General features: G+C 38.1%; 4 protein-coding genes and 7 long non-coding RNA genes across 18 annotated transcripts; 4 read left to right on the top strand and 7 right to left on the bottom strand.

Moving 5' to 3' along the window:
- Nucleotides 1-4,124: 4,124 nt before the first annotated feature.
- Nucleotides 4,125-11,887, bottom strand: LOC149117309 (uncharacterized). The gene is made up of 3 exons (XR_016205625.1): nucleotides 11,368-11,887; nucleotides 6,383-6,460; nucleotides 4,125-4,340 (listed from the first exon to the last, which is right to left on the bottom strand). It is a non-coding gene; the product is annotated as an uncharacterized LOC149117309 (long non-coding RNA).
- A 7,325-nt stretch (nucleotides 11,888-19,212) lies between these two features.
- On the top strand, nucleotides 19,213-28,893 carry LOC110046696 (forkhead box protein L2-like). 5 transcript variants are annotated; one of them, XM_020752385.2, is made up of 2 exons: nucleotides 19,213-19,278; nucleotides 27,177-28,893. In XM_020752385.2, exon 2 carries the CDS (start codon nucleotides 27,223-27,225, stop codon nucleotides 28,105-28,107), a length of 885 nt encoding a protein of 294 aa, XP_020608044.1. In that variant the 5' UTR covers nucleotides 19,213-19,278; nucleotides 27,177-27,222; the 3' UTR covers nucleotides 28,108-28,893. The 5 variants fall into 5 exon arrangements, with proteins under 5 accessions (XP_020608044.1, XP_089139081.1, XP_089139080.1 ...); XM_089282955.1 differs by having other exon boundaries at nucleotides 19,227-19,278; nucleotides 27,182-28,893; XM_089282954.1 differs by lacking the exon at nucleotides 19,213-19,278 and adding an exon at nucleotides 22,799-23,072.
- LOC110046694 (uncharacterized) lies at nucleotides 21,736-58,397 on the bottom strand. The gene is made up of 4 exons (XR_002296409.2): nucleotides 57,929-58,397; nucleotides 53,204-53,268; nucleotides 26,103-26,202; nucleotides 21,736-22,179 (listed from the first exon to the last, which is right to left on the bottom strand). It is a non-coding gene; the product is annotated as an uncharacterized LOC110046694 (long non-coding RNA).
- Nucleotides 41,261-44,776, top strand: LOC110046697 (uncharacterized). 2 transcript variants are annotated; one of them, XR_002296411.2, is made up of 3 exons: nucleotides 41,261-41,336; nucleotides 41,929-42,035; nucleotides 44,356-44,776. It is a non-coding gene; the product is annotated as an uncharacterized LOC110046697 (long non-coding RNA). The 2 variants fall into 2 exon arrangements; XR_016205617.1 differs by lacking the exon at nucleotides 41,261-41,336 and adding an exon at nucleotides 41,349-41,530.
- A 4,823-nt stretch (nucleotides 58,398-63,220) lies between the features above and the next one.
- LOC110046695 (coatomer subunit beta'-like) lies at nucleotides 63,221-88,528 on the top strand. The gene is made up of 29 exons (XM_089282950.1): nucleotides 63,221-63,321; nucleotides 63,572-63,592; nucleotides 69,539-69,692; nucleotides 70,074-70,123; nucleotides 70,466-70,510; nucleotides 70,908-70,989; nucleotides 71,524-71,672; nucleotides 72,466-72,519; nucleotides 72,744-72,836; nucleotides 72,962-73,061; nucleotides 73,873-74,015; nucleotides 74,127-74,226; nucleotides 74,493-74,592; nucleotides 75,140-75,250; nucleotides 75,606-75,691; nucleotides 76,117-76,223; nucleotides 77,009-77,152; nucleotides 78,603-78,733; nucleotides 79,376-79,523; nucleotides 80,223-80,329; nucleotides 80,818-80,881; nucleotides 80,995-81,209; nucleotides 81,798-81,890; nucleotides 82,625-82,748; nucleotides 83,336-83,392; nucleotides 83,897-83,968; nucleotides 86,275-86,475; nucleotides 87,349-87,405; nucleotides 88,012-88,528. The coding sequence occupies exons 1-29, from the start codon at nucleotides 63,319-63,321 to the stop codon at nucleotides 88,078-88,080; spliced, it is 2,880 nt and encodes a 959-aa protein (XP_089139076.1). The 5' UTR covers nucleotides 63,221-63,318; the 3' UTR covers nucleotides 88,081-88,528.
- A 333-nt stretch (nucleotides 88,529-88,861) lies between these two features.
- LOC149117310 (uncharacterized) lies at nucleotides 88,862-91,201 on the bottom strand. Of its 2 annotated transcripts, XR_016205615.1 has the most exons (3): nucleotides 91,127-91,201; nucleotides 89,667-89,903; nucleotides 88,862-89,078 (listed from the first exon to the last, which is right to left on the bottom strand). It is a non-coding gene; the product is annotated as an uncharacterized LOC149117310 (long non-coding RNA). The 2 variants fall into 2 exon arrangements; XR_016205614.1 differs by lacking the exon at nucleotides 91,127-91,201 and having other exon boundaries at nucleotides 89,667-89,990.
- Nucleotides 91,202-95,273: 4,072 nt separating this feature from the next.
- Nucleotides 95,274-100,169, bottom strand: LOC110046692 (uncharacterized). The gene is made up of 3 exons (XR_002296408.2): nucleotides 100,012-100,169; nucleotides 97,575-97,821; nucleotides 95,274-95,575 (listed from the first exon to the last, which is right to left on the bottom strand). It is a non-coding gene; the product is annotated as an uncharacterized LOC110046692 (long non-coding RNA).
- A 5,763-nt stretch (nucleotides 100,170-105,932) lies between these two features.
- On the bottom strand, nucleotides 105,933-111,306 carry LOC110046691 (uncharacterized). 2 transcript variants are annotated; one of them, XM_089282964.1, is made up of 3 exons: nucleotides 111,002-111,306; nucleotides 107,439-107,697; nucleotides 105,933-106,460 (listed from the first exon to the last, which is right to left on the bottom strand). In XM_089282964.1, the coding sequence occupies exons 2-3, from the start codon at nucleotides 107,649-107,651 to the stop codon at nucleotides 106,368-106,370; spliced, it is 306 nt and encodes a 101-aa protein (XP_089139090.1). In that variant the 5' UTR covers nucleotides 107,652-107,697; nucleotides 111,002-111,306; the 3' UTR covers nucleotides 105,933-106,367. The 2 variants fall into 2 exon arrangements, with proteins under 2 accessions (XP_089139090.1, XP_089139089.1); XM_089282963.1 differs by having other exon boundaries at nucleotides 107,439-107,706; nucleotides 111,002-111,303.
- Nucleotides 111,307-113,947: 2,641 nt separating this feature from the next.
- LOC149117311 (uncharacterized) lies at nucleotides 113,948-117,793 on the bottom strand. Its single transcript, XR_016205621.1, has 2 exons — nucleotides 115,286-117,793; nucleotides 113,948-114,248 (listed from the first exon to the last, which is right to left on the bottom strand). It is a non-coding gene; the product is annotated as an uncharacterized LOC149117311 (long non-coding RNA).
- A 17,990-nt stretch (nucleotides 117,794-135,783) lies between these two features.
- LOC110046703 (uncharacterized) lies at nucleotides 135,784-138,314 on the top strand. Its single transcript, XM_020752390.2, has 3 exons — nucleotides 135,784-136,381; nucleotides 136,871-137,038; nucleotides 137,545-138,314. Exons 1-3 carry the CDS (start codon nucleotides 136,202-136,204, stop codon nucleotides 137,572-137,574), a joined length of 378 nt encoding a protein of 125 aa, XP_020608049.1. The 5' UTR covers nucleotides 135,784-136,201; the 3' UTR covers nucleotides 137,575-138,314.
- Nucleotides 138,315-141,157: 2,843 nt separating this feature from the next.
- Nucleotides 141,158-143,813, bottom strand: LOC149117312 (uncharacterized). The gene is made up of 3 exons (XR_016205616.1): nucleotides 143,589-143,813; nucleotides 142,914-143,048; nucleotides 141,158-141,522 (listed from the first exon to the last, which is right to left on the bottom strand). It is a non-coding gene; the product is annotated as an uncharacterized LOC149117312 (long non-coding RNA).
- Nucleotides 143,814-144,179: the final 366 nt, after the last annotated feature.

The raw sequence follows: 144,179 nt of genomic DNA on the forward strand, positions 1-144,179 counted from the left end.
TTCGAGATTCAGAGGGGGTCTTAGGTCTTCGTTTTTGAAATTCAGAGAGGGTCTTTGGTCTTTGGTCTCGTTTCTGAGACACCCTTCTAACTGCGCAGATCTTCTAGCAGTTTGTCGCAATTTGTTTTGTTTGTAGACTCGTATCTTTGTTTCGAAATTTCCGGAATTTCTGGTCTAGTGGAAAACAAGTAAAAAAACAAAACAAACAAAAACAATAACTTTATTTGAGTGTCTAGTCTTCTAGCTAGCCTTAAGCTTACTAATCGGGGACACTGCTAAAATTAAAATATAATATAAGTGTAAAAACGATTCTGGTCTATTTAAATTAAATTATACTACATTTTCGCACACTCTTTGTAAGTCTCACTCAAGCCAAGTGGCTCGTCAGGTCGACGCTTATCTCCACAGTTTTGTGGCGTGAAGCCTGTAGGAGTATTTCTCCTCCTCCCCTTCCTCCCTGCGTGGATGGGATGCTGGTCCATCGCAGGATTACCCCCAGCATTATACTAGTCGGTACTTATTTATACATCTGGGTGGAAGGAAGCATTATGAGAGTCGAGCGCACTAACCACGAGGCCACCAAGCCGGAATGGAAAGTTGCCTCGACGTCAAAATACAGGGATACAGCTTACTTAGTTGGAGTACAGTGGTACCTCGTCCTCTGTGCACCCTTTTAACAGGGACACTTGCTTATATTACGTGTTTTTTAAAGCTTAAGTTACGTTAGCCCGCTTACTACAGACACCAGTTAACAAGGACCACGTGAAAAAGACTTCTTTGATTGGAGCGACGTTCTCATACAAAGTTAATCTCGTCAGTTTTACGTACACTGGTTAGCCTGTGTCGAGGTGAATTCGCCGTTCGCGGATTCCAAAAAATCACTCGCTCACGAATCCCGCCAACTACGCGGGCTAGGCACTGGCTATCTCCGCACTGTAGTTTCCCATTTGCTGAGTTATGTGCCTTTGGAACCCTGTTAGAAAATTAAAGCTTTTGCAGTTTATGCGAGTTAATAAAGACGAAGCTTCCTATGCAATTGACAGCTAGACCATCCAAATGGGCAGATGACTCAGCGTTGTTCGTTTACAACTGACAAAAGAACATCAACTTTGAGTACGAGAGACAAAGTTTTGAATGGACTCAAAGTTAAACTCAATTACAGTCAAGATTGTGATGACTGTGGCGCGGTGGTTTTGCGCTTGTCTCTGAAGATACCCATGGCGAGACCAAACGAGCCTGGTATGCAGTCGAAGTGTACCAAAACGGTACTATTAGATATTTACCACACCCAAATTCGGCCGAGGGGCATGATATCGTGGCCATATCAGGTCAGTGACTTGATATCGCAGGATATCAGGACAGGGTAAATCTGTAAAACCACAAGAGGTCACTAGACAATCGCGGCGAGCCACCAAGGGCGTGGTTACCAAAACAGGAAAGAAAACTGATTTGTATTAGGGGTGGCGAATGGTTTTTGAAAAACATGGGTCTCGCAAAATTCTCGTCAAATTTCATGGGTCTCGTATGTAGTGCCTTTTTTAAAGGAGTTATGTGGGTCTCGTAGTCCCGCTTTTTCACAAAGCTGCAGCCTCGTAGTCGGTCTCGATTTTTTAGAGGCATAGAACTCGAAGCACCAATTTGTTTGTCCGGTTTATATTTTACAATGGACATTAAACGAGCTCGCACTTACAACACTTTTTAATTCTTTTTTTAAATAAGTATTAGCGAGCAGCACACAGCGACAGATCTTGTCAACTTGCTTTATTTTCTCTGACCGGTCTCGTTTGATAGTACAGACTTCGCCAGGGAGTTTGAACGAGATGGCTAATCTTTTGAGTACAAATCACATTCGTACAAAGGTGTGAACAGCAAAAAAATACCTACCTACCTAAAATACCCACAGAACATTTCGTGCAGGATATAAGAAAAATGCAATATTTAATTTTGGGGCTCACGGATTTAACGTTAACCAGTCGGAGAAAATAAGGCAAGTTGACAAGATCTGTTCCTGATGCTGCTCACAAGTACTTATTAAAAAAAAGCTGTTTTAAAAAAATTAACAACAACAAAAAACTCGCTAGTCTCGCCTCCACTCCTTCTATGTGACCTTGCTGTACAGCGTATTAGAATAAGAGAGTGTTGTGTCGATGCACATTTTTTGGATAACAATCTTAAAAAAAACTCCTAATACTCTTAAATGATTACAACTCTTTTATTGCTCTTTGTACCAACTGTTCTAACTGCAAGCAATGCAAGAGGTTTTGCGCTGAAGAAAGGTGATCGACGGCAAAGTTGAACTGGAAGACGTTCTTTAGAAGGTGTGGTTAACGGAAGGAGTTCCTTGCCTATCCACGCTCTTTGCTTAGGATTGTTCATCAAAGTACGCGGTATATACGCTCAGAGCTACAGCCTCAGACTTATTTGGCGCCTGGGTACAAGACAGAAAGACGTGATTTACAATGCTGATAACAGCTGAGTCCAGTCTTTTGGCTACGTTACACTACTGAACTAGACAAAGCATATCTTGGTGGTGGTCTCGATACTTGAGTTAAACAAAGGACGTTGTCTCAAAATCTCAATTGGTCATGGCGATGCCCACCTGTATCGGTCCTATGGCAAGCACGGTCAAGGTGACTAAATTCGCAGCGTGATATAAACTTGCAGTTCAGAAAAACAATTGTTCAACCTGACTAGAATCACCAAACACCTAAATTAAGAAACGCCACTACATAATAATACTTAAAAACAATATTAACAGATGTCTACAAAGAAAATTGTCAGGAACCGGCGACTATGTTGTAATGGTATTTACTTCGAGGGCTGCACTGCGAGACAATCGCCTGAGGTCGTTCTGGAACAGAGACAACCGAGGGCGACATCTCAAGCTAGTGACAGCTGATAAGTTTATTATATTGCCCTTGCTAATATTAGTACCAGCCGCTGCCGGGCATTAACCTCCATCATGGAAATGACGGAAAAATGCAGCCCGGAGTAGCGCATCACAGCGCGCGTTAAATCATCGGAAGGTTTAATAATCTCAAGAATGATTGTCACTGACCAAGCATAGACCTACTGACCAAAGTCGTTATTGTTTGTTCTTGTACACCTTGCTAAAGAAAAAAAAATCAACAAGGTCAATAATTCTACTTATTACACGGTCACGAGTAAGTTAGTTTACAGGGTCAATAACTAAAATAAAAACCAATCAGATTGCCCTGTTACCGTTGTTAGACTGGTCACAGTCCCGGCTTACATTGTTTTCTTTTACTTCCACCTTTCTGTTTTAAGAAAAGAAGGCTAATGAAGTAATTCTGATAAGTAAAGGTACTGGTTACTTTCGAACCCAGTGGCTAATTTGACTAACGCTTATCTCTGGCTTCCGCAGCAAAGAGCGACTAGGAATAGACCTTTTCCTCCCTGCTAATCAACCGGAAGGAGGCCTCCAGCATTACATTCGCTGGAACCCATTTAGACATCAGGGTACGGTAGAGAGAGGCACCGTCAGAATAAAGAACACAATATAATAATCCTGGTCAGGGCTCGAGCCTGGACCTGTTGATAAGGAGCGCTTTTCATTGAGCCAAAAAATTCTGGAACTTTTGGAACGGGGGAAAGTTTCCGGAAAACCCGAAATTAGTTGAACTTTCGAAATGCTAACTATTAGAACGAAAATTCCGGGTTGAAAAAGTCAAATAGAACGGAAATTCCCGGTAGGAAATTGTTTCAAATTTGGGCAAACCTCGCGAGGTTGTCCTCTTTGACGGAAATTCCGCAAAATGTTTCGCCCTTGTAGTGGCAATTTCGGGAGATTCAAAGCGGAATGTTTGGTCCAGTGGAAAGCGAGGACGAAATCCAGCGCAGTGACCATTAGGCCTCCACTTACCCGACAACAAGTTATCGTAAAGTAAGGTAATACTCTCATTACTCTTTCTCACAAATTATCCGCTGAATGCCATGTTTTAGTTCTCGCAACGTATCGCCATAATGGCATAAGACCCTAAAGCCATTCTTTAGATATCCTACGTTTGTCGCGATACCAAGGCAAACTTACGCTTGGCTATCTTATCGATAACACTAACAAGTTCTCAACATTTATATGCTCTAACTAATGCATTTAAAATTACCAGCGTAACTCCAAATTTTACTATTTGTTCAGTGTCTTCGGCATATGTGAAAAATAATTATAGTAGTTAATAAAATTAGTACCATGTTGTGGGCATGCTCTCGCTACAGACATGGCATTTTATCAAAGGAAACATAACATTATTACGAATTCCAGCAGGCCGGCGCCTATTCATGGTTGTGGAGCTGAGTTCTGTAATACCAAGAACGAATCCAGCCTATGACAAGAGAGAAAAAGACAAAAAAAAAAAAAAAAAATTCTAAAAATGAAGAAAAACTTTCTAATCACCTCTTGTGTATTGTTGAGTGAAAGGGGCACTTCTCAAGGAAAGTCTTGAGAAAAGTCGAAGAGACGAAGGAGGATAAACCTGGCTGACCCGCACGCCTAAATAATTTCAGCTTGCGTATTTTTAAAAGTCAACAATGAAGTCAGGCGCGTTGAATTTCCTTGTTTGAAAATCTGCAAGGAATTGCGCGCCCTGCAATTGATCATTTGGAGTTCATTATAACGTAAAAAAGTAAACGCACCTGAGTGCATTGACACGTTATTTAAGTGCGTGGACATTTTGAAGGACACCAGAGAAGTCTACACTTCTCAGGTGCTTATACAGGAAATCGCTCGCACTCACAATCGCGACAGGGCGCTTATATGTCCCGGCCTTTTTCCGCCCTGATCGCGACATTAATCCGCGTGCCTTGCTACTTGGCGAGCCACGCGCGTGGCGTGACCGCCATATTTATTGAAATGAGGCTCCAAAATGCGCGAGGCCTCAACAATTTACTTCCGTGCTTTAACTATATTCAACTAAATTTTAGAGACATTACTCGCGCCGCGACTGGCAGAGGCATCAATTGCGATACGATTGGTGGAGTTGATGATCCTTAATCAATAATGATCGATCGTTGATTAACGTTGATTATATCGCGCCATATAGCACGACATCCCCTAGGTCATACACGAGAGTAGTCGGTCGTTCACGTCTCCAGTTGGAGCGCGCGTGACGTCTGGAACACTTTTAGAAATCTTTCTCTTTCTGCATTGTTGCGACATGTAAGGACTACTGCACTTTTAAGAACGCTCGAGTTATGAATCGAAGTTGCTTCTCGTGCAGTGAAAAGTTATTTGAGCACTTAACTGGTGGATTTTTAAAAACAATCGAAAGTACAAGCACACGGCTGTGCAAAGTTATTCTCTTAGCACCTCCTTCGTGTTCTTAGAAACTCCAGCGCGTTTATATAACTAAGCAATGTGATTGGGCGCGTAAGCTAGTTCGTTAACATTCACGCACTTCAAGACAAGATTTTGAGCGTGCGCAATAATTTAAAATTCTATAAAGCAGCTTAGCGAACTACCTCCGCCTTCGTAATTATAAGCGTATTTATCATGAACGTATTTGTTTACTGAGCTGGAGGGCCGAACGAGAATATTTGGCTCGGGGCCAGGGTGTATGAATCAAGCCATCTTTATACAGAGCTTGATTTGGTTAGAAGTTATCAAAAGCGGGGCCGGGAGGCTTTTTCGCATACCGCCTTGCGTCATCTCTAACGTGACATAAACACGACAGTTCGCATTATGTTTTTATATCGGATTGCATGAGCGGGGCAGTACCGGGGCTGTGTCTAGGAATTACGCGCGCTGCAATAGAGAACTCCGAGTTCGTAATATATCTCAACAAAGTACTCGGCTTCCGCGCGCGCACGTGTTTCATCGGGTTATAACGCGCGCCGCTTACGCAGCGAGTTTGAGTGCGGGCATTACACTCGTATTTTATAAAATGAATCGTCAACATCTTCCTCGAGCATTGTTTAAGCACTTAATTTAATTTACTTAATTTACTGTTTATTCACTGTTTAAGCACTACATCTCGTGCTTCCCTATGCGCTGTTCTCGTTTTAGAAAGTGAAAATGTTTTTGTGTTTATATATCTGAAAAATGACTTCGGCCTCTTTTACTGTTTCCTAAAGGCCCTGGCCAAACCAGAATCACAGTAGACGAGAGTTCACTGAGATTGGTCGCTAAAATACTGTTAAGCTCTCATTTTGAAACCAAGTTTCAATGAGAGTTCAAGACACCTTTGGCTCCCCCGATGACTAATTTTTGCTGTCTGTCGTGTATTCTAACCCTCGTTTGGCCGCGTTCCAATGATAGTCGTTGAAAGTTTAGTTCTCTTTAACGCTCGGGAGCTCTGGTTGACGCACGCTTTGGGAAAGCTAGAACCAACGGAAAGGAAAAGCAATAAACTAATTAGCGAACTCTCACGATCACTTAGTCAGTCTCCGTCAAGTTGCTCCAGAGGACGATTCCTTTCCCTCCAGAATCCCTCGCCCATCTCTGATCCTACAAACGGAATCAAGGAAATGAAACGAGGTGAACCACCGTTCATGTGTAGTAACGGTATTAGTCCGTGCCAAGACATACTTTTGTTATTTGTTATACTCGTAACTTTGCCGATAGTGGATTTTCCCCATCAACTCTCGTTATTTTTATTTTAATTAATTAACGTGCATGGCACCGACACCTTCAACTTTAGTCGTAAGAACTAACAGATAAATACTTTTTCCAAAACGCCTGAATTGTCGCAATAGGGTAAAAAAAAAGAACTTTGCTTGTTACAAGTCTTGCAAGTTTCCTTGTTGTAATAAATGCGCGCGTTTTGAATATTTTTGCAACTTATGCCTCTCTGTATATACCCAAAGTTATTTAAATAGCGTAGAAGCATTGAACGGAAAAACTAACACACGTTTTTACAGCAAACTTTCTTTCTATTGGAAAGCTTTTTTTATAAAAAGGGAATGCTGCAGCCGATGTTTTAGAGTGATTTTTCATCTTCATTATCACTGCTGTGTAAATTTACCACTTTGTCATGGGGACTAACTTAGTTGACGGTAATTAGTCCCAGGGAAAATGGGCTTATTGGTGTTTGTATTTTGCGTGAAAACATGCGGCGAACGTCTTTAGAGACGGTCCAAAATGTTTGTTTGTTCATAACAAGATGTGTGGAGTTTGGGAGTTGTAGCACTGTACACCGGCTAACAACTGCAAAACAGGTGAGCTGGATTGAAGTAAAGGACTTAATCCTTTGACAAAAGGCTACGATTTCTCCCACAGGTTGTCAAGGTTGAAGTCACTTATAACAATAACGCTTGTTATGTTAGACTAGACAGGTGTCTTGATGCTTTCTAACAAATGAAAGTACGTGACAGTTCAAATGAACAGTCTGAAACGCGAATTTTGGACAAAAATTGGTGTATGTGTGTATCTGATTGTATTTTATTAGTGACTTTCTCTTACAATACGAAAAAATAATATCTTATAACTAAAATAAACAGAATAAAAACCTTATTATCCTATAATCCATTTTAGCCTCTTACGACTTAGTGTCCCGGTGGTTGCTAGTGAAATCCACGCTACATGAGAATGCATACATTGGCTCAAGACATTCATTCGCAAATTTTGCTTTGTGCACCTAAAACACTGCCCTTTTTCAAAAAGCTACATCTTAACACCTTTGCCACGTTTTAATTACCCCTTGACTCTTGTAAATGCATGGCTTTTGTTTTTCAAGAGGTGTTAATGAAAACCCTCATAACGTGTTAAATCCCCAATAAAAAACCGTAATTGCAAGCCATTGTCCTGGGAACTGGTGGGAATACGTTTGTTGACATCTAATTACGGTCACCCTCTTAACGCCATTAAAACAAAAATATGCTACCTGGTCATTTGAATGAAAAGACAAGAGGATTTGGATTAGCAAATAACAAGTAATTAAGTCAAGTAAGAGACAGAGTACGATATTGGACCTAAAATTAATAGTTAAGAAATGCTTCCCGGTATTAAGGCCAAAACAACTACCGCGTAAACGAAATGTGTGACTTGGAGAGCGAGAAAAATACCCAAGAGTCAATACGTTTTGGCTTAATAACCCAGCCAATAGAAGGAAAAAGATCCCATTAAGTCCGGAAGACTAAATAAATCTAGGATTTCACTTTAAATCTATAGCACCAGTTTATATAGCACTCCAATCCACTCGCTCAGAAACGAATAGCTATTCTTTTTGGAAACAACACCTTTTCTGTCTTGTCTGCATAGATACGTGGAATGCAGCATTACCTATCATTCTAAAACGGATCGGTGAAAGTTCTGTCGTACCTGCTCTCATCTTTAAGGGGTTTTCGTGCTTGTAGGTGCTTGGTGAGACACTTATTTTCGAGAAGACTTGTAAACATTCTTATGTCAATTAAGAAGTTCTCTAAAATCTTAAGCGTTACATCAGGGTCTCAAACACTATGTGATACCTACCGACATATGACTGACTGTTTTACTAATCAAAAGAAGTGAAAAAGCCAAAGTTTGTTTTCAAGTTTCTGAGAACAGTTTTTTTTCAAAAATGACCGCAGAATTGTCTTTTTTCAAACACACAGAGTACTTTGAAACCAATGGCAATCGCTCTAAATAATGCCACCGGTTCTCTAAGAAAAATGTCAAACGAAGCAGAGCTTTGATAAAGATGGCCCATTTATTTCTGTACTAGCTACAGATCCTTTAACGAGTGAAATACATTAGTTGGTAGACACTGATTAATTACGCTATATATACGAACTTAAAATTGCTTGCGGCTAAAACAAAGCTTCTTCCCTGTTTTATTGCTTGTGATTCAAGAGAGCCTGTTATCCTTCCCAAACACAAAATGGCGTTTCACATGTTACATAACTGATCTCTTTTCCAAACATTCAACGTTTACTCTTCTTTATCGACAGTTGATTTGCTATCAAATGTTGCAGATGCCGACCCTTCATGACGAGTTGTAATATTCAAATGCACGAGCTTAATACCCGAAATAAACTGCTCTTAGCTATTGTAGGCTTTCTAACGCAGTCCCACCGTAACGAGTTCGGATTAAACTCTTGTGGCACCAGCCACTACCAAAGTCATAACTGGAATTTTTCAGAGACATTACAACCCGAGTAGGGATGATAATCACCTGATGACGATTAAGTACTTTGGCGCTTACAATCGCTTAAATTATTGTACTTTTACCCAGTTATAACAAAGGTTAAAATTTAGAGCAAACGTGCTTCAATACTAGCCTCCTCTTTTGGGACGATTGACATACAAATATTTTTCATAGTCATATCGTGAACTTAACATTTGAGCATAGTTAACTAATTACTATGATTTGAGTTACCTAGCTTTCATAGAAACAACAACAACAACAATAACAACAACAACAAACAGAGTGCATGCCAGTTCCTTGTTCAAACGATCATTTTCTAAACAAATTGTTACAACTTAGAAACGGCTGTCACCACATCAATAGGACAACTATGGTCGTGTCTTGGGACAATTGTAATATATTCATTTTCTTATGCTAGTGCTATGATGGCGATATCCGAGTTACGTATGAGAAGAACATCGTATATGACGAACACATTCAGTTGTGCCTTAATTGACCACTTTCCATACAAACCCTTTACCAGTTATTTACTTAACTGGAGTTGCTGCGATAAACTAACCGCCAGAGCAAATCAAGCGATTTGACTTTTTTTTTGACAGTCCTTCGGAGGACATAAGTATTTTGACACCGAGTTCTTCAATCGTATTCCACCACGACTAGAAAAGCTACGAAAAGGTGGAACTGAATGGTATTTGTCGCTAATGATGGTGACTAAGTTAATAGAGACAGTCATGCAATAAAGTGAAGATTAACTTCTGTTCACCCGACAAACGGTTGGAGCAGGTCCTGTTTAAATTTAATGTAACGGCAGTCTTTCTAAAGCAGATAGTACTTAGCAGTCCATCACACATAAACGCCAGGTATCTTGCACTGAGATTCTCGATCATTTTAACGCACAATTGCACAGAACTAGCCTACATGACTTGAGTAAATGCTGCAAAAGTAGTGACATTTTTTCATCTATTTCATTCCGCTCCTTTTAAAATAATAAATGTCCAACCGTATACACGCCTCTGTGGACACAAAGGTGGAGAAAAAAAGGAAGAAAATGGTAAATTAAAGTAAAGGTAAAGTTCTATGTCATTTAATTTTCTGCCTCTTTAGGCAGTTGTTCAAAGCATGAATGAATATTATCTTTTCGTCTCCCATGAATATGAGTAAAATGCACATTACCGGAAAAAGGACTGTTTCTGTTTTGGGGGGGGGGGGGGGGGGGAGAAATCCAGTGTATTGCAGCCTGGAGAGGACATAGGCAATTTGGCTCTTGAGGAGGACAGCAACGATTACATTATGCAACACTTGACAAAGTTAGCTCGTAGAAAGTAAAAACTATGAGTAAGAGCACTTTAACTTCAGTTTCCTCTTGTCAAGACGCTTATTTCCTGGTTACATTTATTCATAACACAAATTTAAGCCGCACTTAAATATAACAATATCAGTCCCATAATATGATTAATATCTTCTGTTGGTTACCACCGAGAACCATTATTTATCATCCATATCATCAAAGCAATTCCCATATAATCCACACCAGACATCCCACGTAGTGAATAAATGGATACGTAAATTACTTGCAGGAAGAATAACCGGAAACCTTCTAAGTAAACGAAATGAAATCCGCAGAAAACATTCATAATGTCATCTTATGGTTCTGAATTCCGTTCGGGCCTATTAACAAGCTGCTTTGTATAGTACCATTTTAGCTATTCTTAGCCGGCTTTCCCCCCAAGTATAATGGTAAAGTTTGCCATGCAAAGGAAATTGATCACAACAGAATAAAAGGCTGTAATTTACATGTTTTTAATCAGCTTTCCATTCTAGTTTCAAAACGGAACTGAAGAGAAAGTCAAAGAGCACCTTTTGTTATTTCTCCTTCGAGGCAGCAAAATCAACTTTAGATCTAACAGACCGAGAGGATAGAAAATCTGAGTTATTTATGTTTAAATATATTTATGTATAGTTCCGAGGTCGCTGTTATCGCTTCAAGTCATAAGAAATTAAAAAAAAAAAAAAAAATCACTTGATTTTAAACGAGGAAGAAAAAATCGTTCAATAAAAGGAAAACACTTTTAAGAAAAAAAGCATCTTATCTACTCAACGAAAAAAGTTGGCGCAGTGACGTTGTTTAGAGATGCACAATCTAAATATATTTCATGAAATTAAAATCCATGTTTCCAAATTTCCGACTCTTTAAGAACACTAAACAAACATGTTCAATACGGACTTAAAGGTTACACATTTAGTCAAAAAACACGAAACCAGTCAAATGACTAAATTGTATAAAGCTTGCCTCAAAGAAAATCCCTAGATTCGTCGACAAGACGAGACCAGATGGAAGCCATCCAAAGAAGCCCAGCCACAGAATTTCCATCCATTGATTTTGGCTCATTAAATCGAAGAAACTACGCCAGTCAATTCTGGGCGCACTTTGCAATAGAGGTTCCTCAGAGACCCGCTACACGTTCAAGCAAAAAATTAAACATAGCCCAACACAACGCTAGATCCGAGTTCACCTTCGCATCTCTTGTTTTATTGGCAAATAATTCATTGCGTGGATAGTTTATATACGATGGATAGTTTATTATGAAACTAGAAATATTGTATCAATCAATGAACAGTGCTGTTATCGTGCTAACAACTGAGTAAACATAGTTTGTGTAAGAAAAACATCAAAACTTTGCCAACAGAAGGGAAACCGAACACAATAGGAAATAGATAAACACCACTAGAGATCATGTGCTTGTATTTCTGTAATTATCAAAAGCATGGATGCTAAAATATATTGGCAGCAAAAAATTCTCGCCTGACTTTTCTGTAAAATAAAATAACGCCGCTTTTGGTTACAATCGAACTAATTCACTTTTGAGGTTTTATTTGATCCTCTTAAAACGCGAGGTCGCTAACAACGAATTGTCATTTCGGAACCCATCTGATAAGATGTATTTAGATTATTACAATTGCAGCTGATTATTGCCGTAGCTCTCGGGTAAACGAATTAAGATGTTTCTGTAATAGCATTGACGGACAACGGTACACAATCGAGAAAATGGTTGGCTGTATATAGAATTTTAAAAACATGCAGTGAAGGCTTCATGAGATCTTTCTTCATCCACTTACGATAACATCATTTCCAGCAAAGCTTTTAGCGAATAGGTCTTCAAGTTTAATCAGAATCCATTGAGAGTACGGAAATGGTCGCAGATCCAATCTTGACCGGAAATCTTAATTATACTCTAGAAAAAGACGCCGTAAAGAGGTTTAGCGATGGAAGCTTAAGAAAGCAATATTAGTTACTTGTTCTTAACGATAAACGCACTCCAGGCGTTTATTGTAGCCATAACGTGAGAGGCGACTCACAAATAACAATGGACTACTTGCTTGGCACATTCTGGCACATGTTGCTCTTAAAGCTTAGAATTGTAACTGGTACTGATTTCTGACGATGCTTTAAGTGACAAATGGACTTGACAAAGTTAGAAATAAAAAACCTGAATAATTAACAAGAGCCTCGTAGGACGGAATTTTCAGCTTGCTTTCTAAATAGGGAAATTCCGTGTACACTTGAACCTGATTTGTGGCTCCAGGCAGAATTTAAAAGGTTATACCTTGGACAGTATTTGCAATTTCTAACAAGGAAATAAAATCCATATTTTGAAATGAAATTTGCGTCAAATGTTCGTGTTTGGCATAAGTAGTAACTCTAATTGGCCAATTGAACAAAGACTAATGTTGTATATAGCTAGTGTTGTGGGTGGTTCATTGTTATTTAGTGTTTGGCAAATGCAAAATCAATATCAAAAATCAGCCAGTGACAGAATCAAGTAAAAAAAGGTATTGAACATCTCTTGAGTGCACAAACCGCGAAATGATCGTCATTTCGGGTCCGTTCTTTATAAGCTATTAGCATCAACATTTTCTAAAGGAAACGATAGAATGTATGTAGTAAAAAATAAAACTGAAACGAATTGCTGATTGTACATTGCCTGCGGTAATCTCAGATTGGAGAATTGCATCAGTAACAATCAACAGGGAGAATTTAAGTTTGGATTGAAATCAGTCTCATTATGATCTCAAGTATGATCACTGCAGGGTTATTCCGACCATCTTAGACCATGGTAATGCAAAAGACAAGCCTCAGAGAGAATCATCTAAACACTTCCATTTTCTCTACTGAGACAAACAATGAAAATGACTCAGTCACATGCAACAATTGTAATCTGCACATGTGTTAAACCCACCAACAAGGTTTGGCTTTTTCTACTCCACATGTATCTCCCCTAATGAAGCTTTAAGCCAGAGGAAGCTAATGGCTTCAAAATGTGCATAAAAGGATTCAATATTTTGACTACAATGCATTTTTTTCATGAGTAATCAAAAGCAGCTTTTCCGCGTAATAAAACAATTTACAGGTATCTCGCGCATTTCCAGATCTCGACGATATTAGCTTAACTATAACTAGCATAACCAAAAATGAAGAGGTTAGCAATAAGTAACTTGCAAAGAACCGCACTGACACAAAAATGAAGGAAAGAGAGGGGCCAGGAGACGGAAAACATCAGTAAGGAAGTAAGGCTACGAAGAATAGCTTAAGATGGAGAGCCGAAGCTGCGAGTACATCACCAATATCAGAATAAAGCCGAAGAAATCATCTAAACGTAAAGAAGTCTAAATATTAAGTCAATCCCATGTATTACACTGAAGGCAATTTTGTTTTGACGTTGATTCCGTAATTGATCATTCCTACTGGGCATTCGCTCTAGAAAGAAAAGCAAGGTCTGTATAGGCAAACGATCGGCAGAATAGAGTTTTCGTTAATCCACCTACAGCTTGGTTTAGCGGCCAACAGCCGTAAAATACATGTAGCTGCATCTTCGGACATGAAAGTATGGAGTTTAGAAGACTTAGCATTCTACATTACACTCGACATTATAGACGTCTATTGTTATCAATGCACGGAACAAAATTGCAAGATAACGAGTAGAATGTTCATTTAGTATTTCACCCCTTTGTTTTAAATCGTTCCTGAAATTTTATCATTTTAATCGTTGAAAATAACATGAATAATGTGAAAATGACCCTTAATGAACAAAGGAGGGTAGAACATAAGAAATAACTCCAGCTCGGTTCCCTAAACGATGGGGCACTTAATGAAAACAAAAAAATTAAAACTTAATAGAATGAAAACATTTATCGTAACGCGTGTAAAATTCAAATCATTTATCTCCTTCAGCTTGTTGTCGAACTTTAGATAATCAGTCGTGAGTCTCGATAACATTTTATTGCAGTAGTGGACTAATAACATTTACACGCAAACTAAGCAATACTTTGCTTAATGCATGTATGATGATATATTTTTTGTTTTGTAACTTAGCAGCAATAATATTTGTTGAACTTGAACAGATCTGCTTTTGCGTTTGGCCCATTTGAACGAAATAAAGAGTGGTTATGTATTTTTCGGAAGGTGGAGCCTGATTTGTGCTTAATTTTTGAACAACAAAACCATTGCCGGAGAAATCAAGTGATGGGGAAAAGCAGAATTTGGTGTAAATGCCAACTTCATTCGACGTCTTGATGAAAAACAATCAATTTGGCAACATCTCCATTGATTACATACATGAAATGCGCCGAGGATAAACTTGAGGTTCTCTGTGGTTTGGCGCAGATGAACAACAAAAGGAAATTCAATTTACGGCAATACAACCACAATACTTGCGTTTGACTAAATTTTGTTTTGATTACCACTCTCTTCAAGAAATACTATCTTATTTATATTTCGTGCTATATAAGTCCTGATAAATTCTTTCCATCACGGCGATGTTTCAGGTGATATCATGACTTGCTTTCTAGTCAAACTTGAATATCATAACGGAGTCCGAAAGGAAGAGTTATTAAAATGCTTATTTTCATGAGTTTTTGTTTTGATTTGAATATATCGAGAAAACCTCTCAGAAGTCCTAGCCATCTTTAAAGCTTAGAGCGGCTGAATTAAAGTGTTCCACTGGATATAGATGCTGAACGGAATAGCCAATAACTTTGGCACAACAATGACGGAAAAAATTATGTCTCCCTCAATATATTTCTCTCATACTTTATGTCTTTAGTGGGAAACAAGAGCAGTATCGTTGGAATAATCATATAATTATATCCAGATTGTGACTACAGGGATGTTAGCAACGATTATCTCCAAGAGAAGTAAAAGAGCTTGCTAACTCAGTGACGCGTTCAGTATTGGAAAATACATGAACTTATGAAGTTTATAATAAACTGATGCTTCATTTTCCATACTGGAGTCCGAAACGCCCCGTGCAGTATATTAAAAAATACTGAATGCACGAATGTATTAACTTCAAGTGCATCAAATTACTGTTGACTGTCTCATGCCACTTCAGTTTTATACTTCATAAGAGCTTTATTACTTCGGCTAGAATGTTTGTATAAATCAATTCGCGAAAACTGAAAAAACCCACAATCTCCTCTCGTACAAAAGAACAAATTACAAATCATTTACCCGTAGAAGATGTCTCGAATATATCGTGAAAGATCTTGAAACTAAATGCGCATCGCAGTAGTAAAATAGCCTATTCATTCATGGACAGGATAGCATGGGAAAAGACAAATTTTAGTAAACGTCGTGACCAATAAGCGGAACCACAGACTGACAAGCTGACAAATAGAACAAAAACATTGTGGGAACTAAAACTAAACCACGATAAGAACGAAAAGGGAAATGTAAACAATCTCAAGGTATTATACCTCTTCCTTCGTAAATTTTGCTTTTTCTCAGCGGGAATAACAAAAAAAAATCAATGTTTCTCTATTCTAGACAGCCAGTCAGAATTCCAGCACTGTTCCAAAATGGTAAAAACATAGTCGCTCAGTGATAAAATTGGTCGCCAATTTGGCGAGCACTTCGATCAACAATACAAATTAATGAGCTCCACATGGCAAAACAAACCTTGAAAAATGCGGGTACCCATCTAGGAAGATTTCTTCACACAACTTCATTTGCAAAAATGCCCTGGCTGAATTCAAAGCGATTCCACGTTTACCAAAAAACTAGAAAATGCACAGTTTCTGCTCAGCGGATCGACCAACTCAAGTAATATGTACAGTGGGTACGTAATCAAAGTGTCTCGCAAAATACGAGCAATAATCAGAAGAGACCACGCTAGCCAGTCCTAAATGGAATGCGGGAAGAGAGACCTCACCTAAATTTTATCCGGGAAAATACGACAAAAAACAACGCAATAATTCATTGCCCTAAAAGGTGTTAGTGAGCTGACAAGAATATTGGTCACTCGCCTGACAAATTAAGAACATTCTAGGTTTCCCTTTATGCGCTAAGCGAAAAATGCTTATCTATCGGAAAAAGTAGTCGAAATATTTTGAAACTAAACAGTTTCAAATCGCTGTAACAGTTGATGTTAAGATCCTAATCGCGACAAACGCCCAGTGATTTTGAATGAAGAATGCCAAGGCCCTCTGACAGAATAAGGTCTGACCCCACCTACATCTAAAAGCTCATTTTCAGTTCAAACTTGGCTGAGTTAAAAAAGACGCTATTCCAGTATCAGCAAAACGGACATACCTTTAGCCCACAACAAAGATGTAACCACTTGACGTAAAATATTTGCTAGTTTTCATTTAGTGTTTGGATTAATTTGGGGTTGTCAAATTGAACATCGAAGAACTAAGTAAACATCAATAGCGAGTCTTATTTCAGCTAACATGATTTCAAAAATTGGAAGTTTGGCAGGCGGTCAATATTGAAAATGTGATCAAAGAAATGTAATTTATGGCAAAAGAACAGAACAAGAACCCAGACCACTGGATAAACCTTGCATATGTTGTGTCTTGAGAAAAGAAATTTATAAAACACAAAAGTGAACACATTCTAAATGTTTGTGTTAAAAAAAGCAATCGGTAGCCAAGATAAGAAACTTGTTTGGATTCGCAGAAATTTGCGATTGCCAAGAGATAAAATTGGCCAATGTTCAGTTCTTTCCTTTCGAGAGCACGTTAGCTATAAAAGTTGCATGCCTTTCCTGTTCAGTTATTCTTACAGCGAAAACAAAACATTGTGGAAATGGTAATACAATGGACAGGTTACGACGATAGTTTTCAAAACATTCTCTTTTCTTCAAATCAAAACAATACAACGGAATAAAGTTTGATAAAATGAGTGGGTTAGACCCAGGACAGGATTTAAACTCACGCACCTGTATGGAGAAAAGGGCTTTCTGTGATAGTATTGAAAATGTACGCAGTAACAATATAAATCTGGTTGAATGTACAATGTCTGTAAATCATTTCTGACAAGACTGTAGTATTGAAAAACTCAACTCCTCTTAGAACAAGATAAAGCTACAAGCCATATCTCTTATTTCTTAAGGACTACCCGCGTAATCCTACTCAAAACATTCGAAGAACATCCATCAGTCGGGACATATCGCGCAATGGCATTTTATTGTAATCATGAGAGGTTTCATTTGTGAAATAACAACGGATAGAGCGCGTAAGCAGCATTCGGTACTCAGTTACCGCTTAACATAACGATAGAAAGGCCGACGAAGAAGGAAAACGGAATCGTCAGGTGATCATTCTTAAGATTGTATCCACTTACCTTTGAAAAGTTGGAACCACACTGCCGCTTAATTTTTGTACTGAGCCATCGAACATAAACTGATTACTGAAGACATCGAGTTATGTTGAGAACTGCTGAGTTTAGTCTAAACGCGATCTCCAGTAGTTTAATTGCATTTAAATTTAGCAGCAGAAGTTTTGAAAACAATCAATTTGGCAATATCTCCTTTGATTACACAAATGTTATAAGTTAGGAGTAAACTTGAGGTTCTCGATGAAAACTAAACTGCGATTGTTTTCACAGAATTCGTCCAAATTTTGAGATCGATGAAAAACAACAGGTCAGTTATGGCTCTTGACATAACTGTATAAAGGCTGGAAGTTCGACTGCGCCATTATAGAAGATCGTAAATGGATGGTCTTCAAAACCTCACGGCAAAGGAAATACATTACTAAGCACGACAAACCGCTTCGCCTTCAGCAGTGATGTTTGATAGGTAGTAAGTTTAGAAAAAACAAGTTATAAAAATATATAAATCCTAAACCATAATTATACCTCCTGAGGAAAGCCAGAAACATAAACCATTTGTCACGAGCAATGGATTTATTTAGATTCTATAATTTTTGGATTAAACAACCATAAAATTTGAAAATTATGCATTTGTATTACGAAAACTGATAACAGCTGAACGTTGATAGATGCAGTGATGATTCAAGCGAGAAAATTCAAGGCGAGAAAATAGCTGAAGTCACAAAGTTTAACAGAAAATAAAGGTCTAATCGTGACGATAAAAGGGCTTCTGAGAAACAGACACCAGTAGACAGAAAGCAAATTAATATTGTATACACTGTGAAAAAACCACGAGATGGACCAAATAGGAAATATAAACAACTGACCAACTTTCGAGTTGCACTTTGCTTTTCTCAGCGGGAAATACGCGAAAAGTAATAGTTGTCTCTGTTGTTTGCGGTTAAAAAGTACAAACGTCTTCAGAAGACAACACAAAGTCGGGCTAAAAGTTCTACACCGATTCGGAAGGTATACGAGTCTTGCCCAACAGCCAGGTAAGATTATTAACAAAGGCAGCTAATAGCCCTCCACATGGAAAAAACACAGCTTGAAACAAACAGGTACTTTTCCATAGGTGCACGAAAAGCCGGCCGACTTAATCAAAGTTAGAGTTTTCGATTTCGCAACAATCCAACCCAATGCTTGACAATATGAAATTTGATGTGGAGTTACAACGAAAACCACCCTGGAAGAGCGCATTCGAACGGAATGAATTCTTCCTTACTCTCATGACAAACAAGTGTATGAAATGAAACAAATTTAACGTCGACCATTATCCTCAGAAAAAAGGAGAAAATCAATTTGAAAAGAATCCCCGCATTCGAGGTTAATTTTGTATTATGTTTACGTAAGCCATGGGAAGATGCGGTGAAAGCATGTGAATATTACATGAATGTTTGTACAAATAAAATACCTTTAAAACGATATCAAATATTTCAAAAGTATAAATATTTAATCAACTTTGATTTAAGGAGGGAGAGTGCCTATTCATCTGTCACTTCTGCTTGCCTTCTCGCTAGTGAAGTACAAGCAAAGGAGACGTCTTAGGTAAGTTTTCGTAGTTAGGGGAAGGTATTTATAAAATTGCCCATGTTTGCTTGCAAGTTTAAGTTATTATTTGCCTGCAATTTAGATTGTTTATTTTTTAAAAGTAAATAGAGTGAAGATATTTTCCCGTTGCGGATTCTATTTACTCCCATATATTGTAAAACAGTTTAATCTACCCTAGGCCCTAACAAGAAATATTTGAGAAAAACTCTCGTTGTTATCAAACATTCTAATCCGTCTAATGCTGCAACTTTAACTCATAAGAAACATCCGCTGAGTTAATCTTGGACAAGCGAAACCATTATATCACCCGATTATCCATTTACCCTGATAAATGCGAACAAATAGAAGCATTATGCCTTGAAGTTTAAACCGGTCGGTGACAAAAAAGATAATGAACACGGGGACTTTGGGTATTGTGATCGCATTATCAAAATGAAGGTGAACAATTTGTAGTTGTAAATCAACAAGGAAATACGTTTCGCCGGCCGGTCCAGAGCGCCTCTGATAGTAGACCGCGGGCAAAAAATTATTTACTGAATGACGTATCTTGAAATCATAACAAACGTGATAATTCGCAAATCCATTGGCTTCGGGCATGTGTCTACCAGTCGCTTGGTTTCATGGATTTGCTGTTCATGAACTAATTAATGATTTAGAAGGCACTTCACCTAGTAATAAGATATTGTTGTCAATTAAGGATGAAAAACGTGGCTGACAAACGCTGAAGTTTACGAGTAACAGTATTAATAGCTGCAAAGTAATAATGGTGCTTCGTCACACACAAAGGCCAACACAAGTTTCCGTGCTAAGATGTTAAAAATAACGAAACCTTAATGAATGAATGGCAGAGTAATAGTGATAAAACCACAAGATTTAGCGACGAAACAAGGGCGTAAAATCAGTTGAAAACGTAACGAAATGTTTTCGAAAGGACTAAAATTTCATTTTGCGAGGGGGCTGCTAAGAAGTTTTAAGGAAAAAAAAACTCATAACGTTGATGATTCATTGCTAGCTTTGTTTGAATCAAGTGGTAAAACAGCAACCACGCGACAAAACAAGGTTACCATAATTGATACATAAACATTGGTGATTTCACTGCCCTTGCTAGCGCAACTGCTGGAGTGACAGCTGACTTCTAGACCATAAAAAGGAACCGAAAAACAAATAAATGAGCCAACAGCTGGGAGTTGCGTGCTCAGAAATGCTCTATGAACAATGACTCGTCTATAGTAAAATTGCGCAGTCAAATAAGGCTATTGCCCACCTAACGCACCTGTTAGGTAGCAAATCAGCTGCTTTCCTTATTAGCATGTGTGCTTTTGTAGCATTTCCGATTCTAAGTTGGAATCAATGGATTATAACGGATAAAAACAAGCTGAGGTTTCAAATTGAAACAGCGGATTATAATGGATAAAACAAGCTGTTTCAAATTGAAGGGATTTAGAGAGCCCCTTTTTTTCATATTGTTTGAGTAAAGCAGCCTTTTGTTTCTTCAATAGCCGCAACGTAAACCGAAGACGTGATCTACAGTTAAGACGCGTTCTTTTATTGGCCTCCCAATTTTTTGTTTGAAGTGAACGAGTTTACCTCGAAGGCTTGGCTCGCGCAATTTAATTAACTCCTTTTATGAAGCACTGAATAGCTTATGGTAGAAAATGAAGTTAATTTAATTTAGCCTTTCAATTGTGCTCCATGTACCAGCTATTGAAATTTTACCGTGGGAAAAATTTGCACGACTCTTCTATTTCAGGACCACAATCGTGGAACGCCTCTATCGACACAAAAGACAATAACATGGGCAAAATGCCTAGTCATGTGACATTGTATAAGTCAAAAGCTAACAACAGGTTTCTTTGTTTGAAGAGCACTTTGCGCTAATGAGTGACAGTGATTTTAATCTCTTATGCGATCGATGTAACAATTTTCATATCTCTGCTGAGAACGTGATAGAATTCCCAAAGAGGCTGGAATGTTGTCAGAAGTTGTCAAAGGTGCACCTACATAACTTACATATCTTGACCGGAACTTCCAAGGGGCCCAGGCAATTCAGTTGATGGCAAAGTTGGTGCACGTATTAGTTAGCGTTCACAAAGCACTTAAAGCAAGAATCTTTGAGTTTTGAACAGTAGGCATAAGTGATTCTCAGTGTTTTTTCAGTTTTACCAATTTGTTTTACCAGGCAAACAGAATACCTCGTGAGCACTTTGAATGCTGCAAAAACATTGTCCTCAACAGAGAACAGGAGGTCCATGAACTATACCTGATTTTAGTTTGCAAGACATTTGAGGAGTGTGCAACCGAAACCTGCACCTCATTGTTATCGGAACGCTATTCTTATCTAGCCGAAGGAAGAAACTCGGATAGCTAATTCTAATTGTGCTGGTCCCAGAGCTAGACATCGCGTCAACTTGTAAGCTTGTGAATAAAAGCTCAATGAATGACTATTAATGTGGATGCTACCTCGCAGTATTAAATATGGCACAATTCGTTTTTCATTATTGGGTGAAACGATACACCGAATGCTATATTTGACCAGTTGAACTTGGGCGCTCTTGGGAGTAAAAAGATGAGTTGATCACACCACTGATCGATAAGATAGGTTTAATCTGGAACTAACAACAAAGACACAAATAGGAGCCAAAATAAACGACTACAAGATGTCTACAATTGTTTGAAATGGCAGGCAGCCACTTCTAGATTACAGTTATCAAACGTTTGAAAGGCGTGTGTCAACGCCACATCCAAAAATTCCTGAATTGTGGTTATTGTTACAGGAAATAGGTCGTTAAGGTACTGACCTTGTAGGACGAATGTTCCCATTTTCACTTGAAATTCCTGTTGACAAATAAGCTCTCGCTGTATAAACAAACTGCAACTGCTGATAGCAGAGATCCACCTCTTATCAACAGAGATAACGTAAAGGAAATGAAACATTAGTCAAACCCTCATCACCTCGTTCTCACCTTGTTGGAGATAAGTTAACAAACCCTCTACACGGGGGAATGATAAAGCTATCACTCAAAGCAATTTTCAAGGTTAACAAAACAAGACGACATAACAAAAAAACAGAGAACAGATAATGTGCGTTAAACTTCGAAAAGTTTGTTATTACACAATGGATCACCCACATTGTTGAAGAGGGTTGGAATGCTAAACAAAGTCAATAGCAATCGAGTGGAAGCATGCTTGGTTCCAAGTCGAGTCATTTTTTTCTGCCAAAGGTTCAGTTTCGAGTTGTGTTTACCTAAGAGTTTAGCAACGGTGAAAGAAGAACTCGAGGTAGCTCACCATGATGAGGGAAAGTTGCTTTATTGAATTGCGTGGTAGTGTCACTGGCCATTGAGACTTACAACATGCTGGTAAAACAGCGTGACATCGTAAAAAAGCCCCTCGACCTAGACGTAGACTACTAAAGATAACATAAGCTGTAATTGGTTGGGAGGGACTTGGGAGGGACTTTAAACACTGCCTGCTCCTGGTGGGGCCTCGATACAAACCGTGAGGTCATTGTCTTTTTTGTGACTGGCACACACACTGGCAGGTCGGAAGTTCGCGCCTACAACAATGTGTAATCACATCTCCGATGGCACAGGCATTATTCATTGGCGGGTATTTAATAACTAACTGTTAGGCGGAGAGACCTTGAACTTTGTTGGAGAAGAAGCCGTTTCTTCAGTCAAGTAGCTGTGAATAATTGATTGCTATCTTATGTTGGATTTATTGAATGAAACTATTGAGAAGCCAGTAATCTTTTCCCACGAGGCTCAAGTCTTGGATTTGGCATTCCAAAGGTGAGTGCGTTCCGCTTTCGTCGATATCTGACGAGGTGAGGTACTCGGTAAATTATATAACGGAGCCAATTTTTCCCCAAAGAGCATAGGTTCAATTTCCGGAAACTATCAACACGCTGAGTTTATCACTGAATTATCAGTTTCATATCTACTGTTTTACAAGTTTCGTTAGGACAGCAAAGTCGCGAGTGAATCGGCACTATTCATAGGTCTCATTGCACCAACTCAAATGGAAACGGAAAGATTTGATAGAATTTACATTAGACCCACAAGGAACTTTTTGGTATTTGGAGAGTTCTCTGGATGAACAGTACATAGCTCTGGGCTGTCCAGAACTCAAAGCAGTTGAAGATTAAGGAAAACAAAAATCACTAAACAGCCTTTGGTAGCGCAAAAAATGCATCTGTTTCATACGAATATGAAATAGGAAATTTGGCGCAAACTATAACGATGTACTATATGCCTCTCTTTCGAGGAAGTTAATGGAGGTATTTAAATACAGGAAATTCTGTTTGTAAACAAACTCTTTGTTTAGGCTTCAATTTACACGGGTTATTGACGACAGAATTAGAGTTATCAAAACAATTTAGAAGCACTGTAGTCTTATTTGCTGAGGTGCCCATTGGCTTTCGTTAGACAGCGACCACCATTAATATTCAATTTGCAATTCATCCACCGGTCGATGGAGTATTATTCGTGTTTTCAGTCGAAACAATGGATCGCCACGGTCTACCTGATCTGTGTTTACTATGACCGTGGTTTAATATTCAAAGACATGGAGATTTCGAAACGGCGTGACCCCCGAATAATTGACATCAATTTCTGAGAAAAAAACAAGAGAGAGCCTATAGCGTAGTTTGTCTTTGTAGTATATTGGACAGAGTTCGCGAAGATTGAAGGACAATGCTGTAAATGTAAATATGCCAGAACAAACACGTGGGTCTGACAATTGACAAATCTCTTTGAACTCCAACGTTAAGAAAACATAGCCAAAAAGGGTTGCTAGGATTTATCGATGCTGTCGTCACGAGATTTTGGATCAATGCACTATGGTAAAGAGGCTCAATTTCAGCAGATTCTAGGCAGGGGTCGTTTGTGATTGATGGGGTCGAAACAAGAGAAACTTTTCATTACACAGCCTCGGGGAATGCCAGAACGTTTTAAAAGCTCTAAGAAACGGATGGAGTTTAACGGCGGCTGATAAGCGAAGGTAAAGACAAAGTAACATGTTGACTGACACTATGATGATTTGCTTGTCTAAACAAACAAGCTTAACAGGCATTATTTTCAATAGTTTTGTCTACGAGATCCCTGCGTGTGAGCGAGTCCGTACTCAACAGACAAGATTAACTGACATTTAATTTGAACTTTCGAGAAACATAGATAACAGTGTCAACCGCAGTCCATCGGTTATTGGCGTCGATATAAATGCTATTATTCAGCGGCTATTTCGAGGTTTGCGCTCATTAATCGTTTAGCAAACACCTGATCTTTACCTTGGTGTTATTGAAATAATGAGGTCTTGCAAAGTCCATGGAATAATGTTTCTGAATCAAGCCCCTAAGTAACCATAACATTGGCAATTGAGGAACCAAAACAAAGGAAATACATAAACATTTCACAAGCTTCCTGTGATCAAACGAATCCGCCTAAAAGCCGAAAATAGCACTCAAGGTCTTTTTCACCTCATAGAGAGCGATTTCTGCCAGTAGATAATGGTTCGGGAATTTTAAAAGCGAGCTAAGATTTCACGAAACCGTATTCAAGTCCCACGCTTGTCACTTAATTATCACGTTCCCGCCAAGGGCAAATCTGTCAACTCGGAGGGCTTGACAAACCATAAATGCAATAAACGTTGCGAATATATAATCACTGTCCTGTAGTGAAATTTAGATTAGTTCAGTAAACACAAACAGCAGGTTAACAGATAAACTTCCGCGGAGTTCTGTCAATTCTTTTCAAGACCGGATTGTGGGAAAAAAACCGGAGAAAATAAGTTCACAAGATGTGCTTTCGTAAGCGTATGCAGAGCGGCGATGTGTTGACTTATCCGACTTAGCACGCATTAATACACTAACTTCTACTTCAAGCACATTTCAATTAAGTCCCACGCGAGACAAGACAACTGTTGTTTCAGATGTAAATAATAGGGCAATAAATTGAAGCACGGCCAATCAGAGTGTTCGTGCTTGGAAACAATTATGTCTAGCGAGGACAGTAGGAGCACAACCCGTGGAGAAAATATCAGAGCGACCCCAGTTACTTCTTCAAAAGCTTCCCGGTTCTTCTCAAGGTTAACTGACGGGAATAAATTGGTTTGAATCGCCTTAGCTTCGGAAAATTTTGCCGCATCGAGATAGGGCAAGATATTCTCCTAAGCTGAAAGCTGAAAGACAAGAAAAAGGTAATTGAATCTTTAGCATGTTTTTACGAAAAAAACTTATCGAGTTAACAGTGATCCAGTGTCCATCGAATTTCACTCAGTGCCCAGATATAACATCCTTTGCTTGACTTAATGAGTTGTCGCATGATTTCTTCGAGGAAGTTCGCGTGCTTTTTGATAATGTCATTCAAGAAAAAAAAAAGGCACAGCTGTTTTTTATGTCATTTTTTTATTTCCTTCAGAAGAAAACAAAGCCGGCTTTTGCCTCACACTTTAGGTCAGATTTTAAATTTGTGAGACAGGATCGTATTTTCCTCGTACAATTACAAAGACAAACAATTTGCGTCGATCTGATAAGGCTCAGAGGAGATGAATCTGGTGTTGCAACACGAAAATGACCTTTGAATTCCATCTTTCTGTGATTAAACCAGAAATAGGAGAACCGCAGCTGCAGATTTCCGGTGAACAAGAGCGTGGTATGTCTCCGAAACATTTACACAGCTTTGTGTATCCTTACACTAGATTTAGACGTCTTCTCGTTGTCAACTTCAATGAAAATGCCCCTTACAAACTGGAAATTGTTTGTTTACACTGAATTATAAATCTTTAACAACTCTTTTGAATAAACATTTGGAATGTACACAAACCTTAATAGTACCAGCAAATACTGTAATCAGCCTCAGAGACGTTTCAGCGGCGAAATATTTACTTTTGAGGGGGGTTTCACGACGTTGCAGTCACTCTAAACTGTAATTAAAACCAAGGAAATAATAATATTAAGCTCATTCTTGACTGCGGGAAAATGAGTATTTGGGCTTATCAACAAGCGCCGCTATCGCTTTAAACGAAACCCGTTGACTCAATTCAGAACATTTCTAATCAAGACAGTTCTTTTGAGTGATAAGGAAGTCCGCTTGTCTCGCTTAATTTGGAAATGTTTCGCGCGTTCTTGTCAAACACGGCTCGATTGTCTGGCTCTTGGGCCGCGCACAGGTGGAGCGAAATAAGCGCTCCTGTCTTGTGTTTTTGTCCTGTTGTTTTCGCAGAAAGAGGAAAGCGCATTTGCATGGTACAGGACCCCAGCGTGGGGCAGCATTATCGCGTAAAAAGAGTCACAGCGGGAAGTTTGTAATAATAAAAAATAAAATCTACATCGTATAATTAAAGCTAAATAGCCTGCACTTGGGCCAGACAACATGTGAATTGCTTTGTGCCTTTCAATACCCTTCATCTGCCGATTGCTTCTTTCTGATTGGTATAGTCGCGAACCAGGTGTTAACTATGGGTGTGGGGAAGAGCGTTTCACTTTTCGCTCCTCCTTGATGATAACGGGAGAATATTTTCGCGCCTTGGGTGTAAATATACAACAGGAGTCAAGGCAGTTAAAAATTGTACACTCATGAGTGTTTGATAGAAAGGTAAACGAAATTTGGCATAGTTGGTGTAAATAATAAAAGTGAATGGATAGAAACAATTAAGGGCCTAAACGGACAACTAGCAGCTGCCAGAGTAGGTGGTCGCATTGCTACCAGACAAATAAATGAATCAATTGACGCTTTGTAAAGAGCATAATGATTGGTTCGATGGACAAAAGATAGCGTGATGTCAGGATATTTATAGAAAGTGATAGATAATGAATAGAAGAGCCAATCAAATGTCATATCGACAAGACAAACACCAAACAGTCTTTAGAATTTCTAATTTATATATTATTGCCACAGAACAGCCTCCAACACTTCAGAATTAACTCTGTCAAATACAAGAAAAATGGCCTCGGCAAACCACGAGCAGCAACTCAGCAGCTACGAGCCGGAGCTGAAGAAGGAAGACGGTGGATCAAGTCCAATCGACAGCGAAAAAGCCGAAAGTAAGGAAGTCTCGTCGAAAGATCCCAATGTAAAGCCGCCGTACTCGTACGTCGCGCTGATCGCGATGGCGATTCGAGAGTCTTCCGAAAAGCGGTTAACCCTCAATGGAATTTACCAGTACATTATCAGCAAGTTTCCGTTTTACGAGAAGAACAAGAAGGGGTGGCAAAATTCCATACGGCACAATTTATCACTCAACGAGTGCTTCATTAAAGTGCCTCGAGAAGGCGGCGGTGAGAGAAAAGGTAACTACTGGACCTTAGATCCAGCCTGCGAGGACATGTTTGAGAAAGGAAACTACAGGCGCCGGCGCCGTATGAAGAGGCCCTACCGTCAGCCCACATTGCAGCACACAAACGGAATGTTGACAGATCCGCGCGCTGCAGCGTACGGAAACTTCATCGCTCCAAAGTGGTCGGCATATAACCCGGTTCAGAGTGTACCTGCAGCAGGGGGAAACTGGCGAACTGCTCAACCTGCTGGCCCTCTTTCGTACCCGTGCAACCCGCAATCGTCTAGAGTTCCACCAGGATATGCGGTTGCACCCTACATGAACATGGGATCAACCGTTGGAGTCCCCGTCAGCTCATACACAGGTACGCAGTATTCTACACAAATCCAGAACCCCGTGAATAACCAGTGTGGGTACGGAGCCGTGGCAATGCCCAGTGTAGGCTGTCGCAGACAAACTGATCATACAGCCGCAGTCCACGGCCACCACTTTACTAATCCATACTGGAATCCACCAGACAAGCATACCTTTGATGCTCAACCACGTTCGTAGAAGAACGTGTGCGAGAGATTAATGACTGCAAAACGTTTCTACGACCTAGAGATTTTATTTATATGAAGCCGCGTAAGAATTACTCTTGGATCCTAGTGGAGAAAGAAAAACTAAATACAAAAAAAGAAAAGGGATTAACAAAGTTTAGATGTACACTCCAAATAGAGATTTCATGTAATATTTGAGTATTATATTTACTTTAATCATTAAATCAGAAGCCCCCTTGATATGGTATCTGGGCATTCCAGCCAGGGCAACAGTTGACCTACAGACAAATCGAATTGTACCAAATCATATATTATCTACAATACAGAAGAGAGAGAAAAAAGAAGACATGATTTTTTTCTTCGATTTATTCTTATTTCGCACGTTTTCGTATGATGAAAGTCCATACAGTAAGGTAACGAGCTAGTAAATGCATTAGTTACACTTTAGTGAGTTGTTATTAACGTAGGCTTTCTATTTCAGTGTCAGGCGTCAAACGCCATCTCTTTACCGCGGAGAGAATTTCATTTCATATCTGCGATTTGCAGAACACTTTCAACTAAAAGGATTTTGTCGATCTATTCCTTCCATTTTAGAATTATGAGAGTACCTCTAGCATTTGTTGACTTTAATTTTGAATAATTCTACGAACGGGCGATAACTTGTCAGTTGTACAGGAGCCGTTTCAAACGTTCAAAGAAATACGGAAGAAAATGAATTTTGTGACAATAATTTATTTGCTAAGGCGGCGGTGTCACTGTCTTTTCTACGCCTTCAATGCAAATAAACTCTTAACCAGGATATCTGGCTGTTTTGATTTCCTTGAGTAAATATGGGGATAACACCATCGAGCGTCTCTAGACGCTCAAAATTGTGAAGTTCTCGGCCCAAGTAGTAAATAAAATCATTGAAGAAATTTGGGTCACTAGGTCAGAAACCTATACGCTTCTCAATCAAGATGGCTTCGCATCCTTGAGGATCGTACGATTTATTCGAGATTCGGATTTACGGTGATATCAAGGACATTGCTACATGGCACTTTCGTCACCTACTGCTTCCCTTGAACTCGGCAGGCGATTTCACTACTGGACTGTGGTTTGAGCTGTCGAACTGCACTGATTACATGGCCGTAACCTGAAAATTATTTGTCCGATCTTGTAGTATTTATCATTGGTTCCATTATCCTCCCACTATTTACTTTATCGTTGTCTCTGCTGTCTGCCACTCTGGTCTCGCAGCGCAGTTTATTAATCCAAATCAGCACCGCCAATGGGCAGGCAAATATGAGAGAAACTAAGGAACTGTTTGTTATTATGGGCCGTGTTTTTATTCGGAATATAAACCATCGCTGAACTTTATGGTGTTTTGACATCGAATTAAGCTTTTTCCATCGCTTATTGTTAACCAAACTTTCTGTTAAATAGTCAGCGATTAAATTCGAGAACGCTGACAAGGTGAGGGTCTTTCGCACCCAGAAGTGACACGAAATTTGACACTGTTAACTTAATTTTAAATGTTGTTATTGCGAGACCTTCGCTTGCTTTTTTTCGCGTGATTTTTAAGTCAAAAATTGTAAATTACCCGATGAAATTTACATTCCGGTACACGGATCTGTACCGATAAACACAACACAGTTTTTATTCTACCGAAATAACAATGAACAAAAAAAAAACTTTCGACGTGCCCAAATTTCTCACACGCGTGGAAATCTAAGCAATGCATGAAAGTAGCCGGCGAAGACTTCTTGTATTCAAATTAACCACATATCCCGAGGCATTTCGGCGAGATAAGAGAATCATCATTTATGGTCGCGCGGCCTTCTAAATCTCACAAAGGATCTCAAAGCACGACACGTGTGGAAAACACTTTACTTGTCGTGACTGAATTCATTTCTTAAAAAAAGTTATGGTATAAAAATGATTTGGTCCTCATGAACTATCCGAAAAAGAACTTTTTAAAAACGATAATTTTTTTTTTCTTAACAGGTGGATCATTATTTTGACTTGCTGTTTCCGCAAATTTCTTTCTTATATTAGATGCGTGACGGAAAGTTAAAAAATATCTAGGGTGGGAAATTTTACCGATCCAAGCCTTTCCGAAACAGCTGTGATAAACTGCAACTCCGCTTGCAAGGAAATGGAGAGGAAATGTTTCTGATTAAAGAGATATATTACATTTCCATGGATGCGAGAGGGTGCGCTGCTATAAAACAATCCCTGCGGGGTGCCCTCCTCTGCGTGAGGAGCGGCTTGAAACCGTCGTACGCTAAAATCTCTAAGAATTAAACACATTAGCAGGAAAATTGAAGAAGAAATGACACTGACAAAAGGGAAATTCGATGTTTTTAACCGCTAAACGAGCCCCATGCGAAACTAACGCTCGGTCAGCTGCAAACCTGTTTATAGTCCAGACCAAGTTTGAGCAAGGGGTTGGTTGTTTTCTGTTTCATCGGCAGCGTTGTCAAAGCTTTGTTTAAATTTATCAATATTCGAACAAAACTGGGCAAACTGCAAGGATCGGTAAGGAGGAAAGGGCAGCATAAAGTTTATTTACCTTTTTCAGGGTTAACTGGCTTTAATGCTCTTTGCATTGCCTATGTTAGAGGACATATTTAAGTGTTATATAACACGACCGCGCAGGTTTTCTTTTCGAGTCATTCCCTTATCTGCCCAGGACATAAACAAACCAAGGATGCTCCTCCATGGCGAACTTCATTAACTTTGAACACCAAGCATTCGGTTTGGAATTGTGCTAGGAAAGCTGGCCATGGATATACGTCGATGGCAAGGTCCCAACCCCACAGTATTGCACAGTTATAGATTATCGATTCACGCGCGGTCTGTTTAAAGAAGGTATCAGCGATAACTTTAAAAGCACCTGTGAACTTGCAGGGAAGCTATTTTTTCTGATTAAGGACAGCGCGCCGCATTTAAACTTAAAGATCAAGCGTAGCTTTGTTCTCTATTCTTGTCACGATTCTATGATTTTCTTGTATGGTTTGATACTGCAAGGAAGAGTAAGCATTTTTTTTTCGGATCTTGTAGGTGCCGGCCCTTTTTAATCCTCGCCGAAACTATTGTCGTGTTGTTTATGCTATAGCGGCTTTACAGAGGCTAGGTGGTCTCTGAATTCAACACCCCTTTTCTTCTAAAGAGGCTGATATTTTGAATCGTCGAGTTAGCCATCGCCTCAAATGAAACACTTGAGAAAATAACACAATTACAGTTTTTCATTAATTCTTTAAAGAACAGATGATAAACCCTCTTCAATCCTTTATAAAAAAAAAAAAAAAAAACAGAGAATATTAGCGCAAACAAGAGCAGTTTTCACGGTTTATTTTTTAGCTCTTTTAACAACACTGAGTGCACTTCTAAAAACATGGGAAAGATTCAAGTGTTTTTGTGTACACCCTTTGAATTGCCTGTTATGACGACCACCAGAAGTATACAATCCAGGCTTACCAATATATTAATTTGCGAGCTTTTTGCCTCTTTCCCCAATCTAAATATACCATAAAAATTCACCAAGAAAAATTGGCGGTAAAGGCAATATATTTTTATTTTAAATTAAAACAAAGGGGTTAGTATTTCTACGAAAGCTTTTTGGTGACAAATTAAGTAATGCGTTTGGAAAATAGTTGGAATCAAATATTTAAAACAAAGCGTGTAAACCAATACGGAAGAAAACACATCTGTTTCAACTAGAGCAATATTCCTTTGAGCGATAAATTACATCTGTGTAAAGCTGGAAAGGAAAAAAACTACCTCAGTTTAAATGATATCACTGTGCCAAATTAGCTAAGATCGATATCGCGTCGAACGCAATCTTCCAAAGCGCGAGTCAACAGTAATTACACTGATCTGGTTACATTTGACCAGCAAGAAGGTCTCCTAAGCCACTACACGCTCAACATCTTTTGAAATAATTTGCGAAGAATTTAAGCTATAAAGAGGGTACCTCTCAGAAAAGCCATTCAATGAAGTAATACGCTTTGGCACGCGAAGAACCGACTATCAATGAACACCGAGTACAATAAATATTTCATTAAATTTAGAACATTCTTAACTGGTTTTCTCTCTCTTATCCTTTAGCACCGTCGGCTTATTAGGTGGAAATAAAAATATTCCGACAAAATGAGGATTATCTCTGTTTAATAATGAAAATTGGGCACCTTATGGTGTCTCACAGTTACTGAGTCATCGGTCATTTCTTTCACAACTTTGATGGCAAGTTGTGTTCATCTTTGCAAACGATGTAAATAATAGATTCCTTCCTTCGCTTTGATCTCAAACAAGCTTAATAAAAGAATAAAGCCAAAACACTGCCGTCAATGATAGCTGAACGAGTCAGCCTTTTCAAACGTAGAATGTTCACAAAGGCGCAAATTGAAAATTGTACTTGGGAATGGCAAAGAACAGAGTTAAATTCTAACAACCGGGGTGTCACAGCGCCGCGCGAGATTGATCTCTCGGTCGGGTCTCTATTTTGCTTAACTTGCACACTTATCAAAGAAAACAATGAAGATATTTCGTAAAATAATGACGACTGAAACCCTCCCGTGTAAATTCTTGTAAAAACTTATGCCGCGCAAGTTAAATAAGATCGACCATTTTATTTTAACGCGACATTCGGCCGTTGGAGCCATGAGGACATATTTTACGTATCTAGTTTATAGCCTAGTTACAAGGCAAAGCCACACGTTAAGGCTTTTCGTAGATAATACGAAAACATTTACAGGAAGATAACGGGCAATAAGCAAACTTCCCAGCGGGAATATTACACGAGTGCTTAAATATAAAAACTACTGCTTTAAAATAACTTCCTTGACATTAAAATAGCCTTCTTCTCATACTTCTTCTTCGTCTTGTTTCTAGCATCTGTTCCCATTTCCTCCTTAGCCGCGTCGTCGTGTCGATGAACATTTTATTAGGAAGTTCTTTGGGATTTTTAGTAAATATCTGCCCGGATAGACCTGCGTTAACAGATATTTTTGCTTGGTGCTGCACTGATGCGAAACGAGACGGTCAACTAAGGGCTTGCTTAAAACCACAAACGAACACATGGCGACCCCTTGCTAGTCATACACGATGGTGTCAACAAATTAGAATTACAAAACCGATAAGAAATTTGAATTTTACAATGACGGCGGTGCGGCTCGTGACAATCAGGCAAGGCGAATAGCTCGTTTAATCTTTCCTTTCACACAGAATACTGCGAAGTTTACTAGCTTGTTTGAAGCGAGGAAAGGCAATCCTTTGCTTGCAACAGCGAAACTTTTCCTTAGACATTCCCCAATACATATAGTTTACAAGTTTAGCAGGCCAAAGGTAAATAGAACAAATATTCAGGCCGGCATTTTTTTATTAAATTAACACAAGAGTTCCTTCTCTCTGTTCCGAAATCGTTGTCGAAATCTCTTGAACTTTTCACCCGAGCATGTCGTAGGCAAATATTGCTCTCGGCCGCGGTCAAACAAATTATTGGTTTTGTATGCAGTGATGTTTACGTTTATCTGTCATCACACAAAATTAATTTTACCAAGCAGGTTCTCGTAATTCAGAATTTACAGATTGTTATTGCCTTGAAGGACTTACAATGAATTCATTAGGTTTTGAGCTGCGGCTGAAGATTGCACTTAATTAGCAATCTCTACACGTTTTCATCTTGAACATGGCAATAGATAAACCATCGAGGACTCGAAGCGTGAACTATCTAAACACATTGAACTCGAACCCATTCAAGCCCGTAATTAAGATGTTCAAATGAAATTGAAGAGCGAAAATAAAGCTTAAGAACTTACAACAGAAACTTCAGAATTAGTGTTTTTGGCTGATCGAGAACATCAAGATACAGTTTCACTCACCGTGGTTAACGCCGAAGCAAGGCGTTCTAATGCCAGCTATTTCAAATAAAGGAAAAAAACAGGAAAGAAAACACAAATAAAGGCGAATACAGGTTAATACAATTAAACCCGCAAGCAACGAGGCCAAAAAAATAGCCCAAGCTTTAACACTGGTCTTCGTGACTAGCAATATCGTAAAGTGCTATGAAATTGAAATTGATTACTCAAGCACCCGGCTTTTCAAGATACATTATCGGTCGGTAACCAAATAGCAAATAACATTTGACAGTGAATATGTTACTAGTTAGTCTGCAATGCCTACAAGATGAAGACAAATATTTACCCGTGACAGCTTTCTTAAGATCAAAATAAATATAAATACCGTATTTACTACAAGGGTCTGCTTTCTTCTGAGCAACAAATAAGGGGACTTAAATAGGAGATTCCTAAGATCAAGGACTTTGGTTCAGAAACCGCGGAATCAATGTTGTTTACTACTGTTCTCGACATTCCGCACAGTAAAGTTAGGTAAACTGGTGGGGCGCAAAATATTGATAACGTAGCAAGTGAGACAATACAAGAGAAAACAACACCACTTTGAACACAGGGCAGACAAGTTTACTACCGATGGCGGGCGTCTGAATATCTCAGTGTTTAGCTTCGAAAGTAGCGCCTCGCATGAGTGATAAGACCTTAATTTCCGAAAGAAATTGCATGATTAACCAGGGTATCGCCGCTTTGTTAGAAACTGTTAAAATCAAAGGAATCACAAATGATGAAGCTTTACTTTGAGGCTATTCTTGTTATCAAGTTGATGTAATTGCGAGATAGCCACAATCGCTTGCAAATATCTTCCAGACTGGGAAATTTTATTTTGACTGCAACCTGATCGTCTTTAGTAAATTATTTTAATTCGAAATTACTATGGAATCTTTCAAAGTCTAATTGGATTTTATTACTACTCTTGAAAGAAAGTCCGCAACAGTTCGAACAAAATTGCAATCGAATAACGCCGCAAAACTCGATGAATTTGTCTCTTAGAAATTGTTCTCATTATATTCAAGCGTCAATTTATTCTGATGAGCGAAGGAGTCAGATAATTTGGAAGAATCATGTTTCATTTATGCATAATTCCAAAAATCGGCACGTTGGCCTAGCAATCATTTAGCAGATAAGAATTGACGAAAGCTCATACGCCTAAAACTACGCATCGAAACTATAAAATATGTTTATCCAGATCATCGCTGTCTTCAGAACTCAAATGTCTTTCAAATAATTAATATTTTTGGCGCACAGCGGGGGTTTTATGAACCCGTATTTTAATTCACATGCAGCGATATGAATTTTTACCCCTGGTTCAAATGAACTGCCAAACAATAAAAAAAGATATCGATGATTTTTTTCCTAAAAATTTAACGTTTTTCTGAAAATTACCTCCAAGATAATAATCGATATTTTGATCTGGTCTGAAAAATCATATCAGTATTTGAAAATCAGGCTGTTTATATTGTTTCTTAAGAAAATAAAGCCATGTTAAACATAGTTTGTCGATAGGTAAGCAAACAAACTTCAAACTTGAAAGCAACCGACATTGAAGAAGGGTCGTTACATCAGGAGCAAATATTTGGCCAGAGGAAGGACAACCTTGATGTGGTATTTGCGGATTTTTCCGCGTAAAATTTTTTCAAATTAATTCCTGTTTTCAATCATGAATATTTAAGCCGGATACTTCGGGTGATCATTCTTATTTCGTTTGAGCAATTTCCGCAATTTTAACGATATTTAATTAAGAAGATAGAATTCATCAAATCGAGATCATTCTTCAGTTTTTAAGTTCCGCATAAGACTGAAGCTATTATTACGTTTGCCTTTATTGGAGATTATTGCTACATAATCTTTTTCTATTAATCAGGAGAACATCGACTATTTTTCGAGACTGATAATCGAAAAGTAACAGATAACGAAAAAAGAAAGAATTATGGCAATAAAAAACTGACATGCCCACAAAAACTACAGACAGTAAAAGAAGGAACCACATCTTAAGCAAATGAAACAAACAAACAAACAAAAAACATTCCAACAACCATCAGATTTAATGGAGCAAAAACTTGAAAAATCAACTAGTGTTATTCGGAATGCTATAGAAAAAAATCATCCAAGGTCGAGAAGCGTATCTCTGTAAACTCGGCTCTCATGATATGAAGGCGTGGCCGACTCACCGAGCTTAAAGTGATAATTTCCAAAAACTCCGCTCTATTCCACCAAAATACACCGCTCCGGTACGGTAACTTAAGGCGAAGGGGTGCCTGGCGTGTACACCGAAATGTACCTCATTAGTGCCAATAGTTTCTCTCTGGCAAACGTGCCTAAAGCGGAGAAATAAGAAATAAAATACCTTACAGCATACATCATGTAAACTCTGACTTAACAGCTCTGTTTAGGTTACAAAGCATTTCGTATCCACTAGGAGGCTAAACTGTTTTTAAACGTTTTTCGTAACTCCCAAACGAGCGCTACATGCATATTCCTTTCTTCAAACACGCTGTTTACTTCTACACGAGAAGCTACACGCTGTCGAACATGATTGATCATATTGCACAAAAGGTCTAAAGGCAATCTTGCTGGATACAGAAGTAGACGCCGAAGTGATTCGAAATCACTGCTAGCGGGACAATAAAAACATCGCAATATCAACACTGAGCAATGCATACACGCGCCGTTTTCAAAACGGCGCGTGAGAGTGTCACGTAAAGAAACACGAGTTTCAGTTGGGATAGGGTCTCTAGAGAGAGCCAAACATACGTTCTAGATTATAAAGCACAGTGAGCCACGCGGTATTCGAGACACACTCATCCATCATTAAACAATAAAGAAGTTTGACGGAATGTCTTGATCATGCTGAGTGCTGTGTTGAGTCCAAGCTTTTTAGAACAGCAGCATGCACCTACTCCAGGTGTGTAGTGGGTTATTATTATTATTTTTCGAGTCATATACTAGGACGCTTAATAGTCTCTCAGTTACTTATTTAGAACAAGGGTTCGGATAATTTTTAACGTCCACGGTTGGCGCAGAAGTTGGCAAACCTATGAAATGTCGGCGGCTCTTGTCAATGGTAACAGCACAGCGCATCGAAAGTGAGAAAAACACAAGGTAAAGCAATGGTTAATAAGAACTACTACACACCGCTTCATTCGTCATAATTATACTGTGTACTTGTATCAGTGTAAAGAAACCTTTTTGAATGGCATTTACCCAGTTCAGCCGGATGGAAGTCTACTAATCATACCAGGCCATACCCTAGTTCTAGCACACCTTTTCCCATCACCACAAACGAAAAGTTTCATGGCACTCTTAAACTTCATTCTTAGCGAATAGACATAAAAAACAGGCAATAAGGCCGGATTTTGTGATTGTTGTGTGGCTCGAATTCGCGACACTAGTCGCCCAAGTTGACAAAAGTGCCACAAGTGCAGCGTCCCCATAAATCACACAACACGATTCATTTTCCTATCCCTCAGGGCAATCCATACAAAATGAATGTTTCAACTCTCAGGGAAATTGAGAACGCAAAGCTGTCCTTCGACGGTTGAAAAATTGTGACAATTACACTGGAACAGACAGGTCGCAATTGTGTCAACAGCGAAAAACTTGAAATAATTTTAATCTCCAGTTTAACAGTGTTTCTTTGCTGCAGGCAGTTCGTCCGGCAAGTCTAAGAAAGGTGAGATCGGAGTTTCATTTCGTAATTCTCGAAACTTGGTGTCATTTAGTTCGTAGCCACTGTAAAATTATATTTCACGCTAGTTATAACGCAAAAAGACATACTTTAGGGCGTCAAGAACGTACTGCTCGTACACGGTAAAGAAGTATTAAGCATTAAGCTTTTGAATTAAGCTAGTCAAACATGGCCTGTTTAATTACATGGAACGTGTTCTCTGTAGCGAGGCAAAGATTTCGGTCGAACCGGTAAAGAGGTTAAAGTATCTCGATAAAAAAGCATTACTACGCCAAAAACACCTTGGTCGAGAAGTATGTTTGCGAGAAAAAAGAAAATGAAGAGTGACAACGACTAAATCTTGCACGTATGGTCCGAAATAAACAGTTCTTTCTCACGATGCCTTGGTGAGCCCAGAGTTATATAACAACTTCCATGGTTGACTTCGGCCTATTGTTAAAAGCCGCCATGAAACTGCCTTTGTTAGCTCAAAGCTCAAGGTTGAATTCTATTTATATATTTCTATTTCTATTTTTTTTTGTAGTGAGCTATGAATAGCCTCTCCTCTAAGGTTGACTGCCTCTTAAGTTCTCATGATAGGGATGGATTATTCCAAATAGCCGGATCTTAAATGGCAGACGATCGTTGTATTGAAACTCGTTACGTTCTGCCTTCAAAGCATTCAGAATACTGACAAATAAGGTTATACTCTAACCTCAAAGCATTCGGATTACTGACAAAGAATAGCTAAACAGAAAGGAAAATTTTTGGTACGATACTTGGGGGTATACTCTATTTATAATCAAGAAATAAAGCAAATTGGACCGCTTGAAAGGAAGCACTCGTCACAAATATGTGTAGTTTTTTCAGCACAAAACTCCTGTTTCAAGATGTCAGAAATCGCCGAGAAAAACTGTGCAAATGCTGAGTTTTAATGAGTGGAAAAATACACACGTAAACGACACACTTGATGTCTGAGAACCACTGTGGAATCGTGTGTAAAGCGGTAGGGCCAGTTTACTTAGACCAAGAGAAAAAAGCCAAAACAGTCCTGCCTGAAGGCGTTGGAAGTTGCATGGAGACATCGTTGAAATACATGTTTAGGAAAGTTAGAGGCTATTATCCACTTAAATTGATTTTTTGTCAAAGTGGAATTTGTGTTGTTTATTTGGCATTTAGAAAGCTATACAAAAAACATAATATATCCTTTGTTAAACTGAATTCATGAGTCATCTCGACTTCCTGTTTGCAGATTATCAGTCTATATATTACAAGAAGCCGCTTAAGTTTAACAAAACTACTCTTCAACTTTGTAACACTCTTTTTAAGGAACCAAAATTAAATGTGTGTTTGCATCCTGTCCTTATCAGTATGGACAATGACTTAAGAAAAACTGCAAGGCAGTTAAAAGGCTTTTTGTTATTATTTTTGTTGATACACCAGTGTGACTTATTACGGTTTTAACCATCTCCCGACAAAATGTTTTAAGAATTACCCACTGCCTAAAGTGACAGGCTTGTTTTCAAAAATTACAAAGAAGGAATTACGAGAAGGCGCAGCCTTTTGAACATATAACAAACAATAGAGTACCTTCGGCGGTCGGTAGGGACATATTGTGCACATATTGCACAAGTCTGAAGGTTGTAAAGAGGAAGGTGCAGATCAGCGTACACAGAAACAATTCTTCGTGATAAATTTGAAAAACTATTCATTTGAAAGACCTATGAGAGAATAACTGACAAGGGATAAATGATTCCCAGAGTAGTGAAATAGTGAGTAAGAGCAATGATCAAATTATGAAGACAGGTGGTTAGGTCAGGTTTCTAAAGAAATATGCTCACCGTTAAAAAAGTTTATTTAATTTAGTTTACTGGCTAAGACCTAAGATTTTCTTTGGTATGTTCGTCAACGATTAGTTTTCAAGAAGGTTTAATTTCAGCGCGTTTTGAACACGAATGATTACTATTATTAAAACTTGGAAAAATAAACAAGGTTAAGAATTTGAATTTCCTATTTTAAAAAACAAGAACGAGACACGGAGACGCAAGGTGACAGCAAATTGACAACGAGCTGTCCCTTTTGCCTGAAGCCAGTGAAAGGTGTTAAAAAGTCCACATCACTGAGTAAACATCATGAAATTATCATACATGTCGGGAACACTAGGGAAAAAAATACAACCTAGGGAAAAAGAACACTCTCGTCCATTTGGATCTTAATGTCTGAGGCAAGGAGTTACTACCGTTCGTAATAAGCAAGATATTGCAGTTTTACTCGGGCATTCGAACTTGACTAGCACTAAACAAATAAAACAGCGAAAAACACAGCAAGTAAAAGCTGCTTCCCACAGAATGCCATATGTTAGTTAGTGAGACATACCCGGAAAAAATGTGCGTGACCTACAGAAAACTACGAAATAGCCGGATGGCTGGTAACTAATTTTAACTAAAGAGCTAGCCATGCGTCTCTCAATTCAGACATCAGCTCTGGATATGCCGTGTGAAAAACCTGCAGCTGATGCTTTACAGAAGGCCCTTCCTGATTTATAATTTCTGACGCAAAGCCTAAAATAACGCCAAAACTCCCCTCCCCTCGCCATCATATATCTATGACAACTGGGTGCACTAGTTGAACCATTGGGACAAATGCAATAAATTCTGCCTTTAGCAATGGACAGTTCAGAGTCTCCTTGTTTAAGGCAGATTCTAAGGCTAAATATAAGATTAGATAAATTGGGCGGCTGGTAAGCTGGAAGATTCCTCAAAAAACTAGAGTACTGGCTTCGACGAAACAGTTTGGGTATTACATTTAACAGAAACAGTGAGAAAAAACGAACAGCACCTCAAAAAAGAGTTACATCCCCGTCCCTCGATGCCTTTCTTCGAATCTTCTTTAGTATTTCTCCGTGCTAAATTGCAGTGGACATCTTTACATATTAAGCACTCTAGTTTGCCCAAAACAAGAAATATTGTTGAAAAAGAAAAACAAAAAACAAAAAACGCGAGCACTAGGAATAAGTTATTTATTTGCTTTCGCTTTTGACAAGAGCGGCTTATTCTCGAGTGGTTGGATATGTTTAATGTATGTGTGTGTTTTCCTTTTCAAAATGGAAACAGAACCCCACCGAGAAGAAGCAGGGATGCGACAAGGAAAAACTGAAAGGTTCGACGCTGGGTAGATCTTCAAGTATTATCGCTGTACTTGTTTAAAAAGCGGTTCTTCCAGCGGCACACCGGCACAATTAAAGCAATTCAATAGCCATAATTCGGAATACTCAAAGAGATCAAATAAAATGTTTTCTAAACAGCCGCGAAAAAAAGTCGAGTCTTAGTACCAGAAGAATCAAAGGCGCCGAAAACTGGCACGATGGGCAGAATCCGTCGATATATCTAACAAAAAAAGTTCAGCTTGATATAATATGCTTCAGGATTTCGATAGAAGATGAAAATCAATTTTCACAAAATTAGCCTAAAATAGCAGGTGGTTGGTATAACACATTTGCCTGTCATAGTAACGACCAAAGACTTACAAGGAACGCGCGCGACCCCGACAGCCTGCTAAGACAAACCACGTGTATATGGGGCTTGATACAAAATCCTAAGGTCAGCGTTCAAAGTAAATATTATATTACAGACTTGTACAAATTGAAGAGGGCGTTCGTTCAAAGCTGTCCTATGAGGAAATCCCCAGGTTATCTTTCCTTTTGTTTGTTACACGCTGTATGTATTGTAGTGAAAGCTGCTTAATGACATAATTTTGTATCGTTTTCTGCCCATATTTGAAAGTTAAAAAGTCCGCGTGATTCATAATTTGCTTTCCACTTCCCTGGATACAACATCCTGCTGGACTATCCTATCTTGAATACTTACAGCACATCATTTTTGGTTGGTAAAAAAAAAAAGTTTCAAGTGACTAGGTTTAATTTCTAAAAGACTTCATAAACGCTTCTAGACGTACATACCGACACTAAATTGCTCAACCTTTTCATAAGACCTCATTTTAACCTGTCATCACTTTCGTTCGTAGCTTGACCACTCGAAGTAAAATTCCTCAATGCATCCACGAAACTCCACAAAGACAGCTCAAGTGCTTTTGTGAAGTTTCGCAAACGTATTGGGGGGTTGTGAAAATTTAAAAGGAATGGAAAGCCAAGCAGCTCAGTGGCATCAACCTCGGTACCTATTCAAATAATCCCGTCGACATTACGCTGTTTGATAAAACCTGCTTTGCCAGTTCTCTGCATTTTGACGTTGGGTATCAATTTTCCTCTTATAATCGTCAGGTTGCAGTTCTAGGCCGGGTTTGGGCGCATTGCAGATAGCGTTCATTGTTATTTGTCGTTTGGCTTACTAACAAGCTTCCCGGGGTTTGTCTGCAGCAGATTTGAAGGTTAGCTATTGAGCGCTACCATATAGCTTTTCTTGGTCAATAGTCTTATTTTAAGTCTGACTATAGTTTGTTTCATAGTGAATGTTACCCAAAGAAAAATTGAAAATCTTTGTTTAGAACACGTTAAGGGGACGTAGAGAAAGTTGTTTTAGTCAGTTACTCTAGTAACTAATTGTTCTTCCAACTGGCAGTTAAAATATCATCAAAACCCTTGTGGGATATTCCAAAAACCTTGGACGCAGCTCCCTTAAGCTATAATCTTAAGCTATCACCTTAAACCAAACCAAAGTCTGTTTGAAATTCTATATTTCCAAGGACAAAAAAAAAAAATTGGAAACAAAAATGCTAAGGAACATTTCATAGTTTCGCCAGAATTTCTCGTGGAATATCTGTAAACTGGTGCAGTTTTTTTAAACTAAACCATATAGCTAAGCGTATGTTCCACAGTAAATGAAGTATTGTATTGAATTGTATAGCATAAAACGAAACAAAATCAAGGATAAAGCTTGTTGCCCAAGCCCAGTGTTATCAAAAAGGAAAGAAGCCCAAGAGAAAATATATTTTTTGTGGGGAGAATGTCTATCTACTAGTTACTGTGTGGAAGGGTTAAGAAATCAATCTTGAAAGGAACTATTAAGCCCTAGAGAAGTGTCCACACTATCACACGGAAGATGTTTTCCCTAGATTCAAGTTAAACCAAGTAAATAGTTTTGAAATGTGGCCGCCCTGTCGCCATGTTGTCAAAGGAGGAGAAATGCAAACCAACATGCAAAGAGGAAGCATGGAAGAATAAGTAAACGCTTAGAAATTTAAATAAGTTACTGAATGAAAGACTTGGCAAAATTCTCTTACTAAACCCTATATAAAAAAAAAATTTCGAACCAGTCTCGATGGTTTCGCACTTTTCTTTTGACAAAACAGTAGAACATTACGAGGAAATAGTCACGTTTTTGCTGGATGTTACAAAAGTGTCTTTATGTAGAGGATGCTCCGCAACAGGAATCCAAGTTAAAGGAGTTCCTCATTGCAAGAAAATTTCCGTGAACTAGGCTTTGACAATTGTCTTTTGTATGTCACTCGGAGGTAAAGCCGATACCTACCATAACACTACATTTCATTTGCCAGGGGACAAATTAAGGGCGTGTTTCACTAGTATGTGCTTGACACATTTTTAGAATACAGCGTCCTATTTTCTGTCTTGATAAAAGCATATAAAAGAAAATACATTAGACAACACACTGGTTTTTACAGAAACCAGCGTTTAACCATAAATGAGCTCCTTCCATGCAAACAATCCTGAAGTGGCGTTAAGTCACGTAAAGACTGGCAAGAAAGCTTCGATTCAATATATATTTTTTTAATATACGGTATAAATAAAGGCTTTGGTTAAGCAGGTTTATGTTACTATATGAATTCAACTTGATCTTGGTTCACTGGGTTCGTAATATCAGCCCTTTAAATTCATGCGGCCATATATATTCAGGAGCCAATTTCAAAGAACAGAGCAGGGAGACTCTAAAATGAAATAGCGAAACTCTGTCTAAAAGAGGCTGCTCGATAAATGTGAGAGTCAAACTGTATTAGTTATAGTTTTCTAATGAGACTTTTTATTTGATTATTTTACTGTAAATTGTTGTGGAATTCGAGTTGAATGCAAAGGTTGTCTTTCACAGAGCCTCTTGGAAGTCAATCACGGTATCTCATAAAATGAACTCAGTATCTCGTAAAATAAAATCAGGATCAGTCAGTACACAAACACAAAATTAGAACCACTCCGTTCAAAGCAAGGCATTTATTTCGTGGAGTTGAAAATAACGATACTGCTAGTGTTCATTCTTCACCCAGCACCTCTTAAATTTCTACTCTGAAGCTATGCGAGAGAACAAGACAAGGCTTTCAGTTGTAATTTCAAACTTATTTTGTTATGTGTTGTTTAATATTAAATATGTACAAAAACCCAAGTTGGTGCTCGTGTTAATAACAAAGACATTGTTAAGGATTGTAGTTGGCCTAGCATCAGGTTACCTTGCGACTACCACGGAAATTTGGCGAGAAACACGTAAGCCGCCATAACTATGGTCGTTAACTAATATTAAGAGGTTAAGCGCTATGCTAATATGGAATGTTGGATGTTGCTAAATGTTTTGCCCTGAGCTATCCTTTTGTATTGAATGCAATAGTGCACTATTTTGACGTAAAAATTCTGTTTTTTGAGGCACAGATGAGCTTAATCTTGTATTTGATTTCAGAACATTTATGCTAAGTATTATTTTATTTCGTAGCCAGCGAATAATCTCTTATTTTGTGCTTGTTTTACTAGTACACACGTGAACAATACAAGAGCTGCTTGGAGTATTTGGCAATCCTTAGTTGTAACATGCAGCATTACAATGAACAAGGTTCCTTTAATTTAACACTGCCGTTTACCAATCTGCTGCAATGATACGCAGGCAGTCCACATCATTTAAAGATCGTCATTCATGCTGACAGGACAAGCCGCCGCTGCTGCATGTCAACCAAACGAAGAACCCCTCATATGAATAACTGAAGCTAATCACTGAACGTTAGAGTTGGCCATTTCTGATGAAAACTTAAGAATGTCCACCTCGCGAACGACTTCACTGCCCCTATATGAGATTGACTTGAACTGCTGATACATTGTAGGGGATGTAGAAGTCACTATTCAAATTGTCAACATGTCGTTATATCTGAATATATTAAATATCATGTTTGATTCTTGAGTTTGTTGTTATGCCCTGTTTATGTTGTATTATATTGTAGGAGTCTTAAGTGCAGTTATAGGTCTTACAATTGTGCCGAAAGAGACTTTTCGTACAAAACTGGAGAAGCGACACCAACCAGGGGAAACTGTCGACAAATGTTTTGATTTGAAATACCATAATAACTACCGTAGATGAAGTCCTTGCCGAAACACCGCTCGCAGTTTCCTAACTTGTCCCCTGGAAGTCAACTTTCATTTCTTCTTAAATTTATTTGCGTTTTAATATTGTCAAAACAAATTACTTGATTATTACGACGCCAAGTTTCGGTCTGATAGTCGCAGACCGACATCTTAGGCAGTAAGCGGCTTAAAATAGCTACTTTCGTAGTGGTAGCCTTTATTGCATATCTTGGAAAGCAAAATAAGGTGTTGATAAGATTTGAACACTGCTGCAAAATACGTCGAAACACGAAACAGTCATGTCAAAACACTATTAATATTATCTGATTCAAAAATAGTGTGAATTGCCAATTTGTGTCAACACTTCGCCGAGCTGCGTTCTCGCGTTAGATGCCCGTCATACATCGGCTGTCAACTGCAGTTAAATATCTTCAAAGGGAGAAAAGAAGCGCCCTTCATCCGAATTAACCCTCGAAACATCAGCCACTGAGATTCGACGACATAATCCCTTTACCAGGATACGAATGTTTACATAGGGAAATGTAAACAACCTGACTCGCGGCTAAATATTTTTAGTTGCTTTCAGAAAAGAGAATGATTCCTTTATTGCAACAATTAACGTAATGGTTGTTTGTCGTGCTATGGTATATTGCTTAGGTCAACAACCAACGCTTGAGTGGCAGCAGGCCGGTGACACTAACGCTGTGTAGCAAATGAATTTCGCTCTGATCACTTGTGACTTAAACTGATTGCGATGGTCTTTCACGCAACACGAAAAACTTAGATATTTGGCTCAAAGACGACTTCGTTCGTAAGCGACCCTAAAATATTATGTCGTGCAGAAAGCCGAGTGAATTTTATCGAAGAATATCAGCTCAAAAATCGGATACGATCTGTATCATGGATTTCCTTTACATGAATAAAAATAGTTGCCTGCCCATGGCCAGTATACATCTAAAACAATGGAAAACAAGACTACTGCAATATCTGATGGAGTTTATTACTGCAGAGGTGACGATAAAAACTCTCATTCAACCAAAGAGAAAAAAAGAACATTTGAAATTTTACAATTCATCCGAGCGCAAACTCGAAGTTAAAACAATTTCAACTAACAGCCAAAATCTTGAGTTTTATTTTTGTAGCAAATGAATAAACGCGTTCAAAGAGGTTTCGCTTTTGGATCAAAAAGCTTGGATCTTTTGCTAGGAATAAGGCAAGTAGTACTCCTTCATTGTTTTGCCACCCACGGTGAAAGGGCTTTCCCGAAGCGGACATTCAGACCACTAATTCATCTACGAGCCAATATGTTCTACGTTGACGACCCATTTTAGCCGAAGGCGATATTTTCTAATTTTCGTTATCTTGTCCTTTCTTTAAGAATCGCGTCGTAGGGTGCCAGAAAAAACAGTAATTAAGTTGAAGGGCGAAATCAAGAGAAAGAGAAATAACCTTGGCAACTACAACCTGGATGAATTTGGCAATGTTTTCAATTTGGCGTTCTGGGCTACTTTCAAACTCTCACCGCAGGCAAGTCGCTTACAAATTGCAGTGTTTGAATTCATCTTTGTCTGCAAATTATTTAAATCTGACCCGACACACGAGGAGCCCTAAGGTAAAGAATAGAACGCGCTTCTTTGCGGCTTCTTTAAACAGGTTGTAGAAGATTCTGTCGACGATCAATTAAGAAATGAAAGAAATGACGCTCGCTTCCCTTAATTTTTTAAAAAAAATAAAACGAGGAAAACATACATTACATTTTTGACAATGACCCGCGCCTGAAAAAGAAAAAAAAGCGGCTTAATGGCTCTGCTTTAATATCGTTGTTTAAATATTTTAATTTGAGGTATGCCGCAAAGGGGACTTACAGAGCAGTAACATAACCAGAGATACAGAAAATCTTGTCTACATAATGGCACAATCAACGTAAGAAGAAACAAGACAGAAGCTTTGTCCTCCGATTTGTCTTTTCAAATGCTGTTTCGTCTATAAACCTTTACCTTGGGGTGTGAGAACACAAAACAAACATCTCCCACGCTCGTTGACAGTAATGGCGTGTTATTGTGTAGGAAAACCTCCCCGCAAACACACAAATGCAAACTCAAATTTAACAGCTCGAAAATTAATCTAGGAAAGAAAACAGAGTAGTTCTTTTCCCAATAGATCTGGCGGAAGAAAATCGGCTTTCGGTAATAGCGTTAGCAAATTTGCATTTTACCAAAATTAAATGAGTCTGGGAAAAGAGTTGAGAACATTCATAATTAAAAAGGCCCGTGTGCCGGAAACTTCTAAAGATCTTTTCCCAACCAGACGTAATAAATTTGAATGTCTCACACAGACTGTCAAAGCAGCTCAGTGGGGTTTCCCGGCTCGCACAAGGGCTCATCACGGGAGATTGAAGTCCTGGAATACAATACTTCCACCCAAGGGGGACCGAGTCAACGTCAATAAATTATAGAACCACGAGAATGAATATTAATCAACACGTAAAAGAAAGGAATCGAGTCGTAGTTTCTCAGTGCCAGTTTAAAAGAGTATTTATGTGCAGGCCTTTAAAGAGAGTGCCTTTAGCTATAGAAAGAACATTAAAAAAAAAACTGTTGTAAGAATACGCCTTTTCTTCAGTGTAAAAGGCCTAAAGAAACAGCAGGGATTCAGGAAAATGCTGTGCCCCGTACTAGCCTTGATTCATTATCGCCCCGTAGAAGATGACAATGTAACAATAGATTTAAGCGAGAATCGATAACAGCTATAATGAAAAAAAGTAAGCGTCCTCAACACAGAACCTTTCATGGATACTATTTAAATTCACAACTGGAGCCTTCCATGTTCAGCCTTCTCTGAATGAACAGAAAGAGCTTTGCGTCAGAGACAGCAACTTTAGGAGCCGTAGGGGAAGCAAATCACATCCTTACAAACGAAATAGAGCTATGATGACCAGAGCGTTACTTGCAAATGCAAAATAATTATTTTGTTTGCGACAGCAAAACGATCTTTGGTCCTGTATGACGCTTGCATAACTTCCTTATCGGCCATAATGTTTAAACTAGTACATCCTTCCATGAACAATTATTAGTACGAAAAATCGACAATTCTTAAATAAAATAGCTTAAGGAAAAGATGTCAGTCAAACAGGGCACTATACACAACTCGAGAGGGGGTACCCTCACGGGCCCAATATCCCAGACGGAAATAAAAGGAAAATTTTGGTGTCGCGGAAGCAGGATGGAAGGGGAGGACAAAACAGAGAGAAGTCCTCGTATCAAGGTTGACCATGAAAGTAAACCCCGAATAATTAAAAATTAACATGCTGAAGTGCCAAAATCTAAAGGTCTCATGACAAAGGCACACGATAGAACCAAGATTCAAACATGTACCTGCAATCTACCCAAAGACTGCAACGCTTCAGTTCTCAACTTAGTTCTCTTTAAGAAGCTTATGAAATATTTAAAGCATGGGGCACAATCATCCGCACTTAAAACTAAATCCTGTAAAAAGGAGTGACCGAAAGGCATAAAAGAGTTACAGACAATGTCCAGAATAACTAATGCTAATGAACGGAAACATAAGAGTAGGAATAAATCTTTGTAGGCTATAGCGTTCTCAGGGCGCGAAGCTATATAGAACTAGAGCTCCCCACGCGAACAAAAATGACGGTTTCATTTCCGGACATTTTTCCATTGATAAATAAAACAGCATTATCCACAATTTCTGGAAAAGTAAACAACCTTGTAGTGGAAATACAAGAATTTCTTTCCGGGAATTTCTGCACCATTAAATTTTAATCCCAGAATTTCCGAAATGTGCGGTTGAATGGTTCCCATTTTGGAAATTTTTCAATTTCCGGGTTTTTCGGAATTTCCGTACCATTTGCCCCCGTTTTACAACTTCCGGAGTTTTTGGTTGAATAGATAGCGCTCAATGTTCGCGTCCGTCCAGTTTTTCAGGGCGGTGTCCAGTTATCCTTCACTTGTCATTACGTGTTACCGAAACAACAGAGTCAAAGTTCAGGTGTATTTCAGATTATAGATACAGTAAACAGAGCAGCACCCCTCCTGTGACCAGTAGAAGCGTTTCGTAAAGCCAGCGCTTGCTTTGTCTTTGTCTGTAAGCAATGCGCAAACTGTCTAACTTCTAGGTGCAATTAGCGAGAGACACTGTGGCCGAGTTGGCGCTAGCCTTGCTATCCAGAGGTCCCGGATTCAAACTCTCCATACTATTCCTGACTGAATTTGTTTCCGGTGGTCATAAATTCAATTCCTTGGTCAAGCCTTGTAAATAGCCAAACGGTTTGGCCCGTACCAGTTGGGATCTGTAACTACCATGCATGTTATGTACATTTATTATATTTGTTTCAGAATTCGTTGACATCGACCCGGAAAATTCTTAAAAAGTAGTCAATTAAGTTATTTATTTATTTATTTATTTATTTATTTTATTTTTTATTTGGCAAAAAATCTGGGCACAGTTTAAGAAATTTATTTTGACTTGTCTTAGCGTTACGAAGATCCTTTCAACCATTGTTAAAGTGCTCAGTAGCTATTTTAAAAAGGCTGTTGCCAGGAAAACAAACAAACAAACAAACAAACAAACAAAAAACACCAGTGAAGAAAGTTGGTCTATCGAACAAGCTTAAAACAACTTGACGATCGCTACTACATTTAACACATATCACATCCCCACATATTCCCTTGGAGTGTTTTCCAACGATCACTGCGAGCCACTAACAGCATGGACTGGATGAGCAACCCCTTACCTTGCACTGATGGATCCGTCAACGAACCAGAATCAAGCAATACTAAATGGCGGTGTTACGCAGACTGGACAGTCACCCTCATTTACAGAATATTGGTTGACAATTGTAAATTCAACACGTGATGGATGTTATTTTTCGATATGCAGGTCAAAGTTACTCGCAAAAAAATTTCGGACAAAAAAGCGTCCGAAAACAAACCCAGCCGAAATTTTTAAACCTCCGAAATTTTAAGCGTCCGAAATATTTACAGCACAGTATAAAACTTTTAAGTAGCTCCAAAGCTGTTAGCTTCCTTTATGGAGCGAGCTCTAATCCACCGCGGGAAAAAAAATGGCGGCTGTACATTTTACCACAATGCCTCGCGAACCTTACTCAGCCCAAAAGGCACGAAGCAAGCCTTATAATTGCAATGTTTATCCCTGTACAAAGGATATTAAGTAGCCTAGGTTTGAAGATATTATAACGTTTCTGTACGTTTTTATGAACGTTGTTTAGGTTTTCGTGCGCTAAGAACTATGGGTAAATGTACCAGTGGCCATCTTTTTTCCTACGTAGGATTGTGACACTGTTTGAGATACATAACGGCTTGATAGAATTTGTGTTATTTTCCTGTCGATGTATTTGTAAAACCTTGAAGGTGCAGTACATCTACCATTTTCAGGATGTTGTTTCAGTCTAAAACGTGTTTTGTAGGCGGCGTAAATTCACGTGAGCTTCGTTTCAGCAAGGTTTCCGAAATTTTTGTCCGCCTGAAATTTTTCCGAAGTGAGATAAAAAGTATTCGAAAATTAAACGTCCGAAAATTTTTGTAAGTGATGTACGTGCATCCTAACCTTAAATGGCTGGATTTTGTGCTAGCTAGACCTGTTTCATAAACTGCTACTGTGTTCCGCTTTTTCCCAAATAAAACATTTTCTGTATTTGCTAAAATTCTAAGCAAGCATCCTGCAGCATCTCTCCGTAATTAAGTCATGAGACTTGTTCTCCATGAACGGTTATCGGGACAATACTGCCTGGTTATCTAATCGCCTGCTTGCTTGATTGACTGTTGATAAGATCAGAATCTAGATGTTCAGCATTAACATTCCTCGAAGTCCAAACTCTCAGATGAAATTTGGTGGGAATATCGTTTTCAGTGGCATGAAATAAGTCATCCATATTGTGAATGTGAGACTGATGAAAGAGGGGTCTTCAATCTTAAGTTCAGAGTAAGAGCCAGAACACAAAACAAAGGCAGGTATGGTAGATTAACCGGCCAAACTTCGGCTGCCACATATGATTACAGCTGAGAAGAGAACATTCCCTAGTTCATTGGCCTCAAAGGTAACTCACTTAATATAAGAACGCTTTCTGTAGCGCTTTTGAATAGCTGTGACACTGAGTCGGAACTAGAGAGACGTGGCACCACCTGGGCCGAGGCAGAAAGGACAGCCCAGAGTGGAGTGAGATGGAGGAGAGTCGTTAATAGCCTATGCTCCATCTGGAGAGTCATTAATAGCCTATGCTCCACTTGAAGTGAAGGACCTAAGTAAGTAGTAAGTTCCTGGAGCGCTTGAGCCAGGATTTCGCAGGGGTCAGATATTGAAAAACTCGATTTATGTATATGTATACTTAATTATGTATATGTACACTTAATTAACGTCCTTGCTACAAGGTGCCAGTTATCAAAACCATTCAACCAAAATCAACTATATTTTGTGGCGGTTTGTCGCGCTTCCCGACAGTTGTTTTAGAGGATGCTCTTTGCAAAAATCAGTTCAGTCAAGGTGAATGGAAGAAACTGGCCATCAAATATCAAATGGAATATCATTGGACACGCTTCTTTCAAACGTCTAACTGACGGGACTAACTGAAAAATCGCAGTTAAAAAGGGTTTGTGTGCTGCGTTCAAACACGATGATCATTTAAAAGGGTTTTTGAAAGACTGCAGTTCAGAGTAGGAGCCAACCCTGTGCAAGACACAATAACATGCAAGACATGAAACACGCGACCATACATACAACAGGGTGGTGTCCAACTACCCTTCACTTGTTAGTCAGAGTCAAAGTTCAACTCTATCTCAACTCCACCAAGTTTGCCATGAAGGTGAGAAGAAAACTATGTAACCAGTTGTACAGACAAGTGACCATATGCCTTTGAAAAGTATGGGGCTCCGTGAACTATGAACTGCTGCCGCAGTTGCTGTCCTCTATCCACATCATGTGGAACGGATGGTTAAGAAAATGGCCTCAGGGGAGGGACGGACGAGAGCAACGCCTACGTCCACAGTGCAACACTCTTGCTTGAGACAAAGCAGCGTATGAAAAAAGTCGACAGGCAGAACTTCATTTTACATACATCGATGAAACATTTCCTACGTTGACCACAGCACTCATAGTAATTTAATAAGACCTGGGAAGACGACGCTCCTTCCATAAAGTTATCATGGGCACATGCTTTACAGGGTCGTAAATGGTAAAAGGCAATCCGAGGCATTAAATACCTCAGTCATTTGTTTTGTTTTCCATTTTTTTGTTGTTTATAGTCATCATAGACACCTTAAAGACCTAGGAAGAGAATTCAACTATGGCATGAGCAATGCCTCAGTCTTATTTTATTCATGTACATTGCCTCAGTCGTAATTTTTTTCTGGCCACGACTCTGTTACACAGCATGATAGTTACAGGAACTTTGCCGGATACGAGAAGCAAGTAATGATAATGCAGGACTCAAAAGATTCCTAACGATACAGGGAAAACTGAGTCTTTGCATAGATAGTCCATTAAATAATAAATGTTCCTCTAATTTCTCAAGCTCAGAGTAGGAGCCAACCCTGTGAAGGACGTGACGTTATGCGTGAAAGACATAACGTTATATCGCGTAGGTCGCGACTATCCTAAATCGGGTGGTGTCCAACTACTCCAAGCGTTTCACAGAAAGATCGGGAAATTAAATAATAAAGTCTATTATTTGTCCTATAGTAACCTATATTAAATTGAATATATGGTGTTTGTGTAAAAACTATTATCCAAATAAAATAAATTAATATTGTTGTCATATTATTATCTTAATGTCGTATTTATTCACTAAGAGAATTAAACGCGCCCTATGCTTTACATAGCCATCATGTCCAAATAGAGCGGTTTTCAATTGGGTGTCGAGAGTAGTTAGACAATTACTTTGGTTTTGGTTTTGGTTTTACTACGGTTTGAGATTGGCTGACTACTCTACGTTTTGGTTTTACGACACTCCATTGAAAACCGCTCTAATTGCGCAATTATCTTTAATCAAAGATTGTCTTCTTCCCGAATTGTAGAGTAGGTACGCACCTTCACGGATAACGTCAGAATGAAAAGGGATTTCTACTCCCCAAAACTACTGGAAGCCCAAAGTAAAACTGAATGAAGTATAAGAGACAGAACCAAGCAACATTTATTTACCATTAATAACGTACGGGTAACTACTCAGGAGGACGAACACATCATTTGCAAGCTAACACGACAAATTTAGGCTACAAAATGAACGTTCACTTACCAAACGGTTTTTGATTCTTTCACTGTCAAAATAGCCTAAGCCTCGGGAATTTAATCTCCTCGAGCCTGTAAAAGACAAAAATAGAGTGAATGAATTCCTCGCGACTTTCGAAAAATAAAAGGGGCATGGTGTGCACGCTGGACACCTAATCGAGCAGTCCGGTATCGAACAATGGCCGGATCACTGTATTGTATTCTTACGTAAGATACATGTACTTGAATCTCACAGTGCTTCTCTCGACCCAGGTGTACAAATGGGTACGGCGAATTTAATACTGGGAAGTAACCTTGCGATGGACCAGCATCCTAGCCAGGCAGGGGGTTGTGTGTGTGTGTGTGTGTGTGTGTGTGGGGGGGGGGGGGGGGGGGTAGGGGACGGATAGAAATACCACAAGCCGCTTTATGCTTCGGAAAGCGTGACTAGCTAGCGCTGGCCTGATGAATCTTTAAGGTCGTCACACACGAGGGGACTAGTCCTTGCGACTAGTCCCTGCAACCAGTCCCCTGAGGAGTTTACTCGAAGGGACTGGTCGCAGGGACTTGTTCCACGAACAGTTCACACGAAGCGTTCTGAGGAACAAGTCGAAGAGATTTGTCCCAAAAATTCAAACTGGTTTGAATTCGTGGGACTAGTCGCAGGGACCAACCTTTGGTCCCTTCTGCTAGATTTTGAGGCAAAAATGGCCAGTTCACACGATGGGACTTGTCCCCGCGACTTGTTGCAGGGATTAGTCGCAGGAACCAGTCTTCTCATGAATGCCGACCTTTAGGCTCGAACACAGGGGACCCGAACATTGTATCAGCAATAACAATTATTTGCATTCATGTAAAATAACATACTGTTATTTACCTGTGCTCCTGTGTCTTTTTGATCCGTACAGAAGGGATTTAAATAGAAGCAAAGGCGGTTTACATTTCAAACATCATCTTGTCTGCCGCCTTCTAAATATGACGTCGACATTCCGATTACGTCTCGAGTTTTCATTATCGTCATTAACTATTAACTCTCATTTTGTTCGAAACTTTAAAACAAAAACAAAAGCCTTCCAAACTGTATTGTTTAGCTATGTAAACTAAACGATGTAAGTAGTCTTAACTATCATATTGTACTTGCTATAATATGACTATTTTCCTCTTTTAATTTTGTTTATATTTTCCTTTGTATATTGTGTTTGTAAATTAATAATAATAATAATAATAATAATAATAATAATAAATATTAACTCTCATCGGGGAAGATTCCCAGGTTTCATAACGGCCGCGCGTGAGAAGAGAAAAGAGGCCTTGTCTCTTTTCTCCTTTCTCTCCCCCGATGAGAGTTAAGTTAATGATGATAATAAAATCTCGAGACGTCATCGGAGCGTCACATTTACAAAGCGGCAGACAAGATGATATTTGAAATGTAAACCGCCTTCGCGTCTAGTCAAATCCCTTCTAAACGGTTCAAAAAGACCCAGGAACACAGGTAAATAACAGTACTTTTATTTTACATGAATGTAAATGATTATGTTATTGCTGATACAATGTTCGGGTCGCCTGTGGCTCGATCGCAACTTAACCCTTTTCTTCGTAAATTAAAATCTAAGTAGATACATGCAGTACGTAGTCCTCTTAGCCAGTCACAACGACCGCAAAGGACACAAGAACCAATAAGCACGAAAAGCAAAAACTTGGCTAGTGACAAGCGCTGGAAAATGTATAAAACAAACCACAGTTGCTTTTTCCCTTTGCGTCTGAACATACATCTTTCAAATTTTTTCCTTATTCCTTGGTTTTACGACCCAACGAAAACACAAAGAGCAAAAATCCTTACGAAGCAGTTTCTTAAACTTAAGTTCGACTCAAATTACTAGCTTCTCTTAATTTTCAAGATTAGATAATTTTGATCGTATCCAATGAAGTTATAACACAATAAAACGTCTCCCCTGAGAAACAGCGCTGATATAACTTTATTCCAGCACTCTTGAGCGCGGTGCTGCAAAGAACAATTGCAAATTTAGCGAGAGATTTACACGTGGTTTTCACTGAAGTTGTTTTTCAAAATATTTGTTGGTACGCTCGCCTGCTTGTCGCCGATTCACCTTGGCCGAAAAGACCGGGCTGGAAAGCAAAAGGCGCGCGCTACTCGCCAGAAGTTGGATGTTTCTACCACTGGAAGTCGTGGGTGAAGATCAAGGATAAGCAATTCTGGACTTATCTTTGCGGAAAATCACTGAAACGAATCTACTCAGAAGCTTGTATTTAAGAGAACTGATGACTTCAGTGTAAATGACAGCGAGAGGATGCCTAGCCGTTTATGACTTTATTTTGCTACAGCCAAAACTCACAAGTTTTTAATGATCACAACCAGATAACCTATTATCAGTACGTCTGGGACAAAATTTTGCGAAACTGTATAAGCCCTATCCAAATATGTAGCAGAGAACCAACACACAATCAAGGCCACCCTTGACTCCGCTGGAAAATTAAAAAACCGAACGATTAGAAGATTAACCGAGATAAGACCCAGTCTCGTATTACGTCACTTCGTTGTTCAAAGAAAGACCCTTGGGTGAACAATCATTCACCTCCTTGACCAAATTAACGAACACCACAAGAGTCATCAAAGGAACCGTTCTCAACAGAAAACTCTATAAACAACTGGATAGTTGCAGTATGGGGAACCCTTTTTACCACAGGTACGTGGAAAGTCCAACGCTCTAGATATCCGGCTTGACAACCTAAATACCTACTACCCCCACAGTAAGTTGTTGTTAAGGAAGACCCGGATCACTTTCTGGATGCTACATCTTAGCACTGTACCAAAAACCAGAGAAACTACAAGTACATTGGAAATAGGCCATCCAAAAGAGGTGGAGGCTTAGCACTGTCCGGGGAACCTTACACCGCGCAGAACAAAGAAGTCAAATTTGTGAAACAGTCTTTCATCAAGTCTGGATATCCTGCAAAATTTGTAAATGAATTCACTGAAGAATTTCAAAACCCAAAGGTGACCAAAAGATTTATTTCAGTTATTAGTTTGAAGAAAGAATTAAAGTCGGAATCCGTCTACCGTTTGCCGCAAGAATGAAGTTGACTGAAAAAAATTCATGAGAAGACTGAACACTTCCACTAGATGGAACTCCACATCATTTAGCAAGCACGCAAGACCGATTCACTCGTCGTTTACAAGGGCACATGACCCTGCGGTCAAACGTTTATTGGCAAAATTGCGCGCAGTTTTGCTAATAAAAACTGCGCGCAGTCTTGCCAAAACCAAAAAAAAAAGAAAAAAAAAAAAATGCGCGCAACCTTCAAGTCCGTGTTAAGGAACATTGTGATGTCAACAAGCAATCACAGCCAGCCAAACCCAAAGGTGACCAAAAGATCCATTTCAGTTCACCAATTAAAGTCGGAATCCGTCTACCGTTTGCCGCAAGAATGAAGTTGACAGAAAAAACTCATGAGAAGACTGAACACTTTCACAAGATGGAAATCCACATCATTTAGCAAGCACGCAAGACCGATTCACTCGTCATTTACAAGGGCACATGCAATTGCGGTCAAACGTTTATTGGGAAAATTGCGGGCAGTTTTGCCAACCCCAAGTCCGTTGTGATGTCAACAAACAATCACAGCCAGCAAAACACACCAGAGAACATCGAAACCATATTTTCGCATGGTAAATTTTAATCATGCACTGTTCACTCTTGGATGAGACTAAGAATCATAGAAGCAGTTTTATATCGCACGTTTCCATCCCAAAGTTAACAAACAAGTACAATCAATTCAACTCACGTGTATATTTTTCCGTTACGTAATCTATATTCAAGCACACCCAGTTTTTTGCCGACACTCTGTTGATGATCTCCATTAACGAAAACGTTCAGTGTGCATAGTTAAGTTAACAGCTTTTTACCTATAATGCTCTAAAAATATGGCCTTGATTGCGCGGAGTGAGCGAGGGAAAGTGTTATGAAAAGTGGTATGATTTGTCGGATAATTGGATCAGAAAAACAACTCGTTAATTTACGCTGAAAGACAATCCCGAAAGCTATTAGTGATGAAAAAACAGGAACACGAAAACTCCAACATTCTTGCGGTGAAACTACATCCTGTGATGATAAGCAATGGTCGACAACAGTCTGGACAAAAATGTAAACAAAATTAAAATTTGAAGTGTGACTTGAATGGCCATAAAGTGCTCCATTTAAAATCCTTAATTGTCCTCAACCAAAATTACCTCTAGTACTCGAACTTTGCAGTCTTCACTATGTAGCAAACTGTGAGTCCAGTTAAACTGGGTCATAAGCACAAGGAGCGCGTTGTGATGAAGATATGCGAGGAGGAGAAGCAAGAGCTGTGTGGTGGTTCATATTTCATGATATAAACACTCGTTTAGAACTAATTGTTTTTCATGGCCCTCAGCAATTCATTTGACCAGGCTGTCAAAATCAAGCAATTTAGATTTACGAAACGAGTAAAAGTTACTGAAGACGGCGACATCTCAGGCTGTGTACGTTTCACGCGCTAATCCAGTAAGTTAACGGAATTTCGCGAACAGTCACGAGACTTGCATTTCTGATTAGAAAACCGGAATACCCCAAGAATTGCAAGCCGGCATTACAGAACGCGCAGAGTACCCTGAAAGAGACCTGCAACGCAGAATATCCTGTGAAAACGTCATTTCAGTTCGTTATTAAATGAACAACATATGGTGGAAGGAACAATCTGTAAAATCGCTTACCTACAATTCAATCCGAGAAGGTTGAATCTTGTTCGTGTTTGCGCCTTGAACATGTAATCCAGAATCACTTGCCAGTGTCAGAAATAATTGTCCCTCTCATTTTGACTTGACAATAGCTTCCGTCACAAAAATCACCTGAAACATAACCACTGAGGGAAAAAATAACTGAAATGAATAGTTTTGTGAAGCATTCGACAGCTTAGGAATCTCCAGTTTTCTTTGTGTTAGTGATACCTGTGGGGCATTAATAAGCCCTGGCAAGTCAAAACAATCCTTGAGGAATGTCAAAACAAACAAAAAGTATAAAACCATTGCACTCTCGCGATACGGCGCTGTCCTATGTTACGAGTTTCAGTCCACCCCAGTGAGTATTAAAATTCGGAAAGAACTATACTTCTTTGATTCGCCATCTTCAATTTAAGAAAGTACCAACAGAAACGCACTTTTAATAGAATTCTACGTCTTTTTGGAGGATAGGAGATGCTCTGTAAATCGAGACTAGTGAAATAAACTCAAAACGCCCACTTGTCAGCTTGAAGTGTGGAGGATTTAAAAACGCTTGTTATCTTTACAATTCATACACCACTATCTTCTTTAAGTATGAACATCGCAGTTCGTATTTGTTTTCACAGGTATTTCTCGAGCAGTGATAACTGAGAACATATAACTACGGTTAGCTTCGTGCTACAATATGATGTTAGGCTGCAACCTTTCTCAGACAGTATAATCTGTTAACCAGTAGGCGTTCATCACTTTATCCCAAATGTAAACATAAGATCACATCACACTTACGCAGATGGACCAGACCCGCCAGTCAACTGAAAAACACTTCTTCCACATTTCTGTTTAACAGGGAGCTGGAGATGTACTCCTTGTCACAACGTGTACGCAAGGTAGTTCAATTGAACTTTGGTGTAAAATGTAATTATTACTAATCCAACTTCCTGATTAGGAAAGCTGCCAAGTACAATTGCCCAGTGTTTCAGACAAGGGATGTTTTCTTCACGGGATACAATGCAGGCGTATTTCGGGGGGCGAGCGCGTGCCTTTCGATCAATTGAGCTAGTGGCATCTTCGATTCAAATTCGGAAGAGGCTTGGGTAGAGACTAAAAGGCGTCCTAGCTAGCGGGGAGTGGGGCTGAAAGTGGAGTAAGGGGGTCCTTGCCCACTTTTCCCTAGCCAACATGGCGGCGAATCTACTCGATCACGAGTTAATACCGATAGCAACTCGTAAACACAGGGAAAACGCCTGCACTGCAGGCTAAATGCGCATACACGTAATATGAAATGGTTAATAATTGCCATACATTTGCCAAGTTTAATGTTATTTTCTATTGGACCATTCAGTTCTATACTCCAACATCCCGGGTATTTGGAGTTTCTGGTTGGTCTTCCCCGGGCCAAAAAAGTTGTATGTGCCCCACTATACTAGCGAGAAGACCCCTCCTTACGGGACATGTACAAGGCAAAAATGAGTAATGGAAAAGAAAATAATAATAAAAAAATTCACTGTTGAATATCCGCTTTGAACTTCCCCAGTGTGACAAGCAAAATTTTGTAATTGCCTTTAAACACAGTACAAAACTTTTATTGTCAAGCCACAACGTTACCGTGAACTGGTATTGTCTCTTAATGCCTTGGAGCCTCACCATGACTTCGAGGCAACTTCAGTTCAAATTTCTCCGGCCCCTCCCATATGGTGTAAAATCCCCCATCCTAACAACAAATATCGACGTCGAAATTCCTCCCTCGGGGACCCATAACTGGTCAAATGCCCGGAGAATGCCGAGAAAAGGGATGATGTTGATGTCTCTACTTCATGGAGACATTATTTGGTGGATTTACAGTTCTTTACAATTCAACTTAAGCTTCCCCGCATATTTGCACCGTACAAGCAGTCTGAACCCTGCGTGAGTTTGTAACACTGGTCTGAGACAGTCTTTACCTCCTCCCCTGTGAACAAAGTGTTCAGCTGACTTTGATTTTCCTGAATACTTCACTCAGGCTATATCAACGTCATTTTGGTTCGTATGCTATAAATTTGACAACTTGCTTTCTGCGTCAGCATAACTGAAGAGTGTGAGCACGGCGACCGAAAGTTGCGAACAATAACCCAGCGTATCCTTTATAATCCCTATAGCCGCCTCCCCACCCCTTCCCGCCACATTCTCAAATGACCCCTGCAGAACAAACAAAACGAAAGTAAACAAGAGTACTGCTGTGTTTATAGCGAACTGCAGTCTCCGCTCGTGATCCGTCAGATTTTCGACCTATCCCGAAGGTCAAGGCCCAACGGCGATTTCAACAGACTAGGGGCGAACAACCAGTTGCTATTCCTACCGTATACTTGTGCACTGTTCCCCAAAATTCGACAAACTTTCGAGGAACGTAACCGTGCAAGAATGCTCCAAGTTCGTTATGGCCAAGTTTGCTTGTAACTCAGAACTTCCAAATGGGTTCTACAGCTCTAGGGTGGGAATATTTGTTGGGTCCCTGGTTTTCATTCATTCATTTTCATTCATATGCCGACCTTTCAGACTGACCTTTTATCGATGAAAATCAGTGCCGCAGGGAAGCGTTTCCACCCATTCACTTTCATCTTTTCTGCAAAGTAACCGTGAATTTACGACAGACTTCGCAACTGTTTCGACTTACCTAGTAGCTTGGGTATTTTCCTGTTTCAAATTTTCCAGAATTGGAGAATTTGGACTTAAAAGCCCGAAAGATTATCCATCAGTATCACTTTCTAATATGTCAAATGGCGCTTTGTGGTCAAATGTCCATGGTTTCAACGTTCTCACGTGGGAAGGAATTTTTTTCTCGTCACGTGAGAGCCTCAAAGGTCGAAGGTTAATTCATAGGTCACAGAGCAAAAGCTATGTCCCGTAAACAGAAGACTTTTGCGTGCCTTGCATCCGAAAAACGTGAACATTAGTCTAAACAAAATGCAGAAAATGAACGGTGGCATGCTTAAAATTTGCTATGTAAGACAGAGAAGCCAATGGAAGCACCCACGCAGGCTGACCGTGATATCCAGTGTGTTTACAGTGTGCAGACAGAGTAATCCAACTTTATATAAATTCAAGTCCAATTTTATATAACCGGAAACTTACTATCACCTTTCAGTCAAGCAATTTTATCAAATCAGGACTCTAATGTTTTCGCATTATTGTAGCTTGTCCATAATTCAGTCTTCTATAGCTTTGGGTAGCTGGCCGAGAAGTAACAGGGAAAGGTTAGTTAATACTCATACTCGGAAAACCGAAAAGGATACCGAAGTTGTTCTCCCACTTGTAGGTCACCACAGGATTTAAGAACGGCCGTAAAAGAAAATTTCCTTGCTTAAATAATTTCTTCAGTCCGACTTAAAGTTAAAGTTAGTTTTCACTGTATTCACATCAGCGAGTTTTCTATCACCGGGCCTTTTGAGTTCAGCTGAAACGTTTTTTTTTTTTTCTTTTATAATCATCAGTAAGAATTCAGTCGTACTTCCAGGTGAATCTCGACGGACCCCCGCCCCTTATTACACTGCCGTCAAAACGGAGGCAAGCTGCAACAAACATACGGCTAGAATCACAAGCGATCGAGCGGCAAAAGATTTGTTTTCTACTGAGAGGAGACAGCACTTGTCCGTCCGTACCCCCAGGTTACTTGCCTCATGGCCTCAGCTGCCGCCTTGAATACGCAGGTGTCCACGGAAGATAGTTTAATTAAAGGGGAAGATAGTTTAAAGGTGGCCGCCCCTCACTGTACACATTATGGGTCATGCAACTGATGTAGCTGGGACGTGTCTCGCGGCAGGGACATGAGTCAGGAGAAGGATTACGACTTGCTGGCACACTCATGAAAGTGCAGAAACAACAGTGGTAATTGCGAGAGTTTCAGAAATAAAGACCACAATGTACTGGTCACTTATATGTGGAAGGAAGATGGCGGCCCTCGTTGATAAATCAATCGCAGAAGACCAGTTGGGTGATCCTACTCGCAATGATACCGGCCAGACTTCGTGGAATGTAAGCCAGACTCGTATGCTAATTTTTCATTTCGAGGAAAATGCAAACTTATGGGATAAGTGCCCGAGAGACAACGGCAACAAGGCGAAAACAAAGAAAGCAATGGCACCACTGATAGCCCAATTTGGGAACACACAGCCACCAAGAGGCCTAAAAGAGATTAAATCAACGTGGTATAGCTTGCGAAGCTCCGTATCGAGATAAATGAAAAGTTTACGCTTTCTATCCCAGTCATTCCAATTCAGTAGCGAGACCAGAGACTCCTCTGATCTGTGAACGGCCGCCATCTTTTTTTTGCCTTAAGCATCACCGCAAAGCATGCTGGATCTTGTCTCTGATTGGCTCGAATATCCGTTTTTGCTGCAGAGACATGTTGCACAATCGAGCACACGATGATCATGGCGTCTCACGCAAAGTTCTGTCGCTTCGACATGTCCCACGGAGTTCAACAAGTTGAACTCCGTGCGAGATGTTGCCGGGACAAATTTTGCTCAAAATTCATGTTGCACCATAACTATGGTTGCACCAGTGAAAAAGTGTTAGCGCACATCAGGGGATGTGTCACTGCAACATATTCCTGAAACATGTCCCGGCAACTTTTTCACAAGTGTGCTAACTCGGCGATTTGGTCCATGCTACATGCCCATGCTACACATCCCTGCGACATGTCATGGCCCCTCAGTGCGTACGTAACGCGATTTTGTCCCTGCTACCTTTTGCAGCAACATGTCCCTGCAACATGCCCCTTAAATAGCTTTTAAACCGTTTTTCGTTACCTGAAGTCGGTTGTAGTATCTTTTCTGTCTGTTGTCCAACATTGTAAACGAACTTTTCGCTGGTCGGTTGAATGCTGGCAAATAAACCACACAAATCAATGGCAGGCAGCCCACTGAAAGAGGATTAGCGGGACAGAGCAGTAAGCTCGATACATTGGAGCGGCGTGAACAATCTAATCAGTGACTACCCAAGAAAATTTGACGTCACAAACAATTTAAACCACATGACGTCAGAACTTGAGATCTAGACTTGCTCCGCGCGCTGTCATGATAAACACTGTTGTTGTTGTTATCTTTTCTTTAAAAGATTCAGTTTCTTTATAGTTAGTGTCCTTGATTTGCATATGATGAAACGTGAACTGCGAAAGAAGATTTCTTCTTCGAGAATATAAAACGAGCCAGCCAAAACATCAGTGTTCTTCAAGAGGAACAGGCTGGCGCGGACTGGGCAGGAGCGTGGATCTTTGCACATGCAGACTGTTTGTACAGCGGCAATACCAAAAAAAGCACGAGAGCGAGGTCGACTTTCAATGCCACGTCGGCCATTTTGACTGGGTCTTTTCTTGTCTCTCCCGAATTTAATCGATACTTGTGGCAATCATGGTAAGTTTTTTCTTTATTTATAGTACATTTATAGTACATAAATAATATTTGAGACTGTTATATTTCATTTGTGGTATTTGTGATTGATTTTCGTCGTTTTACGGCGTGTTGCCTTTATGTAATTCTCTCGGCTTCTTGTCATCAAATGTACTGACTGAATTTACATGTATGCTTATAAGCTAAGCTTACTCTAGTTAGCTTAATTTTTTAAACTTTCCTCTTTTCCTTTGCATTTTCCTGGATTCAACAGCCGTTGAGATTAGATGTGAAGGTAAGTGTTATCTTTCAACTGCTTGCCGTCTAATAGAATATTTGTTCTTTTTCAAAGTCAAATTTCTTTTTGATTTACCGGTGTCACAGTGATATGTGTATCCCCGTGATATGTGTATCCCAGCACACATATCACTAGTGATATGTGTATCCCCCGTGGGGATACACAAAACACTGATACGCCTGGGCATTCAATGAACAAAATGGCGACTCAGATGCGAGGTTCCAACTAGCACTGTAAAGAGTAGGAGAAACCAGAAATGAATTGGCACCCAACGGAGCAGATTAGGATTTCTTGAGTTTGGTTGAGTTCCAACTGAATTGATTGTATATCTGACTAAAACTTCGAACAGCGGATACACGTTTCACTAATTATTTCGTGGCGCAGTGATCTGTGTATCCCCTAAACACAGCTGTTAGATTGGCTATCTACTTGATCGAAGAAAAGGGCCAATTGAAAGGCCGCATGCAAGAACGTCCCCTAGATTTTTCGGCCATTTTTGAAAGTGCTTAAAACTAGCTGAATTTTGGCATGTGGGCTTCGTTTCACCTGAGAAACATTGCTCTGAAGTTTTTTTTGCTGGGTTGCTTTTCGTTCTCGAGAAATAACGTATGCAAAAAAGGCACACAGGTTGGAAAAACCGAGTGGTTTATTGTATACGCAATATCTTGAGAACGAGGCGAACTTTAGCGCGAAAACTACGGGACATTGCTTAACATACCTGAACGAAACTGCATGCGAAATTTGGAGCGTTTTCGACAAAGTTCACCTTTGATTAAAATACTTGATGCCTTTTTTCCGCTGAGTCCTTCAAATAAACGAAGCCGGGCCTTTGTTATGATAAACAGAGCCGATCCTTTGTTATAATAGCCAAGCCAAGCCTTTGTTATAAGTCGAAGTCTCGCCTCGGTTTATTATAACAAAGGATTGGCCCGCCGCGACTGCAAGGACTTTGATTTTACTTAGAAACCAGCAAAATATCAATTTCACGCAGCTTATATAAGCTCAAATTTGTTGATTTCAGGTCAAAAGTGCTTAAAATGTTGACTCATGTTAACGCGCGGCGGCAAGGATGTTGATTTCTCTTAGAAAGCAGCAAAATGTCAATTTTACGCAACGTAAAAGCTCAAAAATGTCGATTTTAGGTCAAAAAAGGTTTAAATGTTGATTTCATGTTAACCCGTGATGGTAGGGATGTTGATTTCACTTAGAAAACAGCAAAATGTTAATTTTACGCAGCATATCAACTCAAAAATGTTGATTTCAGGTCTAAATAGGTAAAAATGCTGATTTCACGTTAACGCGTAACGGCAAGGATGTTGATTTCACTTAGAAAACAGCAAAATGTTAATTTCACGCAACGTATAAGCTCAAAAATGTTAATTTCAGGTCTAAATAGGTAAAAATGCTGATTTTATGTTAACGCGTGAGGGCAAGGATGTTGATTTCACTTAGAAAACAGCAAAATGTTGATTTCACGCTGCATATAAGCTCAAAAATGTTGATTTCAGGTCTAAATAGGTAAAAATGCTGATTTTACGTTAACGCGTGACGGCAAGGATGTTGATTTCACTTAGAAAACAGCAAAATGTTGATTTTACTCAGCGTATAAGCTCAAAAATGTTGATTTCAGGTCTAAATAGGTAAAAATGCTGATTTCACGTTAACGCATGATGGCAAGGATGTTGATTTCACTCAGCGTATAAGCTCAAAAATGTTGATTTCAGGTCTAAATAGGTAAAAATGCTGATTTCACGTTAACGCGTGATGGCAAGGATGTTGATTTCACTTAGAAAACAGCAAAATGTTAATTTCACGCAACTTATAAGCTAAAAATTGTTGATCTCAGGTCTAAATAGGTAAAAATGCTGATTTCACGTTAACGCGTGACGGCAAGGATGTTGATTTCACTTAGAAAACAGCAAAATGTTGATTTCACGCTGCGTATAAGCTCAAAAATGTTGATTTCAGGTCTAAATAGGTAAAAATGCTGATTTCACATTAACGCGTGACGGCAAGGATGTTGATTTCACTTAGAAAACAGCAAAATGTTGATTTCACGCAACTTATAAACTAAAAATTGTTAATTTCAGGTCTAAACAGGTAAAAATGTTGATTTCACGTAACGCATGACGGAAAGGATGTTGATTTCACTTAGAAAACAGCAAAATGTTAATTTCACGCAACGTATAAGCTCAAAAATGTTGATTTCAGGTTTAAATAGGTAAAATATGGCGGCCGGAAAATAGTGTTAACATCTGGAACTTACTTTGGTTATCTGGGACAATGATTATCTGCACTGAACAAATAAACATCAAATAAGCACTTTTCTAAATACAGCAACGTCTTAAATGGCTAAAAATCACGAGATAAATACATATTTTTCGACAAATGCGATCGTAGCTTTATGTCACGCACCACCTAACAGATTAACAAATTAACCCGTCTGCGCAACGTACTGGTCTCCATACATCTGCATGTCCGCTGATCCCAGAAGTTCAAAACACTACAAATCATGCCGATATGAAATAAAATCAACGCAACCTGGATCACAGATCTATGTTACAATCGATCGCTGCTTGTTGGCCATTATTACCTTTAAATGAAAAAAGCCGAAACAATCTAGTTACCAGTTCGAGAAACGCGAGCAGAACGTGATCGCAATGCATGCCGGGAAGGGTCTTTACACCTCGTGCGCGGGAAAACATGGCGGTTGATACAAGAGAAATTTTATAAGTCAAAAACCAGTTCTCGCTTTCCAAACTTTGACATTAGCAACGCTTGGCAAATGGGCCACAATTCACGAGAGGGTATTTTTCTTGGGCAAGAACTGCTCTTGGACTTTGCTGCCTGGCTCGATCTGACTTCGAACGCTGATAACACGATTACGGTATATCAGCTACCTTCGAAGTTTCAGAACACATTTTGATTCTTTAAAACGTGCTGATGACTTACGGGTTTATCAAGGCTTTATGATGCCTCTCAACCACCAGGCAGGCACACAAGGTACTTTAACACTATGCTTAAGATATTAGTTGACAGAGTTCTAATGCGGCACATCTCTTTTTCGTTCGATGGTATTTCGTTTGCCGCTCGATCGATTCACGTGTTGTGTTTACGTCACAATAACCGATGTAAACAATCTGTTCCCAGATTTCCGCTCTATATACTATTTTCCTTTGACTTTAAGACAGCTAAGATTCAGTGGAATACACTATAAACAGTCTGCCTGTTTGCTGTTCAACAAAATAATAAGGTTTCTTTTGTTTTTTGTTCAACAAAAGATCTCCAAAAGATGCCGCTTGGAAAACTGAGCTTTTTGCATACGTTATTTCTCGAGAACGAAGAGCGCCCCAGCCAAAAAAATCCAGAGCAATGTTTCTGAGGTACAACGAAGCCTACATGCCAAAATTCAGCTATTTTTGAACACTTTCAAAATGGCCAAAAAATCTAGGGATAATAAGGGATACACATATCACTGATTATTTCATGAACAAGGGATATGTGTATCCCCATGGACACAGCTGTTATATTGGCTGTCTACCCAAGAAGAAAAATGCCCATTACATTTGCAGTGTCAAAACTGGCTTGCTAGAAATATTCACACCCGGCATTTATTCATAGCTTGGGACTGGAGTTTCACTGACCTCGCCGGGTTGTACATGACCGCATGCAGGGGATACACATATCACTAATTATTACATGGTGCAGTGATATGTGTATCCCCTGAAGACAGCCGTTATCTAGGCTAACTGCCGAAGAATAAATGTTGATTATTATGAAACTTGCTGGCAATATTCGCAGTATAGCAATGTATAGACTTTATATATCTTACAAAAAGTCGAACTGAAAAGCTCGTGCAGGGGATTAACATGAGTGCCACTAATCATTTTATGGCCAGCGGGTCGAAGCAGTGATATGTGTTTCACTCCACGAATAATTCAGATGCAAACAAGGCGATGAACAGTGGAGAATATACGTTACTCGAGGGGTGAGAATGCACCGCGCAATTAATATCGTCCTAGAAATCCCGTGCCGTGAAACTCAAATTGAAATATATCTAGATCCATTTGGTGTTCAACTTTAAATTCATTATATCCTGCTTGCAGAAAACCAGTTAGGATCAAGAACACAATTCCAGCGGCAGATACGTAAGCTTTTCCAACTACAAAAATTGAGATTTGTGTTTTAAGTCTGTTTGGGTTAATTGTTCGTCCAGTAAGCGACCGGATGACGAGAGCGCTTTCAAGGAGGATATTGCTATTTAAAGTACAGAGGAGGGGGGTGGGGGATACACATATCACTGGTCGCCATTTTGGAGGGGATACACATATCACTAGTGATATGTGTGCGGGGATATACATATCACGGGGATACACATATCACTGTGACACCGGTATTTACAGTGTATAGTGTATGTAGGCTTAAGTTAATAAGTGTATGATCGGAGCTTTGGATGTAAAGAAGCTTCCTTAAAGGTCTTGAAGTTCTAAATTCCCTTGTGCGTTGGTAGTGCATCTTAGAATATCCTACAAATGTAAGTTTCACACTTACGTCTATGAAGTTTGAAGCCTTAAGCCTTATTGACCGCGCGGCCATGGGCCGAGCGCAGTTCTAGGTTTACCCGTGGTTTATTTTTTTTTTTTAAATTTTTTTTGTCGGTGACCAGACGCAGACCTCCGCTCGGCCAAACTTTGAGTCACGCAACGTGTGATGTTTTTCCGCCAGAAGCTGTTAAAACATAAACACACGGACAATTTTACGGATATTGTTTTCTTTTTTGTGGGTAAAATATATTTTCTTTTCGCTTTATCAAAGCGTTGGATTTAAAGGGAATAATAAATACGCTGAAAAAAGGTATTACGTCAGCCATGGAATGCGCTGACGTTGCAGCTTTCACTTTCGCTTCGTGACAAATAAGATCGTGTTTACTTTGCAAGTTTATTTCCGCAGAAGCGACGGTCATTAATTTATTTGTAATTTTGCGAGTATTTCTTGCGGTTTTAGGCAAATGAAGTAAATCCTTTGACTGTTTCATCGCAGCGAGTTCATAGATCGGAAAGAAAATTAAATATTTGCAAGCCAAGCAAAGAACGTGTCAGAACGTGCAAAGATTACGTCATTGATAGGGAAATAACCACCGTACTTAAGATAGCCGTAGATAACGCAATTCTTGAATTATGTGACTCGTGTGACTTCTTTGCTAACCCTTAACTCGAGGGAAAAAAACAATTAAATTTAATCATGACTTTAAAGAAAGAAAGCGGTTTGTAATAGTGTTCGTATCTTCATGCCCATACATATCCCGAAGAAACTTCCAGATTAAGACTATTACGTCATCGGAGATGTCACAACGGCTACGCCTGATGGTGCGATAATAGAGTTTATGTTGATCAAGTGCTGTGATGTCTACAGTAATCAATGAATCATCAAAGATTGCTTTGGAATATGCACTGCGTTGCGACTGTAGTACTAAGAAAACAGTTAAATTTTAAAAGCGCGGTTATAAGATCTAACAGATCTTCTTGTTGTCTCACAAACTTGAACTTCATACGTTATATATCAAGTGACGAAGTTTAGGTCATGCTGAGTTTTCAAATAGTATTAAGTATGTCATTGAGTGCAAAAGGACATTCTGCATCACTTGTTCTGCACCTTTTGAGAACCAATGACGTGTAGAAATCACTAATTCCTGAAAGTATGTGGCAGCCTTAAACACCTTCAACCTATAAATGCTATATCATGGAACTACAGTACACTGTAATTAGGTTAAAAACTTGAATACCCAAGAAAGACAAAATGTTAGTTTGCAAAAATGATGTGTGATTGTAAAGAATTATATTCAGTTGTTCTACATGTAAGTATGCACACTGTACATATCATAACTTTCAAATTATATAATTTATAATAAGTGCCTTACTGTGGTTTCTATTCTCTTGTCAATAGCGCAAGCTCTCTGCACGTTCTGATCGAGTCAAGTGTGTGGATGTTCACCCAACGGAACCATGGATGTTAGCTAGTTTATACAACGGTAATGTACATGTGTGGAATTATGAATCGCAGACATTGGTCAAGACATTTGAAGTCACTGATCTACCAGGTATGGTTTTGTTGGCAGTTTTTGCTACACAAGTTTTAAGTATATAATATCAAAGCAGTTAGAGGAGTACTTATCAAGTACAGTGTATTCAATTTCAATTGCGCACTGATTGCTTGACAAATAGGCATGTGGAGAACTACAATTCAGAATTTTGTGGTAGGTACCATTACGAAAATTATCCAAATATTGATGTGGATCTCACCAGACATGGTCAAACTTTGATTGAGTGTACTGTAACATTGATTGAGTGTAACATGTACATAGCTTTGCATTTGATTTAGGAGGTAAATGTATATAACTTTGATTAAAAGTACAATAATATAACCAATATTGAAACATTCAACTGATTCAGTTTCTTATTGTATGCATTATTTATTGTAGTGCGTACAGCCAAATTTGTACCAAGAAAGAACTGGGTGGTGACAGGATCTGTAAGTTTATGTGTGATTCTGTTTTAATTGTATACTTAATATCATGCACTAATATTCAAGTACATGTACTGTACTTCCAGTCAGTATTGGTTGAATTTGGTGCTTGACAGTTGGAAAAGAAAACTAACTTATGTAGCTCTGCATTTCTTTGTTTGCATGTGCAGTAAAATTCTTACTTGCATTTTGTATGTCTTTGAAAAATTAGATTTATTGAAGTGTACATGTAGGTCCTAACAAGTTCTTGAATTTGGTCCAAAAATGCTGTGAACCTTGTGTGAAACATACATTACGTAACCCAGCCTATGTAGTACTCTGAGCATGATTGTGTGAATTGCTTTTTAGGATGACATGATGCTAAGAGTCTTCAACTACAACACTCTAGAGAAGGTAAAGACATTTCTTTTGTGCGTGGTGATAGAGCATTTTTCAAAAAGCAGCATTTACTGAAAAACTTGCAGAAAAGCCAGGGGCTGTGTATGTTATGTCTCAGGGTATATAATTATGTATGTGTATATACATTGTAGTTATGAATGTGCGTATGTCTGTATGCCTTTCAGTGAAGTGAGACAAATGACTGGCAAAATTTTAAGTAAATTTTTTTTGTTGCATTCAATTTGATGTGTTGCCATGCCACCTTTCCTGTTCATCTCTGTGTCACAGAGTTTCTATCAGAGAAAATGGGATCAGAGTATTTAAGGATTTCAGAAATTTCTTCAGGGCATGGTACATTTTTTGTTCAACCTGTTTAGTCCATGTAAACTTTGACATTTTTGTTGTTTAACAGGCATATGGATTTGAAGCTCATTCAGATTACTTGCGTTCAATTGCTGTTCATCCAACTCAGCCCTATGTTCTTACCAGCAGTGGTGAGTAAAACAAAAGCAATGAATTTTTAATGGTCTGATGGACTGAGAATGATCAAATTGAATTTGTGTTCTGCACATCTTTTTGCCTTGTCACTACAACAAATGTGTGTTTTCTACCTTTTCGCTGCATCTTTCAATTTATTACATACAAAGTCTGCTCAATCAATGCTTTTGTGTTTCCCTGCCATCAATCATATTAGCAGACCTCTCAGGAAACAAAAGTTTACTTTAGTAGATTCAAAAGGTCTTGTGTGGGTTGTGATTGGTAGATTTCGATCCATTTTTGTTTGTTTGTTTTTTTCGGGGTTAATAGCTTGTTGTTATAATCACGATTGACCATAACGGAAAACATAGTCATTTGTTAGGTTTTGAACTTCAGATTGTCATTGAATGATGCAGTAAACTGTTGAGATTTTGTCAACTTAAATGTAATATTTGTATTGTGCCAAGAGAAATATTAAGTGTACTTGTAGCTTCAATTAAAATTGCATTACAGCTGTTGTAATCTTATTTTTGTAATTGGTCTTTCTGCAGATGATATGTTGATCAAACTATGGGACTGGGATAAAAAATGGCAGTGCACTCAAGTGTTTGAGGGCCACACCCATTATGTGATGCAAATTGTCATCAATCCAAAGGATAACAACCAGTTTGCTAGTGCTTCCTTAGACAGAACAATCAAGGTAAAGTGTAACCTGTGTATAGTACTGAGCTAGTCAGAATTACAATGTACATTCACAATTTGTAATGTACACATGGTTGTCTAAAAAAGCCAGCTGCCAGCAAAATCACCATCAGAGGCACACTATTCTGCTAAGCTACATGTAGATGTCTGATAATTTTGATTATTTGAGGAAGTTTATTAGTTTTTAGCCAGTGTTATCCTCACTAAATAAAGTGTTTACTTACTTACTCTCTATTCTACTCATTATAACAACACTGTGTTCAATTGACTAAGATCCTTTTACAGTAAGGAAGAAAACAAAAGGCATTGTATACATGACTTGTACATCTGTTCGTGTAGGTCTGCTCACAAAAATGTTTCTCCTTAATGCGCTGTGTTGTAGATAAACTTTGTAGTGTAATGGTCCTGCTCTACATGTACCTTCTGTGTATTACATTGTGTCATCTGTACTGAGCCACAATTTCAACCATACTGGGTATACATACATGTATTATGTGCAAGGTACTAGGCAGGGTTTGAAATGATGACCAGAATTTCAAGGCTGGTTGCCAGGAGGTGACTGACTTTTGGCGTCTTGTGCATGTTTTGAACCTGCGCAAGGAATTAATTTCCTTTAATTTGTTTAGTAAAAGTTTAAATGTTTAGACCCCGCTTGGGGCCCACATATGAGAAGTTAATTTGAGATAATGCTTGGCCAGCCCCCCTGAGCTACAACACCATTACAGTTGTACATGAAAATTTGACTGTTTTACATGTACCATCTTGAAAATTAATTTACATTTCCTTTTCAGGTGTGGCAGCTTGGATCCAACACTCCTAACTTCACTCTAGAAGGACATGAAAAGGTATATACAGTATACAGGTCTATGTGCTTAATTAATGGGACATTAAGTAAACTTTTTATTAATTTTAATATTATAATTTCCAATGTATGTACATGTATTTTGTAAAATATCTGTAATATTGTGTCAAGTGAACATTGCTAAATGACCTTGCATGTATATACATGTTTATATAATAATATTTATTATGGTTACTCAAAGTGTGTCTTGTTATCATTGTATTGCAGGGTGTAAATTGTGTGGATTATTTCCATGGTGGTGAGAAACCATATCTTATATCTGGTGCTGATGATAGACTGGTAAAGATATGGGACTATCAGGTTTGTTTTTATGTTTAATTAGTTTTTTTTTTTTTTTTTTTTGTACATGTACGGTGTCCATGTAGTAGTTGTTAAATTTTGCTTTCTAAGTTTCTTTTCTGAATTGGTTGTTGGTTATGTTCCAGAACAAAACTTGTGTGCAAACACTTGAAGGTCATGCCCAGAACATCTCTTGTGTTGGATTTCACCCAGAATTGCCCATAATTTTGACTGGTTCAGAGGATGGTATGTAAAAAAGCTCGTGGTATTTTGACACAGATTATTTTACAGTGGTGGCAGTAAAAGTATAATACCTATACATGTTCTTTCAAGACCATGTTGCCACAAAGAATCAATAATATACTCCACGATGATTGCTAAATTTGACTGCAAGATAATGTGGAGTTGTTTTCACTGACTAGTGGAAATAATATGTGTAACGTGAACATGTGCTCATGTACTGTAGTATATTGTCTGTGCTTTGGTTTTGTGTTTGTTTTATAAAACTGCATATAAGTTTTTCAAAATACATGGACCTGTACAACTTCAGCATACACGTTTAGAGAGTAACTATTTCATGGGTACATGTACATGTACATGTAGCTTCACAAGCAGGCAAGATGAACCAAATCGTTTACTGTGACTGGCTACCTGGGAGGGCAAGATACATGTAGGGCTCTTTCGCATGCTCAGGATTGCCTGCTATGTTCCAAAGCTGAAAGCTTGTGTTTTTAATCTTTCAACCAGAGAACATTTTTACTTTTTGATATTATGTCTCATCGTTTTTGGAGACAAAAACAAAAGAAAAAGATGCCTTGGATAGTTAAAACTGATCAAAGCTGTTTTTTCCCTCTTTTTTTGCTTTTCCAAAATATCGAACAATCAAAAACAGTCAAAGCAAATTACGTTTTAATGCAATGATTCATTTGAGCAGTGCATGTATTTGTTCAGAAGAATGTACATGTAACTATCAGATAATTATTATATTCTGTCTGGTAATTGATGCTTAAATTGTTACATGTAATTACCTGATTCTACTGTTTATTGCACCCTTTAGGCACTGTACGCATTTGGCAAGCAAACACTTACCGACTGGAGAGCACCCTGAATTATGGTCTTGAGAGGGTTTGGAGTATGGCCATGTTCAAGGGGTCAAACAATGTTGCCCTTGGATATGATGAAGGAAGTATTCTTATCAAGGTTTGTCAACTGTGTTGCCTTTAAAATTATATACTTTTATCTCAGTATTTGTGGCTTAAATTGCCACTTCATCCATATTGGTGTTGACTGAACATGTAACTTATCCTTTAGCTTGGACGGGAAGAGCCAGCCATGTCCATGGATTCCAATGGTAAAATTATTTTTGCCAAGCACAGCGAAATTCAACAGGCTAATCTTAAAAATGTGGCTGGTAAGTGTAAACATGGGTCTTATGTACAGTAAAATGCAATAATTTGTTCGTGACAGTCAGGTGCTGTTCATGTTCACACCTGTACATGTGTGTTTATTCAGTTGTGTCTACAGAGAGAATTCAAATTTATGGTACATGAATAATCAGTGATGAACATACAGTGTCTTTGTGTTATTGTTTATTTTTACATGTATACACATTGTTCCTGTACATGTCCATGGTATTACAAATCTGCTTATAGTGTTTACTGATATTTTTAAAATTAGATTATGATGTTAAAGATGGTGAGCGCCTGCCTCTGGCCATCAAAGACATGGGACCTTGTGAGATGTTTCCTCAAACCTTGTCTCATAATCCAAATGGAAGGTATGGATGACTTCTGATTTTAGGAAAGACATGAAGTTTTGTACATGTAGACCATGTTTGCTTTGGAACATGTGAAAAATCCTAAAAATCACAAGGCTTTGTGTACATGTATATTCAGGCCTGTGACAACAAGTTGTTAAAAATGGCTGGTAATCTGGAGCCACCATCTCTATTAAAGTTAGACATTGGTGTCTGATGTGACACTATAGCTGTAGGTGTCTGATACACTGTAATGTCCACAATCCCATTGTCAAGGATTTTGACCCCCTCCCAGTCATGTGGTTGGAGTTGGACTGGTGTACCCAGATTGCAGAGCCCAGTTAGGGCCTTGGAGAGGAGACTGAGTAATAATAATTATTAATAATACTGGTATTAAGATTTATAAAGGGCCATTTCCCAATGGTCCAATGGCTTTTTACAATAAATCAGTTAAATCCATAAAAAAAAAAATACCCAGTAGACAAACATAGTCTTAGCTGTAAATTTTGTTTATTGTGACTTTCAAAATATAGCCATCTTTTGAAGTTTAATTTGTCTCTTTTGGCAGGTTTGTGGTTGTTTGTGGGGATGGAGAGTACATCATTTACACAGCTATGGCACTGAGGAACAAGAGTTTTGGATCAGCTCAGGAATTTGTTTGGGCCTCTGATTCCTCTGAGTATGTACTGTACATGCACATGCACTGTGTGACTACTGTTTGTAGCAAACTGTAAAGTGATGAAAGGGCACTAGATAATCTACTTCCGCAAAACACTTTGCACTCTTAATGTAGTTGTACACGTATCCACTGTATTTCAGTGTATACAGTACAATCGACAGACCAGTTTGACTAGTTGTGCTATGTTTATTTCACTTTTGTACTCCTTTGTGTCAGATAGGTTCAACAAGGCATTTTCATTTTGTAAATGCAGTTACATGTAGCTACAGTACATGAAGATCTAGATTGTGAAACAACTGGTATGCTTATTTACTGTCTTTGTTAATCCATGTGTCTTTGTTCTCGTCTCATCCAGATATGCAATAAGGGATGGAAACAAAATCAAGATCTTCAAGAATTTTAAAGAAAGGAAATCTTTCAAGCCTGAGTATGGGGCAGAAAGTGAGTACCAAGACAGTATCTCTGTCAGACCTATCCATCCATCAATCTGCCATGATATACACCCCTGTCAATTGTACATCAAGTTTGTCTAAAGAAAAGCCAAAAAAAAAAATTACTAAAACAAACAAAAGAAAAACAGTTACATATACATCTTGAAAGTTAGCAGACAAGGTTTCTAGCATGACAAGGATGTACATGTGCGGGTTGTAGTGAGAACTATTGTGCAATATGCAGTGTATAGAAACTGGAAACTCTAAGGATACATGTGTAGTAGGCTAGCTGTAGTATCTGAGGTTAGTAGACTAGTAGCTTAAGTAGTGTTTGTTAAATGCTAGCGAAATGTAGTTTTGTTGAGATGTGAATGCCCTTGCACACATACAGGTACAGTTATGCTTTGATTAAGCTTTATTTGTCTTTTTTCTCAGATATCTATGGTGGTCATCTTCTTGGAGTGAAGTCTGTGAGTGGGCTGGCTTTCTTTGACTGGGAGAGCACAGATCTAGTCCGTAGGATTGAAATTCAGCCTAAGAGTGTAAGTTGTCTAATTCAAACTACAAATCATACAAATTCTGTGAAAGCAAAGTATGCCCATTGCATAACTGCATTTAAGTAGAAACTTTTCAGTGAGTGATTTTCATTTGAGTGTTAATAACTAATTGGTTTTGCATCATCTATGCTACATGATTGGCCTAAAAAACTCACACCACTTTTTCATCCAATCAGAAGTAAAACCATAACCAATTGCGACTCGCTTGCCCTCATATTCTTGCGCTTTGCATCAGCTACAGGTAATTACCTTCAGTTTTGATTGGTTCACTGGATTTTCTATGACCTTTGTGATTGGTTAGAGTGGTTACTTTGGTTTTGGTTTTGGTTTTACGCCACTCAGTTGAAAGCTGCATACATACATGCATACTACATACATACTGCTATATGGGCAGTGTAATATTAGTTCATACCATGTATGCTACATGTAAATGAGAAGTAATATATCAAACATGAGAGACAGTGTTTCATTGGGTTATCCAAACACTGAGAAGGGAATTGAAAATAGGACCTGCAGCGGAGTATTTTTGATGAAATTCGAGGTGTTCAGATAGCTGATGAAACACTGTCTCGAGTGTTTGATATATTATCTTCTCAATCGAAACAAAAACTATGGAGTAAATGGAGAAGTAGAATTGTCAAAATCTATTCTAATTAAAACACGGTATCCAAACTTCCTCCATGGTTGTGTTTTTCTTTGCTTTAATTGGATGAATTATTAATGAGTTTGAGAAGTGTAATATGAACTCTTTCCTCTTTCCATGATTACAGATCTACTGGGCTGATAGTGGTGAGCTATGCTGTATAGCAACAGATGAGTCATTCTTTATTCTCAAGTATAGTGCTGAAAATGTTGCTAAAGCACAGGAAACACCAGAGGTCATGACTGAAGATGGCATCGAGGATGCTTTTGATGTAAGATTACTGTAATTTTTGTGCATCTACAATGTAAATGGTGCATGCTAGTTATTCAGTTCTTTAAGTGGCACAATAGTGTGGTACACATAAAGCAAGGCTGCAAATAATTATTGGCTATAGGCAGGGGTTTCATTAAGGGCCGGCACCGGGCAAGTTGACCGACTGTGAGAATGATTTTGCCCACCTGGTTTAACCATTTACAGGTAGAGGAAAGTTTTTCTTAAAATGAAGTTCAGTTCAAAAAGTTTTGCCTGCCTGAGAACCCCAGTTGCACTTCTGCTGAAAATGTTAATGAAACCCCTACTATACAGTATAGGTACATGTAGGTCATTTAGATAGTAAACATCAAGTCCCTGGAGCATTGCAGATACATGCAAGCCCTAGTCCTTCTTTAAAAATCTTTATTTATCACGGGGCCAAACTACATCAAGGAATTGTTCTCATTGCGTTCTAGCAGTTATGACGTAAGAGGCTATTGTAAGCTTAATCAGCCTACCTTTAAATCAAAGTATTTGCATAAATCTTATCGCTACATAACTTCATGTTTATGGAACAACTTACCTGACAATATAAGAGGAGTGTCCTCTCTTAGAATTTTTAAAAACTTACTGAACAATGTTAACCTGACTACGGAGGCCAATTGTGGCTGTAATCTTTGTATCTATTAGTTTACATATTTAAATTTTTGTAGTCTAGTTAAATTTTATAGTTTAGTTTTTCAATTTTAAATTTTATAGTCTAGTTTTTGTACTTTTATTGAATAGATACTGTAACATATTTAAATTTTACATTTTAATTTTAGGATACACGTTCACATTAAAATGAGCCCCAGGCTCACTGGTGAAATGCGTCTAATTAAAGTACTTACTTACTTACTTACTTATTTGTCGTGCCATGCATGTTCAATAATATACATTGTACTGTACATGTTAGTTATTCAATTTGATTATCTCACAATAATTATTATTCCATGAGCGTGCATTGGATATGAGACAGTAGATAGACAACAAGGCCCGTAGCACCAAGGTGGCTATATTCATCTCATAACCGACAAGTGCTATTGGAATAATTGTTTCTATTAAAAACGCCCCCAAAATATAGGAAACTAGAGTAAAATAAAATAAAAACGCACCAAAAATTTACATGTATGCTCACCATATTTGTGGAGAATGGTGTAACTGCTCAAATACCATCATGACTAAACCAATGAAAACTATTGAAATGTCTTATCCAATGATCAAGTGTTTAATAATAAGAGTTAAATGTGGTACACATAATCAAATGGTAAAATATTCTGTCAGTGGCTTGATTTTTTTACAACAAGAAAAATTGAGTTATACAGTGTAAGTGGGATCATAATAGTGAATAGTCTGTTTTGCATTAGTACAGCAATGTATGTGGGTTAGTTGTGATGTCAATGAAGAATGTTTCTCCTTGTGCATATTAGGTTTGTGGGGAAATAGAAGACTGTGTCAAGACTGGCATTTGGGTTGGAGACTGTTTTATCTACACTAATGCTGTGAACCGTCTCAACTATTACGTTGGAGGTGAAATTGTTACCATTGCTCACCTAGACAGGTTTGTGGTCCATTTATAAAATTTGTCATCTGTGCATGCATTTTCCCATATTATAGTGTATTATTTCCGGGCTATAAGGTTTTGGACACTTTAATAAAGTTCTCACTCACTCACATTATTTGCACTGTAGTTTGTGTTACATGTATGTGCAATGGCAGTTGCAATTTCTAGATACATGTACATGTATTTGTTGTGAACCATATCTTCAGTAGATGAATAGGTCGGCTATACTATTTATAATTAGTTGAACCTATTTTCATAATGAAAGGGTTGCACTCGTGAGTGGAATATGTCAATTGAACTGGCTTGATTCCATCACCAACTCCTAAATACAATTGGTGCAGAGAGTAAGTGAAGCTTGTCGCCTTTCAAACCTACATTAATGGTGAAGGAAGTGAATCAAGCTGCTACAGTTATTTTGTACACTAGGTGATATAAATCACTTAACATTCCATTGGACCCAACTACAACTAGAAAGGTGTTCAAACAAAACTGCATACACATGTGTATGGGTTGCAATTAATTGAAATGTTAAGAAGGATAGTTTCAAAGTAATCTATTTTAGTTGACAAAGCTCAGAATCTGAATAGCACAGTATTCACTGCTGTGTTTATTGACTTGGTCTGTTCCTGGTTTGTTTAGGACAATGTACATTCTTGGCTACATCCCCAAAGACAACAGGCTTTACTTGAGTGACAAGGATATGAATGTTGTTGGTTACTCCCTGCTGCTGTCGGTCCTGGAGTACCAGACAGCTGTGATGAGACAAGACTTTGAGACAGCTAAGCAGGTGCATGTACTATAAATGTGTTCCTCATACTTCACTGATGTCTTTGTACATGTATGTCTAGTCTTAAAATTTGATATGAAAGCTGCTGGGCAGTACATGAACTTTCACGTTCTTTAGTTTTGCTGTATCTTGTACAAGCTGTCACTTTCAGGTCACTCCGTGAATGACACCCTACTGTAGTGCGTGACCATTCAAAATTATGAAAGCAATTGAGCAATACTTTCATTTATTATATGGCTACACTGTAGCTTTGTGAGTGGGCAAGATGAACCAAATCCTGCGCGATGATTGGCTACCTGAGCGGACAAGATGGAGCTATCTTGCCTGCTTGGGACTAGCTGCTGTTTCCTGCAAGAAGAATCTCCCTGAAGTCCATATAATAAATCCTTTATTGATCAAGCTTGTTCTGTCAAGATGGCGGGATATTGGCCTCATTCTTTCTGGCCTCATTTAGTTTTTAGACCTTGACTCTGTCCAGTTATAAACACACAGAGTAAGAACTTGGCCAATATCCAGCCATCGTGATCTCACGGTTGGTCAATAACCCATATGTAGAAGACTGTAAGTAGTACAGTTTATTATGCTTTCAAGCTGGTGTTGTTACATTTAAGTCTGTGGTTTAAATTCCTGTGATTGACCAGGTATTAGAAATGAAACCTTTAGTGCAGTACTTACATGTGTCACTGTTATTTCATGCAGGTGCTGCCGACCATTCCTCGAGACCAAAGGAATCGCGTAGCTCACTTCTTAGAGAAGCAAGGCTTCAAGCAACAAGCGCTGGCAGTGTCTTGTGATCCAGAGCACAGGTAGCTACATGTACATTGTGCCCAGGAAGTACATAAATCTTCATCATTAGCATCATGACATTACAAAAAATATATACATCCTACATTTCGAGAGTGTGCAACTCCGGTACCCTAATTCCCGCTTTAAGTTTAAATGGAAAACAGTTGCATATTCGGATACAACAAAAACTGAGTTTCTACCTTAAAGAAAACCAAAAAGCCGTGTTGGAGACATGATGTAGGGTAAAGGTATGCTGAATCACTGAATCAAACTGGATCAAATACATGTAGACCAAGACAACATCTAACTATGCACTTCACAGATCCAGATTTGTTTTCTTCATTTTTAAGGTTCATATGCTGCGGTCGTACAGTTACAGTATGTATGATTGACAGCAGCTCAAAACCCAATCATTAGTTAGGCTTTGAACTTCAGAATGCGCGTGTAAGGAACAGCAACACTTAAAAGCAATTTTCAGCTAACAAGTTTTCTGTTCTTCTCTCGGTAGGTTTGACCTGGCAATACAGTTGTCAGAGCTGAAGATCGCCTACGAGATTGCGTCCAAGTCAGAGGTAACTATAAAAGAATGCCCTTCCCACTCTCCCCCCCCCCCCCCCTCCCCCCAGTTACAACTGATTTCTTGTTTCCACTCTCTTTAACTTAAATATATCTTTTCTTGTTTCAGAGTGAACACAAGTGGAAGCAGCTGGCAGAGCTGGCAATCTCCAAGTGTCAGTTTCAGCTGGCTCAAGAGTGTCTGATTAATGCACAGGATTTCGGAGGCTTGCTACTTCTAGCCACATCTGCAGGAGATGCTGACATGATTCTACGACTCGCCGAGACGTCTGCTAAGAAGGGCAAGAACAATGTGGCCTTTTTGGCTTATTTCCTTCTCGGAAGGTAGATATGTAGTACAACTTGTAACCTAGTACCAAGGGGTTATAAAATGTTAGGGGTATCCACTTACGATATACAGCAGACGCTGTATGCATTGCCTACAGAATACTTTTTATTTACGATTTAGGGTTTAAAAAGAGCGAAAGCCGGTAGATGTTTTTTTTTTAAGAAAGCTCTAAAGGGAAGTCCAACAGTAACGGTTCGATTTTATAGTTCGATTTTGAACAAGAAAACTAGTAACAGACAGGAAGTGACAAAGGCTAGTGAAAATGGCTTCTTTGTAATTTTCAGGCTTTTTTTGTATCTTAGATTTTCTTCAAATAAAATTATAGTTCCTGTTCGTGCTATACATTCTGTTAATCAAGGAAGCTATTCCTGCAGGTATCAGTTCTTTCTACAAATGCATGTACTCATGACGGTGTTGTGCGTTTCGTAAGATAGGTTTGTTCAAAGAAATTAGAAGTTCGACCACAGCTGGTCACGTTTTTAGGGGTGAACCTTTGTGGGATCGCATTTTCCCACCTTCATTGTCAACCTAACCATTTGTCCCCAACATTTGTTTGTTAACGATGATGTTTAATTTAAAATTAGGTTAGAAGAAGGCATAGAGTTGCTGTGTAGCACGGGTCGGTACCCTGAAGCAGCCTTCATGGCTCGCACCTACTTACCAAGCCATGTGTCAAAGTAAGTTAGACGTAATTAAGCCCTTTGATAACAACAGTAGCCAGGTTCATAATTCAGAAAGAAAGAAGAACCCCCCCCCCCTTTTTTTTGGAAAATGTTCTTTTAAAACAAAATGGTGGAACATAAACGTGTCCATACCACTTGAGCCACTTGAGGTTATTTCCGGTTTGCGTATTAAGCGACTAGAAGTATTTCTACTCCCCACTGAATGAGATGGCTGTCCATCGCAGGGTTACACCTCCCAGCACTAAATTCCCCAGTACCCATCAATTTTACACCTGAGTGGAGAGAAGCAATATGCTCTTATCCAAGAAAACAACACAATAACCCTGCCAGGGCTCTACCCCGGACCTGTTGATCCGTAGTCCAGCGCACCCCCACCTCACCCCTCACCCAATAATGCTGCACTGGTGAATGGTACATGTCAACTGAAGTGGCTTGGTTCCATCACTAACTCCTAACTACAAACAGTGCAGAGAGAAAGTGGAGCTTCTCGCCTTTCAAACCTGTGTTAATGGTGAAGGAAGTGAATCAAGTTGCTACAACTATTTTAACAACCTAATTCAGCTTTGATAACCCATTTTAAGTCGTGGAGTGTGAACCGTTTTTCAAGTCCTTCCAGATGTTTGTTGCTCAGTGGTGCATATTTGAATTTATGTCGTATTTACATTGCATTTTAAATGATTCTATTAACTGCAATGCTTTTCAATGCTTGCGTGTTTTTCTTTTGCTAGGATTGTCAAATTGTGGAAAGAAGACTTAGGTAAAGTCAACAAAAAGGCTGCCGACTCTTTGGCGGATCCTTCTGAATACGAGAATCTGTTTCCTGAATTTCAGGAAGCTTTGCAGGCGGAGCAGGTGAGACTAAAAGCTGTGTCTACCGATTCTGCATTGTTTGTGTTTTGATTTTTTCTCCTTTGTTTATGTCTGTTTGTGTGCGAGTGTGTGTGTGTGTGTGTTTTTTTTTTCCAAGTGAGCTATTCATGGCTATCAGTAAATAGCGAATCATTTGTAAATATTGCATCAGAGTAGGATTTTCCCAGACAAGAACATTGGTAACTCAAGATGGTTGGCCGCAGCATATTGGTGTAATACTAGCACGTTGGCTGCTCGAGTTACAACTCTGCTTTTTGAATCTCTATTACAACGATACACTGCACTCGTGAATGGAACAAGCCAACTGAAGTGGCTTGGTTCCATCACTAACTCCTAACTACAAACAGTGCAGAGAGAAAGCGAAGCTTGTCGCCTTTCAAACCAACATTAATGGTGAAGGAAGTGAATCAAGTTGCTACAGATACTGCGAATCAAGTTCCCCGCTATAAGCCTTCTTTTTGTGAACAAATCAAACGTCTTCTACTGATTGCTACAGCGCGCACTAGATATGAGGTTACTTAAGTGAATGCATGGTAACTTTATATATTCTTTGCTTATGTTTCCTGTAGTTTCTAAAGCGGGAAAGGGTTCAAATGAAACCTGCTGCCCAATACAAGCATGTGCCGGTAAGATTATCTTTAGATGTAGCTTTTTGCTTTTTAACACTAGGACTATATGCCTGAATTTGTGTTTTTCATATGCTGTATCGGTAGGTCCATTGCAGTCTGATTCGGTTTATTAAATTGGATTAAAAGGTTGCTTTGTGGGAGTTACAGCAGTCTTGATTACATGTAATTAGTTGCTATGTCGAGCTTGAACCCTATTCGGAGTTTTCCTCTCATGCTCGCAGACAAAACACTTGAATTTCTCAAAGCTTTCTCTTAACTGGGCGCGTAAATGGGAACTAGCAAATTTCTGGAGAGACCTGATAGTAACGCTTGAGGTTTCCCTGCGCGGGACTAGCTTCCCATTCATCCGTACATCTAGTCTCTTTACGGTACAGACATATGAAGTAGCTTAAGAATTCAGTGCCCCTTCGGTGACCTATATACTCAATGATGTGTTCAAATATACCGAACAAGGAGGAATACTGGGTGTTTATCTGTGCGTTGCTCTATTGCATTTATCAGAGTAACACTGATCGTGATGTATTCGAGGAGATGAAATCAGCCAAGGAAGATGGTAGCTTAGACTCTATTTTGGTAAGAGAGGCTTTGGTGTACCGCTATGTAGCTTTGTAGCCGATTGTTTGCGTTGGCATTGACCTCCAACTTCTCCTTGGGGCCTTTTATACATTTTACCCTTTTCTGTGTGGGAAGATTTTGTTTTTTTTTGACGAAACGTCCCACTTTACACGTAGATGACCTGCATAAGGGTTTTTGAAGTTACAGAAATGTGGTGGGAGGTTATTCCGAACTGCAAGGACATTTTATATGTGCTAACCATTTTGTGGAAATATTCCGAACGAGAGCCTTGTAGTGTAACCGTTCAACGTGAACGATTCCATGTTTAACGCTTTTAATAACCACTTGACATAGTTCTTAAGAGTTTTAAACATGCAATCGTTTGTGCTTTGTCCAGGGGTGCTTGCTCTCTCTTGCACCTAAGAAAGTAAGTGTTAAACTATGTAATACTTGTAACACTTAGAAATAATGAACTGTTTAAGAAGGAATCGACCAGAAGTTCGAGTAACAAGTGGACAAAAACTTTGTACCGAGTTTATTTACATCATTTCGCAAAATGTTTTAAATATCATCTCAAAAGAAATCATGTCTAACAACACCAAATGTCGAAAACAAATTTTGAAGTCCATATGAAACACTTGAAAGTACTGGTAAAATGACACTGGTTATGAAACTCAATTTCTCTGAACTTTGAATTTTTTTTTTCTCGAGTTCCCATGGGAAGTTGTTTTTGGTGTTATTTCAAGCAGCTATATATATCTTCAGCTGTAAGAAAATGTACCGGATAAAAAGGACTGTAAAGTACGTAATATCGTTCTGTTGCAAGGTTCTTGCCCACTAAAAACTGAAATTGCTCGATTTCCTATCGTATTTCGTCTTAGTACTCTTAACACTTGGAGCGGTTTTCAGCCAAAACCAAAGCACTGTAAATCCTTGAATTAGCGTCTTTGCTCAAATAAACGTCCCCTTCGAATATAGCGCCCCTCACAAGCAAGTCACAAGCAAGTGATTATCGACTCATTCAAGCACTGCACATTGACCGTCGCAACGGATGGTAGCGAAGATCTGCTGATCTGCTAATATAAAGCCAAACCAACCTTGTGCAACAGGCCTACACCGACAAAAGGGATTATATTGCGTAGTTCTTCAAGAAAGACAGGATCCTTCAGAGACTTCTAAGGGACTGACACATACACATATTGCGAAAAAAACCCGATCATATCTGACCACGATTTGGGAAAAATTAAATAAGCGCCTCCCTCGATTAAGCACCTCCCTCGAATAAGCGCCCCGGGTGCTAATTCGAGGATTTATGGTAGTTGCCTGCCTACTTTCGATACCGCTCTATAAGTATTGAACTATTTAAACTGCTTTGCTTTTGCCTTTGAGTTTTAAGAGCCACTGCCTGTAAATATGGAGAATCCAACGACAGGACCGAAAATTCGAATTTTCTTTTATTTCGTCAGAAAGACCCTTTAAGGCCAAGTTCAGACGCCGCACTTCACATGAGCGGAATCGAATGCTAGTGAAGGAGAACAAAAGATTTTTTTTCATTTGCATTCGATTCGGCTCATGTGAAGTACGGCGTCTGAACCTGGCCTTAGTGAACTATTTTCAGAAAGGAAACTCGTCTGTATTTCATATTCAAACAGTTTGTAGTTTACGCTTTGATCGTTTCTCTGAGCTATATATCATCTTGAAGTAAATACGCTTTGTCTACTTTTTGGTCACGATTTAATTTACATACCAAATTTCAACTGATTTGAGAGGATCATAACTCTTCTAGTATACGGATATCTCCACACATAAAAGGTTCTAAAGAAAGAGTTATGCTATGGGTATACGATATCTAAATGGCTAGTTTGGCCCGTGAAAATTAAGCACGCTCGACGAAAAACTGTGAAGGGCATTTTGACCAATTGCGCCATTTTTAGACCGACCATATTTACAGGCAGTGGTTCTTAAATCACGGTCGTTTGCAGCACTGAATTGATGATTAAACTTGGGCAACGAATGAATGACAAAATAACAACAAAATTGTGCTTTCTAATAGTCTTTCTAGTTTACCCTTTTGATGGCCAACTTTGTTTGTTTGTTGTAGTAGTTGTTGTTCGGCCTCGCATAATTTACGTGGGTTTCATTAAAGGTCGCGCACCAAGCAAATTGACCGGCTGTGAAACTGGTTTTAGTTGCCCGCCGGTTTTGACTATCTTCAGATTTCTTAGTTGAAAAAGGTTTTCCTGCCTGTGAAAAGCGACTATCTTTCTGCTGAAAACCTATTGAAATCCTTGATAATTAAAATGTGTGCCACCTGCTTATTGTAGAAGTCGGTGGAAAGCCTTACATTTAGTGAGCCTTCTGCATCCAAACCAATTGAGCCCGCGACACCTTCATTTGCCGCCTCATCTGCCTCACCACACTCTCCGCTACCTCCGGCGCCCGCCGGCAGACCGCCAGCGACCAACCCCCCAGCAGCGGAAAAGCAACCTGATATCGATAAAAAAGCTGCAGTTAAAGATGATAAGGTGAGATAAAAGCCCTTACAGAGTGCAACGCTTTGTCATTTGAAAGCGTTCTTCTGCTGAGAACTTCTCATTACTACAGGGAATATCTTACTGCATGAAACATGGAAGACTACCCTCTGCTATTAACACCCCATTACTGGTAACATCCCTTTATTAGAACTCTTATCTCTTGGAAGTAACGCCGTTATTAGAAAACGCGCTTCTACCAAAACACTCCGCTATCGGAACATTATCTGTTTGGAGCACTGAACACACCCTGCTGTTGGGAAGACCTACCCCTTATTGGGAACATCCTGCTATTTTTTACACCCTGTTATTGGGGTCACCCACGCCCTATCGAGAACAGTCTGCTGGAACACTCGGGGAACTCTCAACCACTCGAAGCACCCCTTATTGGAAATGTCCTACTGTTAAGAACGTATCGCTATTGGAAACACTGTTATTGGGATCTGTTGTTAGGAACTCCCTAGCTGGAAGCACTTATTGGAAGACCCTGTTATTTGCAGCACCTTACCATTGGAGAAACCCTCGTGAATAAAAGGTCTCATTTGAAATATAAGCCATCGAAACGATTCGCAAGTGCTTATCCTGTTCAATGCATAATAAAAAAAGAGTAAATGAAAAAAAAAAAATTTTGACAACTTCTGGGAAGGGTAGGTGGGAGATGGGCTGGAGGTAGAGGACCAGGAAATTTTCTTTATCGTGATGTGGTCCTTGAAGTACAGTTTCTTGTATACTCTTCATTTTCTGTGTACTGATACTCCTCCCACTCTTGTTCTTCTTTGTAGCCTCTTCTCTCTTGTTCGGTTAATATCCAGTTCGTTTCTCTTGTATTAACAGTTGAAAAAAATCCTGCTGTACCTTGCATTACAGGATGAAGAACTCGATGACGATTTCGACTTCGGGGGACACGACGATGACGACGACGACGTAAGTGGGCGCGCTTGAACTGTTGCTTGCTCGACGTCTAAATTCTCCCGACCATATCGATACATTACCAAGAAGACGTTTGACGAGAACAAAGATAATCATGTCGAAGAAATTATTGACTTATGAATCCTCCTTAAGGAAAAATATGGCGGCAAGTACCATGCGAGTCTTACACAGCCCACAAAATTCAACGAACGCAATGTTTGTCCCTGTGCTAACGACATTGTGTATGCTAGGTTTGAAGATCTTAGAACGTTTCTGTACGTTTTTATGAGTGTTGTTGAAGTTTTCGCGCGGTTAGAATTAAGGGGAAATGTGCCAGTAGCCATTCATTTTTTTACCTACGGAGGATTGTGGTTTTGCATTACATGCATTTCTAACTTTAAGTCTTTATAAATAGAGGAATAAACGAAAGAGCGAACATCCTAACGAACAAACGAATTTAACAGCGAGCGAACAAAGTTACAAACTATTGAGAGAGCTATTGAGCAGTACATTCGTTACTTTACGACAATAATATCAGTTGTTTCCAGTTTTGTGCTTTGATAAGGCTACCTTGGGGGTTTCCCGGTTGTTATTGATTGTTTGTGTATTTTGTGTTCACAGGAAGACCTCAATATCGACGATGACGATCTTCTGAATGACGAAGACGACGATGATCTTCTAGATGATTAACACCGTCATATCGTACACTTCTATCTTCAGGGTTTAGTTCTTTCTTTAACAAACGAAATGGTCCTTCCTGACTCGGTCCAAAAGGCCTTCATTGCCAAAATGTTCTTAACTGTTGAAATTAGCGTGTGTCAACGGGAAAGAGAGTTCATTGAAATGCTGCCTGCCGCTTTACTCGATTAATATGTTCGATTAATTAGTCGCGTTTTAAATGGTGTTCCTAATTTTGATCAGCCAATCGAACGCCAAAGTAATTCTGGGCGCTGCATATGCGATTGTTGGCTTTGTGATTGGCAAGGGAGTGTGAAATACCATTAAAAGATATTAAAAGTTTATTGACGGAAATCAAAATTTTAAGAGGGTGGCAGCGATTCGTTTTCATTTCAGCTCGAGTAACACACAGATATTGTAGGTATAAAAATACATATAAAATAAACTAAAATCTCATTGATTCCTCTGTTATCCTTTGCAATTCATACAACATGGTGTTCTCTTTGGGCTGTGGACAACAATTTGTGTTCTCACCCCCTGAACCCAAAAGAAAGAGGTTACTCACTTGGAATTGTGGTTTACACGGGACTGTAAATCACAAATCTGGAAACGACGTTGTTTTTACAACGTGGATGAACTGCATAGTCAGTTGAGAGGGCTTTTATCAGATCGATCAATCGAGCAATCCGATTTTCTCTATTGCCACAGCAGCATTTCTCAAGGAACAAAAAAAAAAAAAAAAAAAGCAAAAAACAAACAAACAAACAAAAACAAAAAACAAACACAAAAGCGGTTGAAGAAGTGTCGTTATCTTTGTTTATTGAAAGCACCAATCACGAACTTACATCTAGGTACCGTAACTCGGTTATCAAGCTGTGTTTATTGAGCATTTACAATAGATGAATCGTCTCCGGGCTTGGCTGACAGGCTTAGTTATTTACTCGGCCGTAAGAGCTGTGTCTTCTATCAATGCGTCCTTTTGGTGGTGGCATCCAGGATCTTTTCCTGTTCTGTTTAAAATGAAGTAAACAGGAACGTTAGGACATGTTTTCTACCTTTCTTCTTCCCGAAGCCTGTCTACTCCATTTCGGAGCATAGCATACTGACAAAAACCCCTTCAATCTCCTCTGTCCCTGGTCAGGCGTTCCATCTGCATCAAGGAGTAAACCTTCAACTAGATAAGGCGTTTTCTACTTTTTGTCTAACTTAAATGCCTGCTTGTGTGTCAAGTTCACGAAATTTTGAAAACTCTATTCTAGACCAATTCTTGGCCCTTGGACCAACCGCCCTCCTCTGACTTCCACTTCACTTGTGTGTTCTTACGTTTGGGATACTCGGATACAATAGTGTTGTGTATGTGTCTGTCAGTATTTTGTGATCTCTGACTTATGTATATCTGTAATGTAAAGTAATTTCGCCAACAAAGTAAAGGAAAAAAGTAATAATAATAATAATAATAATAACAATAAAAAGAATGTACATAACGTTCAACCTTAAGAAAATGAAAAGGTTACGCAAAAATATGAGGAACTTCGGTGTCAAAATGAAAATCGATCAATCTGAAAACAAATTGAAAATTTGGTCACAATTCGTTTTACCGTAAACCGTTGGCAGTAAAACGACAATCCACAGATTCGTTTGAACTCTTTGCTCTGTTGGGCTCGTAACTCTCTGAGGTCTTCAACAGAAGATCCATCGTTACCCATGTTTAGAACTGGTGAAGCTTCAACGGCAGTCGAAAGCACGAGCAGGGCGGCCATTGTAAACAGGAACGTTGTTAAAACTTGCATGTTTGTGGAGCAGGTTTTGTCTTCGTCAACAACTGTTTAATGGTGCTATGTGGAATAAATTCAAGAAGTCAAAAATAGTTATCTGTGATGATACCCGGTTTGCATTATTTCGACATTTTACTTAACTGAACTGCTAAAATGTATCACGAAATTAGCCACACCTGGAAACAAGAAATAAAGGGGGACAGGCGGCTTTGGGTGGTAGTTGTAGGTAATTGACGTCTTAACCCAAAATCACCTTTCTGAGATCTTTGATCAAATTTTGTTTCCCATCAATTCTAGTGAAGAATTTTACCCTCCGGTAAAGTGGACAATGACGCGAAGAAGTATTCCGTCTGGTTTTTAGATAACACAATTTGCAGTTTACGAACATCGTGAAGATGCGTGTATAATAAATATTGTTCGGACAACTTGGCCATAGCTATAAAGAATGAAATAGAACGTATTTCGTATGGCTGAGAGGGCTCTGAACCCCTCCCCCCACCCCCCTTCCCGTTTACTTTGATGAAGTTGTTTCCCAATACACTTGCCACAATTCGATAGGGGAAATTGGGTCATTGAGCTCAATCGTAATCATGAAGATGACCGACTTGTTCAATAGCAATTGGACATTATTGATTATAGCGTAACTCAATAAAGTGGTCAAAGTGTAACTGCTGGAAAGTGTTGTGAGTCACCTCAATAACATATTTAAAAGTCGCTCGTACCCTAAGTAAAACATGTATAAAAGATGCTCGGTAAAACACAGCTTAAAATTAACTTTATTCTGTCACTAATAAGTGAGCTTTTGTTTGTCTTGCTATACGCTTGTTTGTCAATGTTTTCCTTTTGCATTCAAACTTATGGACTCATCGTGAAGAAGTTAATTAACATGTGGAATACAATGCAAAGGAATTACACTGTGTACATGAAGACTGTAGAGAAAGACTAAAATACTGTTTTACAATTTATTTCAGTTCATATACTGTTACCCCAAACAATCATGACAGAAGATCTGTAAGAATTCTTTTTTTTCTCCTTCTTGGCGTTTTAGTGTTCATGTCCTGTTTTGAAATATACACAGCAACTCAACGCTACAAATGCAAAACCACCAAAACTTAATTATGCGAAATAAAAAAGATATCGCCCCAACATTGATGTATCCTATCCATGATTTCAACGCCCTTCAATTGCTTAACAAGAGAGCGATAAAAAATCCAATTTAGTCATTTCACAAGTCGTACCAGTTTTCACTGCAATGTATTGGTTTCTATTTGATGTGAACGTACCTTCAAGAGATCGTACAACTTCTTATCCGCAATTTTAAATCCACAAGCGAGGCGGAGGCTATCTTCTCGGAAAGTAAAATTGAAGATTCTTTGATGCCTATATAGCCCACTGACAAATTATTCTCCATATGTAAAAGCACGGTCAACAATAAGATTCCTCCCATTCAATTTCCAGAGATGATTTTAACTCACAGCGCTTCATAGAACTGGTTGTAATTACACTTCCTTAATAAAGACATGGCTGTTATTAAATTTCTTGACACATGGGTCGTCGATAAACGTTTGCATTGTCCACACATGCCCAGGTAATTTAAAATGAGAAGTACGTAAGTTAAAAGAGGTATGAGGGATATTTTTTTGCCCGCCAATTGAATTCGCTTGAAAGACGAACCTTGTCACCGCTGTTTTCTCGCTTTTTAGTACAAATTAATATCCCCCCAAAATTTTTCATTTCAATCTTTAATTTTCGTTGCTGGTGGAATGCATTAAATTAACAATAGGAATTACCTAGCAGTTTTACCATTTAACTCCTGAATTTTACTCGGAATTAAAATCTAGGATTTATTTTCTTTGATAGCATACAAAGATTGATTTCTCGGCGAAAATTCGAGACAGGTATAAAGTTATTTAAAGATGCGGCAAGGGCATTTGCATTCACTCAAACCAAAGAATGTTATAAATTTAAAACAAAGAAAATCCTTCAAAAAAGATTGACAATATTTAACTCAATTTTTGAGATTTCTCTCTATTTTCTAATTCACCAACTTGCGACTGGTTTAAATTAATTTGAGGGCTAGAAAAAGTGCTCTTTATTTAGCTACAGATGTTTTGGCTTTTGTTGAAAGACTCCAGCGCCAATTTTGTTTAACTTTTGGCTCAACAACGGATTCAGTGGACATCTATGAAATGCACTCGTTGAAAGCTTTCATTGTAGTCGTGTCACCAAATTGATATAACATTTTATATAACAGTCATATCAATATTTCTTTTTGTGCTATCCTTTTCTATTGAGTGATGAAACAATTAAATCATCGTGTGATTTTGGTCTATGCCAACTGTTTTTTTAAGGCTGCTCGCTATCTTAGATTTTCTCTGCTTTGTAATCGATTTTCGTGTTTCGTGGGCTACTGAAAATTTCTGATAAATAAAAAAACGTAAAGCCTATTTAATGAGTTTGCTCTTTAGCTATTTGCCATTTTGCCGATTATGTTAAAAGTTGGATCCAACAACAAATTGAGCAAACTGACTGGAAAGAAATGTTTCCACTGCTTTTAGCTTGAATTTTGGCCGAAAACAATAATATATTTGACTGTCATATTTTATTCCGGCCACTCCGAAAGAATTAGTAATAAAGAATGGACTGTAATGGCAGCCGCGTTCATGTTTTGTACACGAAGAGAAGACTATAAAACCATATCATCACCTTAACTTTGGGAATGTTTGCATTTATTTTATTCTGTTCGCAGATATATTCACCCTGCCATTATTCGTGAGTTTACTGCGCATCCATTCACTCAACATTTTCCCCTCATTCTAAATCCAAAAGAATGAAGGTGTTTTTGTTTGGTTGGTTGGTTGGTTGTGTTTTTCCGTAAAATTGAGCTTTCCGCTTTTTATTACAAGTCGCGAAACTTGGATAAAAACACAACTGCAATTGCTTATTATTGGATTAGAAAATTCGACGTGACGCAGTCTTAGAATCTTCCTCTAAGCATTAGAATGTTTATGCTCTTAAATGATGCTTGAAATTGTGCGCGTTTGTAAATCCCTTTCTTGAGACGAAAGGGGTCTCAAGCAAAAATTTTTTTCAGTCAATGATTTATCATGATACAGTACTGACAATGTGTACGACACAGCAGATAGTTGGTGTCCATCATGTCTTATTTAGTTTGCTCGTGGTTTATCGAAAACAATTGATTATGAAGACTAACCCTCAACAATAGATAACAGATAAAATCGTATTACAGTGATGGAAAGTGCTCCACCACCTCAAAGAGCTTTTAAGCAGTTTATACAATCCACATTATTAGCAGTTTTACGCAAGACAAACTAACGTCGCATTTGCGTGTTTTCATTTAATTATCATTTTGAAAAAAAAAAAAAAAAACTGAAAAGCTGAAAAACTTCAACTCTGCTGTATTTCAGCTCAACTTGTATGAATACATGTACTAACATGTAAAAGCCTTTTTCTTCTTTTTTTTTTTCCTTGTCCAAACTGGCAATGCAAACATCTTGACAATCCCCTATAAAAGGAAAGGCATTTAATTTCTATTTTAAAATTTAGCCATGCACAATTCTTTCATCAATTTTGTTTCAAAATGTAAGGCCATTTCTTCCAAGACGTTTGTTATCTTTTACCGCTTTTGACACATTGATTTTTTGTTCATGTGCTTTCCATGTAACAATGATATTTGTTAACTGATTAAACTGCTGTACCGTCCAATTGATTTTTCAAATTCAATACTATATTTTGAACTTACTTTTAACTCGTTATTTCAAAATGTACCGGGGATGGTACTAGAAGGTCTGTTGCTGTTGTTTTTTGGCGTTTTGTTGTAATGTGAAGGAAGATTGGTCCACTCTGTCTAGTTCTAACATAACAGGTCCAAATATTGACAGGAAAACGCAAACTGAACTCCTGAACAAACAGTACAACTGTAGTAGTCTTCTGTCAGCTCTAGACCCCAAAGATGATAAAGATATGAACATAATATTTCTTGTTATTGACAAACTGATTTAAATAAAGTGGAAACCAGTTTTTTTCCAAGTTTTGTGCCAGTATGAAGTGAAATTTTCTACCAGACCAATATGATTTTCCCCCAACTTCTTTGTAGCTAATAAGGGAAGCTTCTTTGTAGAGTTTAAAGAAATTAAAGATCCAGCAAGGAAATGAAATATCAATTCAAATTTACACTGTTTTGAGCCGGCTCACGTTTAATTTAGGTTTTTAAGTTGATCTTTTGAACCACGCACAGTTGTCGAGTAATAGGGGGAACTTGAGTACTTGTGAGATCTTCGGACGCTTTTACGGAAAAATAACAAGCAGTCGATTACGGAAATGACATTAAATGATTCATGTAGAGCTTTTTGACGAAAGGGAATACAGGGAAGAAGAATTAATAGATAAAAAAATGGTCGCTGAAAAGTTACCAGTTCCTGGGTTTTCGTAACAGCCTCATTTCCGCATGTCGACTTAAGTTACAATTGTAAAGTAGACATTTTGAGGCACTGTTGTTTATATTTGACAGAGTTTATGAAACTGCTGGGAGGCATCAGAATGTAGTTGGTCTCATCGAAATTCTCCTATCGACTTCCACCCGCGGAACGGGAAAATTGACAGCAGAGATTCAAGAAAACGAATCACAGTCTTGCCCCTTTTTTGTAATACCAAAAAAGAAAAATGAGCGATAGAAATTTTACACAACGTTTCGATGTCGTCATGACATCATTATCAAGTGAAAAGAAAATAACAATTCAACAGTGTTATCGCTCATTTTATTTTGAAATGTTTATCGAAATTTAATCTCATTCAAAAAAGAAAAAAAAAAAACTTTTCCAAAAAATGAACATAATAGCATTTTTGGGTCAATAAGCATGTTATGCATGTAGAGGAAGCTAAAAGCGGGTCAACAATGTCCTTCATGATCTTTAATCTAAAGAATGGTATCTGTGATGTTTTGGTAATATTGTACAACAAAGCGACTGCACAACCACATTTGTCGCCAAATCGGAGAAGGATTGGGGAGATAGTAAAACAATTAGCAATTATCGGACGAGGTTGATCAAAATATCGTGATTTGTCAGTGGCGAGCGGGTCAATTATTTACCGAAGCTGAAGGCTTAGGCAAACAATTGATCCGCGAAACACTGACAAATCACGATATTCGGCGATAACCGAGTTCAATAATTGTTTTATCTCTTGATCACCAAGGTTGGTTTCATAGTTAAATCACTCTCTGATAGCTCGAGAGAGCGATCTAGCATTCTGCACACAAGAGCGTGGTTACTATTACGCTTGGGCAGAATATTATTTGCAGCAAAACACATGTAGGCGGTATTACGCAAAAGCAAAATATTATTTGAAGGCAGGTTTTCTCAGGTCACGTGGTGGGCTCTCGGCCATTGAAAATGAATGCATCGTATGATATGATTTGTGCCACGTCAGTGGCTGTCTTTACTGACATTGTTATTTGACACAGACAAACAGCCAAATGTATATATTTCTTTGTTGTTTCTACTAAGTACGTCTATTCTTCGTCTATTCTTCGTTATTAGGTAAATATTACAAGAATGAAATATATATTATTAACGTTATATACGTCGTGTGCATATAGTGTCAACAGTCATCGATAAATTGTTTCCCTCGAGGTTAATAATCTTGGTTATTTACTTTCTGTAAGGAAGATCATCTGCATTTTTTCGCCTATTGGGGAAAGGCATCCATCTTTTCTGTTTTAAAAGAAAAAAAAAACCCCGAACAGTCGGGAAAAAATGATAAATTAAAAATCGAAAAGTTAGATGTCGTGAGTCATAACACCTTTACCATCATACACACACTCGCTATAAGTCGTTGTATATCTTAATCGTAACCATAGTTAATGGAAGGACATGGCTATGAAACCTGGCAAAGTTCTTTGTTGCATGTTTCTGTTGGCTATTTTGGCTATTTTGACCCGGCACAAAACCTGGTAAAATACAAAATGTGGTCATGTGTGCTCATACAACTGACCAGTAAAATCATTGCGATTATGTAATTCATGTATAGTCAATGACCATAAAACAAAAGATGTGCAGGGTCAAGGGCCTTCCAACATAAATCTTCGCCTGTTTGTTTACTTCTTTGATGTTTACCGGCCTTCCTAACCTTTTCCCTCCATTAACTATGACGTGACCCACTGATCGACTATCAGGTAAACACGTAATGTAATATTGACTATGCAGACGCCGTGTAATCGTACGACTACGGATGCGATTAAGTATTTTACCACAATTACTACTAATCTCGCAATCTGATTGGTTAATTTGCCGTTGTCGATAAGAGTCCAGACAACCCCACTCGCGTCAATGTGTCACGCTCTGAAAAAAACATTTCCTTTGACGTTGATATTGTGGTAAAAAACAAATCGGATGTGGTTTAGCGTTATCTGTACTTTTATCGACAACGATAAGCGTCATCACAGTGGTCAAAATTTGTTGTGGACTCACTCGATCGGTTGCGCCTTGTGAGTCCACAACATTTTGACTACTGTGATGATTTATGCCGTTGTCGCTAAACCACATTCGATTTGTTAATTTACCCAACGAGTGATATTTGAAAATGTTCACAGAAGAAAAACTATTCAAATATCATGAGTAGTAGGTAAATCCTTGATTGCTCGAGCTTTTATACGATTACTCATTTACCTTTTTGACCGAAAAAAAATTACAAACATGTGCGTGCTTATTTAAAGTACAAATTACAGAAGTGCAAATTAAAAATTAACGATGACTTGGCCTGCTCTCAGCCAATCACAATTAAGAAATTTTGTAAGTCATCAAATAAAACGGTTAATTAGACAATACTGTGAGTCTTTCAATCTCTGAAAAAGGCTTTTACTCTTCGCGTTTCTCAAACAATTTGTTTTTTAGTTGATAGATCGCTCAGTGGGTTATCAGTTAAGACAATCAGGCGGCTCGCTCTCAATCTCTCTAGCTGGCTCAGGGCTTCGCACCTCGCCAACTCTTAGGGTACCAACTATTAAGGTATATGTCCAGGTATGAAAAATCTATTAAATGATTGAAACAAACAAAACAACAACAGCCAAAAAAAAAAAGAAAAAAAGAAACTAAACCAACAACAACAGCAACAAAAACAACCACCAACAACAACACAGGCAACCCAAGCTGTCTATCAGATTTCCTTGGACGTTACCCTTGCTCATAAGCGATGTTGTGTTACAAAGATTCGATTTTTAAGGGCTTGTATAGGAACGCAACGGTTTTGCTTTAAAAGTCAATTATTCTTATATTTTGTGAATAAAATCTACTTATCCTGTTACTGTAATGTATTCTTTGTTCTTTGCCAGCTTCTCAGGCCGACCTAACGCGATTTCGGCGAATTATCGTTGTGTGGGTTTCCGGCACTGCTAAAGGAGAGAGTCACAGCGATAACTCGTCGAAATCGCGTTAGATCGGCCTGAGAAAGCTGGCAAACAACAAAGAATGCAACACAGTAACAGGGTAGGTAGATTTTATTCACAAAATATAACAATAATTGACTTTTAAAGCAAAACCGTTGCGTTCCCATACAAACCCTATAAATCGAATCTTTGTACCAAGGTAATCTGATAGAGAGCTTGGGCTGTCTGTGACAACAACAGCAAAACAAACAAACAAACAAACAAACAAACAAACAAACAAACAGACATCAAGAAACAAATAGAATGATAAAGAGAAGATTTCTTTTTACCCCGTTTTGATTTTCGCAACCGATCCAGGTCATTCCACAGATCCGCTTGCGTTGTTGGTGTTGTTCGACTGGTAAATCTCTAAGTCCTTGCGCAGACGTTTCATCCTCGCCCACAGGAACAACCGGTAACGGTTTAACAGCATTCGACAGCAGCAAGAGAGTGGCCATTGTCAAAAGTAACGTGGTTAAGACTTGCATTGTGTAGATCTGCTTTCTTGACTTGTTATTAACACTGTAGTTTCAGTCACTGCGAGGAATTAGATTTAGTAAGTTTCACTGAATATTTTATCTCTCTATTATTATCTCGTTCTCGCGCCACTTAAAAGCTGGTTAGGGTCGTAATTGAAAGATACTTTTTGGTAAGTTAAAGAGTTATCGCCCACTCGAGACTGTCCCTTTGACAATGTCCATTGTGTCAAAATTAAGATGAAACATACTCTGTTTCCTTTTTCACCCTGAGTTCAAGTTAAAAAAACTTAGTCTTTCTCTCCTAAGTTTTCAAAGTATCAATGTTAGTTCTGTGTATGCTATGTTTATTTGGCGAGACTCCCCTGTTAATAATTAGGCGTTGACCAAAAGAACTTGTAGCGTAGTATATACAACCATGTGCTAGACAGCTTGAATGAAATTCAACATTATCTGTTAAAAAGAAAAGGAATCCAACTGAGGCCCCGTCCACACGTCTCCGGATATTTTGAATTTGAATCCGCAACTTTTTCTTTCCGGATTCAAAAATTCCCCCGTCCATAAATAGCAAAAATATCCGGATTCGCTGCCGAATTCGCCGGATGCGTGTGGACGGAAGCCGTATCCGGAAAGAAAAAAGTTGCGGATTCAAAAATATCCGGATACGTGTGGACGGGGCCTGAATTACAACCGACTAGATCTGTTAAAAAGTTTCTGTTAAAAAGATCGATATCACTGACGGAATGTGATACAATCGCCAATTTAACCACCTCAGTTTCTCTGCATTAACCAGGTAAACCGTTTTCATCTTATAAAACTGGGGAAACAGAAGACCTAATTGTATGTTAAGCTCTCTGCGGGTGGTCATTGATTTACACTGAAAAGGTTGTTCAGAACTTGCGAAAACTTGGAGATTCAATCGGATAGTAATCATATTTGTTGTTTTAAAAGTATTGATCAAGCGTCTTTTAAGCTTTGAATTATATATACTGATGAATCGAACAAATAGACAAGATACAAAAAAAAAAAAAAGAGAGAAAGAAACTCCGGGGCAAGTTTTGTATGTTGTTGCTCAAGCGTTAAATTATGTATTAAAAGCAGATTTTATCATGTTAGCTAGATGTTAAAAATATAAAGGACACTGATCCCGTTCCCTTAAAGAAATGGCGCACGACTGTAGCATATGAAAATCAGAACTTTTGGATACATTTATGTCTAGCACGGAAACTGCCTTCATTGTTCCTGGAATATCACGTCTATCAAGTTTCTAATCTAGTTGAAGTAGAGTCCCCTAACGTGACACTTGAAGTTCTTCAATAAAGTTATTTTAACCAATCAATTGCAAGCTGGACTTGTTTACGTCATTCGGAACAAGCATTGGCTTTCTTTTTTCTTTAATTCTCTTTGCAAACAATTGCAAGCTCGATGTTAAACTGATCGGTGCGTTATGAAGTAAATCTATCTCCTTTGCGGCCGGCAAGTACATCGAATGACAATGTCACTGGTAACTTAGAGAATTTTGGCCAAATAACAATACCCTGATCATGAGATCAGATGCCATTTGATATCATTCATGATCTTATATGCGTTGCGGCTTGTGTGTTGAAATAGACAGGGTTGTCAACATACGTTGGAACCCGAAGGCGGTTCACGAATTTGGATGGACATTTTTGTGGGGACAGCTTTCGTCTTCCTTATCAGAGACTGTCCGTTTGGTTTCCGTAAATGCTGGGACAATATCCTCTACCTCAAGCCGAAAATGCCATGTAATCAGAAAACTAAAGAAAAGCCCATCTTTTTTTTTTTTTTTTTTTTGAATAAAAGCGTTATCTGCCATTAAACGAAACTAAAAATTGAATGGCCAAGGTCTTCTCGAGCAATGTAAAAGAAATATCTACATAATCCCAGTACCGCGCGTCAAAATCTTCACAAAGAAGAAGCTATTTACACGAGTACATGCGGGCTTAATAAAAATGTCAATAGATGTAATCCACTTCAAATATATTATTGACCCTATTTATTATCCCAAACAATATTGAAGTTATTGAAGACGCCCTCTCGCTTAGCGTTCAGTTATTATTCGCGGTTCATTCCCAAATGTAGTTTGTATATATGTTAGCGTGTAAGGGTAGAGCATAATAAACAGAATGCGACGTCATGTTTTTCAGTTTGAAAACGAAGCAGCCACTTGTTCTCACTATTAATATAATATTAAAGGTATCCTAGTTTTAATGCCTGGTTGTGAACCTACCTTCAAGAGAGATGGAGTTATAAGCTTCTTTGGGTGAAGCAAATTTCACCTTCTTGTAGCACACTCGTGGCGTCGACTTCTACGATTTGCACAGCCGTCTGTCGATCGAGTCTTCATATATAAAAGTGCCGGCCACAATGAGATTCCTCCCATTCAATTTCCGCTGATAACTTTAATTCACTGTTCTTGAAATAACCTTTGTTCATGCATTTCCTTCAGGCGTCGTTGTGTTTAAATTTCTTGACACATATGCCCTCGTTAACGTTAGCATTGTCCAAAGGGGCAATTAAAAACACGACGATCGTAGGCCAGAAGGCTGTTGAAATATTATTGCTTGTTGCTTAATGGGCTTCGTTGAAATACAAACCATGCAACTGACATTTTCTCATTTTAAGTTCAAATTAATGCTTCCAGAAAATGGACTAACTTGTCATAGCTCTTTACCTAAAACTTCAGTTAATCTTGGACATTTTTGTTTTTTAATACCATGTATAGACAACTGTATATGTACAAAAAAAAAAAAAAAAATTGTCGCACCTGCTTTTTACTTCTTCAACAGGAAACTGTAAATGTAAAAGTTCAAATTAATGATTTTCTTTTGCATTCAGTTTTCCAAGTCGGGAGTCTTACCTCTACTCTTCAGAGATAATGACAATAGTGCGGAGTTTCCTTTTCGAACGAAATTTTCAAAGGTTGACCTTTAATTCGAGGTTTTTCACCGCCGCTTAATTGCTTAGAGTTTCGTGTCGTTTCAGTGACGTGTTGAAATATAGTTGTAAGCCATTCAGCACGATTTATATTTAAATTACGTTCAACAACAGTTTGAGTAAACAAGGAACGAATGCCTACGCAGATAGCTTTCATTGTAAGAATCCATCACCAAATTGTCTGCTAGCCCTGCAGTTCCGGCGTCTTTCGCACGAACAAAAAAATGGCTTTTAGGAATTGAAAAGAAGCGTCCTAAATTAGTAGGAAATATTAAGACCTGTAACTTAATTTGGCTGTGTTTGTTCGTAGCTGACTTCTCTCCGAATTTCCCGGCACCTGATAGAACATGCGTTAACGTTTGCTCTATTCGTACTTCGAATTTGCGTTTTGTTAGAGTTTATCTTTTCCCTGATCACAGACTTTTTTTGCGACAAGAACGTTCTCATCAGAAACTATGAGCGAAATCAGTAAAACTTAAGTAGCAAACCTTATGATTTCCATAATCAAAGCGGTAAAACTGGTGTATGTTACATATTCCCGTGCATCTGTTTTGTTAATATTAGGTCTGTAAATTTGGTGGTGTATTAACTGCACATGTGTTGATAACTTCGTAGCCAGCTATTATTTTGATTCTCGCCTACCTTATGTAAAATGCATTCAGTTTTCAAAAAGATTTAAAGGCCAATATTGTGGAAACCGTGCTTTTTACGATAATATATACACGATAAAAACGGATATATGCTATAACTCTTTGTTTACTCGAAATTTTTTGCACTTATGTTAGCGTCAACCATAGATCAAAGATATGAGCAGCTTCTTCACCTTAGCGGAAAATCTTTCAAGTGCACTTTATATTTGATATTATTTATATTACCTAGATATCGTCGAGTTTTTCTCACGGGAAATGCTTTTAAATTCACATGATATTAATTAATAACTCCTTGCTGGACAAAATAGACTTCCCAGACTGCTGACTACCATCTCTTGCTGAACACCCTGGGGATCTTTTTTCTCCTGTACTCAGAACTTAATAATGTTTTGACTTGGCTGCAATTAAAATACCACTAAACGGAAATTTACTGACAACCGCCTACTAGCAAGAAAGTGCGTTTAAATTTCTTTTTACATGCATTGTTCTGTTTATAGAGAAAAGGAAACAATAACTTCAACGAAAACAGCGAGGCTATTTCTAGAAAAAAAAACTTTTTATTAGCTTGCCTTTTAGTGCATTTTGCCTTGTGACTTTGTTTTCTTTGTTCAAATTTTAATCATTGTAATTTGCAATTTACAATCTTAAATGGAAGATGCAACATAACGGTATTTTAACATTATTTTATTTCAGCGAATTCGGTGATACCTCTTAACTGTATACATGAAAATAGTATGAACCACTTTGCAGTCAAGTACTTTCAACTTTCTGTAAAGGTCTCATTATAAACCACCGGTCTAATACTGTGAAATACATGTATACTGCAAACATAAAGGGTGGCTTGCCTGACTGAGGAGTCCCTCCCACCCGCATGTCGTATCTGGGAATACGTGCTTATCCATAGAAGCTCTGGAACTAAACTCGATTAAAGAACTTTCTCATTAATTTTTCTTTTCCTCAATAATTTCTCTTTGATAGCTTAGCTATCGTGACTGTCACCAGCCTTTTCGTTTTCCGAGGGTGTAAGGGAAGTTGTGGGAGTCTCCTTTATTTGAACAAGCTATTAAAAATGCACTTAAAAATACGACCACCTGTTTTGATAACAATGGGTTAATTTTAACAACTGGGTGTCCACGCGTGTCTAAGTTTCTGAAGTACGGCACACAATAGTTTATAAGATGCTTGATCTTGTACACTTGATAATTTCTATTCTATTGACTCGAACATTTCAGCGAAAGAACAAAAATACTTCCAGTTAAAGCGAAATTCCGTTAACCTACGAAAATATTGTACCAAAATACAGCAGATCGTTTAGGTTTGGTTTTGGTAACCCTATAGTTCGAGAATTTGCTCTGCAAGTTTCGAGCAAAAAAGCGAGTCAGCAAAAGCAAAGTGAAAAGCTGCGCTTGGACAGTGTTCGCCTTTGCAACTGAGCTGATAGTACAACAGTTACGTCTGTTTTCGCCAGAACACGATGGCTTTGACTACCTCTGTTTCGCATCTAAAGACGAGACAAAGGCTAGCGCTTTCGTCACGATGCTTAATATCAGATGTCACATTTGGCTGCTCCTTTGTCTTACTCTTGATAAATGTCAATGGTCTGTCATCTTCGAACAGGCCTTTTGCCACCAGAGATAAAGCAAATGCGATATTTGTAACCTTTGACCTGATTCAATGATGTCAAATTGTTAGTGTACAACGTAAGGGATGTTCCTGATAGACTGCTAAGCAACACAGGTCACTGAGTAGGCCTTTCCACAAATGTCGGGATATTCTTTGGGGAGATTAAAAGATATTTAGAAAATTTAGGGATATTTACAATATCTATAGCTTTTTGGGCTAAGGCCTGTGTTATCCTTACTATTTTCTTGAAACAATACTCAGTTTCTAATGCCAGAAGCAATCGAGTTCAGCGATTTCCCGCTTGAAAAATGTATTATATATCACTAAAAGCGCTAAAGCAGCAATTTTCCAAAATGGCGAATGCTGGTAGCACGGAAGCGCCTGAATCTTCCTCTCAACTCCTGCAACTGCAAAAATTTTGGAAAATATTGGCCTTAGTGATTCAAAATCAGTTTATTTTTAAAATAAAAACAAGAAATATTTTGAGGGTTTCTCGAAATATTTAGATTTTTTTGTGATATTTATTTATTTATTTTTTTTGAGAAATGTATGTAGGGTATTTTACGTGTTTTTTTTGTGGAAAGGCCTATCACCGGGAAAAAAGGAGGCTGCTTCAAAACGTGTTCTCCATGCATATTCGATTCCAACGTTCTTATGGCTTTCCTCTAAGCGAAAAGCTGACGTAACAACTGCTGGTGTGCTCGGAAGTTCTCGTACAGTGTTAAAATAAGAGCCTATTCATATATTTTACGACGATGTATATGTGTGCAAATCGACACCCTTTTGTCGCGACTGAATTAAAGCGAACGACACAGATAAATTACTTCTTACTTTGATTTTATTTTGTTACTGCACTTTGAAAAACACTTTACAAAAGTATGACTATTTAATTTACTGAAGTTGGCCGCCATTTTCAACAAGGTGAAAAAAGGCAATGAAATCTATGTTTGGGAGAAAGTTGACATCTATTGTTAAATGACTTCACTACAAATTCATCTGTGAAATAAATAAGTACCCTATTTACGTTTTTGATTTCCGACTACAGTGATCACGCGTATTCTGTACTTTACTCAAAAGTCTTTCAACTGCCTTGAAAGCGCATGTGTCGTGTGCTGATTTCAACATGAAGTGAACTTTATTAAAATGAATCATCTGCTTTTGGTCAAAAAATGCCATATAACGTCTAAATAATGAATCCCCCCACCCACTAAGCGTGCAGTTGACGTTAAACGGGGAGCACGAAAATACGTCGGCGCCAGCTAAATCTAGCAGCAGAATGTCATTCATTTTATTAACATGGCTGTTTTATTAGGTCTGTTCATTTATTATCATATGAAGATATTACAAAACACCTCGCTCTTTTTATAACGCTCGGTGCCAGAAAAAAACCCAACAACATCTAGTTTTGAACAGAACAGAATTTCCAATGTTTGCTCTGCAAAAACTTTCTTTTAATTTCCTGCGTCAGCAACGAAGTATAAGAAAACGACTACGCAGGCAACCAAATTTAATTTACTCTCCCGTTGGTCTGTGATTAGCACTGGTTGTCGTTCACTGCTTGCAAAAAGGAAGACATTTCATTTCGGCTTTCTCCCATTGTCTGCCTCTTTCATATAATTATTGTGGGTGACGGTGTTTACGCCAGTGAATAAGCTTTAAAATTATTGACAGTTGATTGATGGATTAAGGTTTTGATATCGGAGTTTCTGTCATAAAACGTTTCCTCCTGTAGGCGACCTAGACTTATCTCAAACTGGATGTCAATGATTGTGCGTTTTATAAGGTCTTATAAGTATTTTGAAAGACACCTGTGAAAAAGGATCAGCTTGCGTACACTTTTATTTCGTCACTGTTTCCTATTGACAAGAGAAAAAAAAGGAAAAAGGAAATTTCTACGGCTATTGGAACCAACTTGTCGAGAATATAGCGCTCCTAATATAAAAGAAAAATCTCTTAGTTAGCTGGTGGCTATGGTATACGATACTCAACCACAACTTAATGAGTCGATAGTTTAAGGGTGTAAAGACCAGACTGGCGAGACAGGAAGAAGATTAAAGGAATATAGTCTTATTGTTCCTGATTTAACGACACACACACTAGCGAGACTCAAAGAAACGAAGGCAATATAGAGACACGGGCTAGCTTTAAATATAGAAACAACAACAAGTAACAGAAAACGTATAATACCAGAAAACGGTCAACATCCCATGTTACCCACAGCTTTGATATAAGCCACATTGTAACCTCACAGTGATAAAATTATTCGAGAAAAACATTACTGATTGAACAGGAAATAGCGTGAATATTCACTCTAGCGGCGTAAGCTGATAACATTGAGATGTAGTGGAAAGAGACTTTCAGAGAGATGTTTCCAGGTCTGTCAGCTGTGTGTCTCTTCTATAATAATATTAATGATAAAGAATGAAATTTCGCTTTATCTTTTATGCTTGCTTTCGTAAGTCACACCGTTCCATTTGCTATCCATTTCAAGAATGGAATTAAAACGAGTATCGTACCAAATTTCTATTGATAAATTCATTACGTGATCATTGGGAGAAATACTTCACTGGTTTGGACAATAATTCACCTTAGCCATGGTATATGACGAGTGGAAAGTTTCAAGTTAGTCACGTGGTACAGGCAACGTCAAAAGAAATCGAAGACTACCAAGAGAAACGTGGAGACGAACTGTAGAAAGAGAGCGTAATTTTGATGCGTTTAACATCACGGGCTGCAGAAAAGAGAAACAAAAGGGATAGATGAAGCCAACTTATCTCTGGCCCAATCCTCCAACTGGGAGCAAGGAACTGAAGACAGACACCATCATGCATGTCACGGTCTAGGTGAGGAGAGCATGCGCAGATGCACGACCAAATGGAATGCATGTACTAAATATTAAAAAAAACCTGAATGCCATGAACAGAGTAATCAGCAAGAGAAGTTATCTTCCATTAGATGCATTTATTGTTACAATTTAAGAGTTACAAGATTTCCCAAAACCAAATCACTTACAATATTCGGGTTAAACAGGTTACACTAAAGAGTGGGTGTCATGTTTTTTGAATACTTTTCATATATATCCTCTTATACTAAGAGATGGAGATCATAGATTAACAAGGTTGATTGTAGAAATTTCCTCCATTATCATTATTTCATCAATCATAGTATTTTTTTCATTCCTAGTGGTTTTATGTCGTAGCTTCGTTCCTTTTTTAGTTCAACCACTACATCAAAAATCATCTCGCCAAAGTAAAACTAATGGTGTAATGCAACACAGTGAGTCTTAAACAATTACAATCTCGTGCCAGAGGCACTTCGCTTTCTATGTCAATGAATTTTAAAACACAACTGAAATTGCTGTACTATATCTAAACAATTAATCATCATTGAGTACATTCTTATTCAAAATGTCGTCCATATCATCGGAACCAAAGGAATTGAACGATATTGAATGGTGGGATATTTCATTCTGTGAAATAGAAAACAGAATTCAAACAATGTAGAAACAAATAGAACATTATAAAACAATATTTTAACGTGACTAATTTTCCTAGTGTGCTATTGGATATGGTGTTGGTTTTAGCTTTCGCAATAATACTTTATTAGGCCTTGTTCACACTAGCGACATAACCACATAAGAACGACGTTATGTCGTCATGTTTGCAGTGTGAACACACTGGCATAGCGACATAATAGCAACATAACAGCGTGATCATAACGACAAAAGGAAAAAAAATACTGAACTTGTTACCGCCGAAATAAAAGGTTTTTGTCAACGTCCGAAATATTTCCTTTCGTTCTATAACATGGAACGATGACGTCACCTGACGTAAAAAGGACAGCATAATTTTTGACTGGCCGTCATCTTGGATCTGCCACGTTTAAATTTTTGGATATTTTCAAGCCACTATGGTTGACTTTTTTTTACGAAAGACGCCATTACTTTGTGACACAACGTCACGAGTACCATATTATTTTCTCTAAAGTAGAGGTTCGGATGCTTAAGAAATCAGATAATTTTCATAACCATTTAGTGAATACTTGTGGTGAAAAGAAGGAAAAATAACCCAGGCTACATAGTAACTGTAAAAAATATAAAAGTGAATAAATAAAATTATAATAAAAACACATAAATAAATAAAAAGATAAATAAAAATACATGAATAAATAAATAAATAAATAACTGTAACTGTACAAAAAGTAGAGAAATAAATAAAAAATAAATAGTAACTGTATACAGCTCGTTAAAAGGAGCTGCTTTCCCTCAATGAGGTTTGTAGCTCCGAAATTTGGTCAACCATAATCTGCAAGGCACGATAAAGAAATACGGATGGAAAGGGATAGTCCTTGAGTATTCATGCCTGATAAAGACTGATATTCTCCCCATTTATGCATTTGGTATGATATCAGTGTTATAAGGAACAAATAGATGTTTAATCTCGCTCACCCTTTTTCCATGACTACGCCTGCTTCGTCTTCGTCCACAAAACCAAGTAAACCCGCAGGGTTTTCGTTTTCTCCCTCTCTTTTCAATCTCATCCTTAAGGTCTCGTATCTCCATGTCCAGTAGCTGAGAGAGCTCTGAAGCATGGGTGTGGCGTGAGGCGTGCAGAAGAAGTGCCACGCTCAGTGCTGCCAGGAGAATAAGCGACGTTTTCATTGTTTCAACCTTTTCTGACACACTTGGATGTGTATGAACGTTTGCTCTTGTAATACTGTAAAATGGAGACAGTTTATAACAAATAAACCAATTTTAAACACTCTTGTTCTTTGGCCATTTCAATTTAACAAGAAATAAAATGGCAACAGCGGCATCAAGCATAACACATGAACTACGCATGGTTTGGAACAACAATCTAAAATTTTCTTGACGTTTCGCATGCTACAGCACGCATCTTCAGAAGTGGCGGTTACAAAAAAAAACGAAAGATTTAAAACTTAAAAATACAAAGCGAGGTACTGGTAACTAAGTAAACAATAACGAAAACAAAAGGTGATAGCTAATAAAGTGACAGCTTTTCACTGCTAGCATTGTCATTAAGTGTTGGTTTTAAGTCTCATATAAACAATGTTTCTTTTATTTTGCAATGTAAATCACATCGTCCACTAGCTAAGACCTCGAAATGGTCCCATTTGATGTTATGGCCGGTGGAGATTGCGTGATCAGCAACAGCGGAAGCGTGACCCACTTGCGTAAGGGCTTTAAAATGCTCGACCTTTCTGTCATGCAGTCGTCGCTTTGTTTTGCAGATATAGAAAGCGTCACAATCCCAGCAGCTGGCTTTGCATACGACTTTAGATTTTTGCGAGCGATTTAAACCATCTGTGTAAGGAAAAAATGACTTAACTTGGCAAGTGTTCTGAAAAGATGTAAGTGTTCTGAGAGATGTAATCCTTGTGCTTCCTTATATTTAGGTTTTCGAAGCGAAGTTTTTAAACGTCGTCTTAAATCTTGTGTTAGTAAATTTTTTGGTATCGCCAATCTTAGGTTGATTTTTTTGAAAATCTTTCGTTTTTTTATAACCGCCTCTTCTGAAGATGCGTGCTGTAGCATGCGAAACGTCAAGAAAATTTTAGATTGTTGTTCCAAACCATGCGTAGTTCATGTGTTATGTTTGTTGCCGCTGTTTGCATTTTATTTCTTGTTAAACCAATTTTAGTGAAAAATTGTTTTCTTGGTAAATAAGTGTATGGCAAAACTTTTTATATCCTACTTATCGCCAAGTGGTGAGTGAAATGCCCTTAGATTCTATTCTTGAATGTACAATTCATTCCAGCACACCTATCATGCCCTTTTGCAAGTCTGCTTTGTTTATGTAACTTTCTGGTACATTAATCTCTCGTGCGCACTGGGCAGCTAGTAACTCTTGAGGGTTTTTCAATACAACAGATACGCAGCGAGTCGTCCAAGGGGCGACCATCTGGGAAGTAGAGTGAAACCCTTCTTGCGACCCGTTACGGATCGGGTGTATTGGATAGGAATATAACTCTTATAATGGCTTGAACAATTTCTTAATCATTAGACTGACTGCACTCGAAGGGGTTTTGTCATGTCTGTACTTTTCCTCGTGAGTTTTCACGGCAGCAATATTGCTGACCCAAAACAACAAAATTTCGGCTATTCGTTGGTGGACCAAACCAATCCTGATGGCTTTGAAGCCTTTCATTACGTAATCACTTTTCTTTGTTCCAGTTAATTTGCACGGCTGCTTTACGATTCATACGGTCATTTTTCTGTAATTCTGACTGGTCAAATAATAAAAAAACAGCCACCCAAAAAGCCAGAAAAGTTAAATATTTATTAGTAAGTTTGTAGGCGTGGCGCAGTATAATCCTTAAGATTGACACATTGATAACAGTCCTCTTACCACGTGAATACATTAAGAACAACTCTGTGTACGTATGAGTGAAGCGTGGTGAAAATAGTCATTAGTGTGTCGTTGATTGTTTCAATAAGTAAGAGAACTTAGATGTGTATAGTCCGGGTATCCTGAAAAGAACGAAGAGCTCTTTTCACGGTCAATTTCCCTCACGTGGATTAAGGATAGAAACTGAAAAATTACCCAAAATTACTCAACATTCACGTTGAATAATGTAATGGCAAATAACCATGAAAAGAGCTATTTGCAGCTCTATTACAACAAATGGCTGTGTGCGTGTGTGGAGTGGGATTTAGTGGTGAAACAATTTGAGTATGAGCGATTGCGCTTAAAAAAAATTATTTAATTATCATGTATTTAACATGAATATCATCATCATCATTAACAATACCGTTTTTTCTAGGATGATAAACAAAATATGGTTAACTTCGAGGTAAAAAAAAAATGATGCCTTTTCCATCCCTGATAAGATACTGTAGATTAGTAACCAATTCTGCCCCAGTGGAGGGACAAGCAACGCATATTTTTACTCTACCAAACGGGCTATTAGAACAGGTTAAAGATATGTTTAAATAGAAATCTCGACTACCTTTTTCTGCAAACTGAAGAGATTCGAAATACGCATAAAACGTAATTGTTTTATAATCTCAGTTTACAAAATACGTGTTGCTTCTATTTCACTGGGCATCCAGAAAACTCCCACATATTTTTTTTCTCTAGAAACTGATTTTTGGCGCATCTTGTATAACTAGTGAAGAAAACCTAACATTGATTGGTGTTGCCCAGTTAATGGTTTTAATATTAGCACCTGAAGAATAGCCTTGTTTGATGTTGTTAGCAATATCCAGTGTAACGTTTATGAGCGTTCAACTTAGTTTAACGAAGGTCATGGCGAGCAAAATTTTCCTTGCCGGTAAAAGAATACTTTAGAAGTGCCTTCCACGATGTTTATAACCGTGTTTAACTTGGCGACGTTAACACCACTAATGGCCTTGATAGTTTGACTGAGATCATTCATTTCTGGTTTATACAGTTTCTGGACTTTCGGAGAATATGAGGAGCTCTATTAATTGCTAGGGTGAATTCCTAGCGGGCCGGCTAGAGTAATAATGTTAACTTATGCAATGACAAAATTCAAATCAAGATTTCTCTTTGTAAACATGAGAGGATGTATCAAACAAGCAGAAATACTTTCGTAAAGCCTCCGCCTGGTAAATTTCCAAACCAAGGACAAAGGATAAAAAATCGGTATAGCTTAGCTATGACTAGCCTCACACCGAAGATAAACGTTTTTGTAGAAAATGATTGCAATTGCAATTCAGTATTTAAACAAAGAACAGTAACGGAAAGGACAAGTGGTCTCTTGAAAAATACATTTAAATTAAAGTGAAAAATCAAAGTCTTGGCTAATCTACTGAGTTTACTAAGTTTAACGACATAAAATATATAGTCAATTTATTTTGGGAGTTCCATTTCAGTGGGAAAATGCCTTACACTGCTGCTGTCAACCCGGGCTTTGTCATATTGCAAATTACTACGCCACAGAGATGTGCTACACATCTGGATATTGTAAGACTATGGAGCGAAAATCTACGGATTTAAACACTTATCGATGTTTGTGTGTACTCACCACCACAGCTAAACTACAGAGTAACTCTCCTTGGAATTTTGTCGACACCAACACTGCGTACACAAAGGCCCAAACACTCAAGACTCTCCAGCTTTTCTCCGATATCTTGTTATTGAGTGGCTGCCCAGATAACTGAGACGCCCGCGTATGTGGGGAGAACGTAACATGATGGAAGATTAACGAACATCTTGATGAAACAAGAACTCCTTCCGCCTGTCAGGGCTTCCGAAATATCTAATTTCTGATTCCTATATCCCTATTTCTTTACCCCTAGAAAAAACTGGCGCTAAAATTTTTGTTACCTTGTCATTAAATCCAAGTCTTTTTTTATCAGCATGATCTTTTCTGGGATTAAATTCCATCTGGCGATAACGCAGCTTTGAAACTCCATTCGTGAACATTTTATGGCTTATTACATATTTGCTGAATTTGCAACAGAAAAGACAACTGCCTTTAATTTGATTTAAATTCTTCATTTCAAGCATTTACTTTATTTGAATATTATTTAACACCAGTACATGTATAAAAGTTTCAATGTGTTACTGACCAATAACAAAAAGGAACAGTTTTAAGAACGTCGTACGAAACGGTTAAGTTCTAGCGACCAACAAAATGATATTTATTCGTGTTGATATCTGAGCAAGATTGCAAAACATGCTGTTAAATGCTAGTTAAATTCTGAAAACCCCGCGACGAATTAATAACAGAACTTCAAAGCAACGATTTCATGTCATTCCTTTTTCAATTTTTTTTTTTCTAAGATTCAAAGTCTGCGTCTTTTTCCATTTTTTGTTGTTGCTGTTTTGCTCAATGTAACGTTAAGTGTAAAGTATGACGTCAAACCGTGGAAATGTAAACCACAAAACTATATTTTTTTGTCTTGTGGTTCGTGACGTTTTCGGTGTTATCTGCTTTACTAAGGTTAAAGATTGCATTTAACACTCTTATCTTCATTTCCTTTAGTCAGAGAGCAGAACTGTAAATTTAAGAGCGGACAGTTCGATCACGTTTGTACGTTTGCGAAAAGGAAAATTCTCTGATTGGGTTATGTTATTCAGATTGATATCTAAACACTTCCCTGCAAAAATCGCCTTTCCCTAATTAACTTCCAAGTTTCTCTGTTAATAGGGCTTAAGAATAATCACAAATTAGTCGCGATAACATAATTTATGCATTACCTAAGGTTTTGTTCGAGCTTGTGATACATATTGAAAATAATGTGGATCTCCCACACCATCAAATGTCTTCCAATCTGCGAACGAAACCTTTGCGATTTAGAAGAATCAATCTCACTGAGAGTTTTAAATACTGCAACAGGTTATAATAGGTAAAACGTTTCAAAATTAAGTTGAAGTTAATCGTTAAAGCGGTCAACAGTTTGGGGCTTTAGAAAGTATATGCAAAAGATGTACATTTCAGCCAGACAAGGACTTATTTTCAAAGCTGTCGAGAAAAACATTTTCAAAGAGGTTACAATAAATTCAAAGTCCTCAACAAAAACAGTTGTTTCGAATGTAATTTATTCATAATGATAACGAGAACAAATACTGTGGGCAGTTTGCTCTCTCGGCTAAATAGAAATGCAAATCAAGTAATATGGGTATTTTGGTCTCGTTATTCGTTTGCAAAAATAGTAGAGATGATATCGGAAACAATTCGTCAATGGCGAGAGTTCGGTGAAAATTGAACACCAGAAAAAATAATTTCACGGCTGAGTACAATTCACGAGGCACTTTTATACTAGACACAAAACTAATATACGATGGGAAACAGCATATGTCGATAATGGCAAATTTAGGCATGTCCTCGGATTGGCTACAGCTGCAGGGCAGAAATGAGGCATTCTGATTGATGGAGTAGTACCAACTGATCTGTAGAAAAATCTCAGTTGCAATTTCAAACATTCCTCCGCTTGCATCATTTTTTTTTTTTTTTTTACAATTATCTCCGGTCACTACTTGATATATGGCTTTGGTTTCTACTTACCTTGCAGACTCTTAGCTCGACTGTAATAATTTCTAGTTAATAAGCGAGGTTTCTCGACCGATTAATTGCCTTTGTTTGCCGGAAACGTTTATCCCCGGTCCCTCGTTTGGGAACGAGGTTAGGGTGCAGCTCGCCGAACTGGGACAACAATCCTGGAACGTCTCGAGCCACTTCTAGTCTAACTGCGTTCATTCCGTCCAGCAGTCTAGCCCACGGAGTGGATGCTTGACTCTTCGTCTTTTCTCCTTATCTTGCCAATCACTTACCTTTTGAAGATATTTGGCCGCAATTAATGTTCATCTTTTTGGCGAAAAAGTTACTGGGCTCTGCACGACAGTGAAAGATATGTTAGCCTTTCTTTTCGACTTGGATTCTTGATTCTACTCGCGGACGATTCATTTGTTGATGGTGGTAGGAGTGCTCCCTACTTTTTTATGTGGGGGCGCAGGCGGTCCACTGTCGAAGACATTAAAATCAATCAAGATTAACTAATCTCACCGCTATGAATTGGGTATGGCCTACACTAACTGTTAAAAGAGGAGATTGTCCCCCGCCATCTTTCAACAATTGTCATTCATACCAAAATTGCACGAACTTAATATGCCAGTTGATGTTTTGAAGTGCTTGATTAGAGCACAGACATTTTGGTTTTGTCAGAACAATGAGAAATGTGAGCAGCTTGCATAGGAAGATAACTCATTTCGCAAAGGAGTGATATCCTATTGTTTAGGAACACCAGTCTAGCCACCTTGACGACAATTAGAGACGCTCTCTATAATAAAGTTTATTAAAGAGAAATAAATATTTAGTCTCTAGCTTCAAATCACCAACGAGGTGAGAATGGTGCAAAATGTCATTCTGTGCAACGGTGTGTTGGGAAAACAAAGGACTAAGAAAACGAAAGACATACAACACCTACGGTCAAGAGATGGTGTAGCAAGACTTCTAATTGTTAGCCGGTTTCAGAAGATGAAAAACTCAATTTTTATTTGTCTTTCAAGCACCAAAGTTGTTAACATTGGTAGAGGTTCATGTTCGTTGCATTCAGCTAAACGTTCTTCGGTAAACATTATAACGCTTTAAATATGGCCAAAATCAGTGTAAAATGAAAAGTGACTTGATGTGCTTGGCTTTTCGCTAGCTGAGGGGTTGATTTGATGCTTTTTTGTTCTGTTTCCGGTAGGGTTTACTTGTCCAACGAATAAAACTCCAAGTCGTCCTCTTCTGCTAGCTTGGGTTTCGTATTTTGGCCAACAAACACCTATAATTCCGAATGTAAAAAAAAAAAAAAATGTGATGTCAGTTCAAGACGTTTCTTTAATTTCTATTTAACTACCACCAGTATGACACGCAATATCTGTTAGCAGTTATTTTGAACCTGCTGAACTTGATTTAAACGACAATTCGAACGTAATTAAAGAATTACTTAAGAAAGCTTGTCTATCAAAAACAAGAATAACACAGCAGAGCTTCTAAACGAATCATTGTTCTGATCACAGAGAACATGTCTTATTTCAAATAGTCATCTACTTTGTAGTTTTGCAGCTACTTTTTTTCAAATTTTTATTTTCACTTTCGTACTAGGCAAGCATAGCTCCGCGGTTTTATTTTTCAAGTTAATTTCAGCGAGATATTTAGCGTCATTTAACTTTTATGCTGGCAATAGATGATATCGGCCCTTTTGAACTTCATTCAACTTCCCTTTTCAGGTTTTCAAGATCATGTTGTGCATGTCTTTTTGAAATAGCTATCTCCCTTGAAGTTTTGCAGCTCACATTTTAATATTCACTTTAATACGAGGAAAACATACCTCAGCGGTACATTTCTTGTTCATTTTAAGCTCAGCGATATATCTATCAAAACGTTTATGCTGGTAATAGTTGAAATATCGGCTCTTTTGATCTTCATTCCACTTCCTTAAAAAATAATTAACAGTTTTGAAAGAGGTTGATATCAATAAAGCGGTATTAGAAGAAACTGTCGGAGTCCAGCAGCCTTGTCAACCCCCTTGCGTCAAATCGCTAAAAACATCAAAGAAATCTGCTTCCTCTTTTCCAAACAATGTCTGAGGTAAATTTGACAAATTTATTCGCGATTGAACCTCTGTCTTTTTTTCGCCTAAGAAAGGAATACACGGTCAAAGGAAACTAACAATAAGAAATAGGAGGATAATGAACTAGAGAACGCTGCACGTCTCTTTTAGTTACCATTACAGAAAGCGTTTGGCAATATTAAAAGGCAATTAAAATTAGGAACAAGCACCTAAAGGAGTACTATTTTCGGCCACTGTAAATTTACCTTTGATTTCTTTTGGTTATTTCCGCAGCAATTCATCGAAGTTAGTCCACAGCAAAGTAAACTTGAAGATGACATGAGCGGTCGTTGAGGATCTTCAACCTCTCGTACATAAACTGGAAAAACAGGAATAGCCAAGGATTGCGCTAGTAAAGAGAAGGTAGCAAAAAGCAATAGATAACGTTTTAGCATCATCGTCCGTCTTGAAATTGCTAATTCCTACAAGGATCAAGTATTTGACACTAGTATTTCCACTTTTCTTTTAACCGGAGACTTAGACTAAAGGCTCTTAGTCCTATAAGTGAACTGGTGCTTTTACAGTCACGTTTATATGCTAAACGCAAGGTGTTGTAAGGTGACGCAATTCAAAATGGAAGGAGGTGTGGCAGCCGGACTTTATTCTTAGATTTATTTGCTTTTTTTCCAGATTAGTCAAATAGAGGGCGCTGTGTATTTGTCAACACAGGGCGGGTGGTGCCGTCTTTTAGACTCGCCGCTCTAACATTACTCGGTTAAAAATAAACATGCAATTAAATTTTCCGAAAGATTTTCCCACTTTAAACTCCGCATGGTTTTTTTTCTTTTTTTCTTGCAGACAGTTAAACATGTCGGTAACAAATAAAATATTTATCTATTCATGTCCAGTGTCAGAAATATTTTAAATTCTAATAAAATGTAGCCTTATGCCAAAAGCTTTAATGACGCTGATAAAGCAATCTCTTTCCGTTTGCCAAATGAATAAGGCTGAAAGGCTGAAAGGCTGAAAGGCTGAAAGGGAGAGTGCATCAAAACAAACATGAAATTTTGCCGCTATGTCAAGAAATATTTGATCGTACTTAACGTCCGCATCTGGGTGGACTCTTCCTGTGTAAAACTCTTTGAATCTCTGTAAAAGGAGGTGTTTCTGATTGTACATGTCAGCCTCTAAGAGCCCAAATCGCTTCCTGTGTATTTTATGTACTACAGACTGGCGGGCGTCTAGGCAACGATTGGATATGTGGAGGAGAGTTATCAGTGAACATCAGTGGGTGTGTTACTATAGCTTCAATGTACGTTAAACTTTCGCCGTACTTACTTACTTACATATTTACTCAAGGGTGACTAAGGTCCCAAAGTGCAGTTTTTTAAATTAGTTAAAAAGTGATGATAACAGGTCTTCGTACCTTGCGTCTGAATCGTCCGGCAAAGTTGAAAATGTTCAAAACGCTCTTCGAACCGAAGAACAAAGAGGTAAACGAAAACTCCCGTGTTACGTGAATACATCTTAACGAACTTATTGTAAGGATTAGAAATATTTATTCAATTTCAATTGTATGTAATTTTAAGACATTTTTTGGCGCCATCACTTTGGGCGTCGCGAAAGTTTCCCATATAGTGGTGTGTACAGTCAGATAAGTTAGTGTTCCTGTTGTTTTTTATGTTCCCGTGAAATTTGAATTTCGTAATCAATTTGCTTCTCCAAACAATTATGTTTAATAAAAGCTTAAGAGGTGCTCTCTGTAATTTTCAACTATGGCCATTTGGACCAGAAAAAATCAAATTCTTCAAACTTTCTCAGTTGAATGGTCTAGATAAGTGATTCACAAAAATATAACTTTCAGTTCAATTCGATTCGTATTTTAGCGCTGGGGCCACCATCTTGGTTTTGCCCCTCTGAGAGGGCTTTCAGCGGCCATTTTAGGGCGCATTTTTAACAATTTGCCATACAAAGAAAACGATCTAACTCCCGGTTAAAACCTTTCATTCGAGACAAGCAAATGTTTCTTGTTACATTGAGAGGCTGTTTTGGCAATTTGATCATCACCTGATTTTTCTACAGAATTTTAAATTTCTTCCCTTTCGGACTACTCATGAAACGCCATAAAAAAGGCGAAGTTTAAAGGAAAATATCGCCAAAAGTACATCACTTGAGATCCCAAAACTACCCTCCACTTAAAGAGCAATGTCTCACCTGTAAATACATGCAATAAAATTTTGGGGCAGTTAAAACTGTAAAATGTTAGAAGAAGAAGTTTAAGCTGTGTTTTTGTCAACAAAGACCGCCGTCCTAATTAGCATAATAACGTGAAAATAACGATGCACAGAGAAAATAATGATATATTCCACTTATCTCGCGACATGTCGACAACTGGATGTTCCACGATGCCTCATGTTATATTTCCAGTATGTTTCAGCCACATTTTCGGTGATTAGTGTACGAAATAACTCTCAGACATCGCCACGGTTAAGCAGATTTCAACTCTACGAAGCCCGCTTCATAACATCTATCAATATTATTAGTCTTTCGCCTCATAAGCCGCCGTTCACAAGAAGTTTAACAATTTGCTGAGATCCTAACTGACCCAGAAGTCTGTTAGAAGCCCTTAAAATCTTCCTTTTAATCGAGGATTCTCATCAAGAACTCGTTTAAGCTGAGTTCTGTTTTGATCTGTTCTGCACCCGCCATTATTCCACAGATTACGTTACATTTGACAAATGCGCATTCCAACGGGTAGGGGTAGGGTGGGTAGGAAGTGAAAATGTAACCGACATTAAAGCCATTTCACGCATTTCTGTGGCTAAACTAGTTACCGGCTTTCCCAGAATGATTTGAACATGAGCTTCTGCTTGCAGGTATTTTCTAGGTTATTTTTGCAGGGTAGGGTAAGAGGGGGGGGGGGGTAGTGTATTAAAAAAAAAAAAAAACAAAGAAAAAAAAAAGAAAACGATAGACAGTATCAAGTCAAAAGATTTTGATATGTGTATCTTGATCAGCTTTATCAGTTCATCAGTGAGGCCCTATTAAGGGTTTTCAGGATACTGGATATTTGGGTAAAAAATTAACAGGATGCAAGAAATTTAGGGGAAAAATTAATGCGGTAGAGCATGTTTAGATCAGATAAAGACAGTTGTGTCTTTCGCTGCCGGAAGTGCCATCAAATTTTGCAAAAGACAACAGACTGACGAATAGTGCGCAGGAGTAATGATAAGCGATGTTTTATTGAAACTTCTTACATTTTCTTAGCCGTGTCACTTTTCCATCAGAAGAGAAAATGCTCAGAAAATTACTGAAGGGCAGTTAAGGACGGTACCTTCTTTTTTAGGCATGGTTTAAACGACAGGCGCGCGCCTGGGTTGGAACTAGTGACGTAATTAACTACCCTACCAAGCGTGCGACTTAAAAAATAATTCTATTGTGGCCGAAACAAATTTCGCACTAAAATTACGAGCCTGTATTAGAACCGGGATTACCAGAAAAGCAGCATATCGCTAACCACTAACTGTGAGCGGCTTCCAGCTGAAAAACTACCTTTTATCGTATCCGTAGAAAACATCATACTGAAATTCAACTGTAGATGGCATAATGCGCGCGCAAAACAACTGCGAGAGACGTCAATGTTTAACTTACTTGGAAAGTAACAGGAAAAAAAGTAACGGACACCGACAAAGTTTTCGAAAGGATGAAACAACTCATTTAACTTTTAACAAAGGGGTGATTACAGCTACATTTTATGGTATGAATTGGAAGTGGTAAGCCTATTCGACAATGCATTAGTTTTTGGCTGTGAGGAAAAGTTATGTAGACTGTATTTTGGCTAAGCCAGAGGAGTGCTGTTGCGACGATTCTGTTATTAAATACATATCAAAAGTGGTTTAATGTTACCACTTACCACGTAGTTTAAAGATGTTTTTTAATATGTTTAGTTTTCTGCACGTAAAGGCGAACCTTAGGAGAATCTGTGAAGAAATATCTTTACCTTTTTTTTTTTCAGAAAAATGCTACCGTCTGCAGTAGCTAATTATCTCGGAAAAATTAATGACTACCCCCAGTTTTCTTTGTGGATTTTAATAACCCTGGCTAAGATCTACTTTTTCACGTTTTCTTAATCTGGCAGAAACACGTTTGTATTTTGTAGGCACCATTCGTTATGAACCTGAGGCACCCCACAGCCGCTAATGTCGTTCAGTTCTGTGATGGAGCACAGCTGCATGTCTGCACAAGACTAGTTTTCAACCCTATGCAGGGCGCTTTAAAATACCCGCATCTATCAAGCGAAGCACTAATGTTGACGCTCAGCTTTTTAAAGACATTATAGATGCGTTTAAGGCACACAAGTTGAATGAGTCATAAGCAATTGGATGAGTTAACTGACACTTGTCAAAAATATCTGCAGCTTGATTCTCTGCGGTTTCGTGTCTTCTAGGAGGACCTTCTCCTGTCTGTTTCTAAGCTTTGAAGCCATTCTCGAGAGGAAGGATTAAACGTGGCAAGGAGTCAGGAACTCGTCACAGGTGAACCGCCTAATTCTGGCCTCATCTTTTGAGCGCCTCATCTTTTGTGCTACAGTAATTGCTTCAACTTTTATGGCCGTTTCCTGACTCCAGAAAAACTTTTCTTGCGCACTGCTTGTCAGTCTGTTGCCTTCCTCACCATTTGATGGCATTTCGGGCAGTGAAAGACACAAGTATAATGCTGAACAAAAAAAACACAAGGAAGAGGCTTTTTATTGGAGTTCTATCCGTATTCTATTTGTAATAAATGAAAATTCTAATGGCTGTCAATGAGATTAGGATAGTTGTTTACAAATATAGTGTGAAATGTTGTGCCTCGATCTCTTTGCAGACACAAAGGTTGCCATGTAAGAAATTCGTGTTAAACGGTACAGAATTCGGGACACATTTCATTCTCTGTTTATTTCCCCAGCCCCGTCTTTATCTATCTATTCAGTGTAACAAGTGTGGGCTTCGAAATTACTAACAAGGAACTGCGTTACCTAACCTTAAAAGCCCGAAACTCTGATACAAAACTTTCATATTCCACCGTGATATAAGTACTAAGAGTCCAGAATAAATGCTTATAGCAGTTGACATACATTTATTTTATCCTAAATAGCTGACCGTTGTTGAGGCCCCATAGTGGGAGAGGGGGAGGGGAAGGGGGTGTCGGTGTATCCCTTATCCTGTTAATTTTTGTCCTAAATATCTTGTATCCTGTTAAATCCAGCTCAACGATTTCCTACTCAATTAATGTCCTGTTTTATCTGATCTAAACATGCTCTACCCCATTAATATTTCCCCTAAATTTCTTGCATCCTATTAACTTTTTACCCAAATATCCAGTATCCCGAAATCCCTAATGGGGCCTCACTGATGAACTGATAAAGCTGATCAAGATACACATATCAAAATCTTTTGACTTGATACTGTCTATCGTTTTCTTTTTTTTTTCTTTGTTTTTTTTTTTTTTTTAATACACTACCCCCCCCCCCCCTCTTACCCTACCCTGCAAAAATAACCTAGAAAATACCTGCAAGCAGAAGCTCATGTTCAAATCATTCTGGGAAAGCCGGTAACTAGTTTAGCCACAGAAATGCGTGAAATGGCTTTAATGTCGGTTACATTTTCACTTCCTACCCACCCTACCCCTACCCGTTGGAATGCGCATTTGTCAAATGTAACGTAATCTGTGGAATAATGGCGGGTGCAGAACAGATCAAAACAGAACTCAGCTTAAACGAGTTCTTGATGAGAATCCTCGATTAAAAGGAAGATTTTAAGGGCTTCTAACAGACTTCTGGGTCAGTTAGGATCTCAGCAAATTGTTAAACTTCTTGTGAACGGCGGCTTATGAGGCGAAAGACTAATAATATTGATAGATGTTATGAAGCGGGCTTCGTAGAGTTGAAATCTGCTTAACCGTGGCGATGTCTGAGAGTTATTTCGTACACTAATCACCGAAAATGTGGCTGAAACATACTGGAAATATAACATGAGGCATCGTGGAACATCCAGTTGTCGACATGTCGCGAGATAAGTGGAATATATCATTATTTTCTCTGTGCATCGTTATTTTCACGTTATTATGCTAATTAGGACGGCGGTCTTTGTTGACAAAAACACAGCTTAAACTTCTTCTTCTAACATTTTACAGTTTTAACTGCCCCAAAATTTTATTGCATGTATTTACAGGTGAGACATTGCTCTTTAAGTGGAGGGTAGTTTTGGGATCTCAAGTGATGTACTTTTGGCGATATTTTCCTTTAAACTTCGCCTTTTTTATGGCGTTTCATGAGTAGTCCGAAAGGGAAGAAATTTAAAATTCTGTAGAAAAATCAGGTGATGATCAAATTGCCAAAACAGCCTCTCAATGTAACAAGAAACATTTGCTTGTCTCGAATGAAAGGTTTTAACCGGGAGTTAGATCGTTTTCTTTGTATGGCAAATTGTTAAAAATGCGCCCTAAAATGGCCGCTGAAAGCCCTCTCAGAGGGGCAAAACCAAGATGGTGGCCCCAGCGCTAAAATACGAATCGAATTGAACTGAAAGTTATATTTTTGTGAATCACTTATCTAGACCATTCAACTGAGAAAGTTTGAAGAATTTGATTTTTTCTGGTCCAAATGGCCATAGTTGAAAATTACAGAGGGCACCTGTTAAGTCTTTAAGTAATTCAAATTTGATTCCCTGATCAAACTCTCAACGTTATAAAAATTCAAAGTTATCCCCCGCCGCCGATTTCAACTGTTTCGCCACATTAGGGACTTTAAACAAATCGCTACGGCTGGCGCTGATATGGCTGCCGGAAGTAAATTTCCCCCAAAATGAGACACTGCGCATGTACTTCGGTTGCATCCAGCCTTAGCGTGAAATCTGACTACGTGAGTCGGGATGTTTTGCTGTAGTGGCTACTACGTCGGGTTTATTTCGCTTCTCTGGCCCTTTTCAACGGACATCTCGGCATTTTAAGAATTCCATTGGATACTATATCCTTTAAAGTCAATTTAAGTCAAAGATTGTGTCAAGGTTGCCTCTCATAAGCTTGTAATCCGTATCCTGAATTTACGATAAGTTTTGGCAAAGGTGTTGGAATGGCGAAATGAGTCAAGTGAAATATTCGTGTTGAACACGAGGTTGTTTTTCTTCGGTTAAGATTGCTTTGAGGGTTTATGAAGATGCTTTATATCTGGAAAACTATACGGTACTATTTTGCTTTTGGAGTATTGATATATTTGTGTTCTTCACTCAATATTCTTTGAGACATTTGTCTCTGAAATTATATATTTCACCCATCAAATTGTTATAGTACAAAGTGTATGGCATTCGCTTTCGCTCAGAAATAATCTGTTCGTCCTAGGAAGGTGAATAACGGCCATCGTCCTTTGAGCAAAGCCACTTGGCTGAGGGAAACTAAATAAAAGAGATTTTAAACTCCTTAGCCGATGTTTCTTTCGTCTTTGTATTTCGGTAAAATTGGGCAGACCACCGAGACGTAGTCTCCCCAGACCTTTTCAGCCAGGGCAGCCGTAGTTACACCAGCCGTAGTGATTTGCTTAAACTCCCTAATATTTGACCAAGTACGGCAGCCGCATTTTGAAATTTAGTTACGGTCAAATTTCGTCTTTTTACAGAATGTTTTTTTTGTTTTATTTCTATGCAACATTACATAATAAATATCGTTTTACATTTCATTAACTGTTTGTATTAATAATTGGTGATCTCCAAGTTGTCTGATCCAGCATGGCGGACTTTGCCGTTTTTTTGAAGTACAGGTAATATGACGTTCTGACTAACGATGAACACCTCACCTTGAAGGGCACGTTTCCTATCTTTTAAAACAAAATGGTGTTGATGCTTTATTACAACACAAAACCTACCCGCCCCCTCCCCTAGCACCGCACCGAAACATCAGTTAACATTTCTCACAAGATTGAGATAGAAAAAAATTAGATGATCTGATTTACATACTTACCGTGTGGGGATATGAGGAAGACATTAGGCGATTGATCTCATTTAAAAAAATATATATATATATCTAATGGCTCTGACGTTAGACAGAAGGCTATTTCACAAATGTGCCCGACTGTAGCAGATACTACGTTTTAAAAAAGCGGTACGGGGCTTAGGCAGAGCTATTTGTTTTCAATATTTCTAGTATTAATAGTCCGTGCTGAAGGGTTAAAATAGGCCTTTCAGATACTCCGGGGACTGATCATTTACTGTTTTAAAAATTAATTTCAATTTTTACATTTTCCTTCTGATATCCTTTCGGCATTTTTCTTTTCCTAAAGGAGTAATTACAATAAATAGATAAACAGATAAACAGATAAACAGATAAACAGATAAACAGTTAAACAGATAAACGGGTAAACGGGTAAACGGGTAAACAGTTAAACAGATAAACGGGTAAACGGGTAAACGGGTAAACGGGTAAGCGGGTAAGCGGGTAAGCGGGTAAGCGGGTAAGCGGGTAAGCGGGTAAGCGGGTAAGCGGGTAAGCGGGTAAGCGGGTAAGCGGGTAAGCGGGTAAGCGGGTAAGCGGGTAAGCGGGTAAGCGGGTAAGCGGGTAAGCGGATAAATAGATAAATAGATAAATAAATAAATAATATATAAATAACAAAAAATAGAGAATGATGATGACCGAACTACATGCTTCTATAATTAGATTTGCTTTTTTTATTCAAGCTGATATTGCTGAAGCGGAATCTCCTTATGGCTCAAAATGCCGACTTACGTAACATTTTATTACATTTTGTAATTGTACGGTCCGCGAGTTATTCCAAAACCACGTACTAAACTGTAGTTGTTTCAGAGTTGCCAAAGGTACTGGACAAGTCAAATGTAACGATAAAACAGCGCTTACACAGGGTACACGACGGCCTTGAAGTGAAATTTATTTCCCGTTGAGTATTTGTTCCTCATTTTCTACAACAAACGAAGATGGAAACAGTTTAAGGACGGTGCCTACTAAATACGAAAGTTTTTGCGCCAGGTTAGGACCACGCAGGAAAAGTAGATATTTGCAAGATCTATTGGAATTCACAAAGAAGACTTGAGGTAGCCACGCATTTTTTCGAGATAATTAGCCTTGAATCGCAGCAAAAATGCTGACTTAGCATTTTTCTAAAAAAGAAGGAAATGATATTTCTTCACAGATTTTCTTACAATTCACCTTTTCATACAAAAAAGCAAACAAATTTATAAAGATCTTAAAACTACATGGTAAATGGTAACATAAAACCATTTTTGGTTTATTTTTAACAACAAAAGCGTTACAACAGCGCTTTTTGCGTCTCTGACAGCCTTCCTCTGGTTCAGCTAAAATACAGTCTAAATAGTCTTGATAATAGCAGGCAAGTAACACTGTTTAAGAAATGGACAACAACTGTAAGTTTAAAACAAGACATGTTTTGATCGTTCAACGATCATCTTCAGTTGTAAATTCGTTTACAAGTTCGGTTGAATTAATACAAGCAATGGCGTATAAGTTAAAACAGTCTAAATACCTTTTGCTCACAACCAGAAACTAATCACGTGTTGAATACGCTTGCCACTTCTATTTTATAAAAAAAAATGTAGGGGTAGTCACGCGCTTTTTAAAGTTACTGATCTTTTTTGAAAACTTTTACGGTGCCCGTTACATTTTTTCCTGTCACCTCCCCAGTAAGTAAAACATTTGCGTATCTCGAACTTGTTTTGCGCGCGCACTACGCCATCTGCAGGTACATGTTTACAGTTGGATTTCAGTATAATTTTCGACAGATAACAGCTAGTTTTTCAGCTGGAGGACGTTAACAGTTAGTGGTTAGCGATATGCTGCTATTCTGGTGTTCCTGGTTTAGGTACAGGCTCATAAAACTTGATTTGGTCACAGTAGAAGAGTTTCGCTTTCATTTTAGTCGTGTACTCGGTAGCGTAGTTGATTGCGTCAATTTCACCCAGCGCGCGCGCCACTTAAACCATGCCTTGCGTGATGCGCAGAACGTGTGCGCACTAACAAAAGTGGGCACCGTCCTTAAAGTTATTAAAATTTATGGGATATTATACAGAACTAATGGCGCAAGGTGAAAGCTTACATTGTATGCAGTGTTTTCCAGTTTAATAATTCAATAACCGAACAATTCTTTTCACTTTTATTTTCGCTATGCCCAATTTATTTTTCTTGCCTATATAGCTCCTCTATCATACTTGACACATTGCAGTGGCAATCACATGTACATTTAATGGATTAAGCGGACACCGCTGCTACGGCTCTGTACATTAAAAATATTACTTTGGTTCTTGTTTTACAATATCCTGTAAAAGCGTTCTTAAACATGGAAGGAGAAGTAAGAATAGTTTTTATGGCCAGTAATTTTACAGAGATACTTCAGATATGCGAGATATTATTATTACAAACAAAATTGAAATGTTCTGAACGTACTAGCTTGAAAAATAAAACAGCTACTTCAGGCTGAACTATTTCCAAGATCAGCGATATTATCATATCCGAGAGACACAGTTAGTACTTTGGAAAACAGAAAAATGTCGTTCCTTTTTCTCTCTTTCTTTCCTTTTCGTTTCTTTGAAGTTTTTTTAAGATCAAAAATGACTAACATAGTTCGTTTGTAATGAAAATTACATCTCAAGTTGATATTCCTTCCTTAGCCCTAAACGTTTCACTTAAATATATTTAAAAATATGTCAGTTTGATGTTCCGCCAGTGACTTCCGGTGAGTCACAATCTGTTTTTACCTCATATGCGGAAGTTGTTGAGATTAGCCAGAGCAAATTCACAAGGAGAATTAATTTTCATTACTGTGTTTTGATTTCTTTTGCGGGGATTTTCCTTTAACAACAACTCGGCGGTTTCGTATATTTGGCCACATTCTATGGAAATAAGAATTTCCTACGATTGTATTCCGTGTGGTGTACGCAAAATCTAAAAGTAATTTCCGCGAACGAGTAGGCAGTCTTTAAATCAGCGTATTGACACAGCTTAGACCAAACTATGGAGCGGGATTTTTGAATTAGGAACTAGAATATACAGAAAAGATACAGCCTAAAAACAAATATGTATTGCAAACCTCAGCTTGTTGCTGAAATGCATTTCTGGTGCGTAAAATGCCGTAACTAATACAAAAAGAAGCTAGTGTATTTCATCTGATTTTAATTATTGATATGGAATACACGAGCTTGTGAAAATGCAAGATGCAAATTAATTCAGTTGTTAATTTGATCGTAACTAAAGCAGATCTCGATAGAGATCCTGTTAGTTTTATAAATAAATGTAATGAAGAAGCAAATAATTAACAGAAGACTGGCGAAACCGCTTTTTATCAATTCTCTTACCAAGGTAAAAAACAGAATATAGTATTTGAACAATGTCTGTAGAGTATAGAAAGAAAAAAGTCTTACATAATAATCACTTGATCATAGCAAAAATACATTTCCTGTGATTGTTTTAAAAGACTCTGGAAGTTTCTATTTTAGTTATGTTATCATTGTCAAAATGGCATCCCTTTTATTTATTTTCTTTCCACAGTACTAAATATGCTACTAAAATAGAAGACTATTTTGGTCGTTAGCACTAACGGACAGGCACAATTACTCTGACATCATTCTGCTTGTCTTTGCCATTATCCACTGAAAAAGTGATATTGTAAAAAGTAATCAATGGTCGCTTTTTAGGCTGATATAATATAACATGTTTGCTTTTCTAGTTCTTCGACGCCCCTTCATACAACATGTGTTAAAACACACTTGGGGCCATTGATCTGTTTGAGGTTCCTCTTAACCCCAACTACTGCCCTGAAATTTTGAGTCAAGGCTTATCTTTAAAATCGAAAAAAGGAAAAGAAACTGAAAATAAAACAAATCTAAAAAGTTGACGCTGGTTTTAAGTTCCGATGTCTGTGGCAGCCTGCACGCTTACAAGTTTCTTTTTAATTGGCCAAAGGAAACAGTAGGTAAAGAACTCAAACAATTTCCCTAGCCCTAAGAAGAAAAAGTAACTACAACCGTCTTCAGCTAAGAACGTAAATTGAACGGAGTCTCTTTTTTTAAATAAATACTAAAAAATAATAGAAGCCGTGATGCTAAATGTTGTTCCAAAGGAGACTAGCGTAACAAGCATTGAAATGTCTCAAGACATTCTTGAGGTTTTGGCATGTTTGTAAAAGAAAAAAGTCCATTAACTGAATGAAGTCCATTTCAAGAAAAAACGTTCTTGTTCCTTTCTGGACCATCCATCTTTTCTATCTGCAAAACTGTCAACTCACTCTCAAGCGCATAGTCATAATACAAGACTCAAGACAGCAGAATACAAGACAAGACATAATGCAAGACCATAGCACTACGTTCCTTTTTTATCATCCTCTTAAGATCTATAACTCTCTCAGCCTAAACAGCAGAAGTTCTACATTACTTAGCAAGTTCAAGAGGAAGGTAAAAATGGAAGCATAAAGTTTACGTAGTAAGTGTATTTTATCATCTCGTTCAGTATCATTATTATTTTGACGTAACATAAGTATCATGTTTGTTATTTTAATATTAAACAATTCATGTAATTTTCAAGCACTTCATGTAATTTTAGACTGTCCTTGAAAAGGTGTAAATTAATTCTGACAAGTCTAGTTGGGAGGAATTAATAAACTCTGCTATTGTATTGCATCCCGTTGATCTGTTTATAATTTCAAACTTTCTTGATTGATGCCGTGTTGGTGAGGCATCTTACACTGGGCATTGCAAACACTTCGGCACTCTTTGCATTTGATTTCACTCCTTCTTATCATGTCCTTAGGTTTCTTCAGAATAACCATTTCTTCATCCTCTGTTATGAATCTGACACCACGCGATGCTGCTGATGCCTGTACCTTACTACGCGAGGTTTTCTAAATGTTGGTTTTTTTATTGTTACTTCCATTGCTCCATTAACGCTGCCCACTTGAATGTTATCAATAATATAAAATGAATGTTTAACAAATTTCTTGAAGTATCTAAAAATAATCTTTCTGTGTAGATTCAGCTACTTTATACTTGAAGTCGTTTATATATCAATGATAAATCATAGCATTTAACGAAGTGTTGAATTCTCCACTCGAGGGTAGTCAATAAGGTAAAATTAATGTTGCGTCAAATTGCGTCATGTAGATAAAAATAATCTTTCTGTGTTTATACACTTTTTTTCTTCTAGAAGTAGCTAATTTCTCGCTGGAAGTATTGAATGCCCTACTGGTGTGCTTACACTCGAACACTTTTGTGTACTTTGACAAAGGCTAAGGTCTATTTGTTTTCTTTGGTTGGACTCAACTAAGTAACTCAAGTTTGCCATGCTCGGATCGTGAATAAAACTGTAAATCTCTAAATGTTTAATGACGTTTCCCAATTCTGGCCGTGTTTAATTTCTCCGTCAAAATTGCTTCCATACGAAGCCGTAATCTAGCTAGAAATGAAATCACGGGGTCAAAACATAACTTAGTTTTCTCTTTTTAATACCGCATCATAGATCTCGATTCGCCGCCGCGGAACTTCTAAATCATTTTCTAAGCAAAACAAAGAGAAATTAGCACTGACGACCACCCCCATTTCGGTCTTTAACATCCCACTTGCGGCTCTTTGAAGGTGTATAAAAAGGCGGATAAGAAAAGCAGACTGATTCTCTCTTCTTTCTTGAGTCGTCGACATCATTTTGAATTGAACAGTTGACCGATTTGATCACTTGATGTCGAGGCGACATAGAATGCCGCTGACGCCAGTGTTTCTTTTTGTTGCTCTTTTCATCATGATTACGCCAGTGTTGGCCGATGATGAAGCAAGCGAGCAGGAGATTACGGTAAATGCGAGTAACGCTCGCGGACTTGGAAACGTTGTGTCTCAATTGTTGTATTATTATTGTACGTGTAGTTCTGCTAAAATGCAATAACTGACGACAAAGCATGGTAATTTGGTAAGCTATAGTTATTCAGCTCTTCCAAGTCTTTCCAGCCTTTTAATCGATGGTTCATCGTTATTTTAATAACTTAACTGAGTTTTTGATCTGTCAGCCTATGACATTTACTTTCTTAATTATCATTTCATGTTTTTAGGCGAAAATAGCACATCCACGACAATTTCAAGACTGGTACTCACAAGGTGACACGAAAAATATTCGTGGATTAGCAAACCTTCAGAGAGCATCTAGAACATTTTCTCCCTGTTTTTGCGGACTTACTTCCCTTAAGTGTTGTCTAAGAAAACGGACACTTGCCAAGGTAATTTTAACGTTTTTGCAGGGATCATAATTGCATTGATGTTTTACATGTACATATGGTCGAACTCAGCCCCAATCCAGTGAGCAGGGAAGCCTGGTGATTCATTAGAACTGGCGAGTATCTCACACCGCGTAGGATGCTTATCGAGAGACGTGTCGACAGAATAAAATCAAGGTCTTATAACAAGAACAAAATACGACAGTTCCGACCAGGGGCGCGTTTTTCGAAGGTCCCGAAAAGTTTTCGCACCCCGAAAGCCGTAGCAAAATCTCAAAAATGATTACAGGTTCTCTTCATACAAGGAGTTTCAGGCGCATATACCCCCTTGGGTTGTAGGTACAGACTATCTAAAAATCGCTTTGTGGGCCCGAAAAGATTCCGGGACTTTCGAGAAAAGGGTCCCAGGTTTCGATCGAAATTAGAAAAGTACGCCGCTCCGAAGTCCAGCAGTTAACCAGAAGGCCTTCCTTTGACATTTCGAGGTTCATTGTTATTGTTTCAGAGTGATTTCGATATGTATATTTTTAATTTTCTCCAAAATTTTTAACCCACATGCATTTGCAATCGTTACAAATGAGTACAAATCATTTAAAACAACAAACCTTGCTTTCCTGTGTGCACAAACATTTAACTAATGCACTAGGCATGTGTTGCGGGACGTTTTGCGATAAAGCCGACGTTACGACAGTGGAAACTAGGTAGGAATAACTGTGTTTTCTCTTTCTAGGTTGAGGAAGCTGGAAACATCTCAGTAGGAAACTCATTCTGAGTGAAAACGATTGAATGGCAGTTACTGAGCAGTTTTTTCGCGGTGAAATATCAGTATGATATATTTGAAGGTTGGATTAACCGTTGGATAAAGAACTTACGCTCAAATAGCCTGGATTAGTTTAAACTTGTAATTGAGGGTTTTCTTCTCATTAGCTCACAACTGACTGGCCTTAGAAACAAATATTAAAGTCGACATGATAAGGAATGATAAGGTGTTGTAGCGCCATTATTTTTGTTGAAATTGCAGGGTGCTTATCACAAAAATACACAGAACTATGGATATTTCTCTGGCTCCGAGCTCGGCTTTTGAGCGAGTCGAGGAGGGGGAATACAAAAAGAAATAAATTGGGCCTGTTATTTGACACCTAAAGCTATGCAAAAAAAAAAAATATACTGCAGAGAGCTTATATTTACATCTTTTTTCTCTTTGCTATACGTACGACTTGAGGTCCTGCACGTGGTTGGCACGCGGCATGCTAATCATTCTTCCAGAATATGTGCACGTGCGTTATTGCAAATGATTCCACGCAAACACAAACCAAAGTGATTGATTTTAGTAACTGCCATAACTCACAGGAAATTAAAATCTCACTTTTTATCTCTCACTCTACACGGACGTACAATGTATCTGCGCTCGGATATGACGCGATTGAATCTTTCGTTTCCAGCCACCCCACTGAGGCAATAAGTAACGTATTAAAAATAGTCGCATTTTCAGGGTTAAATAACTACTTTATGTGATTTTCAAGATTAGAGTTAGCAATCGCTTAGCTACACGAATTCAAAATTGAGGGATCGCGCGTGATAGCAAATATTTCACTTCGATTGTTCACTTGCTTTAGAAAACGCCCACACCTGGAAACGTCGATTACGATTTCTAAACAAACCAAAGATCAAATAGAAAAAAATAAAATAGAAAAAACGTCAGCCCTCAGATCTGATTTGCACATAACCGGTAGCGGCTGTATTTTAAAAGCAGAGGAAAACCACGTCTTCCAAACAAAAGGTATAAAGTACCGTCCACACCATACCGGAAAAATTTGAAAACGCAGCTTTATTTCTACGGTTATACCTACCGTCCATACTAATACGTCTCGAAAACGAAGCTTTCCGAAAACGCTCTTCAAACCGGAGGAGTTTGAATTTCAAAACATTTTGAAAACGGAGCTTCCTTCGAAAACGAATGACGTCATGATAAACATGTGATTTCTATGCCCGAGTTGTCCTCAAACACAAATCCAACTAACCTGAACTAACCGGTGATTGTTGCGTTTTCAAATTTCTCCGGAGTAGTGTGGACGGAAAGCATTTGATGGACTTTCAGAATGAAAACGCTGTGTTCAAAATTTCTCCTGCGTAATGTGGATGGGGCCTCAGTTTCGGATGCAATAATCTGAGATTATACGCACCCCCGTCACGCCAAAAAAATCGATGTCTGTGTTGTGGCATGTGCATCCAGCGTGTACTCTTATGCACGTGCGTAACGTGCGTAATTACAGAGACACACAAACGCAAGCCAGAGTAATTGCTTTTTACAAAATTAGTGCAGATTGAAGGCGGTCTCGTGTTCTTGTTTCCCTAGATGCATTCGGTAGTTATGTCATTACGTACATTTATCTTGCCAAAGACGTTTCCTCCTCCCCTATATATCAATGTATTTTTGTTTTTTTGGAAAAACAGTCAAATTTTCCGAGGATGATATAAATTTAATCTATTCATGTTCTCGCTACATTGTGTGTGTGTGTGTGTGTGTTTTTTTTTGTGATTCTACCTATTTTGTAGCGCTTAAGCTCCAATTATTCGGAGCGATTCAGTGTCGATTTTTTTTTTTTTGAGCAAGCTCGACAGCTGCTTTCTTCAGAGCTTTCGGTCGATTTATTTTACAACATGCAGCTATGGCGACTGGCTTCGTTAATATTACTTTGGCTTTAGTTTTACAATATTCAATAAAAGGCCGTGTACATCACAGCGGGAAGATTGAAAATAAACTTGTAGCTCCTTTTAACGCGGAAAATATCAAAACAAACAGACGTTATTAAAGTCTTCTCACTTTTCATTAAACATCGACGACTGTTATGGTAAATAGCTATGAGATTGTCTTTTTACTTCAGTAGGGCATTTCTAAGCCGTCAGTTAGAACCATATTTCACAACTGCGAATTGTTATCCCTTTAATATGATGTCGATGGGAAATTCTTCAAACTTTTGATTAAGTTTCGACATCATATTAAAGGGATATCAATCCGCAGTTGTGATAATCGGCTTGAGAACATCCACGGCCTGATCAAAATGTAACTTGATACGTGTATGTTTCAAATAAAGATCGTGGGTCTTTAATGTGAACCGAAACATTTAAAATCACTCACTTTTAGAATCGTCATCGTTCTCAAAGCAAAACAAAATTAAAGCAAAGACACGCAGCCCGCACTCATTGTAGTATTCAACATGGCAACTGTGGATTTTTGCAAGCATGTAAAAACGGGGGTGAATGGAACACTCTATAGTTCTTTAAATATCGTTCTCCTTTTATTGAGTTTTCATTTTACGCTTCAACAGCTAATGGCATGGGTATGGACTCTTAGCTGAAACAACAACAAGAACAAAAATAGAAATAAGATTGTTACAGACGCCCATGTTAATCTTGTCGATCTTTTTCTTTGTGATTTTTCCATCCTATGCACAGCTTGCGGTGGCAAAAGTGAACACGACAATGAGGACACGGATAAAATTAGTGTATTTGAAAAAAATGCAACATCCAAGTAGTCTAGGAAGCTGTTATTGCGGACGAAAGGTTCACAAAATGGCTGCGAGGTTAGCCGGACCAGCTCGATCTTGCACAATAACTACAGGAAAAAGAAATATTAAAGGTTACTCCGTCATTGGACCGGGAACTTTTGGAAAAATATCTCTAGCTAATTAATATTGTTGAGCTGAGAATATTTTATCATTTTTTCAGCGATAGACCGGCAATGAAAAACATTGAAAACAAAGTTGTCTTACTGACAAAGACATTTTTTCCTCCGGTTGGCCTGTGAATGGAGACTGCGAATCTTCGCTTGTTCTTTCATATCTTTTGAACCAGCACACTGTTTACTAGCAAAAGCAAGAAGCTATTCTTCCAGTTTACTAGCATTATTAATTACTTATTAACCGAGAGTGAGGTCTTTACGGGAAAATCTCCAACCGAGACCTTGCCGCACTGACCGAGCGATAGCGAGGTCAATGCGGCAAGGCCGAGGTTGGAGATTTTCCCGTTAAAACCGAACGTTCGAGGCTAATAAGTAGTTTACTATATGGCTTTTTGCTTGGTTTTTGCAGGCGCCGTAATCAGCCCGTGGGCATTACGAGATAATAATGCTCCAGTATTAGCCAATCAGAGCGCGCCTTATATGGACTATAAACTCAAGTCGGTTAATAAAAGAATGTAAATTGAAGTGTATACTTATTTGACACAGGCAGTGATAAAGATTAATGTCCGACATTGTACAGAAATGAAAAGCGGCTTTGAAAGAAATAGAATAAGCCGTTGGCTTTTCCTGGTATTAGGTTTAGCTTTTACCTTAATTTCTTTGTCGGTTCTCATACATCCGACATGCCACACGATACTTACGGCCACGCCGTCGTCTTGCTAAAGAAAATAATCCCACCTCCTTACGTAAGCATGAAATAAGAACGTGTATTTCCCGCTTGTTGTTTCACACCGAATGACGGATCAGTTGTAGGCTAGCATACGTAGGCGGGAACCTGACCTTTATTTTGCAGATCAGTTCCAGCCTCCATTTCTTGACAAGCATCAATTATTCCAGCGACACATGCGTAATATTTTCTCCGCACGCGCGTAATTGGAGAACGTTTGAGCTAAAAAACAAAGTGACACCATGTGCTGAACCGTGCAAACAGAGTGACAACTGATAGATTACTTTCAGTTGTCATTACGTCTTGAGAAAAACATTACTGAAATGCAATTCGGTTTACAGGCAAAATATTACTTCCTCAAGGTCGGGCGCATTCTCGTGATTAAATAACTCCTGAATAATCTGCATACCCCCCAAAAAAAAAAAAAAAAAAAAAAAAAAAGGTAAAAAGCTGTTAAAATTTAACTATCTACCCTTCTTGTTTTTATCCTTGCGATCATCACCAGAGTGTGGATATCTTTTGTTTGGTTTCTACTTTGCTAGCATGAAATTTTCTAACAGTGGATTAATAAGCATGTAGAAGGGCTACAATTCATGTTTAGACCGTGTTTCGGCGCAAGCGGCGTCCGTTCGTTTTGCGCCACAGGTTTTAATTGCTTTTTCACCACCTGCGCTTTCAGTGGCTGTGCTTTCCGTAAACATATCGCTTTACCTTCGATTCTATGACTTCATTAAAAGACCAGTTTAATAACTGTAAGTCGAAGTTGATTATGCTCTGTAAAATTAAAATGGGTCTGCCGTCAAGAGTGATCTCGTGGTTTTGCAACCGTCAAGTATGCTAAAATTGCATTATCAAAAATGGCAATGTTTGGTAATCTTAATATTACAGAATCAACGCTAGGAAACACTACTACTTCAATAGAATTGTTTAGGAATATTCAATTGCAAGGGAAATTCTAGTTCGTAACAGGATGAAGGACTATTTTCATGAACACGACTGAAAATTCCTGAGCTGCAGATTGGCGCTAAACGGAAATACGTTGAAGTTAAGTTTTGTGCTTGAAACCGTCAGACCGGCGTCATTTCATTTCAAATATTATGTACGTATTGTAGCACTGTAGCGAATCTCAATCTCATTCTTGCTGCATGTATCTTGAGGGAATTAGTCTAATAAAGATTGAGACGTCGCGAAGAGTGAAGTTTAAAGTTAGAAACGCCTTCCTGTTGTGTCCTATTGAATCGCCTCTGCTACAATTTAAGAACGACTGTGGTAAAGTCACAAAAATACTTCCTTTAAAAGGCCCAGATATAACGAGATTACATTCGTAATCTTTTGGTGCGCTGGGTCAGTACATACTGCATCAAAGTACATGAAAACTGAATATTTTTGGCCACTAAATATCCTTAGTTAGCTAAGATTAAGGACATTTTGCTGCATTTTGGGGATCAGTCCATTTTTGTTGATTTCAGTTTTTGCCACTCGATCCATATTTGATCAGCAAATAAATCACTCTACATGTCGGTTTAACAATAAATGATGCTGGTGAAGTCCTCAACAAATATGCTATTAATTTTTAAAAAGTGTTGCTGTGTTCTCTTTATGGTTTTTATTTTTGTTTTTACCTGAAAGATCAGATTTCAACATGTGTGAATGTTTTTCACAGTAGTATGTCTGACTATACATGCTGGGAAGTATGCCTAGTACTAGTTCAGTGACTCTGTATATGAGAGTCGACGAGGCTCTTGAAACAGACTGTGCTCATTCCCATGAAATGTTTCGTTCTCATCGATCGCCCTCTCCCTTGTGAGTTAAAATACTATAAATACCGGCAACTAAAGAAAATAAGCAACTGAACGAATAATTGCAATTCAGCCTTTAGTGCATGTATATCTTTCCCATGACTACCATTTTGCAGCTAGCTACAATCACTCTAAAAGGGATTCGTAGCTTTGTTACGATCGAGGGCTGAATTTAGAGGTTAGAGTGACTTTAATATGTGTGTAGTTCATTAAACTTGTGAACATCCCCGAAAAGTGAGCAGGCTGAAGAATGGAAATTCGAGTTAGGGTCGTTTCATATTTTCGACTATTCGGTGAACTTTTGATGAATCGTAATATGAAGATGCTGAACTTAAAATGATGGTGTAGTTTGCAATTCTCGAAACAGTAAACGACCTTCGAGGAATTCGTAGGATGAGGTATAACTTCCTGTGGTCGAAATGACGCACTCTTAATCTCTACTTGTCTCCTAAGTGCTAGTAAACTCCCACGCTCTAGCATCATTAGGGTTTCCATCAAGAAACATATACACAGTAAATAAATCAAAGTCCAAATCCGCCCTCACTTCGGTTTATAGCATTGCACCTGCAACCTTTGGAAAACTTATAAAAAAAAAAAGTCGAATGCGGGAAACGGTTTGAATGTCAGTTTTCAAGTCGCTCTCCGTCGTTGAGTTTCTTGTATCAAAATCTTGTAATCGAGTAAACTTTTAACCGTTTATTCAACTGAAAAGCACAAAAAAAAAAAATGTTGCTGACGTCCATGTTTCGGTTCATCACCTTTTATCTTATGATTTGGTCATCCTTAGCTTTAGATCAACGAGAATATAGTGGAGACCCTGCTAGATTTCTGCAACTAGAAAATTCTCATCGATTCACTGCCGAAGACTCACCCTGTGATTGCCAGAAGAAAAGAACGCTCGAAAACGTAGGTTTATTTCATTACGTTTAAGAGTTACGTTATTTGCGTTTTAACAGTTTTACTTGAAATAATGTTCTATCTACAATGAATGAAACTTTTCATTTGAGGCGAGCAATGTTGGGCTGATATCTTTGTGATGTGTAACTTGTGGCATAAGTGTATCGTTTGGACAGTCTTGCGTTAATGGTTCACTCAATTTATGTGTTCATCTCAAAGCTCATAAATGAACTGTCCATTTAAACGTTCATTTGTTTTTATAATATTATTAATTAAATTTAGAATATTTCAAAAGTCATACAAAAATATGTCAAAGGAAAATCCTCATTTACCTTCATTTTAGTGACTTCATTCCAGCGCAAAATCTTTATCTGGGAACGAGGAAGGGAGATGTTGAAGTTACATATCTTTTTTTTTTTCAATGTAGAACATATTACAGTTACACAATTGTTTTGATCGTGAGTTTTTTAAATTTTGCTCTGGTATTTCATCTTTTAGCCAACTGTAACGCCACTGGAGACTTTTGATGACAGCCACACAGAGGACAGTCAAACAAACATGCACATGCAACAAGATAAAGTATTTGAGAATCGTGTTATGTCTTCCACCTGCATTTGCGGTTTAACTTCTGTAAAGTGTTGTAGAAAGAAGCGAGTGGTTCCAAAGGTTAGTTTACATGCTATGGTACAAATCCCATGCGAGCCTTTACATGGCAGTCAAGAGTTCTGTTTTTAGCTAAATACTGATTTTCCTTTCAGCCTGTAAATGGCTTGGCCCCGTCGATTTTTTAAGATTTTAGTTTTAAATTTTGTAATTTGGTTGTGGCTTAATTACTTTTGGCTGTCTCTTTTCATATTGCCTCATGAAAATATAACAACATCAAATTAAAATTAAACAGCTTTTTAAGTTATTTTGAGTTGTGTTTATTTTTACCTTTAAATTTTTTCACTTAAAAAGGCAAATTTATTTACCACGATAATGTAGGAAATTTCATGGATTATTTTGTGTTCTAGCAAGGGAAGTTGGAAACGTTTTATGTCATGAAGTAAGGCAGAGAAAGTTTTGAGTTTCAAGCCTCAAATATGATGGAGTTTTGAAACTTTTTTTGACTGAAATGTATATCAAAACTGATGGGCAGAAAGATTAATTTGCAACCATGTTTTCTCTTACAGGCATATCATGGTCAGAGTTCACTTTGGTGATCACTCTGTTAGCACTGTTTTCACTATGGAATGAGAAAAGGAAAAAAAAAAAAATAATAATACCAAAATCAGCCAGTGGAACAACAACTGAAGAAAGAAAACAGAGACATGACTTTTATTTGCTTTTGAAATTTTTTTTTCGAGATTGTACAGGTACTTTTAAAACAGTCAGTAAAGCGCTCCCCTTAAGGCTGATTTTACACAACCTTACGCAGGCGCAGTAAGGTCGTTTTAAGTACGAATATTTAAAATTAATAAAATATATCGTTTGAAATACACGATTTCAAGTTTGAGACTTTAATGTTGGAAATTGATGATTTTACAAGCCTTCAAAGTTGGGTCATTTTGCTTCCAAAAACAAAACAAAAAAAAACCGGAGAGGGATCACGTTTTGAGTATTTGTAAACACATATGTGTTTGGAAACGTTCTTAACATAGTGGGCGTGAATAGACCATCTCCAAGTTGCCTTTTGCCTCTGTGCCAAAACGAGTCTTAAAAATGTGCTCCACCTACAGGTTCATTTTCATGTACATAAAACTCATTTGTTCACGAGGCCTCGTTTTGAAACAGAGGCACAACGTAACTCGGAAATGGCCCATTGACGAACAAAAGATAAAAATAATCGAGATCTGGACCATATGTGTTTTTACTAAGTAACATTAGCTACTTGTAAATACTTGAGCAATATAGAGTTAACAGAACGAGGAGCACAACAAATAAAATGTACTATCTTTGAGTATATCAGTTTGCTTAAACGATTTTAATAATAATAATAATTTTAATAATAACAACAATTCAAAATAAAAATGAGCGATAGAAATTTTACACAACGTTTCGATGTCGTCATGACATCATTATCAAGTGACAAGAATTTTCTTGTCACTTGATAATGATGTCATGACGACATCGAAACGTTGTGTAAAATTTCTATCGCTCATTTTTATTTTGAAATGTTTATCGAAATTTAATCTCATTCGAATAATAACAATATTAATAATTTAATGACAATAATGTTATTTATAAATCATCGAATAGTTACAAGACGATAAAATATTGAAAAAAATTATCAAGTTACGAGCGATAATGATAATGATAATGATAATGATAATGATAATGATAATGATAATGATAATGATAATGATAATGATAATGCTCTACTCTTACCCAGAATTAACCCAAGTAAATTATGGCTGAGAACTACTCAGTCGAAGGGCTATGACAAAAATAATAACTCCTTAGATATGGTTACCTTAACAGGACCTTGTTGATAACGGTACCTTGTACTGAAGGATTATCCTGGGTAAATATTCGATTATTACTATTATTATTATTATTATTATTATTATTGAACAAAACTACCAGCAAAAGCATAAAAAGAAAGGCCGCGCTAAACGCGCACACACAAATAAACAGCCGGGCAGAAAATCAAATCAAAACAAAACAAACGTGCTTTTCTTCCTTGGGTCTTGTTTGCTTAGGTTTCTTGTTTATTTGCTTATTCATCTCAGTTATTTAATGAAATCCATTAAATTTCTTTTTCTTATTGAAGGTTTCAAAATACCTAATTTTGAAATCGCTGCATTCCTTTGCCTTGCCCTACTGCCTCTTTTTCTTTGCTTCTTTTAAAAAATTAAACAACTGTAAGAAGGATAACGTATGTAATTAGCTACTAGCCCATTTATATACGTGTAAAAGTACACAAGCGGTAAAGTGGTATTTAAAACGATTGTTACTAGTTTCTGTGTATATGCAGGTTAAATAAACCAATTTCGATGTATTAAAATTCAGCCTAAAACAATAGACCTCAACTCGAGGCTCTGGGGAATAACTACAGAGTTTGTGGGGTTTAATATATCGAAATTTCTCTATTGAGTAATAGTTTGCAAATTACAATGATATGGATTGAGACATATCTTTCTCCTTTAATTTTTAGTGTTCTATGATTAGATGCGATACTCATTCCCCAAGTACTCGTCACACCCAGAGGATCAAATTTCCAGTTAAACCCTCAATGCTAAAGGAATTGTTGAGGTAGATAAACCGGTATACACGGTATAAAAATACACAGTGACGCAATTATCAAGGTTTGAAATTTGAAAACGAAGCTTTATTTCTACGGTAGGCCTAGCGTCTACACTAATCCGTCACGAAAACGGAGCTTCTCGAAAAACGTTCTTTAAACCGGAGGATCAATTTGAAGACGCTCGCTCTTCGTTTTCGAGTGGACGGAAAACATCTTAAAAACGGAGCTTTCCAAAAACGATGAAGTGGCGATAATCACGTGATTTCCCTACACGAGTTTCCCTCAAACATAAATCCAAAATGACAATTCATTGTTACGTTGTCAAATTATCCAGGGTAGTGTGGACGGAAAAAATCTGATGCGTTAGCAGGGTGAAAAAGCCGTTTTCAAATTCCTCCGGTTGGGGTGTGGACTGGGCCTGAGTAGGTACTGATGCATTATTTTGACATATTTACGTATGTTCTTTTCTTTAAATCTAAAAATATGCAAAGATAGTTGTTTCGAATATAAACGAAACTACTATTAGTTTTAAAAGTTCCTCTCATATAAGTCGTGCAGAATTCCATTTATCAAAAAGGAATCTCGTTGGTATTCTACCGTAAGTAACGCGAGTTTACTTCTCTCCGAGGCAGAGGTATTATTTGGAATTACTCGTCCCTGTACTCACCGTTTGACCCTCAACCACTTCATTATGCTAGGCAAATACTTTCTTTATATCAACGCTCTAAATAGTACTATGTTCGTTTTCGGCGACTTCATCTCATTAGTGCAGGATAATATATTGCTGCCACGTTGAATGGTGAAAGGGAATTTCAACAGAAGTGGAAATTCCTTCTCACCACTTAAGGCGTTTCCCTTAGTAATTTGTTGTGAGGTCTCTTTTTAGCTTGTTTGTTGCTTTTTTCTATATTTAAGTAATTACATTGTATTGTAACTCCTGAAGTAACGTAATGTGTAAGTCATTATTGCGTATTGTAAGTAAGTAAGGTAATGCCAAGTATTGTAAATAGTTGTTTTTTTATGTATTGTAAGTGACGTTTGTAAGACAGTAAAAGCATTAGAAAGAATAATAATAATAATTATTATGATAACAATATTAATAATAATAATAATAATAATAATAATGATAATAATAACAATAATGTAGTGTATTGTAAGTAGGTTAAGTATTGTGTCGTGTTGTAAGTAGAGTAATGCAATGTAAGTAATTATGTGTTTAACAATAAAAAAAAAAAAGGAATCTCGTTGAACGTGTAAACAATGGGTCTTACACTTTGCAATTTGGGAGGGTATTGTGTAAAGCTATTTCATCAAGCTCTCTTGGATTTGAATCAAATTCGCCTCCTCTGACCTGCCCCTGAAAAGTTATATGCTTTGGGTGAGCAAGCTGTTTTTGAGTTGAATGAGTAGAATAACTTGAGAGTCGTCGTGATTTGACACCGTGACAGTCAAGCAATCATTAACAACGCCTCGGTCAACAATACCTCCGAAGTTGTATTATATTGCTGTAATGCTAAATATTGCTATTTAGTCTTATAAGTTAATCACTACTGATGCTGTTGTTGTTGTTTTTTTATATATATATATATATTTTACTAAGATCGCTAACAAGCTATCAAAGATGGACATGTACAAGATCAGGAACGGCACTGGCAACTTATTTCAAAACGTCGTCGACTTCGAATAAATTAAGCGGTCTTGCATCGTCTTCTTTTAGCAAATCTGCTTGGGGAAATGTCCTCAACAGCAACACAACAAATCTCGAGCCTTTAAATTGTCCCTATAGATTTTTCGTAGTAGCAGATGAATGCCTTTCGCCATATCATCGTTAATGAAGGCCTTCCGGTTGCAGCCATTTATTTATTGATTTATCTCCGATGTCAGCTTTCCTAACCCCTGCAAAACTGTGACGAGCCCTCTTAATCTGTGAAGGAAAATATTTAACGTTTTAGTTTTTTGGTTATCCTTAAATGATGCATTTTAAGATGGTTGACAACGGTTTCGAGCATTTTTCAATGCTTCTGCTTTGATACCTCAATATCACAATTTTTCAGTTGCGTTATAGTGTTTTTTCCCCTTTTTTGATAAACAAGTACACAGGTTCACTGTGGCAGCAGCTTAACTCGTTAAATACAGCCATAATTCTAGCTATAAGTGCTGAAAGCTCCAAAGCAAGTCCATTGACCCCTATTACTTATCACTGAATTGTAGTTAGCATGTCAAATTATATTTTGCCAGGCTAAAAGAAATTGTTTTGATAACAATGAAATAAGTTTGATAACAATAAAAAAAGAAAAACAAAACAAAACAAAACAAAACAAAAAAAAAAAAAAACCAATAAAAGATGAGGGAAGTCATCGGACTCTAATTAAAGACAAAATTAACGGGTGTCTTTATCAGCTTGCAGTCTTTTACCGTCGTCATGGTAATTTTTAATGTAAGATAGTTCACTAATGTTTGAGCATTTGTTTGATTTATTCCGTTTTGGCTTGAACGTAACGTAAAAGGAACAACTCGACGTAGCAATTTACCTTTTTCGGATTATGCGCAGTATTAAACTGTGTATAAAAGTGAACTAATTTTCGTTATTTGGGAATGGGTCTCACTCTAGATAAGTCAAATTCCTGCCAATGTGAACTGTTTCCATTTTTCTCAGAGGGTTTGAGTCAGCAAATTTTTCCCGATGGCAAGGGTGCTTTTAAAGGAACGTTACAACGTGAAGGAAAATTGTCATATTTTGAAGTTTGTCGTTCGTAATCCAGGTTAATTGCTCTCAACTTTAGCGATCCTTATTTACGTTATATCGCACTTTATATACGTCTGCATTTATAAACACGTTGTTAAAGAAATCACGCCTTGCTCCCAAGTAGACGATATCAAAAATAAAAGAAATGTCAGTCTGTTTTTTCATGCTCTCCTCTCTATTTTTGTCATCGCATGGATTGATTTTAAGGCCTTAGGAGCCGTGGAATCCAAGTGCATATGGGTGATTTGATGCAAAGTGTTGACACGGTTTTCATAAATCCAGTCATATAGTTATGACATTTTTTGGTATTAATATACATGTACTTTAGGAAAGCTTTAAAAATGACAATAAATGAAATACAAATATCAAAAGGGTTCGATTTTTCATAATTGTATTTTTTTGTCAAATGCTCAACGAAATCACTAGAAGAATGACTTGAAATATCGTGTTATAGACACTTAACACAGGTATTTCAGATAAAATATTGCGGACCCAGCTTGAGTTTTTGAACCCTGCCTTTATTGGGGGCCTGGGGAGAATATATTATGCTGTACGCATATTTGACTGACCTCTCGTAACATTGGTTTGATATAACAACACTTAAATGAAGAGAGTCCACAAATGCAGGCTCTCTGAGATAGTTGCTGCGCATTTTCAAATCCACGTTGCACACGATCAACATCTTGTGATGACGAGATTCTTGGCTAAAAGAAATATATAAATGTAATAAAAACATATAGTCAATAGGCTTCTAAACGAAGTATATTTGGATGAATATGTACAACGCCAAGTGTGCCATTCAGAGAAAAACTAGGAACTTGATTAGAAATAAAATGAGTACGCGTCATTAAGTTATGTCATTTCTAAATTTCCTTTCAATGAAGGAAAACGTTCTTGTAGCATGAAGGAACGACTTACTCCATATCACAAACTGATCTCGTCTTAACAATAGAGCTTTGTAGCTTGCGTGGCTTGTTGCCCCGTTATACCCCACGTGATATTCTCTAGAGAATTGTTCTTTTATAAAAATTATTCATTCATATGCAGGCGACTATTTGAAAATTTGAAAGCAGGAACTCTCAAGAGTAACATCACATGGTCTAAAATGAGGAAACAAACCACCCAGAGGTCAATACTGCTCAGTATAATAATTCAAAATCAATCAAAAAAGTAATCTTGGTGAGCACTCGCTTTCTGCGACAGCACCTGAATAATTGGTATCTTCGGATGGAGATCTATACTACCTTTGATGTTCGTCGCCGAGGGTTGGTAAATTCCCTAACGTTGTTAAGACTTGCTTCATATTCTTCTGCCCTTGAGTTGTCAAAAACTAGTGAAGACGAAATTACGATAAAAATGGCTAATAGAAAACTAAACTTCAGCTGCATTTTAAACTTCTCTTCAAAAGAGCTATAGATCAAGGCACTGTTGAATGTACGCTCGAAAGTGGATCTTCAAAGACAGATGTGCGCTAGCGCTTTCGTTTTAAGCCTTATTTATAGCATTGTTTAAAAGCTGCAGGTGCGGTGCTCAGAAAAATAAATTTCCACATATATCTGAAACAGTAGGCGTTTCTAAAGGTAAAAGTGAGAAATTGTGATATACGATGCATCAATTGTCATTAATGAGAAACATTTCATTTTAAACCCACGACTCTTTCCGAATCTTGTGAGCTTTTATCATTTTATAAAAGGTTTGGATATAAACGATCTAAATAATAAATAAGATAGTAAACGAGATGAAGAAATTGCAGATTTTAAAAATTTCACAAAATTTATTGCCTCCAGCAGCAAAATTAGTCGAGTTTCTGTTCTCGCCGAAGAAACTGATAATCT

The sequence above is a fragment of the Orbicella faveolata genome, unplaced genomic scaffold, assembly GCF_042242905.1.
Source record: "Orbicella faveolata isolate gen_17 unplaced genomic scaffold, um_ofav_v1 contig_12, whole genome shotgun sequence".
Taxonomy (NCBI): domain Eukaryota; kingdom Metazoa; phylum Cnidaria; class Anthozoa; order Scleractinia; family Merulinidae; genus Orbicella; species Orbicella faveolata.

What these genes read in the sequence shown, in the direction of transcription:
- LOC110046696 (XM_089282954.1), top strand. Translation starts at nt 22,990, where the DNA reads ATGTTGGATTTATTGAATGAAACTATTGAGAAGCCAGTAATCTTTTCC. An exon ending in TTGGATTTGGCATTCCAAAG is followed by an intron (nt 23,073 to 27,176) that starts GTGAGTGCGTTC and finishes TTATTGCCACAG; the next exon opens with AACAGCCTCCAACACTTCAG.
- LOC110046695 (XM_089282950.1), top strand. An exon ending in TCTCATAATCCAAATGGAAG is followed by an intron (nt 74,593 to 75,139) that starts GTATGGATGACT and finishes CTCTTTTGGCAG; the next exon opens with GTTTGTGGTTGTTTGTGGGG. An exon ending in CTGCAGTTAAAGATGATAAG is followed by an intron (nt 86,476 to 87,348) that starts GTGAGATAAAAG and finishes CTTGCATTACAG; the next exon opens with GATGAAGAACTCGATGACGA.
- LOC110046691 (XM_089282964.1), bottom strand. Translation starts at nt 107,651, where the DNA reads ATGAAAACGTCGCTTATTCTCCTGGCAGCACTGAGCGTGGCACTTCTT. An exon ending in GGCGTAGTCATGGAAAAAGG is followed by an intron (nt 106,461 to 107,438) that starts GTGAGCGAGATT and finishes TCTATTTCACAG; the next exon opens with AATGAAATATCCCACCATTC.
- LOC110046703 (XM_020752390.2), top strand. Translation starts at nt 136,202, where the DNA reads ATGTTGCTGACGTCCATGTTTCGGTTCATCACCTTTTATCTTATGATT. An exon ending in AGAAAAGAACGCTCGAAAAC is followed by an intron (nt 136,382 to 136,870) that starts GTAGGTTTATTT and finishes TTCATCTTTTAG; the next exon opens with CCAACTGTAACGCCACTGGA. An exon ending in AGAAGCGAGTGGTTCCAAAG is followed by an intron (nt 137,039 to 137,544) that starts GTTAGTTTACAT and finishes TTTCTCTTACAG; the next exon opens with GCATATCATGGTCAGAGTTC.